Source organism: Eretmochelys imbricata, chromosome 2, assembly GCF_965152235.1.
Source record: "Eretmochelys imbricata isolate rEreImb1 chromosome 2, rEreImb1.hap1, whole genome shotgun sequence".
In the NCBI taxonomy this organism is placed as follows: domain Eukaryota; kingdom Metazoa; phylum Chordata; order Testudines; family Cheloniidae; genus Eretmochelys; species Eretmochelys imbricata.
In genome coordinates, this window is record NC_135573.1 from 156,709,439 (window position 1) to 156,853,617 (window position 144,179).

General features: G+C 45.4%; 1 protein-coding gene across 3 annotated transcripts; it reads right to left on the reverse strand.

Moving 5' to 3' along the window:
* Positions 1-41,350: 41,350 nt before the first annotated feature.
* TGFBR1 (transforming growth factor beta receptor 1) lies at positions 41,351-115,150 on the reverse strand. 3 transcript variants are annotated; one of them, XM_077810879.1, is made up of 9 exons: positions 114,988-115,150; positions 102,829-103,080; positions 100,150-100,392; positions 85,175-85,405; positions 74,537-74,704; positions 60,992-61,148; positions 52,020-52,144; positions 49,793-49,923; positions 41,351-46,003 (listed from the first exon to the last, which is right to left on the reverse strand). In XM_077810879.1, the coding sequence occupies exons 1-9, from the start codon at positions 115,064-115,066 to the stop codon at positions 45,878-45,880; spliced, it is 1,512 nt and encodes a 503-aa protein (XP_077667005.1). In that variant the 5' UTR covers positions 115,067-115,150; the 3' UTR covers positions 41,351-45,877. The 3 variants fall into 3 exon arrangements, with proteins under 3 accessions (XP_077667005.1, XP_077667006.1, XP_077667007.1); XM_077810880.1 differs by lacking the exon at positions 114,988-115,150 and adding an exon at positions 103,846-103,920; XM_077810881.1 differs by lacking the exons at positions 100,150-100,392; positions 102,829-103,080.
* Between the last annotated feature and the right edge of the window lie 29,029 nt (positions 115,151-144,179).

Here is a 144,179-nt window from a genome sequence, read left to right on the forward strand (position 1 = left end):
CCCAACAGAATTGCAGGGGCTGGCGTAGAACCGAGAAAGAGATCGAGAGAGACTCAGCCTCCAGCCAGGGTCAGTCTGAGAGAAATTGGCTGGGGTCCCAGTCTCACGCTTCTATCAGGTGCCATTTCCCACCTGGGTTCCTTACCCCTCTGGTGCAGCAGCAGCTGGTAGAGCCGGTACACTCCCTCCCTGACCTGCCGGCTGATGTCCTTGGCTGGCTCACTGATGGACAGAGCCAGCTGTGCCACATGGTGACCCATCCTGGGGAATTCTGCTGAGTTCTAATGGAAGGGAGAGGGGACGATATCAGCATTTTCTTGTCAGTTTCCAGTCCTCCTGTCATAAATATAAAGGGAAGGGTAAACCCCTTTGAAATCCCTCCTGGCCAGGGGAAAGCTCCTCTCACCTGTAAAGGGTTAAGAAGCTAAAGGTAACCTCGCTGGCACCTGACCAAAATGACCAAAGAGGAGACAAGATACTTTCAAAAGCTGGGAGGAGGGAGAGAAACAAAGGGTCTGTGTGTCTGTCTGTATGCTGGTTTCTGCCGGGGATAGACCAGGAATGGAGTCTTAGAACTTTTAGTAAGTAATCTAGCTAGGTACGTGTTAGATTATGATTTCTTTAAATGGCTGAGAAAAGAATTGTGCTGAATAGAATAACTATTTCTGTCTGTGTATCTTTTTTGTAACTTAAGGTTTTGCCTAGAGGGGTTCTCTATGTTTTTGAATCTAATTACCCTGTAAGATATCTACCATCCTGATTTTACAGGGCGGATTTCTTTATTTCTATTTACTTCTATTTTTATTAAAAGTCTTCTTGTAAGAAAACTGAATGCTTTTTCATTGTTCTCAGATCCAAGGGTTTGAGTCTGTGGTCACCTATGCAAATTGGTGAGGCTTTTTATCCAACATTTCCCAGGAAAGGGGGGGTGCAAGTGTTGGGAGGATTGTTCATTGTTCTTAAGATCCAAGGGTCTGGGTCTGTAGTCACCTAGGCAAATTGGTGAGGCTTTTTACCAAACCTTGTCCAGGAAGTGGGGTGCAAGGTTTTGGGAAGTATTTTGGGGGGAAAGACGCGTCCAAACAGCTCTTCCCCAGTAACCAGTATTAGTTTGGTGGTGGTAGCGGCCAATCCAAGGACAACGGGTGGAATATTTTGTACCTTGGGGAAGTTTTCACCTAAGCTGGTAAAGATAAGCTTAGGAGGTTTTTCATGCAGGTCCCCACATCTGTACCCTAGAGTTCAGAGTGGGGGAGGAACCTTGACACCTCCCCTGCACCAGGACTCTCCTTCCCCTCAGCAGGAGATGCTAGAGGATAGGAGGTAGAGCTTAGACCCTTCATTTCCTCTGCCCCCAAAAGGAGCCTGGAGCACAGGGATGTGGGCAGGGCCCTCCATGAGGACTTACTTCCCCAGCTGCTCCAGGATGATAGGAAGGCATGAACCTGGAGCATGGTCCCCTTCAAAGCCCAGAGTCACCACTTAACCAGGACAAGAAGAACTTGACTCAAGCTAAGTTCATTTTCTGCTCTGACTCTGCCCCCCCAGGAGGAACACTCCTAACCCCCGGGCCCTGCAGCAGCAGATCCTACAGCCCCTCGGAGCCAGCCAACCCACACCTGGAGTCAGGAAGCTGGGGTGAGAGGTCACTTATGTCAAACTCAGGGAGGGTGATGGTGGCTCTGAGCAGGGCGGTGCTGCTCCTAATGGCCCTGGCTCTCTCTTGCAACACCCTGGACACGATCCAATAGTTAAGGTGCTGGGGGAAAGGAGGCAGCTCAGGATCAATGGGCCGGTGCATGTGTTGTGCTAATGAGCCCCTCCCCATCCCCAGGGGGCTGAGACATTGTGCACGGGGTGGAACATTTGATTCATTTATTGCAGAGCTTTGGAAGGGGATTGTTGCCCCCAGGACAATGCCTGTATCCTGCAGGTCACAACTTGTCATGATCTCTCTAGATTGGGACAACGTTCGATGTCGGGGCTGGTCCCATCCTCCCTGAACTCCTGATTCCTGAACAGCTCACCAGGAAGGAGACAGACCCCTCACCCCTCCTTGGCTCTCTAGTCCTTGGTTGGGTGAAGGAACTGAGTGTGAGCACAATGCCCCCAGGAATCTCAGGGCCCGTCAGAGAGAAGGGCTGATTCTCTGGGGTCCTCCTGTTTCTCTAGGAAGGAGCCTGTGAGTCTTCTCTGAGGACCGTCTCCTAGATCTCACAGGAGGGATTCAGACTCTCACTCCCTAAGCCAGTCCCCAGGCAAAGCTCTGGCTTGAAGTCCCAGTTCCTTCCTCTGTCCTTCAAGGAGGAAGGGCCTGACACTGCATTGCACTGACTGCCCTGACCAAGGACGGCCCACTGGGGGCCCAGCTAGGAGGACAAACTTGAAAATGGGTCTAAGAGTTAAGATAAAATTGCCCCCACCCCTCTCATCGGGCTCACCTCCAAGATGTAGTGGAGCCTGTCGGTGTCTGGGGACTCTGCCCGCAGGCTCCCCAGCGTGGCATCCAGGAGGTCTGGCAAGACCCCATGCAGATCCTGCAAAGCAAGGGAGAGCCGTGGGTCAGTGTATGGGAAACTGGGGCTACACCTGCCACAGGATGGGAAGAGGGGTCTCTGGGAAGCACCAGTGAGACCCCCAAATACATATCCTGGCCTCGCTCATTCACATCCCACTGCAGGCAATTAGCAAAGATTCATGGCAGGATGACAGCTGGCTCTTCAATCCATGACTTTAGCATGATCTACCTGGACTTGGGTGGTGTGTTTCTACGTGCCCAGGGTGAAGACGGCATGCAGGGCAGCTCAAAGGAGGTGGCTCTCCACCTCTGGCTCCAGGGCAGGTGTCATGGCGCTGGCAAGAGAGAGGAGCTGGTATTAGACTGTGCAGTGCGGGGGTGGGACTGGCACCAACAGGGACGTGAAACTGCAGGGAAATAGGCAGAGGCTGGCGAGAATGAAAACTGAGGCACTGAGCCAGGGAATGACAAGTGCAAGGTTTCCCAGACAGACAGTGGCAGGGCAGGAATAACACCTGTTCCCTGGACCCCGCTGCCCCTCCTGTATCGGTTCCTGGGAGTGAGCCTCTCCCCAAAGCCGTTGCAGTGTTACTGGAGCGAAAGGAACAGCCCAACCCAGAGAGAGTGAACCTTCCCACCACCTCTGCCAGAGGAGCCACCCTTGGGAGATGACCTGGTGGTGGGAGGAGCAGTGACTCCCAGCCCTCGGCCTTAGCAGAACCGGGGTTAGGGGAACAGGGCTGGAGGGTCTCGGTACCCGAGGTTGCCCACAGCAATCAGGGAGTTAGCAAGGACAGCACCCGGTGGAGAGTTATCAGGCAGCTCCTGAATGAGCTCCTGTGAGACCCAAAGGAGACAAAGGAGGGTGAGAGATTCGGGCCTCATTGACACTTCCCAGTGAGGAGATTACACAGCCAGCGCCGCACACAGCCAGCAGGATCCCCCCACCTGCCTCCCGCTCCTCTGATTCCTGCCTACTAGTGGCCAATCTCAGAATTTCTCCTGTCTCTTCTCCCCAGTCTTCAGCCCCAGCAATCCCTGGCCTCAGCTGCCCCTCCAGCACCAGCCATCCCCCATCCATTGGCCCGGGGAGACCCCTGCCCCTCCCATGTCTCTGTCCTCCCTCACCACAATCCTCTCCAGCACAGCCACCTTGCAGCAGTGCGGCTCCAATGTGTCCCGCCCTCTCTGCTGTGCAGCGAGACACGGGGGTGGATGGCGTGCAGGAACATGAGGTGCTGAGCCTCGTCCTGCACCCACCAGGAGTGGGGTTACAGGAGAGAGAGCCAGTTAGGCAGGGACCTCCCTGCCTCACGCACACCAGCTGCAGCACTCAGGCCTGAATGGGGGATAGTGGGGACCCGCCCATTGTCCAAATTACCCACGACTCCTACACAAGCAGTGTCCAGATCTGGGACAGTGCCTGTTGGGGGAGGAGATCCCGGCTGGTGTGTGACAAACACCCCCATCTTGGGTGTCCCAGATCATGGAGGAGAAAGGTCTCCATTAGGGCTGGTGGATCATCAGAGACAAGACTCTCTGCAGGGGGTCAGGGTGCTGGAAAGGGGCGGGAGAATCTCGGTTCCAGCACAGCTGGGGAGACTTTGTACCTTTTCTCGGCCCTGGAGCTGCTCTCGAATGTTCTTGAGAGCAGCCTCCTCTGTGGCCACGTCCACCCATTCCTCCTCCTCTGAGTCCCTGGAGGTCCCTGCACCAGGGAGAGAAGGGGACAGGATGATACCTGCTGCCACTTGGGAGAAGGACAGGGGCATGGTGGGGCAATGTGCCCCCTTCCCACCTCCGGGACCCAGGGCAGATCGCGCCCCATATCCCCCGCTCTCAGTGATACCTTCAGCTCCCAACTCCTTCAGGAGCCCACAGCAAAGAGACCCTCCACACACGCTCTCCTGGACTCCCTGGGAGGTGCCTGCCCGCCCTCCCCGCACCCACCCCGCCAACCAGAGCCCCAAGGACCAAAGTGGCAGCATCTAGTGTCAGAGGTTCACGTGGCTCAGGCCAGACACCTGGGCTGGGAACCCGCCCCCCTTGCACTGGTCAAGGGCCTGGGCTCAGGGTGTTCACAGCCCCCTCCTCACCCCTCCCTGAGCCCAGCCTGGCTCCTGACCTGGAACAAACCAGCGGCGCCCGTTGGCCTCACTGCTACCCGAATCCCAGGCACTGCTGCTGTCCCATGGGGAGCGGGCCGAGCTGCTGGTGCTGGGACAGGGATCCTCCACCTCCTGCCCCGGGGAGACTGGAGGGTCCTCAGTGACTGGCCAGGGCGATGCCTTCTGCTGGGAATCAGGCCTGGGCTCCTGGGGCCGGTGCTTCCCACACAACAAGCCCCAGAGCCACCCTGCCTGGCTCCCGTCCTGGGCTGGGTCCTGCCTGCCCAGCCGCACCCTGGGCCAGCTCCATTTCAGCCTGGCCAGTGCCTCTCCCACCTCGGTGCCTGCACCGGGAGCGGGTTTCCTCTGCCAGAAGGCTGGGCACTTCCACCTCCTGGTCCATCCGGGAGCTCCTTCCCTGCCAGCGGGGACAGAGGGGCCGCTCTGCTCCTGGGGAAGATGGCAGCTGCTTCCCTCAGGCTCTGGGGCCACCTGCAGAGCCTGCTTCCTGAACATCCTCAGGAGCCCGGCCATCCTGGAACTGAGCGGGGAGCAGGCGTGAGTCTGGGGTCAAGGCAGCCTCTCACTAAACAGCCTTTTTCATCCCTCCCCATCCCTGCCCCAGCCAGAGCAGCTCCTCCTCCCCTCACAGGGGTGCAGGGAGTGCAAGCTACACACACTGGCAGGAGTTCATTGCATGATCTGCTCCCAGTGTTCCCCCTCATCATCCCTGGTGCTGCAACACCTGGGGAGGCACTGGGGTCAGTTACAAAGACCATCGGACAAGCAGCTCCCTCCTGCCATCCCTGGCTACCCGCCAGGCTAGAGAACAGAACACTACCCAGGAGTCCGGACTTCTCTGGGGGAAACCATTCCCCGCATCAAAGTCCCTAGGCATAGGAAGCCCAGGGCCCCCTCATTTCTCATTGATTTCCATTCTCAGCAGCTCACAGGGTCTGGCCCAGCTCAGACACTCTCAGCCAGGGGAACAGTCTCCCACAAGGGAAGGGCTGGGAGCCGCATTGCTGGGACCTTTCCAAACACACTGGAGAAGGCTCTGGAGAAGTCCCTCCCCAGTCTGAGAGCGAGGGGCTCCTGGAGGCTGTTTGCAAATCCACTCTCCTTTGGGAGAGATTCTCTCCCGCTCTCGCCAGACAGACAGGGGATGCCACAGAGGCACCCTAATGTCACTCACTTGCTGTAGGTGATGGAGCGATGGATGGTGGATGTTCAGGGTCACCTGCTGTCGCTCGCCCTCCTCCTCACTCTCCAAGCCCAAGGCAGGCTGGAGAGGGTGGTGACCTGAGGAGTTACACGCCCAGCCAGCAGGCAGGGTGATGACACTGGGCGATCAACTGACTGTGAAAAGAAGAGTCTGTCTTATTGCCAAGGGACGGAGAAACTCAGCCAGCAGCAGGGGGTGGAAAACACTGCCTTAGTGCGGGGGTGACAGCGCCTCCCAGCTCCCACTTTACACACCTTCCTGGAGCCTCCCAACCCCCCTGGGCTGTAGGGACTGTGACCACAAACCTACTGATGAAAAACAGGCCTAGTGAGGGGAAGCTACTTGCTCAGGGTCACACCAAGTGTCAGAGCCACGGATGGGACGCAGCAGTCCTTATTTCCAGGCCCCTTCACTAACCACTGCTACACACTCCCTTCCACAGCTGGCAATTACAACCAGGCCCTTATGTCCGGTCCCCCTGCCATTAAAGGTTGGAAGGCACTGCCCAGGAGGAGGAGTGTTTGATTCTGGAGTTTCACTTTCGCCCAGTCTATAGAGAGGGGCCCAGCCGTGGAGTCTGGCTCAAGAAGACCAATTCTCCAATTTGTAAAGGGCGTTTTGAATTCCAGTCCTGTGCTCCAAAGTGCTTGGTGTCATCTGCACAGTTTAGAAGCATGCTCTGCACTCCATTTTCCAAATCATTCATGAAAATATGGAATAGTACCACACCCCAGACTGATCCCTGCCGGACCCTGTAGGTAGACCCTCTTAGATGGGCAGCCAAACATGGAGACCAACTCTTGGAGTATGGGTTTTCAACCACCTGTGCACCCACATTATACTAATTACATCTAGACCACATTTCCCTAGTTTGCTTGTGAGAATGTCCTATGGGACTGTGTCAAAAGCCTGATTAACACCAAGATAGATCACATCTACTCTCTACCCACCTCCACTAGGCCTGTAACCCTGTCAAAGAAGGAAATAGGATTGGTTTGGAATGATTTGTTCTTGACAAATCCATGCTCATTAGACTAAGAACCAAATGATCCCGTAGGTGCTGACAAACTGATTGTTTAATAATGTGTTCCAGTATCTTTCCAGGTATGGAATGAGGCTGGCTAGTCGGTAAGTCCCAGGGTTCTGTTTGTTCCCCTTTTAAAGATAGCTACTGTCTTCTTAATGGATGGGGAGATGTTCTTTGGCGGGGATCTCAGATGAGAACTGGGGCACAGCACCTGGTTTGTTAAGGCCACAGAAATGGAGGCAGGAACCTCTTCTTTCCTGCTGGCAAAGAACCCCAGGTACCTAAAAGAGTGGGACTCACATCCCTGAATGGGCTTTAAAAAAGACAATGGTTAAAATTTCGCCCCGACCATTTCTTGTTTCCGCAGCCTAGACATTTTAGCAAAGTTTAGAATTCCTCGGTGCTCAACACCATGAACCTCCCCTTTCTCCTTCACAAAGGGCTTTAACGCCCTTTATCTCACTCAGGCTCACGACTGCCCAGAGTTCAAGAATTGTCCCCGTTCCCATTGGACAGAGGGGGAGCCTGAGGTACAGAGAAGGGAAGTGACCTATCCAAGGGCCTACACAGCAAGGCGGTGGCAGAGCCAGAAAAAGAAGCCACCAGTCCTGACTCCTGTTCTAACAGACAACAAACCCCCCAGAGGCAGGGAGAGAGCCCAGGAATCAAGATGGTGGGGAAATTTCATCAAAACCGTTTTGGTCAGAAAATCCCATTCAGACTAAACCGGTTTGTTTCTTGAAATCATAACAAGTGGGATGAAAATTCTTTGCAAAAATATTTTGTTGCAAAACAAAAGCATCTCCTGATTGTCACAGTGTGTTAAATTGTCTCGTCGCACACAAAGAGGAGACACTTAGATCTCGAAAATTAGATAAGATGCTTCAGTCTGAGCTAAGGAGTTGCTGCTCTTAACAATTTCAAAATAATCAAAAACAAATAAAATAGAATATTTCAGCTACTCTATTGTGTCATAATCTGATCTGAGTAAAAGTGATAGGACACCTCATATTATTCACTGCTCCCAGGGACACTCTCCAATGGATCCCCATCCTCCACCCACCGTGAGGTAGGTAGGAGCGGATTGTTTTGCCTGCTTGAAAGACGGAGAAGCTAAGGCTGAGAAAGGAGAATTGACTTGTCTGAGGTCACACAGCCAGTCAGTGGCAGAGTTGGGAATAGGACCCAAGAGCCCTGAATTTCAAACTAACCATCGGATCTTGAGTTTCATACATTGAACGATCTGAATAAAGTGCTCTCAAATGAGCTCCAGACCAAGAACAGTTCATAGTAATTATTCAGCAAGTGTTTCAGGAGAACTGGAATGTTAGAGAGAATCATGAACTGCTCAGAGACAACGAATGCAAAGAAGCAGCAAAATTCGTCAAACATATGACTGGTTATGACTTATTTACTTGGTCTTAAAAGAGAACAACAAGGACCCAAGTCTCCTCCCTGTCAATAACCCCCTGCTCAGCCAATCAGGGTAGAGACTGAGGGGCGGGAGGCTGAGGGTTCTCACCAGAGAGCCCAAAGGATGGCCCAGGTCACTGGGGGGGATCACTGGCCGAGCACTATTTCAGCCCCACATTTTTGGGTGGACCTTCCACAATGGGAGCTGCAGAGCACCCCCAGTGACTTCCCCCGACACACCCCTCCTGGTAGCGGGAGGGGAACAGGGGAAAGGACAAAAGAAGTAAGAGAAGAAGAGAAAGGAGGGGGGGATGGAGGAAAAGATAAAACAAAAAGGACAAACCCTAATGTCCCCAGTGATTCTAAGGGACAAAATCCTAGGTGGGGAATAAAATTCTGCCACCTTAAGCTCGCGTTTTCCAGGCCGACAATTCAGCTGGCACCAAATGGATCAGACTGAACAGGTTCCAAACCTCTCGGAGGCTCTTACCTTCCAAACAGGGACGTCTGTTTTCTAGTAAAATCAGGAAAAGGAAAGGAGAAAACTCAAAAGAGGTTCCTCCTCGCGCTCACGTACGTAAACCCTAATACTCTCTCAGTCCTCAAAGAGGGACCTCGAGAAGGAGACTTGCTGAAGCAAAGCTACAGGGGTCTCCGAGGTTTCCCTGGCCGCGCGCCCCTGTCCTGCCTGGCTGATGTCAGCATCTCTCTGTGAGGTCACCACCTCCCCACTACCTTTGACCAATAGGCTGAGGTCCTGCAAAAGGCCTTTGTGATGTCACTGCCACACCCACCCCTGGGGTGACCAGATGTCCCGATTTTATAGGGACAGTCCCGCTATCTGGGGCTTTTTCTTATATAGGCTCCAATTACCCCCCACTCCCTGTCCCGTTTTTCACACTTGCTATCCGGTCAGCCTACCCACCCCTCCCCTGCAGTGCTAATGTCCTGCCGCTGGCTAGACACTTTGGAGGTTTGAGCCTCTCCCTGTGGATCACCCCAGTCAATGAGTGTTCATTCTAGGAAGCAAGCCGGCTAGACAGCAAAACATCACAGGCTACTCCCAATGCTACATTCAGTTTTTCAGAAATGAGTAGACTTGATGGCCAGAAGAGACCATTAGAGCATCTAATCTGACCCCCTGTATATCACAGGCCTCCTGTATACCATAATCGCTACCGTTTGGCAAACACATTCCAGAAAGGCATCTAGTCTTCATTAAATGACATCAAGAGATGGAGAATCCACCACTTTCCTTGGTAGCTTATTCCCGTGGTGAATCATCCTCGCCGTTGAATATTTGTGCTTTATTTGTGATATTAATTGATCTCTTTTCACCTTCCAGCCATTGGGTCTTGTTATGCCTTTCTCTGCTAGATTAACGAGCCTTTTAATCCCCAGTATTTTCTCTCCATTAAGGCATTTCAACACTTCAGTAAAGTCACCTTTCAATCTGTTTTTTATCAGCTAAACAGGTTGAGCTCTTTCAATCGCTCCCTAGAAGGCATTTTTCTCCAACCCTCAGAACATTTGGTGGCTCTTTGCTGCCCCAGCTCCAATTTCTCAACATCTTTTTCAAAGGAGGACACCAAAACTGGAGGCAGGATTCCAATAGCAGTCTCACTGATGCTGTGTCACCTCCCTATCCTCCTCACAGCTCTGCTCATACGTCTAATGATGGCTTCAGCCCTGTTCCCCACAGCATCACACTGGAAGCTCATGTTGAACGGCTTCTCCACTATGGCCCCTGAATCCTTTTCAGAGTCACTGCTTTCCTGGATATACTTCCCCGTTCTGTAGGTGTGGCCGGCCTGCCCTATTGCTAGGCATAGGACCCTGCATTTGGCTCTGGTCAAACTTGTTTTCTTTGAATGGGGCCAGCTTGCCAAATGAGCCAGATCGCTCTGTATCACTGCCCTCTCCTCATCAGGAATGAGCACTCTGCCAGTATTTTGTCACCCACCAGTGATTGTATGTTTTCTCCCAATTTATGGATAAAAATATTTTTAAAAATTAGTCCTTGAGAGCTTCTTCAGACCCTTAGTACCTAGGACCTGCTCCCCACAGCACAGTGAGACAAGGCCGTCCAGCCCTGCTGGTACATAGGGGATAAGAACAGAACAAACACACCTTTAGGAGCGCTGTTGACAGGTCCCAACTGTGTCTCCGTTTCCCACCCTGTAAAATGGGGAGAACAAACAAAACCTTGATTAGCTCTATTTGATAGTGGGGAAACCGAGGCACCCAGCGTTGAAGAGACTCGCTCATGGTCCCAAAGCCAGGACTAGAAAACGGCAGGTCCTCTGATAGCCAGTCCTGGGACCTCGCCCCTGTTATCCTGGCCTCGCTCCTCTAACTTTAATCACAGCCTCCACGTCTTTTCCTCCATGTCCCTTAACCCCACGTCACTGCAGAAGAAAGATTTTCTGTTAGCCAGCTGGCTCTAATGCAGTGGTTCTCAAACTGGTGACCACTTTCACAGAGCAAGCCGCGGAGTGTGACCCCTCCTTATAAATTAAAAACACTTTTTTATATATTTAACACCATTATAAATGCTGGAGGCAAAGCGGGGTTGGGGGTGGAGGCTGACAGCTCGCGAACCCCCATGTAATGACCTCGCGACCCCCTGAGGGGGCTCGACCCCCAGTTTGAGAACCCCTGCTCTAATGCATGTGGATGTCCTTCCAAAAGACGTGCTCTGGCTCAGCCCCATGTTGTGGTTGGCTGAAGGAACCACTTGGTAACATTCTAGGGCCCGAGTTATACCGGAGGTGTGACTAGACACACATAATGGTCCTTTCTGACCTTAACATCTATCAATCTTTACATTTTCTGCTGCTAGGAAGATAACTCTGGACCTATTTTCTCTCATTCACTTTCAGTCGGAATAATTTAAATCCAGGCCAAAGGATTTCCTCTTCCATTGTGTCTTCAGCACATTTCAGAGCAAACAGTTCCTGTTAGCCCACAGGTTTCCAGTTTCAACCTGGCCCAGGGTGAGATGGCCAGGACAGGGGTTGGAGCTCAACTGCACCTAGCCCAGGTTATGCAGCTCCCTAGGGTGAAGGGAATAAGTATGGGAGTCTGGTGACAAGCAGCAGCATGTGACTAGGACCCAGGCCTGCTGAGAGATAGAAGGGCAGCCTGTGCTCAGCCAGGAGAGAGACCCCAAGGGGAGCAGGTATGGGAGGGGCTTGGAGAGTGCTTGAAAGGTCAGGGACAAGCCAGGAAGGGGCTAGGCTAAGCACTTCGGACAAGGCCCTAGGAGGGAAAGACAGGGCAGTTTAGGTGATGGGGCAGGTAGTCCAGTTGGTTTAGGCTCCCAGGGCCAGACACCCACAGGTGAAGGTGATTGTCGGGGCTTATGTCCTTCTTCTCCAGGGTAGATCTGGAAGGGGGAAGTGAGATAACCCCAAGGTCACCCACTGAGTTTATATCACAAATGCATACTTGGAAGGATCCAAGAGAAGAAACGTGGATTTTCCAGTCTCTTCTTTCTAGGAGTCCCCAGGGCCAAGGTAAAACCCCTGCTGCCCCTTCCCATTCTGCTCACCTCCAAGATGTGCTGGAGTTTGTCTGTGCTGGGGGATGCTGTCAGCAGGATCTAGAGCTCGTCATCCATGTTCTATGGGCAGGCCTATCTCTGAGCCTGCCAGCGGAGGGAGACCATGAGTCAGGTTATGGAACCTGGGGCTACACCTGCCAGGATGACAGCTGGCTCTGCGGTCCTTGCCCAGAGCAGCTCTCTGCAGAGGCCCTGGTGCACACCAGGTTAGGGAACAGCCAAGCTGCTAGGGATGGAAGCTGGGCTTCTGGGCAGAATCCAGGACACAAATCCCAGCCGGCAGGAAGAAAGGACTGCCCACGGAAAGACAACGTAATGTCCCATGGAGGGAAGAGCCTCTCCCCACCATTTCTTAACCTCATGGGCTGTTCTCATGCTCTGCCAACCACACCTCTCAGTAGCTCCAGCTGTCTGAGGGAGCAGGGACCAGAGGCCATCCTGCTGCTGGGACAGAGGTGGAGGTTGATGTTCAACCTCCATATGGGTCTTGTCCTTTCTCATGGCCACGGTGAATACACCACGCAAGGGAAGCTCTCAGGACGTGCAATTCCTGCTCCAGAGCCAGGGGCAGCTTCAGCTTGCTGGAAGGAGACTGTGTCTGAGACCTTGCAGTTGTGGGATGAGACAGACACTAAGATAGGCATGAAAGTTTGGGGAAACGGGGGAGAGGGCAGTTTTGGGCAAGGAGGGCAGGGATTTGGGAAGCAAGATCTGAGGATCAAACACTGTCGAATTGTCAGTTAGGATTATCTCCACTTCAGAGAGGGGGAAAGTGCGGCACCACGTGGAAGTGGGACCAGGCCGAATGGGCTGAGTGTCTGAATAATCGCTAAAGCGAAAATATAAAAGCCATTACGGGTCAGAAGAACATTCATCAGGGAATTGGAGCATTGAAGGCTGGCAGAAAAGGTGTCGTCTACGGCATAAACCAGTATGCGCTCTGCCACCTCACTGGTTTTGGAGACGGGGTACGTCTCTTGGAGAGAGGGGTTAGAGGATCCTGCTCTGAGACACACAACTGTCAATCGTTGGGAACAGAAACCCCATCTGTAATTTTGCTCACTGGCCCTGCCGCAAACTCCACCCTCCACCCATTGGGAGCCAGGACCAGGAACACCATTCCACTGTCACAGTTACATGGACCTCCGCACCTGCAGACATTGCAGCTGGCCCATGCACAGGTGCTGGTGCTGTGATAGGAGCTGGCCGAACCACCCTGCTGGCCCACATATCCAGCATTCTCTCCCTGAGCAATGGGTCCTGCTCCCTGCTCTTCCTCTCTTCCTCCAGGAACCCCGGAGCAGTCTCTCTTCATGGACCATGTCCCTCTCCTCCTTGGCTCTTTTGAAAGCAAGGTGCTCCTTGTTCCTCCTTGCCCCTAAAAGGACTGGCAACAGCGTGATTTGTGGGTAAGATTTGACTTGTCTATTGACCTGGGTCTGGGGCTTGGTCCTTTGGGAGCGGGAGAACCTTTTTCTTTTACTTCAGGACAAGGAGGAAAGTGAGAACTGAATTTTGCAAAGGGAAGCCACAGGGTAACCCTACAAGGCCCAAACCCCAATGGTATTGAGCCAAAAGGTGTGGCATGACAAAAATGATTGTATATGGACACTTCCAATGGATTTGTTGTTATTGCTAATGGTGATTTTTTTTAGCTTTTTTTTTGCTGTTACCAAAAACCGTAGAAGTGTACAATGTGCCGAATCTTTTGGGAAAACCCTTGAACATGTTAAGAGTGATACAGAAGAACACACTTTATGTTAAAAAAAACCTTGTGATACAGATGTTTCACCCACAAAATATCTGTGCTTTTTTACCCATGAAAGCTTATGCCCAAATAAATCTTGAAACTTGTCAGCAGCTCTTCAGCATGGCATCCACGTCTCTGGGCAGGCCTTCTTCAGAGCCTGTCAGCGGAGGGAGACCATGGGTCAGGGTTCTGGAACCTGGGGCTACACCTGCCAGGATGACAGCTGGCTCTGCAGTCCTTGCCCTCTCTGCAGAGGGTCTGGTGCCAAGCAAGGTAGGGAATAGCCAAGCTGCTAGGGATGGGAGCTGGGCTTCGTGCCAGAGTCCATGAACCAAAGCACAGCATCTGCAAGGAAGGACTTCCCCACAGAGGGGCAACATCATCTCCCACAACGGGGAGGACTCTCCCCCTGACACTGGATTAATCCTCTGGCCTGTTCCCATCTCTGCCCACCGCACCTCCCTGTTCTCCTGGGCTAACCTTCTCAGCACAGCCCAGGCATGCTCACCTTGTCTGCTCTTTTTGTCCATGGGCATAGCAGACCCTGGGTTGATTTCTCTTTGCAGGATCTCTCCTGCTGCTGCTGCCACGTCTGTAGCTCCGCCTGCACTTCCTTCTGCTTCTGTTGGTTTTCTAGGAGCTGCTGGAGAAACCCCTAGAGCTGCTTCACCAGTCCCTGGAACTGAAGTGGGAAATCCAGGGACCGGCTCAGTCCCTCGAGACACCCGCTTGGGAGAGCAGACCTTCCTTCAGCAACCAAGACTTCAATCAGCCCTCACGGACCACAGGGGGAATTCAATCCTCCTGACTATGCCACTCAGAAACAAATCTACACATCGTTACATGCCCCCCTGGCGGCCAGACATGACATCACAGTCCTCTCGCCGGGCTAGCCTCCACCATCCGTGGTCGCTCCAGCACCATGACAGTTTCTCTGCCTGGTAAGTCAACCCTCCGGCCAGGTCACCACTTTTAGTCCATCCTTCTGGGCCCCAGCTTGTCTCTCACTAAAAGTCCAAACAGGTCTTTCCACAGAAAGAAGTCCTTCTGCCATCACTGGGGCTCTTGCTCAGCCTGCAGCCCCCTTGCTGGGCTTGGTAACCCTCTCTGGGTGCGTGTACGCCCCCTTCTTTGGGGCCAGTAGGGGAATCCAGTCCCACCCTGACATTGGCAGCAGCCCAGGGTCCTGTACCCGACAGCAAGGTCTACTCCTTTCTCTTTGCTGCACTTGTCCCTGGGCACTTCCTACCTCTCTTCTCAACTTTCCCTCTAGTCTTTCCTTGCTGCTCTGAACGTCCTACCTCGTTCTCATTCCTGTTGATACCCCAGCTGGGCTGGATCACCACTGAAGTCTGGCTCTGTAGGGGGAGGTACATGGTGCCTCTCAGGTAGGGCTCATCCTGTAATCAGCTTGGCTAAGCCCAATGCAGTGCAGGTTAGAGGACATCTCTGGGGAGCTCCTTCCTAGGAACAAAACCAGGGTGGTACGATTATGGAAACATCTCTGTCCCAGAGCTGGGAGCCAAGGACAGGGGAAGCTCCCAGCCAGGCTATGCATCGGGGATCCCATTTCTCCCCCAAGAGACCCACACGCCCCAAGGAGTAAATGGCTCTTACCTCCAGGAGGGAGTGAGGTCTTCCATCTAAGCCTCTTTGAGAGCCAGCACTGCCTGCTTTGATGGGACGAAGTGACCTGTTCCCACTGCTCCCGGAGGTGGCTCAGCTGCAGGCTGCGGCCGCCTGGGAGACTGTGCCGGAATTTGGGGGGCAGAGGGAAGGACCCTGCTCCACAGAGAGGGGAGAGAGTTTCTGTGAGTGCCAGGGGGCTCCATTCCCCCTTCCACCAGCTCCCCATTTACAGTGACACAGAGCAGTACCTGCAGCAGGGAGCGGGAGTTGCTGGTGGCCTCAGAGGCACAGCTCCTGCAGTGCCTCAAGCACCTGGCGCAAGTGCTGGATGATGGGGAGCTGGCACATCACATTGGCTGTAACATCCTCCTGCTGCAAGGGAAGGAGAACCTGTCAGAGACTCAGACACCTCCAAGGTATCAAGGGGGATTAAGGGCACCTGGAACCAGCAGCAATTCTCCCCAGCACCTGCCTACCTCTGAGGGATGGATTCACCCTCCTGACCCCCAGAATGGAGTCTTCTCCTTTCTAGTGACCTCCAGTGCCAACCCCCCTCCTTTTCAGGTGAGCTCCTGCCACCTCCCCCTCAGTGTCCCTGACAGCTGGTCCACCTCCAATCCACAGCTCAAGTTCTCAGAACCCTCTCCTCCACCCCCACCCAGGTAGGGCAGGGATGGGGCTCCAGGGATGGGGGCGGAGGGGACGGGACAGGCAGGAGGGATTCTGGTAGCAGTGAACTGGGATGTGGAGAGGTTGAGACCTTTCCACAAGTCATCCCAGACACTAATGCTGAAGACGCAGGATGGCAGCCCTGGTGAATAGGGCAGATCAGCAGCCCCTGCTGACTGAATCCTCCCGTTCTCTCTAGAGTGGGTCCAGCCCTGCCAGCAGCAGGACAAGCTTCCCCTGCCCATGTGCATCAGCCCTGCCTGGTGAGTCGCCATCACTCATCAGTCCTTGGCCTCCCAGGCTGCCAGTGACGGGAGCAACTCTGGGTAGTGGCTTGAGTGACACGGACACTAGGCCACTGGGAATTTGTGCTGCCCTGTGGGACAGGAGAGACTCGCAAAGGGCACTTCCCAAGAGCGATAGCACCGTGTCCTAAGAACATAAGTCCCTGATGAGGTAATGCTTGTCATTAATTAGCCTTGCTAAAGAGCTCGGTTGGAGCTGCTCCGGGGACAAGCTGGCTCCCTCCTGCTCATGGAGGAGAATTTATCTCCCTTCCCAGTAGCACCTGTTCTCACGCTCATTCCCCATCAGGCTCCTCGTGCCAGGCCAGCGAATGGCCATCGGATGGGAATGAGGCCTAGGCCCCACCCCAATCTCCTGAGTCTAATGCAGCTGCTTACCTTGTCCCCCATCAGCTGCTGGGCTTCCCCCAGGAGGGAGTAGGTGAGGAGTAGCCCAGCCTGGCTGACACACAACAGGGGGTCATGGATGGCCAGCACTGCCATCCAGAGGAAGGATTTTCTCTGTCCCTCCCAGAAGAACTTTCCGAAGACCTAAACCCAACAGGATGTGAGGCATTAGCAGAGTGTCCAAAGCGAGGCTCCAAATCCTGGGGCTAGAACGGTATCTCTGTCTAGTGGCCCCAGGAGGCAGCCCCTGCAGGAGACCCAGCCACCCCCACTCCCTGAGCTGTCTCACGCCCTGGCAGAGTGTCCTTACCTCCCCCACCCTGGCTGTGTTCCTGTTGCCCCGGTGCCAGTCCCAACACCAGAGGTCTTCGGCCTCATGGATGGTCAGCCCTGGGAAAGAGACACACACGCACACACACACGTGTCATTCTGGTTGCAGTGCTTATGTCCTTCCAATCCCATTGGTGGCTGCACAGTGGGCAGAGTCCTCGCTGCGTGCCTGGCCCAACAGAATTGCAGGGGCTGGCGTAGAACCGAGAAAGAGATCGAGAGAGACTCAGCCTCCAGCCAGGGTCAGTCTGAGAGAAATTGGCTGGGGTCCCAGTCTCACGCTTCTATCAGGTGCCATTTCCCACCTGGGTTCCTTACCCCTCTGGTGCAGCAGCAGCTGGTAGAGCCGGTACACTCCCTCCCTGACCTGCCGGCTGATGTCCTTGGCTGGCTCACTGACGGACAGAGCCAGCTGTGCCACATGGTGACCCATCCTGGGGAATTCTGCTGAGTTCTAATGGAAGGGAGAGGGGACGATATCAGCATTTTCTTGTCAGTTTCCAGTCCTCCTGTCATAAATATAAAGGGAAGGGTAAACCCCTTTGCAATCCCTCCTGGCCAGGGCAAAGCTCCTCTCACCTGTAAAGGGTTAAGAAGCTAAAGGTAACCTCGCTGGCACCTGACCAAAATGACCAATGAGGAGACAAGATACTTTCAAAAGCTGGGAGGAGGGAGAGAAACAAAGGGTCTGTGTGTCTGTCTATATGCTGGTTTCTGCCGGGGATAGACCAGGAATGGAGTCTTAGAACTTTTAGTAAGTAATCTAGCTAGGTACGTGTTAGATTATGATTTCTTTAAATGGCTGAGAAAAGAATTGTGCTCAATAGAATAACTATTTCTGTCTGTGTATCTTTTTTGTAACTTAAGGTTTTGCCTAGAGGGGTTCTCTATATTTTTGAATCTAATTACCCTGTAAGATATCTACCATCCTGATTTTACAGGGCGGATTTCTTTATTTCTATTTACTTCTATTTTTATTAAAAGTCTTCTTGTAAGAAAACTGAATGCTTTTTCATTGTTCTCAGATCCAAGGGTTTGAGTCTGTGGTCACCTATGCAAATTGGTGAGGCTTTTTATCCAACATTTCCCAGGAAAGGGGGGGTGCAAGTGTTGGGAGGATTGTTCATTGTTCTTAAGATCCAAGGGTCTGGGTCTGTAGTCACCTGGGCAAATTGGTGAGGCTTTTTACCAAACCTTGTCCAGGAAGTGGGGTGCAAGGTTTTGGGAAGTATTTTGGGGGGAAAGACGCGTCCAAACAGCTCTTCCCCAGTAACCAGTATTAGTTTGGTGGTGGTAGCGGCCAATCCAAGGACAACGGGTGGAATATTTTGTATCTTGGGGAAGTTTTGACCTAAGCTGGTAAAGATAAGCTTAGGAGGTTTTTCATGCAGGTCCCCACATCTGCACCCTAGAGTTCAGAGTGGGGGAGGAACCTTGACACCTCCCCTGCACCAGGACTCTCCTTCCCCTCAGCAGGAGATGCTAGAGGATAGGAGGTAGAGCTTGGACCCTTCATTTCCTCTGCCCACAAAAGGAGCCTGGAGCACAGGGATGTGGGCAGGGCCCTCCATGAGGACTTACTTCCCCAGCTGCTCCAGGATGATAGGAAGGCATGAACCTGGAGCATGGTCCCCTTCAAAGCCCAGAGTCACCACTTAACCAGGACAAGAAGAACTTGACTCAAGCTAAGTTCATTTTCTGCTCTGACTCTGCCTCTCCAGAAGGAACACTCCTAACCCCTGGGCCCTGCAGCAGCAGATCTTACAGCCCCTCGGAGCCAGCCAACTCACACCTGGAGTCAGGAAGCTGGGGTGAGAGGTCACTTATGTCAAACTCAGGGAGGGTGATGGTGGCTCTGAGCAGGGCGGTGCTGCTCCTAATGGCCCTGGCTCTCTCTTGCAACACCCTGGACACGATCCAATAGTTAAGGTGCTGGGGGAAAGGAGGCAGCTCAGGATCAATGGGCCGGTGCATGTGTTGTGCTAATGAGCCCCTCCCCATCCCCAGGGGGCTGAGACATTGTGCACGGGGTGGAACATCTGATTCATTTATTGCAGAGCTTTGGAAGGGGATTGTTGCCCCCAGGACAATGCCTGTATCCTGCAGGTCACAACTTGTCATTATCTCTCTAGATTGGGACAACGTTCGATGTCGGGGCTGGTCCCATCCTCCCTGAACTCCTGATTCCTGAACAGCTCACCGGGAAGGAGACAGACCCCTCACCCCTCCTTGGCTCTCTAGTCCTTGGTTGGGTGAAGGGACTGAGTGTGAGCACAATCCCCCCAGGAATCTCAGGGCCCGTCAGAGAGAAGGGCTGATTCTCTGGGGTCCTCCTGTTTCTCTAGGAAGGAGCCTGTGAGTCTTCTCTGAGGACCGTTCCTGGATCTCACAGGAGGGATTCAGACTCTCACTCCCTAAGTCAGTCCCCAGGCAAAGCTCTGGCTTGAAGTCCCAGTTCCTTCCTCTGTCCTTCAAGGAGGAAGGGCCTGACACTGCATTGCACTGACTGCCCTGACCAAGGACGGCCCACTGGGGGCCCAGCTAGGAGGACAAACTTGAAAATGGGTCTAAGAGTTAAGATAAAATTGCCCCCACCCCTCTCATCGGGCTCACCTCCAAGATGTAGTGGAGCCTGTCGGTGTCTGGGGACTCTGCCCGCAGGCTCCCCAGCGTGGCATCCAGCAGGTCTGGCAAGACCTTATGCAGATCCTGCAAAGCAAGGGAGAGCAATGGGTCAGTGTATGGGAAACTGGGGCTACACCTGCCACAGGATGGGAAGAGGGGTCTCTGGGAAGCACCAGTGAGACCCCCAAATACATATCCTGGCCTCGCTCATTCACATCCCACTGCAGGCAATTAGCAAAGATTCATGGCAGGATGACAGCTGGCTCTTCAATCCATGACTTTAGCATGATCTACCTGGACTTGGGTGGTGTGTTTCTACGTGCCCAGGGTGAAGACGGCATGCAGGGCAGCTCAAAGGAGGTGGCTCTCCACCTCTGGCTCCAGGGCAGGTGTCATGGTGCTGGCAAGAGAGAGGAGCTGGTATTAGACTGTGCAGTGCGGGGGTGGGACTGGCACCAACAGGGACGTGAAACTGCAGGGAAATAGGCAGAGGCTGGCGAGAATGAAAACTGAGGCACTGAGCCAGGGAATGACAAGTGCAAGGTTTCCCAGACAGACAGTGGCAGGGCAGGAATAACACCTGTTCCCTGGACCCCGCTGCCCCTCCTGTATCGGTTCCTGGGAGTGAGCCTCTCCCCAAAGCCGTTGCAGTGTTACTGGAGCGAAAGGAACAGCCCAACCCAGAGAGAGTGAACCTTCCCACCACCTCTGCCAGAGGAGCCACCCTTGGGAGATGACCTGGTGGTGGGAGGGGCAGTGACTCCCAGCCCTGGGCCTTAGCAGCACCGGGGTTAGGGGAACAGGGCTGGAGGGTCTCGGTACCCGAGGTTGCCCACAGCAATCAGGGAGTCAGCAAGGACAGCACCCGGTGGAGAGTCATCAGGCAGCTCCTCAATGAGCTACCGTGAGACCCAAAGGAGACAAAGGAGGGTGAGAGATTCGGGCCCCATGGACACTTCCCAGTGAGGAGATTACACAGCCAGCGCCCCACACAGCCAGCAGGATCCCCCCACCTGCCTCCCGCTCCTCTGATTCCTGCCTACTAGTGACCAATCTCAGAATTTCTCCTGTCTCTTCTCCCCAATCTTCAGCCTCAGCAATCCCTGGCCTCAGCTGCCCCTCCAGCACCAGCCATCCCCCATCCATTGGCCCGGGGAGACCCCTGTCCCTCCCATGTCTCTGTCCTCCCTCACCACAATCCTCTCCAGCACAGCCACCTTGCAGCAGTGCGGCTCCAATGTGTCCTGCCCTCTCTGCTGCGCAGCGAGACACGGGGGTGGATGGCGTGCAGGAACATGAGGTGCTGGGCCTCGTCCTGCACCCACCAGGAGTGGGGTTACAGGAGAGAGAGCCAGTTAGGCAGGGACCTCCCTGCCCCACGCACACCAGCTGCAGCACTCAGGCCTGAATGGGGGATAGTGGGAACCCGCCCATTGTCCAAATTACCCACGACTCCTACACAAGCAGTGTCCAGATCTGGGACAGTGCCTGCTGGGGGAGGAGATCCCGGCTGGTGTGTGACAAACACCCCCATCTTGGGTGTCCCAGATCATGGAGGAGAAAGGTCTCCATTAGGGCTGGTGGATCATCAGAGACAAGACTTTCTGCAGGGGGTCAGGGTGCTGGAAAGGGGCGGGAGAATCTCGGTTCCAGCACAGCTGGGGAGACTTTGTACCTTTTCTCGGCCCTGGAGCTGCTCTCGAATGTTCTTGAGAGCAGCCTCCTCTGTGGCCACGTCCACCCATTCCTCCTCCTCTGAGTCCCTGGAGGTCCCTGCACCAGGGAGAGAAGGGGACAGGATGATACCTGCTGCCACTTGGGAGAAGGACAGGGGCATGGTGGGGCAATGTGCCCCCTTCCCACCTCCGGGACCCAGGGCAGATCGCGCCCCATATCCCCCGCTCTCAGTGATACCTTCAGCTCCCAACTCCTTCAGGAGCCCACAGCAAAGAGACCCTCCACACACGCTCTCCTGGACTCCCTGGGAGGTGCCTGCCCGCCCTCCCCGCACCCACCCCGCCAACCAGAGCCCCAAGGACCAAAGTGGCAGCATCTAGTGTCAGAGGTTCACGTGGCTCAGGCCAGACACCTGGGCTGGGAACCCGCCCCCCTTGCACTGGTCGAGGGCCTGGGCTCAGGGTGTTCACAGCCCCCTCCTCACCCCTCCCTGAGCCCAGCCTGGCTCCTGACCTGGAACAAACCAGCGGCGCCTGTTGGCCTCACTGCTACCCGAATCCCAGGCACTGCTGCTGTCCCATGGGGAGCAGGCCAAGCTGCTGGTGCTGGGACAGGGATCCTCCACCTCCTGCCCCGGGGAGACTGGAGGGTCCTCAGTGACTGGCCAGGGTGATGCCTCCTGCTGGGAATCAGGTCTGGGCTCCTGGGGCCGGTGCTTCCCACACAACAAGCCCCAGAGCCACCCTGCCTGGCTCCCGTCCTGGGCTGGGTCCTGCCTGCCCAGCCGCACCCTGGGCCAGCTCCATTTCAGCCTGGCCAGTGCCTCTCCCACCTCGGTGCCTGCACCGGGAGCGGGTTTCCTCTGCCAGAAGGCTGGGCACTTCCACCTCCTGGTCCATCCGGGAGCTCCTTCCCTGCCAGCGGGGACAGAGGGGCCGCTCTGCTCCTGGGGAAGATGGCAGCTGCTTCCCTCAGGCTCTGGGGCCACCTGCAGAGCCTGTTTCCTGAACATCCTCAGGAGCCCGGCCATCCTGGAACCGAGCGGGGAGCAGGCGTGAGTCTGGGGTCAAGGCAGCCTCTCACTAAACAGCCTTTTTCATCCCTCCCCATCCCTGCCCCAGCCAGAGCAGCTCCTCCTCCCCTCACAGGGGTGCAGGGAGTGCAAGCTACACACACTGGCAGGAGTTCATTGCATGATCTGCTCACAGTGTTCCCCCTCATCATCCCTGGTGCTGCAACACCTGGGGAGGCACTGGGGTCAGTTACAAAGACCATCGGACAAGCAGCTCCCTCCTGCCATCCCTGGCTACCCGCCAGGCTAGAGAACAGAACACTACCCAGGAGTCCGGACTTCTCTGGGGAAACCATTCCCCGCATCAAAGTCCCTAGGCATAGGAAGCCCAGGGCCCCCTCATTTCTCATTGATTTCCATTCTCAGCAGCTCACAGGGTCTGGCCCAGCTCAGACACTCTCAGCCAGGGGAACAGTCTCCCACAAGGGAAGGGCTGGGAGCCGCATTGCTGGGACCTTTCCAAACACACTGGAGAAGGCTCTGGAGAAGTCCCTCCCCAGTCTGAGAGCGAGGGGCTCCTGGAGGCTGTTTGCAAATCCACTCTCCTTTGGGAGAGATTCTCTCCCGCTCTCGCCAGACAGACAGGGGATGCCACAGAGGCACCCTAATGTCACTCACTTGCTGTAGGTGATGGAGCGATGGATGGTGGATGTTCAGGGTCACCTGCTGTCGCTCGCCCTCCTCCTCACTCTCCAAGCCCAAGGCAGGCTGGAGAGGGTGGTGACCTGAGGAGTTACACGCCCAGCCAGCAGGCAGGGTGATGACACTGGGCGATCAACTGACTGTGAAAAGAAGAGTCTGTCTTATTGCCAAGGGACGGAGAAACTCAGCCAGCAGCAGGGGGTGGAAAACACTGCCTTAGTGCGGGGGTGACAGCGCCTTCCAGCTCCCACTTTACACACCTTCCTGGAGCCTCCCAACCCCCCTGGGCTGTAGGGACTGCGACCACAAACCTACTGATGAAAAACAGGCCTAGTGAGGGGAAGCTACTTGCTCAGGGTCACACCAAGTGTCAGAGCCACGGATGGGACGCAGCAGTCCTTATTTCCAGGCCCCTTCACTAACCACTGCTACACACTCCCTTCCACAGCTGGCAATTACAACCAGGCCCTCATGTCCGGTCCCCCTGCCATTAAAGGTTGGAAGGCACTGCCCAGGAGGAGGAGTGTTTGATTCTGGAGTTTCACTTTCGCCCAGTCTATAGAGAGGGGCCCAGCCGTGGAGTCTGGCTCAAGAAGACCAATTCTCCAATTTGTAAAGGGCGTTTTGAATTCCAGTCCTGTGCTCCAAAGTGCTTGGTGTCATCTGCACAGTTTAGAAGCATGCTCTGCACTCCATTTTCCAAATCATTCATGAAAATATGGAATAGTACCACACCCCAGACTGATCCCTGCCGGACCCAGTAGGTAGACCCTCTTAGATGGGCAGCCAAACATGGAGAACAACTCTTGGAGTATGGGTTTTCAACCACCTGTGCACCCACATTATACTAATTGCATCTAGACCACATTTCCCTAGTTTGCTTGTGAGAATGTCCTATGGGACTGTGTCAAAAGCCTGATTAACACCAAGATAGATCACATCTACTCTCTACCCACCTCCACTAGGCCTGTAACCCTGTCAAAGAAGGAAATAGGATTGGTTTGGAATGATTTGTTCTTGACAAATCCATGCTCATTAGACTAAGAAACAAATGATCCTGTAGGTGCTGACAAACTGATTGTTTAATAATGTGTTCCAGTATCTTTCCAGGTATGGAATGAGGCTGGCTAGTCGGTAAGTCCCAGGGTTCTGTTTGTTCCCCTTTTAAAGATAGCTACTGTCTTCTTAATGGATGGGGAGATGTTCTTTGGCGGGGATCTCAGATGAGAACTGGGGCACAGCACCTGGTTTGTTAAGGCCACAGAAATGGAGGCAGGAACCTCTTCTTTCCTGCTGGCAAAGAACCCCAGGTACCTAAAAGAGTGGGACTCACATCCCTGAATGGGCTTTAAAAAAGACAATGGTTAAAATTTCGCCCCGACCATTTCTTGTTTCCGCAGCCTAGACATTTTAGCAAAGTGTAGAATTCCTCGGTGCTCAACACCGTGAACCTCCCCTTTCTCCTTCACAAAGGGCTTTAACGCCCTTTATCTCACTCAGGCTCACGACTGCCCAGAGTTCAAGAATTGTCCCCGTTCCCATTGGACAGAGGGGGAGCCTGAGGTACAGAGAAGGGAAGTGACCTATCCAAGGCCTACACAGCAAGGCGGTGGCAGAGCCAGAAAAAGAAGCCACCAGTCCTGACTCCTGTTCTAACAGACAACAAACCCCCCAGAGGCAGGGAGAGAGCCCAGGAATCAAGATGGTGGGGAAATTTCATCAAAACCGTTTTGGTCAGAAAATCCCATTCAGACTAAACCGGTTTGTTTCTTGAAATCATAACAAGTGGGATGAAAATTCTTTGCAAAAATATTTTGTTGCAAAACAAAAGCATCTCCTGTTTGTCACAGTGTGTTAAATTGTCTCGTCGCACACAAAGAGGAGACACTTAGATCTCGAAAATTAGATAAAATGCTTCAGTCTGAGCTAAGGAGTTGCTGCTCTTAACAATTTCAAAATAATCAAAAACAAATAAAATAGAATATTTCATCTACTCTATTATGTCATAATCTGATCTGAGTAAAAGTGATAGGACACCTCATATTATTCACTGCTCCCAGGGACACTCTCCAATGGATCCCCATCCTCCACCCACCGTGAGGTAGGTAGGAGCGGATTGTTTTGCCTGCTTGAAAGAGGGAGAAGCTAAGGCTGAGAAAGGAGAATTGACTTGTCTGAGGTCACACAGCCAGTCAGTGGCAGAGTTGGGAATAGGACCCAAGAGCCCTGAATTTCCAACTAACCATCGGACCTTGAGTTTCATACATTGAACGATCTGAATAAAGTGCTCTCAAATGAGCTCCAGACCAAGAACAGTTCATAGTAATTATTCAGCAAGTGTTTCAGGAGAACTGGAATGTTAGAGAGAATCATGAACTGCTCAGAGACAACGAATGCAAAGAAGCAGCAAAATTCGTCAAACATATGACTGGTTATGACTTATTTACTTGGTCTTAAAAGAGAACAACAAGGACCCGAGTCTCCTCCCTGTCAATAACCCCCTGCTCAGCCGATCAGGGTAGAGACTGAGGGGCGGGAGGCTGAGGGTTCTTACCAGAGAGCCCAAAGGATGGCCCAGGTCACTGCGGGGGATCACTGGCCGAGCACTATTTCAGCCCCACATTTTTGGGTGGACCTTCCACAATGGGAGCTGCAGAGCACCCCCAGTGACTTCCCCCGACACACCCCTCCTGGTGGCGGGAGGGGAACAGGGGAAAGGACAAAAGAAGTAAGAGAAGAAGAGAAAGGAGGGGGGAATGGAGGAAAAGATAAAACAAAAAGGACAAACCCTAATGTCCCCAGTGATTCTAAGGGACAAAATCCTCGGTGGGGAATAAAATTCTGCCACCTTAAGCTAGCGTTTTCCAGGCCGACAATTCAGCTGGCACCAAATGGATCAGACTGAACAGGTTCCAAACCTCTCGGAGGCTCTTACCTTCCAAACAGGGACGTCTGTTTTCTAGTAAAATCAGGAAAAGGAAAGGAGAAAACTCAAAAGAGGTTCCTCCTCGCGCTCACGTACGTAAACCCTAATACTCTCTCAGTCCTCAAAGAGGGACCTCGAGAAGGAGACTTGCTGAAGCAAAGCTACAGGGGTCTCTGAGGTTTCCCTGGCCGCGCGCCCCTGTCCTGCCTGGCTGATGTCAGCATCTCTCTGTGAGGTCACCACCTCCCCACTACCTTTGACCAATAGGCTGACGTCCTGCAAAAGGTCTTTGTGATGTCACTGCCACACCCACCCCTGGGGTGACCAGATGTCCCGATTTTATAGGGACAGTCCCGCTATCTGGGGCTTTTTCTTATATAGGCTCCAATTACCGCCCACTCCCTGTCCCGTTTTTCACACTTGCTATCCGGTCAGCCCACCCACCCCTCCCCTGCAGTGCTAATGTCCTGCCGCTGGCTAGACACTTTGGAGGTTTGAGCCTCTCCCTGTGGATCACCCCAGTCAATGAGTGTTCATTCTAGGAAGCAAGCCGGCTAGACAGCAAAACATCACAGGCTACTCCCAATGCTACATTCAGTTTTTCAGAAATGAGTAGACTTGATGGCCAGAAGAGACCATTAGAGCATCTAATCTGACCCCCTGTATATCACAGGCCTCCTGTATACCATGATCGCTACCGTTTGGCAAACACATTCCAGAAAGGCATCTAGTCTTCATTAAATGACATCAAGAGATGGAGAATCCACCACTTTCCTTGGTAGCTTGTTCCTGTGGTGAATCATGCCCGCTGTTGAATATTTGTGCTTTATTTGTGATATGAATTGGTCTCTTTTCACCTTCCAGCCATTGGGTCTTGTTATGCCTTTCTCTGCTAGATTAACGAGCCTTTTAATCCCCAGTATTTTCTCTCCATTAAGGCATTTCAACACTTCAGTAAAGTCACCTTTCAATCTGTTTTTTATCAGCTAAACAGGTTGAGCTCTTTCAATCGCTCCCTAGAAGGCATTTTTCTCCAACCCTCAGAACATTTGGTGGCTCTTTGCTGCCCCAGCTCCAATTTCTCAGCATCTTTTTCAAAGGAGGACATCAAAACTGGAGGCAGGATTCCAATAACAGTCTCACTGATGCTGTGTCACCTCCTTATCCTCCTCACAGCTCTGCTCATACGTCTAATGATGGCTTCAGCCCTGTTCCCCACAGCATCACACTGGAAGCTCATGTTGAACGGCTTCTCCACTATGGCCCCTGAATCCTTTTCAGAGTCACTGCTTTCCTGGATATACTTCCCCATTCTGTAGGTGTGGCCGGCCTGCCCTATTGCTAGGCATAGGACCCTGCATTTGGCTCTGGTCAAACTTGTTTTCTTTGAATGGGGCCAGCTTGCCAAATGAGCCAGATCGCTCTGTATCACTGCCCTCTCCTCATCAGGAATGAGCACTCTGCCAGTATTTTGTCACCCACCAGTGATGTATGTTTTCTCCCAATTCATGGATAAAAATATTTTTAAAAATTAGTCCTTGAGAGCTTCTTCAGACCCTTAGTACCTAGGACCTGCTCCCCACAGCACAGTGAGACAAGGCCGTCCAGCCCTGCTGGTACATAGGGGATAAGAACAGAACAAACACACCTTTAGGAGCGCTGTTGTCCGTTGGCTCTGAACAACATGTGGGGGTCAACAGCTTAGAAATGCACTAGAGAGCTGTAGTGTAGACAGGTCCCAACTGTGTCTCCGTTTCCCACCCTGTAAAATGGGGAGAACAAACAAAACCTTGATTAGCTCTATTTGATAGTGGGGAAACCGAGGCACCCAGCGTTGAAGAGACTCGCTCATGGTCCCAAAGCCAGGACTAGAAAACGGCAGGTCCTCTGATAGCCAGTCCTGGGACCTCGCCCCTGTTATCCTGGCCTTGCTCCTCTAACTTTAATCACAGCCTCCACGTCTTTTCCTCCATGTCCCTTAACCCCACGTCACTGTAGAAGAAAGATTTTCTGTTAGCCAGCTGGCTCTAATGCAGTGGTTCTCAAACTTTAGCACTGGTGACCACTTTCACAGAGCAAGCCGCTGAGTGTGACCCCTCCTTATAAATTAAAAACACTTTTTTATATATTTAACACCATTATAAATGCTGGAGGCAAAGCGGGGTTGGGGGTGGAGGCTGACAGCTCGCAAACCCCCATGTAATGACCTCGCGACCCCCTGAGGGGGCTCGACCCCCAGTTTGAGAACCCCTGCTCTAATGCATGTGGATGTCCTTCCAAAAGACGTGCTCTGGCTCAGCCCCATGTTATGGTTGGCTGAAGGAACCACTTGATAACATTCTAGGGCCCGAGTTATACAGGAGGTGTGACTAGACACACATAATGGTCCTTTCTGACCTTAACATCTATCAATCTTTACATTTTCTGCTGCTAGGAAGATAACTCTGGACCTATTTTCTCTCATTCACTTTCAGTTGGAATAATTTAAATCCAGGCCAAAGGATTTCCTGTGCCATTGTGTCTTCAGCACATTTCAGAGCAAACAGTTCCTGTTAGCCCACAGGTTTCCAGTTTCAACCTGGCCCAGGGTGAGATGGCCAGGACAGGGGTTGGAGCTCAACTGCACCTAGCCCAGGTTATGCAGCTCCCTAGGGTGAAGGGAATAAGTATGGGAGTCTGGTGACAAGCAGCAGAATGTGACTAGGACCCAGGCCTGCTGAGAGATAGAAGGGCAGCCTGTGCTCAGCCAGGAGAGAGACCCCAAGGGGAGCAGGTATGGGAGGGGCTTGGAGAGTGCTTGAAAGGTCAGGGACAAGCCAGGAAGGGGCTAGGCTAAGCACTTCGGACAAGGCCCTAGGAGGGAAAGACAGGGCAGTTTAAGTGATGGGGCAGGTAGTCCAGTTGGTTTAGGCTCCCAGGGCCAGACACCCACAGGTGAAGGTGATTGTCGGGGCTTATGTCCTTCTTCTCCAGGGTAGATCTGGAAGGGGGAAGTGAGATAACCCCAAGGTCACCCACTGAGTTTATATCACAAATGCATACTTAGAAGGATCCAAGAGAAGAAACATGGATTTTCCAGGTTCTTCTTTCTAGGAGTCCCCAGGGCCAAGGTAAAACCCCTGCTGCCCCTTCCCATTCTGCTCACCTCCAAGATGTGCTGGAGTTTGTCTGTGCTGGGGGATGCTGTCAGCAGGATCTAGAGCTCGTCATCCATGTTCTATGGGCAGGCCTATCTCTGAGCCTGCCAGTGGAGGGAGACCATGAGTCAGGTTATGGAACCTGGGGCTACACCTGCCAGGATGACAGCTGGCTCTGCGGTCCTTGCCCAGAGCAGCTCTCTGCATAGGCCCTGGTGCACACCAGGTTAGGGAACAGCCAAGCTGCTAGGGATGGAAGCTGGGCTTCTGGGCAGAATCCAGGACACAAATCCCAGCCGGCGGAAAGAAAGGACTGCCCACGGAAGGACAACGTAATGTCCCATGGAGGGAAGAGCCTCTCCCCACCGTTTCTTAACCACATGGGCTGTTCTCATGCTCTGCCAACCACACCTCTCAGTAGCTCCAGCTGTCTGAGGGAGCAGGGACCAGAGGCCATCCTGCTGCTGGGACAGAGGTGGAGGTTGATGTTCAACCTCCATATGGGTCTTGTCCTTTCTCATGCCCATGGTGAATACACCATGCAAGGGAAGCTCTCAGGACATGCAATTCCTGCTCCAGAGCCAGGGGCAGCTTCAGCTTGCTGGAAGGAGACTGTGTCTGAGACCTTGCAGTTGTGGGATGAGACAGACACTAAGATAGGCATGAAAGTTTGGGAAACGGGGGAGAGGGCAGTTTTGAGCAAGGAGGGCAGGGATTTGGGAAGCAAGATCTGAGGATCAAACACTGTCGAATTGTCAGTTAGGATTATCTCCACTTCAGAGAGGGGGAAAGTGCGGCACCATGTGGAAGTGGGACCAGGCCGAATGGGCTGAGTGTCTGAATAATCGCTAAAGCAAAAATATAAAAGCCATTTACGGGTCAGAAGAACATTCATCAGGGAATTGGAGCATTCAAGGCTGGCCAGAAAATGTGTCGTCTACGGCATAAACCAGTATGCGCTCTGCCACCTCACTGGTTTTGGAGACGGGGTACGTCTCTTGGAGAGAGGGGTTAGAGGATCTTTCTCTGAGACACACAACTGTCAATCATTGGGAACAGAAACCCCATCTGTAATTTTGCTCACTGGCCCTGCCGCAAACTCCACCCTCCACCCATTGGGAGCCAGGACCAGGAACACCATTCCACTGTCACAGTTACATGGACCTCCGCACCTGCAGACACTGCAGCTGGCCCATGCACAGGTGCTGGTGCTGTGATAGGAGCTGGCCGAACCACCCTGCTGGCCCACATATCCAGCATTCTCTCCCTGAGCAATGGGTCCTGCTCCCTGCTCTTCCTCTATTCCTCCAGGAACCCCGGAGCAGTCTCTCTTCATGGACCGTGTCCCTCTCCTCCTTGGCTCTTTTGAAAGCAAGGTGCTCCTTGTTCCTCCTTGCCCCTAAAAGGATTGGCAACAGCGTGATTTGTGGGTAAGATCTGACTTGTCTATTGACCTGGGTCTGGGGCTTGGTCCTTTGGGAGCGGGAGAACCTTTTTCTTTTACTTCAGGACAAGGAGGAAAGTGAGAACTGAATTTTGCAAAGGGAAGCCACAGGGTAACCCTACAAGGCCCAAACCCCAATGGTATTGAGCCAAAAGGTGTGGCATGACTAAAATTATTGTAAATGGACATTTCCAGTGGATTTGTTATTATTGCTAATGGTGATTTTTGTAGCAATTTTGTTGCTATTCTCAAAAACTGTAAAAATGTACAATGTGCTGTGGTAAATTGCCAGCATTACTTTGATGGGTCTCGCTCTCTCTCTTCTTGGGGAGGGTTCAGGACACCGTTTCTCACTCCTGAACTGGGGTATTAACTGCCCCACTAGTGCCTGAGAGGAGGGGAGTGGAGAGGGAGGGACCCAGGCCCTCCCTCTACTCCAGGTCCCAGCCCAGGGGCCCTAGGGATAGCGGTAAACTGCTTGAACTAGCAGTTCCTTCCCCCGACTGAAGGGCTACTTCCCTCAACTGCCCTTCAGCTTGTGAGGCTTCCTGCCCTCCCTTTGCACCAACCAGGTGTCCCTTTACCTAGGGTCTTGGTCTTCTTAGCCCACCAAAGCACTTCCCCAAACTCTCCTCTGCTTCCCTCCAAACTGCTCTGTGCTCCAACCCTAATCCACTCTGCTTCAACTCCTTCCCTGGTCTGATTGAAGTAGGGGGGTTTTATCAGGTGACTGGGTTCAGGTGCTTTAATTAATCAATAGCAAACTTTCTTCCTTCTACAGGGAATAAAGCTCCCTTTTAACACTCTCCTGCTGCCCTCTGGCCATCCTGAATCACGGTGCCTAATCTTTTGGGAAAACTCTTGAACATGGTAAGAGTGATACATAAGAACACACTTTATGTTAAAAGACCCTGTGATACAGATGTTTCACCCACAAAAGCTTATGCTGAAATACATCCGTTAGTCTTTTAGGTACCATCGGACTTCTTGTTGTTTTTGTGGATACAGACGAACATGGCTACCCCCTGATACTTGTAAACAGTCTTGAAACTTTTCACAGGAGAAGATATTCCAGACCTGATATGCTGTAGGAAAAGGGAAACCGAGGCACACTACCATATTGCTTTCATGGCTAAATGCCAAGATTCCTATAGTATGGACAACACTAATATCTACATTGTCTTGACATTAATTGGGTTCCAGACACATGCCAAAGCTTCTATGGATAAAGTAGCTATTTTCATTATCTCTTGGCAAGATCACATGAGACATACAGGAACCATGCTGCAAGGGCAGATCCAATCCACTATTGTTCTAAGAAAGTTTTACATTGAGTTTGTAAAAGGATTCAATCATGTTATTGAACATGACTTTGATAAACCATTTCTGTTGTACACTGATATGGGGTCACCAAATGAAATTAATAGACAGCAGGTTTAAAACTAAAAAAAGGAAGTATTTTTTTACACAATGCACAGTCAATGTGTGGAACTCCTTGCCAGAGGATGTTGTGAAGACTAGTCTCAGCAGCTTCCTAGGAAGAAGCCAGTGCTCTTCTCGGAGGACCTTCTCCTGGACCTCACAGGGCTCTGATGTTCTCATGCTCTGCCAACCCCATCTCTCAGCAGCTCCAGCTGTCTGAGGGAACAGGGGCCAGAGGCCATCCTGCTGCTGGGACAGAGGTGGAGGTTGATGTTCTACCTGCATATGGGTTGTCAAGGTTCCTTCCCCACTCTTAACTCTAGGGTACAGATGTGGGACCTGCATGAAAACCTTCTCAGCTTATTTTTACCAGCTTAGGTTAAAACTTCCCCAAGGTACAAACTATTTTACCTTTTGCCCTTGGACTTACAGGGTAATCAGATTCAAAACAATTGTCAGGATGCATCCAATGAAGTGAGCTGTAGCTCACGAAAGCTTATGCTCAAATAAATTTGTTAGTCTCTAAGGTGCCACAAGTACTCCTTTTCTTTTTGCGGATACAGACTAACACGGCTGCTACTCTGAAACCTGTCAGTTTTTAATGCAGCTAATGAAGATTTTAGAGCGGTTAATGGCAGTGAGGATATGGCGGTATAAATTACCACATCCAAGGTGGAAGTCAAACTCAAACAGCTTACTGGGACTAAGACCTGATCTGGCCCTCCCGTATGTTCATGTAAAATATTAGTACTGTGTGTAGCCTAGAGATGATGCTTGCTGATATTTATATAGAAATGTAAGTAGGCTCAGAAATCTATTTCCTAAAAACAGGCTTGACAATAGCCAAGCAAGGCTGGGGAAAATGTGAGTAAAGTGAAGGGAGACAATTCAGAAGCAAATTGGAGATAATCTGGGATTATGCCCTAATTTATGTTGTAAACCTGTGTTGTTCCTAACTGGTTTTTACAAGGTTTGAGATATGGAACTGCAGGCCAGCACTAGAATAAAACTTTCTACTAAAAAGGTCAAATCCTTTTGCCTATTTCACCTTAAGGGTAGACAAGGGTTGACCCTGGCATTCCCTCTCATTCATTGCTCAGACAGCCAATGAGCTGGGGGAGGCAGAGGGAGGATAAAAATGTTCATGACTATGAAAAGGAACATGGTATCTCCATTTAGTCTTCTTGACTGGTGGCAGCAGGGATGATGGCATCTGCCGCTCTATATTTGTGGGCTCCAGTATGACCTTGTTTATGGGCAGAACCACACAAAAAGGTCTGCTGACCCAGTCTATGGGAGGACTCTTGCAGCTCCTTTACCTGCCTGTCCAAAGAGGAAGCAACCCTCTTTAGCAGGTCCTAATATGCCCTGTAGTCATCCTACAGAGAAGACACCCCAGACATCACCGCCTCATCTGGTGATGTTGAGGAGGCTTACACAGGTGGCTGAGACGTAGCTTCTTGAACCTTCTCCACAGGAGGCTCTGGCAAGCGAGTTTGGTCTTGCGTGAGACCAATGATGGTGCCAGGAACAATGTCCCAAGTCTCTTGCCGAAGGATCTGGAGGAAGCAGGATCTAGAGGTAGGAGGAAATCTCCATGGGTTCTAGTAAGACCATGGGGGTAGGGCATGGAATCCCAACCTCTACCAGTTCCTCTACCAGAGATTTGAGTCTCTGGACCAGTGTGGACCTCTGTTGTGTACCGGAAATGCAGCCCTCTCAATGAAGGTGAACAATGCCTTCAGTCCAAAGAGTGAGGGGCATCAGAGCCTATTTCTGGCTCCGAAGGACAGCCTGTGTCTCCTGACCAGGGAGGTGCCAAAACACTTTGGGCCGAGATCTGGCAGTGTGCCTCTGGAGATGTAGGCGCAGGGGAGAGCATGTTGGGTTTTCCTCCTGATGGTACTGGGCAAGGAGATGCTGGGTGGACTGGAGTAGACCCAGGTAACCAGGGATGAACAACCCTCAGAAGCTTCTTATCCTCTGGTACCGGGTGAGTCGACTCCTGCTCCGCCAGAGAATCCGGTGCCAAAAGTCACAGTAGATCTTGCACTGCAGCGTACGCCTCTGGTATCGTCGGTACCAAGAGGGTCTGCTGCTGCTGCGTCAAAGGGGTCGGTATTCTGGAGAGTACTCCAGAGCAGTCAGTCTCCACAGCATCAGCTATCAGCACTGGGGAGTGCCTCCTCTCCAAGGACCTTGTTTCCCAGCACGCTTGCTGGTCAATGGTGCCAGGGACCTCTATCTTTTGTAATGAGTCCTTCAAAGCACCTTGCTGGTGTTTTTTTATTGGCACTGGAGAAAGAGAGCAGTGCCAAGACTCGACAATGTCTGGACAAGCATTCCTTACAGATGTAGACGTGCTCGGTACCCACTTCAAGCAGGCAAGCTCCAAGGCAGGCACAGGGCAGCCTCCATGAGATGATGATGAAGTCTCATCTCTGTCTTTTCTGGTTTAGGGCTTCAAATCCCAGCAGATCTAGCACCTGTCCCAGATGTGACCCTTGCTGAGGCACTTTAAACACTGAGAATGAGCGTCACTCACCAGCATGGATGTCCTGCAGCCACTGCAAGGCTTAAAGCTTGGAGACTGAGGGATACCTCAGTAGAGGGTGTCAGTACCCAGAACAAGTGGGAACCAACAGATCCACTAAACTACACTATAAAACTACAAAACCGAATGCAACCTATATAAAGATGAACAATTTCTTTGAAATGGGAGAAAAACACTTGTAGAAGCAAGCCAGCATGCTCTGACTACTGATCATGGGTAAGAAGGAACCGAGGGGCTTGGGGGCAGCTCCACCCTTTATATCATTGTGCAGCAGCACAAGGCAGGGGCACATGCGCTGCCCTGATGGATATCACTAAGGAAAAAATCTCCAACATTGGTGCCGTGGACACACACACACCTGAAGTGGAATGGACATGTACAGTCACTAGAACAACACTCTGCTCAGCACCCTCAAGACCTCGGCAGGAGCATGCCTAGCATGGACTAAATCTGAAGAGAATTAAGTTAAGTGTTAGCAAATCTCTGATCATGTGCAAACTTCAAAATAGGGGATGCTAGAGCTTTAATGTAAAGGGCACCAGATTTTTTCCCTCGCTTCGTTCTCAGCAATTTTTCAGCTGAAATTAAAATATAAAAATAAAGCCTGAGGCAGACACATCCAGCATAGAAAACTTCAACCCAAATAGTTGGAGTTTACCAAAGTTATTAAGTCTTATAATGGGAAGTGTTGGGCTGTAATACTGTAATATTATGCCATACAACAACCAGTGGTGTAACCTGTCTAGAATACTATGTTACCCTCAGTCAAAAAAGGATACTTCAGAATGGAGGGGAAGGGGTTCAGAGAAGAGTGATGAGAATGATCAAGTGCCTGGAAAAACTCATGAAGGAAGACTGAGGTCATACCTTAGAAAGGAGACAAATAGGGACATGATAGAAGTATATAAAAGTCAAGAGAAATCTGATTGGGAACATCTTTCTTCTATTAAAAGACAGGGACATTCAATTAAAAGGTGGGAAACTCAAAGGGAATACTTTTTCACAATGTGCGATTAAGCTGTGGAACACATTGCCACAGGAAGTTGAGGTCAAGAAGAAAACATTTACTCAAAACCTGCTCCACTTCAGGTATGCATGCAACTCTCAAACCTCTGGATTGGAGCGGTTTTTGTCAGCCATGTCTGTTCGGTCCATGCACCAAAGCTATATAGGGAGGTGTGGGAGAACTGCCTTCAGTTCCGTGTGTATCCAAACTTCCCACAGAGAACAGCCTGATGCAGAAGGGAAGAGTGGGTAGTGGAGCACCCTTGGGGGGAGCACATCTCAAAAAAACAGAGTTAGAGCACTGGGTTAGTAATCTTTTATTATTCCAGTAGTGCCTCTGTGCATGCTCCACTTCAGGTGACTCCTAAGCAGTATCCCCACATGGAGAAGGGAGCTTCAGAATTGAGTTCAGAATTCAAGACTCAACTGCGTTACCTAGTGCTACTTTGGATCTAGTGGCATGGCTCAAGGTACAGTGCTTAGAAAATGCATGTATTGAAAACTATGTAGCACCCTTACATTTCTCAGAACTGGAATGTTTTTGAGTAACGCCATGGACGTTGCTTGTGACCTGGTAGTATGTGCTATCGTCCTGGGGGGGGGGGGGGAAGGGGAGGGGGAGGGAGGGAAGGAAGGTTTGAGGACCAGCTTCATTATAACAAGCAACAATACAACCTTGAAGACCAGCTTCCTTATAACAAGCAACAATACAACCTTGAGAGCCACCTCACCAGCCTCTGGGTGGAGACCATGGACCTTTTGGATCTGTCTGTGATGGAAACAAACAGTCTAGATTACTTCCGAAATTGCCTGGTTCTATCTAGATAGAAGGCCAAGCTGCTATATGACCAAGGAGCTGTAGCCAGTTCCTTACTGAGGTCTGAGCACTCCCTAGAATGGTACTGACCTGATTTAATAAGATCTGGAACAGGGAGGTAGGCCCTGGCTGTCAATGAATCCAAGGATGCCCCTACAAACTATTTTCTGTAGAGGGGTTAATGTGGATTTTCCTGCATTGAGCTGAAGATCCAATTGCAGGAAAAGTCCATCCAAGTAGATGACAGTACTGCTTTGTACTATGGACTCTTGATCAGCCAGTCATTGAAATACAGGAAAACTATACAACTGAACTGAATGAGATCTCTGGGAAGTTTGTGATTCTGATTGCTTGATAGTTTGCCATCTGGAATTGCAGGGTTGTGGGTGAGCAAGACTTCTGTCCAAACAAGTCTGAGCATTTCTGGGTCATGGTCATATGGGGTAGACTTGGATAGTGTTTACGCAGTTTGTTCATGGCATCCACCTTTAGAGAATTAGGTGAGAGGCGGGAGAAAAAGAATTCAGAGTCATTGGAGGGAACATAGTAGTTTTTTTTTAATCTGCCTGTTTGGAAGTTAGCAGAACCATAGCAGGCGTTGGCCAAACAGTCTTGGGGAGGGGGAAACGGGGGGGGTGTCATTAATAGGTAATGCAACTCTGGATGGTGTTGCTGATTGTAAAATGTCAAGCAACTTGTGTTGGAAATCCTTGAGCTTTCCCAGGGGTATTTGAAGAGTATCTGTCACCCATTCTGAGGTCCTGAAATTGCTGGAAATCAACCATCCAAGACGGTTGACAAGGAATTGAGGGTGGTTTGCTTGTGCAGCCCTATAAAGCCTCAGTGTGCAGCATGAGGCTGTAGAGCAGGGGTGGGCAAACTTTTTGGCCCGAGGGCCACATCGGGATTGCGAAACTGTATGGAGGGCCGGGTAGGGAAGGCTGTGCCTCCCCAAACAGCCTGGTGCCTGGCCCCTGCCCCCTCCCACTTCTGACCCCCTGACTGCCTCATGGCAGCCCATGAACGCTCACAAAATTAACAATTCAGAGATATTCAAATAAACTATTTAATAAAGGTACATTTAGTGGAAATAAACATAAAACCTTACTTATTCTTATAAATATACCATCATAACACCGTATTACAATAATTAAACCAAACTTAACCCCTTTCCACGCCCTCTTTGATTAATGTGAACAATGCAGCTGGTCACCCATTTTTTACAATGGCATCAAAGTCCGGTGTCATTCTTGTTGTGGTAATCTGCAATACTGAGCTGAGATGTTGATCAGTTAACTGGGATCTGTAGCGAGATTTGTTGTAATTCTGCAGGGAAAATGTTTGTTCGCACACATAGGTGGAGCCAAACAAAACAAGGATTTTCTGTGCCACCTTGCGGATATTTGGGAACTTTGTTTCACTCAAGGAGGCATAAAACTCATCCAGTTTTTCTGAATTGTACTTTTCCTTCAAGGTCTAATTGCAATGGAGCTCAATGAGCTCCAGTTGTAATTCTTGTGGGGCTTTCTTGTAATCAAATCATAGTGGGCATGACACCAGCTCCAATGTCTTCTCTATCTTCTCATAGAGAGAAATCAACGAGAAATTCTCCGTGCAAGTCACTCAAAATTTTGCTGTACTTTTATCTCTGCTGTGGTGACACTCCAACACTGAAATACTTGGAAAGGTGAGCGAACACTTTGTCCTTAATTTGTTTTGAAAACAAGAATAACTTGGCTTTGAAAGCTGTCACACTAGAATACAATTTGTGTACAAACACATTCTTTCCTTGCAGGTTTACATTAAGTTCATTTAAACGTGCCAAGATATCCACACCAAAAGCAAAGGTCGCACACCTAGTTTGAATTCTTTAATTCAGGGAAGTCATTTTCTTTCCCCTGCATCTCCAGAAAAGTGCGAATTTCATCTCTGAGCTCCCACACTTGCTGCAATACCTTTCCTAGGCTGAGCCAGCGGACATTTGTATGATAAAGTAAGTCCTGGTGTTCAGAGTCAGTCTCTTCAAGAAGGGAAATGAATTGCCAATGATTAAGTCCCCTTGCTCTTATGTAGTTCACTATTTTCACTACTGTGCAAACAACATGATCAATGTCCAGGACATTTTTGCAGAGGGCCTCCTGATGTATAATACAATGCAGAAAAATCACCTCTTTATTGGGTTGTCTTCTTTTACTTTGTCCTGAATTCTTTTAAAAAGTCCTACGTTTTTCCCTGTTAAATTTGGTGATCCATCTGTGGTTATGTTTGCCAGTTTACTCCAGGGGAGCTTCAGATGTTCAAGGCACCCAGACACCCTCTTGTATAAATCCGATCCCTTAGTTGTGCCTTTCATTGATTCCATTGATAAAAATTCCTCTGTGATTTCAAATGTCAATTCCTCTGACAAAAATCAGTAACTGAGCTGTGTCCTTAATGTCAGTGCTGTCATAGAGAGCTAATGAAAACAACGTAAAGCCCTGTGCTTTCTTATTCAACTCAGAAGCCAAATGTTCATCAGTCACTTCTACATGGCAAGTAACAGTTCTTTGTGACAAACTAATGTTCTCAAATTTGTTTTGGTATTCTGAGCACAGCATGCCAGAAACATCAGTCATGCATTCTTTCAAAAACTCCCCTTCAGCAAAAGGCTTATTTTGTTTAGCAATTTTAAACGCCAGAACGTAACTTGCCTTTGTAGTGGCTTCCTGAATTGCAGACTGTCACACACAAATATTTTGCTGAGTTTTTAAGTTTGTGGCGAGTTGCTCAGCTTTTCTTGCCCTTTCCTTGGTTGTTAAATTGCTGCCATAATTAGGATGTTTTGCTGAAAAATGGTGAGTCAAGTTGTACTCCTTGAACACCGCGATGCTCTCTTGACAAATCAGGCACACAGCCTTCGAGTTCACGTTTGTGAAAAAATAGTTTGTATTCCATTCTTTGTTGAAAACCTGACACTCATTGTCCACTTTTCTTTTTTTTTTGCAGCACTCATTTTTGAAAGAGAAAAGAAAATCCTAACTGTTGCCCTTATTTCAAACTGCTGTTTTACAAGATGTCATGCACTGTGAAAAAACTGGGCCCTCTCTCTAGCCTGGATTTGTCAGACGTCCGTGTGCCCCTGACAATTTTGAGCCACGGCACTCTATCCCAGAATCCATGTGGACAAAAAGAGGCAGGTGTAAACTCACCTGTAACTTTATGCTCCAGCCTCCCCCCCAAAAAATTCTCACTGTTGTACTTTGAGTTCTGTTTGCATGGTTGTGTTCATTAAAAGTTCGTATATAATAAGGGATTTTACCGCGGTGTGGCGAGAGGACTCATGAGGAGTGGCGCGTGGGGGGCTTCACGAGGTGGTACCAGGGACTCCTACAGGCCCTGCTCGCAGTGTGACACCAAGGTAGCTGTGCCACGTGCAGAGGAACCCAGACGGGAGCAGCTGCTGCCCTGGGTGGTTTCCCTCCACTCAAGGCGCTCGAGGGTGGGGCTATAAGAAATAAGGAGGGGATTTGGCACACTGCTGCGTAGGGGTGGTGATGTCATACCTGAGGAATGTGGCGTTTTGCATGCAGAATCTTCCCTGAAGATGATGCTGAAAATGACTGCCCATCACTGAGGAGCGCTGGGCGGAGTGCGGCAAGCCCCCTGGTCCCGCTCCATCAGAGCGCTGGGTGAAGAGCAGAAAACCCACAGTCCTGCTCCCCCGGCCGGAGCACCGGGCAAAGAGCAGCAAGACCTCAGCCCTGCTCCCCCGGCTGGAGAGCGGCAAGCCCTGGATAAAAGCAGCCTGCGGGCTGTAGTTTGCCCACCCCTGATGTAGAGGGTGCATGTGTGAGCTGAATGGACACTGCTAATGAAAAAAATGTGATCAAAGGCTCAAGAGGTACATGCACAGCTGAAGTTGAGTAGCGTCCCCATCAGTACTCCAAGAACCTAACAATACTCAGGAAAGGGACAGGATATTTATATTGATCAAGAATATTAATTGTTAGAATTATGAAAGTTTAGAAGCAATATTAAACCTTGTGCTTTGGGCATAATTTCTAAAGCAAATTTCTAAAGATCAGGATGAGACCTCTGCAGGAAGGAGATTATCCTACATCAACCGACTCCAGGCTATGCCTTCCTCTGAAGTATCTGGTTCATGCCACTGTCAGGATTCTAAACTAGATGATTTGGGTGTGATCCTGTATGACAATCACCATGTTTCCATCCTGACAAGAGAAGTCACTTGAGTTTGGGTGGTAGTTTGAATTTGAGAAAGTGAGAAAAATTTCACAGCTGAGAGGCAGGAATATAAGAGAAGTTCTTAGTTATAAAATCGGGGTGAGAAAAAAATTACAGAGTAGAATGGATTAATATGCTGTGGGGGTGGAGGCCTAGAGGCATACTTAGTTGGCTATCCAGCCTCCTAGTGTTTTGGCATGTATTTTGAATAAAATTCTCCCTCCCCCAAGCTTTTCTCCTGTGGTTGCATCTATGTTCCATCTCTCCAATGTGGAATATTTGTTTATAAAATGGGTTTTGTAAAGCAACAATCCATTAGAACATCCTCAATTAAGTTAAGTATTACAGTTTGGGAACTAGCGTATGTAATACTTATTTGCTTCCCAGGGAAGTTTAATCCCTATTTGTAGTGCTTGCAGTAAGCCAAGCAGTCCATTTTACTTTAGGAGTGTGGTAGACCTTCTACTAGAGAGCGAACAGCCTGGCCAATTTCTTCACTATTTCCTGGACATAGTGGAGAGTGGCAGCCTCCCACTCAGCCACTCATCTGCAGCAGACAAAGCAGGGGGCATACTCTTAACTTTTATCAGTGATATAAGATACTTACGGTCAGTTATGCTGGTAGAGGTTCAGGAACCCCCTCATTTCGCTTATGCCACAGTGGGGAGTGGTTGACACAAACATTTGCAAGCCACCTCTGCCACTATTATACCAGCAGAGATTTGCCCTACAGAAGGGGAATTCTCCACCAATTACCTCCCCATTTTACACCACTTACCAGGCATAAAGTGGCCATAGTAGATCAGAGCATCCTGCTCTCTGTAACTATTGCCTTTTGGAGAAAAAGTGGAAACGTTATGTATATATAAGACAGCTCACTTATCTACTTTGAAAAAAGTAATTTATTTTCATTGCTTTAATCTTTCTACCGTAGTGTTAGCACTTAACATAAGCATCACTCTTCTACTTTCCTATTTACAATCCATTGTACTGTATACTCTACCAATACAATACATCATTTTCAGAAATGTAAGGGGAAATGCACAATTTTGTAAGGTTTTAAAAAAAAATGACAAACTCATCTGTACAGAATTCTCAAGTTTACCACGCAAAACGCAGAATTTATACAAAGCATTATTCTACACAGCTCTGGAAGGGCAGATGCTACATTGACAAAGCAGCAACAAACTCACAGAAATATAATAAAATACAGAAAATAAAGAGTGCGTATTTTGGGCATGAGAAACAATATAGTTAGTACCACTGAAGTTGTAAATTTAGCAATACCCATATTTTCTAGAAACATGTAATTGAAAACTTGGAGAATGTTGTGAAAAATATTAAACATTATATACACAATGAGGTAAATGTACCTTGGTCTTTTAAGAGGTAATTTAAGTTTAAAGCAACCGACATTGAAACTTCTCTTTTACATGTATGATAATTTCAACCCCTCGTTATCATTTCAATGGCACAATATAAACAAGGAGCTAACAAAAAGAGAAGATTTCATGGCACTGAAACTCACAATTATTTTGTAAAAAAAATAAAATAAAAAAATAGCCTCTTACTTCACTTGATAGCTTAAAGTCCTCACAGAGTCAATCCCAATGTCATTATCCCTATATACAAAGTCCGCATTAGGATTACAAGTGAAAGTAGTTTAATTTGGGGGAGAAAAAGAGTGCGAGTGCTGAACAGACAGCTTCTAAAACGTCCCAGAATTCCAGCTTTCAAGGTTGGAGGGTCCCTGCAGAATTCCAGTATCCCAAAAGGGACTTTTGAGTCTTTTCAGTACCAGTCCGTTTCCAACGATCTTCCTTATGTTTGTCCACAGCAGTCTGGCCACGTCTGTAATCTGAAGTGAGGCTTTAGTGCTACTAAAATGTCTATTTAATAAAATGCATGAACCTTGAAGAAATGTATGTATAGTGTATGTATATTTACCACAAACATTTGCATCAGTATTTCTTATATCAAATTGTTTTGGTATACCTTCAAGATGATATAAAATTAGTATTTTGAATGCGAAAATATTTTGGTCCCCCTGGATGTCTCAGAGCAAAACTGGTGATTTACAAGATTAGTTTAAAAAATATTAATGTGTGCCTGTGTGCACATATATGATTTTTACACAGGTAACATAAAAAGCTGCATGTAATATCCAGACACACCCATTCAATAAAGGCGTTCAGATTATATAATGGAAAAACACAAGAACAAAGCTTAAACTATTTGTGATGTCATCTGAACCCAAGGTACACAAAGGCTTCTTCACAATTTTTCTGTTGTGCATTTTATGATATTCACATATGTTTGTCCTCAAAATAATCTTCATTAAAATTGGACAATATATCAATCCACCTTTTTGCAAATTTCTACTACAAAGTGTTGAAAAATTCAGAGGACAAATTTAGAAAAAATTGCAGCTTTCAAAAGAAAGCTATGGCTAGTAGGTGGGGAAGACAACACTATCTATATATCTCAGCGTGCGGCTGACTGGAGCAATTTGCCTGCTGCAATCCTGTGTATCTGGCTCTAGTTCTTTTAGATTGATAGTACTGTATTTTTTATAACACAGAAGTGTGTAGTATTTTCTAAAATCATAGCTGTGAAATATATCCATTTCACTGCTATTGTAAAGGTCAGATAAAATATGATTTCACTAAAAATAAACCCTAAAATCACCTACCAAATCCCAAAATACAGATTACAGAATACAAAGTTATGGAGACACCTGGTGGGTACTCCATAGTTAACTATGCATCTAAAATGTGACAAATACCTTTCTCTCTAAAATAGGGAGCCAAATAGTGTGAAATATCACCCAGGATTAGAAAATTCAGAGGGTGTAAGAACTATGCAAGTTTTTACTTCGTTTCTCCTCAATTTTTTTAAATGGAAAGTTTTTGAAATTTGGTTCTGGCTCTAATTTTTCCCATGGTTGTCTTACTTTGTATTGTTGACCAATCACATATCTGCAAAAAACCTGCTAAAGAGGTGGATGCTGAATAAATCAGACGCAATGGATAGTTTGTTTTTTAAATACTGTATTTAGGGTTATTTTTAACTGTTCAGGTTATAACTGGAAGTTGATGTGCCGTGCACCTAAACTTGATTGATGGAGTCTGAGTGCACACAGACATGACCGATTACGCATACAAACCTCACTGATTATGGCCAAGTTTACACAAATTTGATTGATGGGGCTGAGGACATGCCAGCCTGATTGGTTGGATGGGGCAGGCATATGCAAGCTTCAAATTTGCGTGTGCTCAGATCCAATCAATCAATCATTCTCCACCAGGAGCTTCACTTTTCTGCCAGATTTTATAATATAGCAGAATAGGGGATTTGCGCTCAGTAGCTGATAAAATATTCAGTCAGCAGTTGCACTTCTATCCCTACACCGGAGGTCTACAATCCTCATTTCATTTAAGTTTTACCCCCCCCGTTAAGCATTATGATATTAAGAAACAAAAAACTAAAACACTTAGGGTTGCTATACATTGCACAATTCAGAGCAGACATCTCAGAAAGCAAGGCAATTAAACCTGTTACTACAACTAGCATATATTACAGAGCAAGCAACACAACTTTACATGAAATTCTAACATCCCTTCTCCAAACTCCCTTTTCGCCACATAGCTACTTGTACTGGTGACAAATTACCTAAGCAGATATATGAAGGTTTAAAGGGGAACAGAGTTAAAATTGCAGTGTGTTGTGTATGATTAAGGTGTGTTAATGTGACTGAGAGATGACTTAGGGGGTGAGGGGGGTTGTGCATATAGCAATCCTTTGTGTGCGCGCGCGCACATGCATTGGCGAAGTCAACAATAGGCAAACGCCTGCTACCCAAGCAGATATTTGTAACTGTTAAAAACTTAGTTTCACGACAAAGATTATTCTCCTGATTTCTCCCCCACCCCCCAGGTGGGTAACAATTTTAAGAGACACAAGTAGTGATACAATCTGTATCTTAAAAGTTGGTTAAAATCCTGTGAAAAGATATACCTGTTGGAGATTTGAAGGTTGAGTAAATCTGTGCATATTTTTTCAGGGTTCTAATGACAACACAAACTATCTTTGCTCTTGTAGCTATAACAAGGGCACCAGACCCTTCTGGTGTGTGTATCCAAAGTCTTGCAGCTCACCACTTTGTGTATGTCACATCCACACAGTATATGCATGTATAATTTGAGAGCGGCTTTTAACTTCCTAATAAAACAAGCCCAAATATAACAGTTAATCATCTCTAATTATAAAGTTAATTCTTGTTTTTGCAAATAATACTGTTCAAGAAGAAAAAGGAAAGACTTTGAGGAACTGAAAAGTAAATCTCTCAAGTAAATGACATCAAAGAGTAAAACTTCTTTCCTTTTATCTTAAAAACTTTTAGTCCTCGCTAGTTTTCTTAGACAAGAGTATGACAGACATTTTAAGAGTGCCACTTCATTAAAAAAATTCTTCTTAGATATAATAATTAGAACTTATTACATGTGATGCACAGTTCTAGAACATAACACTGAATTAACTAACTTGCACACCATTTAAATTCTTACAGTGGTTTAAGAATCAGATCTTGGCAAAAAAAGGTATTCCAAGAATGATGCAGCTACATGCCAAATAGAGAGTTAATTAGGTCATTAAGCAAAGGAATAATTCCATTTTTGAACTCAGTTTTGAAACCACAAGTACCATAAACTTTGTATGTTCCTATTGATTTGCATTAGAAAGACCCAGAAGTGGCACTTACTGGTATAGTACAATCTATGTTGAAGGCAATGCAATGTTCTGAATAAGTGAAAGCACAGTAACAGTATACAAAATATAGTTGCATAAATTATGTTCCCCACAAGTGAATGAGGTCATTTTTGTAAAACAAGGTAGGTGTCCAACAGATGCAAACTTAAGAGCTAGAAAGTTATACTGCAATAATACATTCAAAACCTGAATCAAAGAAAAAATTTGCAGTGGTTCAGAATACTCAGTTGTACCAACCACAAATCAAATCACTTAAGAACCCTCAATGCACTGTATACAATTTAGTGAACAAGCTCCAAAACCTTAAAATGATCTTCATGTCTTCAACACAGTTAATGAAAAGTTAAGACCGGTAATCAACTTTTAAAATAGAGTTACAGGTTAATAAAAATAAAGCTAGACTATACGTTTCATAAGTGTCCTGGGAAAGAGGTGTTTATAGTGCACAAAAAAGACCCAAACACAACTGTTTACCATGTTCACAGAAATCCCGGGGCTAACAATGAATGTTCCTATAAAGTATCAAAAGGCAGCAATATCCTTCTGTTCCCTCAGTGAGGTAGAGCTATTAACCTTCTGAACATGCCACCCAGGTTCAGACATGGATCTTTAAAGCGCTCGTCAGTAGTAAATCCAGGATTACATTTTTATGCCCTCTTGTTGGCTGAGCTGTGATAATGTTTTCTTAATGCGTAAAGCTGTTAACCTAGCTGCTCCATTGGCATACCAACATTCACGCATAATTTTGGCCATTACTCGTAACGCCTGTAAAAAAACAAACAAAAAAGAAAAGAAAAAAGGTCTATACATTTCTCTATCCCTGAATAATCATCCTTATTGTGTCTTTGACTCTTAGAATTCACATTTCTGAAATTTGTGTCATTGGGGCCACTGTGATATGTAAAAAAAATCTGGTGTGGTGGGAAATCCAGATTCTCATTTTGTTTAAGAAAAAGAAAAGGTCCCTAAAAAAGGACTGAGGCGAACTGTAATACACTCATTGCAGTGCCCCTATCAGGCTCATACGCAGAATAATAAAATATTTATGAAAAATTAGCTTGCCTGGAAACTGTTCTCTCAAGTTCTGTATTAGATATGTACTTCTGGTGTTCTGTGCCTCCAGTTGGAAAAAACCTTATAAGTTACCTAGAACTGTCATGTGAGACTATATTGTGCTGCATGCTATTGGAAGAATAATTAATACCTGCTTTCAGTTATCAGTTTAGGAGGTCTCCATAATTCAACTCAAGGGGGAAAGTTATTCATGCTCTTTGCTTAACAATGTTCAAGAACTACTGCAGACATTTTATCCTTCCAAAGAAAAAAATCACCCATTTTTTAAGATCAAAACTGAATAAAATTAACCCTACAAGGGGACGGTAGTTTAAGTTCTATAAAAACAGTAATGTTATAAAGTCAAATACAAATTTGAACCTTAGCCAAGACCTATGACAAAAGAAAATGAGTCTGTAAAGGGTTGAAACTGCAGTACTAAATAAATAAAAAAGCTGGTCCTTGGAGGGAAAGTTAGCAACAATCCTTATCCCAAGTAGTACAAAAACTCCTGAATCATTGTTCCCGGTGTGTGATTTAAGTCAGAATGCCATGACACCAAGGTGATGGATGGCCAGAAATACCAAACATAGAAAGATTCCATTCAAGTAAGAAATGATTACTTACCTGTACAGTCACTATGGTTCTTTGAGATGCGTTGCACATACATTCTACTTTATGTGTGCATGAACCCAATGCACTCAAGCCAGCGACTTTTGGTCAGCAGTATCCGTTGGGGGGGGGAAGCACATGCACCCTGAGTGTCCTCATGCCTCCAACCACAGCCTCCAAGTAATAGCCACAAGCAGTGAGAAAGAACTGAGGGGGTGTCAGGACCCTTCTGCTCTTTGTGTCCTCAGTTGAAGGCATGAGGACACTCAGAGCACATGTGCTGTCCCAATGGGTACTGCTGACCAAAAATGTCTCCCACTTGAGTGCACATACCTGAAGTGGAATGCATATACACAACTCCTCTTCAAGAATCCTAGATATTCTAGCTATACAACCAATATACTCTAGAAGGCATATGGAAGTGGAGAATATGTAGAAATGAAAGGCTTGAAGGGACTTCAAGAAGTCACCAAGTCCAGCTCCCTGTGCTGCAGCAGAACCAAGTAACCCTAGTCCATCCCCGACAGGTGTTTATCCAACCTGTCTTAAAAGCCTCCAAATGTGGGAATTCCACAGCCTGCATTGGAAACTCATTCCAGAGCTTAGCTACCGTTATAGTTGGAAATTTTTTCATAACATTTAACCTAAATCTCCCTTGCCACAGGTCTATTTTCTATGCCAATCTACAAAGGAGGCAAATGTGCTAATGCTCAGTGTCTGTATTACTAGACAGAAAATATCGTAACGGCATTATATAACTCCATGGTACATCCACACCTTGAGCGCAGTGTACCGTTCTGGATGCCCCATCTCAAAACAGATATATTAGAATTGCAAAAGGCAACAAAAAATGATCAGGGGTATGGAAAAGCTTCCATATGAGGAAAGATTAAGGGAGACTGGGACCGTTCATCTTAGAAAAAAAGAGGAGTAAGGGGAGATACAATAGAGACGTATAAAATCCTGAATGGTGTAGAGGAAGTGAATAACGAAGTTTTATTTATCCTTTCACATAACACAACTAGGGATCGCGCAACAAAATAAGCAGCAGGTTTAAAACCAACATAAGGAAGTACTTCATGCAATGCAGTCAACCTGTGAACTTGTTGCAAGTGGAAGGCCAAAGCAATAATGGATTCAAAAAAGAATTACATTAAATTCATGGAGGATAGGTCCATCAATGGCTATTAGCCCAGATGGTCAAGAACACAAACCCATACTCTGGGTGTCCCTAAACCTCCGACTGCCAGAAGCTGGGACTGGACGACAGGGGATTGATTACTCAGTAATTGCCTTATTCTGTTCTTTCTTTGAAGCTAGCATTGACCATTGTTGGAAGATAGAATACTGGGGCGAGATGGACCATTAGTCTGACCCAGTATGGCCATTCTTATGTTCTTACTAATAATGTAATAGTTTTGAATTGTAGGAGGTAGAGTACTCAAGCTAGAGCTTTAAAATATAGTCTGAAAAATAATCTTTTATACAAGTGATACACTTAGATTACACAGATCTAAGTAGCAGACTTAAAAAAACCATGGTATTGCTTCTAAGCTTTTTACCCCTCCGTGCCAATCTCAGTTCACTCCAATCAGTATAATATTTTGTATAATTTAATTTGTATTATACCAAATTTAAAATTTGGGGCCACTTAAAATAATTGTTTTAATATCAGACTTTTGCATCAGCACTAAGTAAATGTTCAACAGTTGAGTAGGAGACAAGGATGCTTTAAGCTTCCAGGAAGGCATGACATTTTAAATTAATGTCACTCAACACCTACTGAGATGAACAGGGTTAGCTAAATACCCTCAGACTTTGGGCTTGTCTACACAGGCACACTCAGGAAAATTAAGATTAATTAACTAAAGGTGTAAAGTTAAAGCACATTGAACTGGAGTAGATAATCTCATTCAGATGTAAACTGTCCTTCATTCACTTTATCCTACCTAAGACCTGGTCTACACTTAAAATTTAGGTCGACATAGCTATGGCACTATCGGGTGTGAAAAACCCTTGTGCAGTACTTCTGCTGACCTAACCCCCAGTGTAATTGCACCTAGATCAACAGAAGAATGCTTCTATCAACTTAGCTACTGTCGCTTTAAGAGGCTGTGTTCCTACAGCAACAGAGAAACCCCTTTCATTGTGACAGGCTGGATCTGCGCTAGGCCTTGGCTATACCACTATAATCCCCACAGTGTAGACATGGCCTTAGTGTACAGAAGGCTCTAGTGCCTCCCTGCATTTTTGCCACCATGTCACTGGTGTGAATCTGTTTACATTAGGACAGTGTAACAAAACAGACCCACAGAATGGAAATGCATGATTTCCATTGTATTATATTCAGGTTTTATACCTTGCAGACTGCAAATCAAGTACAATCAGTACAGATTTTTTTCATTCCTTGGTTAACATTCTGGTCACTTGCCAGACATTTATATGATCCTGCAACAGTAGATAAAAACTGTCCTCTGGAACATCTATTATTCAGTTTGTTGTATTTCATTACTTCTAATTAAAACTATATTTGTTGATCTGCAGTGAGGTTTCCTGGATAATTTTGTGTTTTGTCATTTATAGTCACACATTAATTTCATGGACAAGTAACTTTAGCCACTGTTCATGGGAAGGGCTCTGATAATTCTTTTGTCAAACTAGCCAGTCTTGGTAAGAGAGTTTTAAATTTTTGTGCATAACCACATCCATTGACCAGCATCATGCAGTAAATTCATAATTATCACAAAGCCATTAAAGTTCTCTCAGAGGCACATACTCATCTCCCCTCAACAAAAATCAAAGACAAAAAACTGATTTAAATACTTAAAATATAAAAGCTGCAGTTTTCTTGAATTTATTTTAGTTTTTTGCACATTTAGTAATACTCACCTCACAACTTTGCCATCTGTTTGGAATATTAGGTCTCAGCTTCTGTTCACAAACAACTTTCCTCATTTCTTCAACTGAAGGATCTGAAGGGACTAGGTCATAGTATGGTAACTGGTAGTCTTCATGTATTCCTGTAGTTTTGTTGAAAGTATTTAGCATTTCTTTTGTTTTATACCAGAATTACAGATTTTTTGTTAACTCATTCTCAAGGGGTTGGGTTTTTTTGGGGGGTCGGGGGGTGGGGGGACTGATATTACTAAATACTTATTTTATACAGTTCTTTAAATAAGCAGATTTAAAATCTGTTTACAAAAGGAAATAAATATCATCCAATTTCACCAATGAAGTGATTGACCAAGCTCACACAACTTTCAATTTAGTGCTTTGTAACTTTTTAGTAAAACGTTTACAGGCTTGTGGAAATTGTGTCTTCCTGACTTTGAACAGAAATTGGTTGTTTCATCAGCAATGAAACAAATAAAGATATTCATAAAAGCTTTTAAAAAAACAGCTTAATTTATATCCTATCTTTTCATTCTGTATATTACCACATGTATTTACAAATAAGTGAAACATAAAGCACAAACAACTAATAATACAGGTTGCAATTTACATGGGACAACATGAACAAAATGCAAATTCCATTGCAAGTATCTTTGCCCATTTTCTTCATTTCTATTTTAAAGTTTAAAAGTGATTCTTTAAAGAGTATGACTGATGCTGTTCTAGGCTTAAATTGAAAATGTGAATCCCAATACAAGAGCAACTATAACCACCCTCCAATACTGGGAGAGTTTTCCAAGTTGCACTTTAAATACGTAGGAATAAGCTTTAGTACTGTGTGAGAAAGAGCAGATGTATACTTCCCATTACTGATAGACTCCTAAACTTTAAGACCAGAAGGGACCATCAAAATCATCTAGTCAGACCCTCCTGCTCACTGCAGGCCACAGAACCTCACCCACTCCTGCAATGGGCTCATAACCTCTGGCTGAGTTACTGAAGTACTCAAAATTTGATTGGAAGATTTCAAGTTAGAGAATCCACTAGTTCAAACTAGCAAGTGACACGTGCCCCATGCTGTAGAGGAAATCAGATTCCCCCTTGCCCCCAGGTCTTGGTCAGTCTGACCTGGAGGAAAATGACAGTTGGACCCTGAGCACATGGACAAGACCCACCAGCCAGACACCTGGAAGAGAATTCTCTGTAGTAACTCAGAGCTCTCCCCATTTAGGGTCCCATCCGCAGCTGTTGGAGATATCTGGGAACAGCAGATTGCTTAAACTGGCATATGGCCAATCTCATCATACCACCCCCATCATAAACTTATCAAGCTCAGTCTTGAAACAAGTTAGATTTTTTGCACCCCCTACTCCCCATGGGAAACTGTTCTAAAACTCCATTCCTCTGATGGTTAGAAACCCTAGTCTAATTTCAAGCCTAAATTTGTTGATGGCAACTTTATATCCATTTGTTCTTGTGCCAATATTGGCCCGTAACTGAAATAAGCCCTCTCCCTCTCCGGTGTTTATCCCTCTAACGTTTGTATCTAAAGCAATCCTATCTCCCCTCAGCCTTCGTTTTATTAGCCAAGCTTAAGTCAAGTCTCCTCTCATATGGCAGGTTTCTCCATTCATCTAATCTTCCTAGTAGCCTCTCTCTGCACCTGTTATAATTTGAATTCATCTTCCTTAAAGATGGGAGACCAGAGCTGCACACAGTGCTCCAGAGGAGATCTCATCAGTGCCTTTTACAACTATAAAAACACTTCTGTCTCTTCCCAAGATGATCTGTGACAGAAAAATTGAGTTTTAAACTAGATATCTGAACACTGACTGCACTGGTAAGGATATGTGCAGGTAGTCCCGCACTTTCAAGGGCGCCAACTTTGCCCTTTTTCTATATGACTTTTGGGACAAATTCTGCTCTGGTATAAGAAGCAATTTCAAGAGGAGTTTCACTTACTCCAGGGCAGGGTTTGGCCATACATTTACAGATCAGCCCTAGTTAAGAAACTTGAGAAGTGCTCACTATTTGACACTAGTTGATTGAAGCAAAAGATAAAATGGTTTTAAAAGCTAAGTATAAACCATGGAAAGTATGCTAAATTATGTAGTATAACAAAATATGATTGTGGAAAATAGGTATGTAAAGCTGTTCAGATTCTGCAAAACAATCAGTACAAAAACTTATAATTTAATATGCTCAATTTAGGATTGTCACGTACCACCAATTGAACATCGTCGTGCTATTTCCCAGAACACTAATCCCATCGCATAGATGTCAGCTCGCTTGAATGACTCAAAATGTTTCATATTTATAGAATCATCTAGGACCTCAGGAGCCATGTATCTATGAAAAATAAAAGAACCAAAATATCTTTTTCACATAAAATGCATACAGCACTAAGCTTTCAGTATTTCTTCAGCTCCAGCACATTGAACGAATCGGCTTAACATAAATCAATAAATTAAGAAAATTCTGACGTACTACATTAAGAGTAGAATTTCCAAAGTCACTGCATGTTGGCCTAATTCTGATTACATTAAAGTCAGTGGTAAAACGCCTAGTGAATTAGTCAACAGAAGCAATTAGGCCAATTCAGAGTGCTTTTCAATATCCCACCCTTTGTTGCACACCAATCTGATGGCCTTGGTACAATGAAAAGCAGTTCAGTTACTTCCAGGTGTTTAACTGGTGACCCTTGAGCTTGTGTCTGTAGTCTTCAACTGTAATCAAATAATTAATCTTAACAGATTGAAACTATGTTCAATAGCTTTATTCCAGCAGGTGAAAAGAGGCAAGAAGCAAAGCAGGCTCTGAGCTACTGCCATTATAGGAAGGGGAAAGGATAGCAAGACAGAAAGCTGGAGCCACAGAATCTTCACAAGGGGAGGGCGAGCAAGCAACACAGTGGCTGCAATTTCCAGGAGACACACAGAGACACGAGTAGTGGCAGCAGCAGATGATCTGGGGGAGAAGATAATTAGCTTTGAGGAAAGAGGCAGGTTGAAGGACAAAAGGGAGGAATTTTGTATTTGGGGCATTCCTAAAGAGCATGGGGAAGAAGGGAGAAACATGGGAGTTAGAATATGTTGCTAGACATGCTGGAGGCAAGAGATGCTAAAACCCTGTGGGCTGTATTGGAGGGAGGCATGGCTGGGGACTGCTAGAGAATGGAAAAAAGTTACTAGACATACAGTAACTGGTTCTTCGAGATGTTGTGGCCAGCGTGGATCAACTGTAGGTTCACATGTGCCTCAGATGCAAGATCTGATTTTTTTGCATACTGGTGTTCATTGGGGCCACATGAGGGTATACAGAGCAGAATGCAAGGGAAGATCAGGGCCAATCTGAAGCCCATAGTAGCAGAGGACTCTAAAAAGAAGGGATGGAGGTTGGCTCATAGGAGCCACACTGATAGGTCAGAGACCCACACTTATAGGTACAGTATATGCCAGTGTCGATCCTCCTCAAGGTGACTTGCAAGGAGTAGCCCCTCAGGATGGCGGGAACGAGGAATATCAGTGCTAATAGTACTGCTATTAGCTAATAGCGCTAATGCTTTCCAATACTTGCCGTCTATTCTGGCAGCTAAATCCAACACAATGCTTGACAAAGGGTAATGGGGTACTCCATGTCACCTCCTTAGAGATCTCAAATGGACGTTTTTTAAAGTGGAAGAGGATAATTGCTTGAGTTCTGGTGAAGTGCCTTGATGTGCAGTGGGAGAGGTACACTAGCCAAATAGTAACACTAAGATACACTGAGTTATCCATTTCAATATCCTTTGTGGGGACATTGGCTTAACCTTTAGAACACCCAGCTATGGCTATAAATAGCCAGGACAAGAGCCTAGACGATTTGGTACTGTCAACATGAAGCAAAGTCCTAAGTGCATTTACTGTACTTTTTCTCCCTGTGCCAAGTGCATCTTTGGAAAAAAGACAAGCAGGTTGACTGACTGGTTTAGATAAACAGACCATGTTAGGAATGAACTTTGGACATTATCTCAGCACCACCTTTTCTCTGTGGAACACAGTATGTAGGGTTTGGCCATAAGTGCCTGAAACTCATTCACTCTCCTGGCTGAAGTAATGGCCATCAACAAGATGGTTTTCAGAGTGAGGGAGTGCAGGAAGCAGCCTGAGAGATTCTAAAAGAAACACCAGGAGTCTCAAAAGGTACTAGATCAGTGGTTCTCAAACTTTTGTACTGGTGACCCCTTTCACATAGCAATCCTCTGCATGCGACCCCCCCCCCCCCTTATAAATTAAAAAACACTTTTTTATATATTTAACACCATTATAAATGCTGGAGGCTGACAGCTCACGACCCCCCCATGTAATAACCTCGTGACCCCCTGAGGGGTCCCAACCCCCAGTTTGAGAACCCCTGTCCTAGATCAAGGTCCCAGACAAAAGTAGGTTCTTCTGACCAGTGGGTAAGTATATACCATGGAATGAGAAAGGAGAGCACAATGGTACAGGTATCTGACAATGTGAAACTGTACAAGGTACACTGTAACAGAGCTGAATGAGAGACATGTCTGTTTTAAGTGCAGTAAGTAGTAGAGGATCTGAGGTGACCAGGTCCAGACAATACTAGGCTGCCCATAAAATACAGAATCGCTTCAACTTGGATGAGTAAGTTCTTCTTGAGAACGTTTTCCTTCTCTGAATCAGGATTTTGGGGATTCAACCAACCAACAGTTGGACCATTAGGTCCATCAACTTCGGGCTAGATGAACTATCTGTGAGAACAGATCTAGGAATTCTGGGAGTTGTACCTATGTGTAGTAGGCCAAAGTCAAAACTGCCTCAGTCAGCACAAAGCTGCAAAAATGAGTATGGCCATGTCTCCTGATTTTGGAAGTCACCCTAGGGTGAAGGGAAACTTGTGGAAAGGCAAGCACGCAGCCTTCAGACCACTGCAGAATGAAGGAGCCCAGTAACAACCCTGGGATTATGCAGAAACAAGAGACTTCTGGCACTTGGACTTTATATCAGTGGCAAACAGGTCTATCGCTGTGGTTCCCCAATGTATGATCATCAACTCTATAATAGACTTCCACAGCAAACACGCTGAAGTGGTGACTGACTGCTCAGAGAGCCCACCACACTGCTGCTGATGCTCAGGAGGTGAAGGGCCATTGGTGTTATACTGCATTGGTGGCATCATGTCCAGAGTTTAAGGACTCCGCAAACAGGAAAACTGAGCACGTGCCTCCCTGCCTGTTTATGTAGTCCATCAAAGGTGTTGTCCATCAGGAGCTGAACTGTGAAGTTTTGAAGCACAGAATGGAAGGTAATGGAGCCTAGCCTGATGACTCTGAGCACTAACACACTGATATCCTACCAGGTCCAAATCCCTTGCATCTATAACTCCTGAGCACATTCTGCACCAAAAAAAAAATAAAAATTCTGCATACGATAGTTTAAAATTCTGCAAATTTTATTTGTCAAATAAATGCAGAGGCTCCAGCACAGCATTGGGGAACACAGGCCACTGGCTGCACAGAGGTGGGAGATCACTGTATAGCTCCCCCCAGGAAACTGACTCTCAGCAGTAAGGCTGCACCCAACCCTGACACAGCACAAGGACGGGGCTTGCTCCAGAAACACCCGAGGGCCCTGCCCCTCTGTTCCCGGTGCACCAGGTGTGGGCAGGCAGGGCTCAGCAAGGCAAGATCCAAGTGTCCTAAGTGTGTGTGTGGAGGGATCCAGGTGTGGGTTGAGAGGGTTCTGTATGGGGCAATCTGGGTGCAGGCGGCTCAGTGGGGGAATCCGTGTGTGTGGGGGGATCTGGATACACAGGGGCTTGTTGTGGGGTTCTGGGTGCAACAGTAATGGGACTCTGCAGAGGGGTCCAGGTGAAAGTGGTTCGGACTCAGAGGAGGAGGTTTGGGTGTGGGTGAGATAGAGCTCAGCAGGGGGATATGGGTGTGGAGGGCTCAGTGGGGGTTGAGGGGGGTCCAGATGCAGCTGGTTGGCACTTGGTGGGATGGGGATCCGGGGGCAGGAGGCTCAGCAGGATAGTCCAGGTGCAGGGATAGTGGGGCTCATCGGGGCGGGGGGGAGAAGGAGTGCAGAGGCTCGCTGGGAGGGTCTGGGTATGAGGGGGTCTGGATACACAAGGGTTGGGCGGATGTGGGAGCAGCTTCCTGTACAGGGATCCCTCCCCCCGCAGCTTAGGAGCGATGGGCGCAGGAAGCAGGGAAGGGAGTTTGCAGAGCTTCCTTCAGCTGAGGGAGAAATCTGGGGTGGGTCGGACCTGGCCCCAGATGTCGTGCAAAGGAAGAGGAAGCCCCATCCTCCCAGCCCAGCCAGGACTAGCAGCTGATCCTGGGACAGGATAGGAGCCACCAACCAGGTCTTCCCCAGTCCCGTCTCCTGCCCCACAGTGATTTACCTCTCTGCCAGCTGCCCTGGACCCCCAAAAGTACTGCTGGGGAGAGTCACATAACCGCTCTTGTGGCTTACCTTTGCTTCCCCGTCAGAAAGTCATTTTTCTGTAGGGAAACACAGAAATCTGCAGCAGACAAATTCTGCGCATGCGCAGTGGTGCAGAATTCCCCCAGAAGTAAGAATTTGTAGGTGGCCCAAGTGGGCTCCCCAAAACTGTACCTGAAGCATCCATGATTAAACTCCTTGTTGAGAAAAAAGTAGAGAATGGTACTCTTTCCCCACATTTTTGGGCTCCTTTCACCCACTCAGATTTGCTACATGAGGTGGAATCACGACTACCGAATTCATCTAGTGTTTTGCTGAAGGATAGACCAACCTAAGTCAGAACTGGTGTGGTCAGTAATGAAGCCTAGCAGCTGCAAGTGCATCTGCATGGTCATCATTGGAGCTGTATTTGGTGCACCACTGCTTGCATTGACAGGAATCTGTTTTTGGATTGGGGAGAGCATACCTCCCCAGATTTGATCAGGACTCTATAAGCTCTATTGTCTATGAGGGAATAAGACTTTTTCCCTAGTTCACCAGGAGGCCCCACTAAGAAAATAGGGAGACTGTATAACTTTAGGTATTCTGCATGCTTTTACTGGGATCTGCCCTTCCTCAGCCAATCATCCAGGTGAGGGCAGATTTGAATGCCTTTTCTGAGCTGCACTGCTACCACTGCTATACATTTTGTGAAGACTCTTGGTGCCACAGCAAATTTCAACAGCAGCATCTTGTATTGTAATGGTTGGGCTACACTGTGAATACTAAGTTCTTCCTGAGAGCTGGGTGGATGGCTATGCAGAAGTACACATCCTGCAAGTCAAGAACCAAGAACGGTTCTTGATCCTGGAAACTTTAAATGAAAAGGAGGCAAGCGTTACCATTCTTAATCTGCGACAACGTAGTCGCTGAGTCTCCTCAGGTCTAGGCTAGAAGGGAGGAAGACACTCCCCAAGTCAATTCTTATTGAGGATAAAAAGAAGAATTGGGAGTAGAAGAGCTCTTCCTTTATTCCCACAGTACCTCTTCTATGGCCCCTAGAAGGAGCAATGAAGTCACTTCTGTTTGTAAGTCTCGTGTGAGAAGGGCCCCTAAAGAGCAGCTGGCAGGCAAGGGGGCAGTGAATGGAACTGTATAGGGTAGCGTTGAACAGTGATGTCCAATACCCATTTGTTCATCGTCATAGCTGCCCAAGCCTGGTGGAATGGGACAAGGCAGTTCCTGAAGAGAAGCATAGCCCATAGGTCAACTCCATTGTGGGTCTTAACACAACCAAATTTGCTGAGCCAGAGAGCTCAATTAGTCAAGGAGGCAGATGACTAGCATCCACTCACCTAGTTTTCTTCTGATGCTGGTATTCTGGCAGTCTACCCAGGAGTAAGGAGAAGTCCTTTGCTTTTACTGGGGTTTGCATTCATAAGGTTCTCTGTAAGGAACTGGTACGTCTTCAGGGACTGTAATGTGGCTGTTGAGTCCTTGAGCGAATGGAGAACTTAATCTGTTCTCTGGCTGAAGGGCTTCATTCCCACAAACAGCAGGTCCTCTATTGTGTCTTGTATTTTGCATGGCATGCCTGGAGCCATGAGGCTCATCAAATAATGATGGCCGTGGGCATCGACCCTGTAGCCATATCAGAAGGGTCCATGGCCACCTGTAGCGACAGTCTCATGATCATCTGCCCCGCACCACTGGTGATTCCATCTAGCAGTACTTTTTACCCAGAGCCAGGATTAAATAGAGCAGAGTCCTGCACCAGTGTAAATTTCTCTCTCTGAAGTAGTTTTCTAATTTAGAGAGTAAAATTAAAATAGGTCCCTAATCCTGAATGCCTCTGAAAGTGCACATTCAAAGGAATGATATAAACCAGAATAAAATAGCCTTGGTTCAAGAGGGAATGGATGAATAAAACAGTAATAACTATTTCTGAAAGAAGAACAGCAACAATAAGGTATGTGCTGGAAGTTGGGTACTTTCAGTCTGGAGACTTGTGTAACACCAATGGGATACCTGGAATGTATGCCATGTCAGTCTTTTAGTAAAATATAGAATTAACTTTGTGTGGGTCTACGGTTCTCAGGAGTAGGAATTAATGTTGAACTGGATAGGGTTGATAACATGCTACTAAAGTTTTAGGCCTGATAAGGAACAAAGACTTTGTCTACACTAGACAGCTTTTTAGCTGGAATTCAGCATTAGAATAGCCCCAGCATCATAAACAATGAAGGCAACTGCGAAGAATGGAGTACGGTTTAATTGTCCTGTCTACAGTTCTGTTTGCATCATTGTAACCATGTTGGTCCCAAGATACGAAACAGACAAGGAAGGTGAGATAATATTTTATTGGACCAAATTCTGCTGGTGAAAATGAAAAGCTTTTGAGCTACACTATGTTCTTCTACAGATCTGGGAAAGGTAATCAAGAGTGTCACAGATAAATACACAATGGAATAGAGCGTTGCAGCAAAGGAGAATTATGGCTAAAAAGGAGTTTAACTGCACAGATGAAGCCAAAGAGAAATGGAATAAGGTCACTATTAAGTGCACACTTTTTAAATAAAGTAAACCCACTGTTTCCCAATCTGGGAGGTGGGTTCCTAAAGCGGGAGAGAGAGCATGCTGGCCTATACATTTCAAACCTACTCCCTAATCAGAGGCTAGAGACCATTGCCTTTCCCAAGCTCATGGTATTGGGTATAAACTTCTCATATTTCCCTCACAAGGTATCTGTCCAAACCATGTTACAGGCTAGATATCCTACTCTGCACCATTCATGTCCTATATTTGATCAGACAACTATATTACATACTTCATGCTGAAGTCAGGCACCAACTTTCTATTTCCATCCTGCATATACTACCCTATATACCTTTACTGATTCATCTAAAATAACCCATGTATATGACAAACTGAAAGAGTGGATGGAGGTTGTATCATTATACAATAGAAGGCTATGTAATTGTAATTCACACAGGATACCACTGTTAGCTGGGAATACAATCATACAAATGTAGGACTGGAAGGGACCTCAATATGTCATCTACTCCAGTGTCCCGCACTCAAGGCAGGACTACATAATCACTAGAAAATTCCTGACAGTTGTTTGACTAACCTTGTCTTAGAAACCTCCAATGATGGGAGATTCCACAGCCTCCCTAGGCAATTTGTTAAAGCACTTAACAACCCTGACAATTAAGGAAGTTTTTCCTAATGTCCAACCTAAACCTCCCTCGCTGCAATTTAAGCCCATTGCTTCTTATCCAATCCTCAAAGGTTAACAATAACCATTTTTCACCCACCTCCTTATAATAACCTTTTATGTACTTGAAAACTATCACGTCCCTCTTCAGTCTTTTTTCCAAACTAGACAAACCCAGTTTTTTCAACCTTCCCTCATACGTCATGTTTTCTAGATCTTTAACCATTTTTGATGCTCTCATCTGGACTTTCTCCAATTTGTCCACATCTTTCCTGAAATGTGGTGCCCAGAACTGGACACAATACTCCAGCTGAGGCTTTATCAGTGTGGAGTAGAGTGGAAGACTTAGTTCTCATGTCTTGCTTACCACACTCCTGCTAATACAGGGGTGAGCAAACTTTTTGGCCTGAGGGCCACATCGGGGTTGAAAACTGCACGGAGGCCCAGGTAGGGAAGACTGACTCCCCAAACAGTGTGGCCTCCGCCTCTTATCCACCCGCTCCCACTTCTCACCCCCCGACTGCCTCCCTCAGAATCCCCAACCCATCCAACCCGCCCCCTTGTCCCCTGACCGCCCCCTCCCGGGACCCCTCACCCAATGCAGGACCCCACCCCATATCCAACCCCCCCATCCAATCCCCCCTGCTCCCTGTCCCCTATCCACACCCCCGCCCCCAATAGGCCCTCCGGGACTCCCATGCCTATCCAACTCCCCCCACTCCCTGTCCCAACCGACCCCCCAGAACCTCTGCCCCATCCAACCGCCCCCTGCTCCCTGTCCCCCCTGACTGGTCCCCAAGACTCCCTGCACCTTATCCAACCCCCCTGCTCCCTGCCCCCCTACCGAGCGACGGGCCAGAGCGCTGGTGGCGCGGTGAGGTGAGGATCTTGGGGGGGGGGGGGGAAGGTGGGAAGCAGGGGAGGGGCTGGGGGCTAGCCTACCCGGCCGGGAGCTCAAGGGCTGGGCAGTACACTGTTGACTCATATTTAGCTTGTGATCCACTAGAACTCAGAGATCTCTTTCTGCAGTACTCCTTCCTAGGCAGTCATTTCCCATTTTTTGCGTGCGCAATTGATTGTTCCTTCCTAAATAGAGTACTCTGCCTTTGTCGTTATTGAATTTCATCCTATTTACTTCAGACCATTTCTCGTTTGTCCAGATTTTGAATTTTAATCCTATCCTTCAAAGCACTTGCAACGCCTCCCAGCGTAGTATCAGCCACAAACCTTATAACTGTATTCTCTATACCATTATCTAAAATCATTTATGAAGATATTGAAGAGGTGCTGATCTCCCAATACCCAGTACTATTTGCAAATTTTTGCAGTGCTAGACACGCTGAGACCCAGATTCAGCAAGGCTCTTGTGTATGGAGTAGTTCCATTGACTCATCGACAGGAAAGGATGGGAGTGGGGGGAAGCCCTGCCTGCTGCAGACAATTTTGTAGGTTATTCTCCATACTGCCATTCTGACCCATGACTATCAATCTCTTACACAGAAAGGAGAGGAAGAAGCATTCTGAAGAAAAATAATTTGATAATGATTTTACCTTTTTGTTCCCACTCTGTGGTTTGGGGCAATATCAATTGTGTCTGTAGCTGAATCGTGTCTCACTGCCAATCCTAAATCCGCAATACAACACGTTCCATTCTTTTTTACCAATATATTTTTTGATTTCAAGTCTCTGTGAGCAATGGCTGGCTTTCCTGCAGAGGAAAAAAAAATAATTAAAAAAAAAAAAAAGGTAGAAGAGGCAAAAGCCCCAAAACAAATCCCTACTACTAACTAAAGAACGTTTCAGAAATCCTCTACTACATATTCTCACCTGGGTGAGGAGTTCAAGATTTTGAGGTTATGAATCAAAGAATCACATTTGTATCTATAATGTGAAGGTTTGATGTGGAGTTTTAAATGTAGGTTCTTGAAGAAAACAGAAAGATGTGCTCTATTGGTAGAACAGCCATAATCTGCATATGTGAAATTTGTAGATTAGTTAATATGATCACTATATTCTAGGAATTTAGCAGTGATTTGTCTACGGCTGAAGGGAAAAAAAATGTACTAGCTAGAGTCACGCTCATCTTTGTACAGTTGTGACTACAAAACAATAGTTGACTAAACAGAACAATACATTATATTGAACATCACTTGATGATATTTTGGAAAGACTATTCATATGAATTGAGCAACTAATGTATAACAAAAATGGTGTAATAAGCTAATGTCTTTGGTGTAGCAAAATTTTTTGTATACAATTGTGCCTTCTAGGTACTACCACAATATTATATGAGAACAACAGAAATGTTGAGACAGGACTTTCATTCTAAACCCGTGTTTAACTACTTATAACTTTGAGCAAAGATTATCTTTTGGAATGACATTACTTATAACTTAGTTTCAAAGCAGAAGTGTGTGTTTACCATGAACCCCACAAACAATTTCAATATTCATCAAAGCATAATTAATAGACATCTTTTTAAAATGAAAGGAGCTATTGAAGGGAAGAACTGTTGTCTACCAATGCTTGTAAGGGCTTGTCTACACGAACATTTAGTTTGTGGTAAGCTACAGTGTGAATCTACCCCAGTCTAGGTTGCCACACACTAAACTGTCTGTATGAACCTTGCTGATGAACAGTTCGTGTGCTTTAATCTACCCTGCTCTGAAATGGAAACAGATGAAACCACACTAATGAACTGTTTGTCCATGTGAACCCTGTTGACATGCACTGCTAGTGCATGGCAGAAGCAGACCCCAGCTTGCAGTGAACTAAATTTCAAGCAGACAAGCCCCAACCTGCAGTTAAAGGAAATCCATCTGGTTAGATTTATGTCTGCATGATCCTAAGGTACTATACTTGCTCAGTGCTGCAGAGAAAAGCAAAAAGTACCAAGGCTCCCTGCAAGCATGTCCCAGAGGAAGATTGCTTCTAAACCTTCAAATTTTTCCATCAGTTTAAATACCACAGTTAAGGTTATAAACCCATACATGTCCCAAGATAGCAACGACATCCAAATCATTCATTTCTGTGAATGCTGATCACTTATTTTAAAGCACTTTACATATTCAAAAAGCATTACAAACATTAAATCAATCAATCTTTACTATATACCCCTTGAGGTTGATACAGTAAGTAATCACATTTTACAAATATGAAAACTGAGGCTGAGGTATAACTTGCTCAAGGCCACCCAGCAATTCAGTGGCACAGCCAAGACGAGACACTGATCACATTCTGGAATACAACATTTTGTTGAAATTCTAGGGAAGCCTTCTACACAAGTAATTTTCATGGGGGAGAGAGAGAGATTAGGCTGGATTGGCTTTTTTTGTAAGACAATGATTTGGAACTTCTGTATCTTCAAATCATGATAAACACCAGAACAAATATGTACCTAAAACAATTCCCTTTGGGTAGTGCCTATGTTCTTCAGTAGCTTTGCCAAGCTCACAGCAGGACCAATATGCTGCAGGACCATTTTCCCTTATATGAAGCCTCATTATATAAGCCATCGGAGACCATATATTTATAATGGAAGTGTTAATTAGGAGTGAAAAGAAATTGAGACCAGTCTGAAATATAATTTCAGGATTTTGTGTTTTCCTTACAATACAAGACAAACCATGATCTGTGTTCAATAAAATAGGTGAAGAATGTTCTAGCATTTATGAAAAATCCAACTCCTTACCAAATACTGAAAAATCAGCTCCTTTTGCTGCTAAGAATATTCTTTCTCCAGATAAAAAGAAAATAATGTTTCCAGAGTAACTTTATTTTTTCTTGTCTTGTTTTTCTGACAAGTAGGTACTGCAGCTAATCTCTCTCAAAATAAAGAACATTTTTAAGTAAGCTCTTATGTTTTGAGACTTAAGTCACAGGCCTGTAACATTTTGGTGTGTGTATATATATAAAAAAATTTGTTATCAGAGAATTCCACTCAGATCTATTACATACGGTAGCGACATTTTTGAACACGTTATTGGTTTTAATATATTCCACTCACTGAAGGTTAGCATGCACCCAGTGCACTTGAGCTGGAGACTTTTGGTCAGCAGTGCCCATCGGGGAGGTGCATGAACCCCGAGTGTCCTCATGCTTCTAGTTGAAAGAATACAGGGTAGGGTCACCTCAACAATTCTCCCCATCCAGTTCCTTTGCACTGGAATCTTGGTGATACTAGACTGAAGTAGTAGCAATGCAGTGTGTGTCATAGAATGTGGGTACACAACACATCTTGAACCACAACTACTTTACAGGTAAGTAACCATTTCTTTGGGTGTTTGCACATATATTCCACTGTAGATGCCTCCCACGAGCAGTACACCTTTGCTGGCGGAAAATCGGAATCTACTTGAACTGTCTTACCAAAGTTTGCATCAGCTCTGGATGCTTCAAGGATGGCATAATGTTGAGCAAACGTGTACCAAAGACTGAGCTGTTGCCTTACAAAAGTCTTGGACTTGATCATTGCTAAGAAAAGCCATAGAAGTAGCTTGAGCCCTAGCAGACTGTACAGTAATCGTTGCTGGTGGTGGCACTGTTGCTAGGTCATAACAAATCCTGATGAAGGCAGTGATCCAGCTGGAAATTCTTTAGGATGTTACTGCCTGGCTTCTCATTCTCTCTGCATAAGCTACAAAGAGTCTTAGTGAGGATCTCTATCAGTTTTGTCCTGTCTATATAAAAAGAAAATGACCTACAAATGTCCAGTGAGTGTAGCTGTCATCCCTGAAAGTATGTGGTTCTGGAAGAACATTGGTAAATGTATGATCCTGGTTTAGGTGGAATTCAAGACCACTTTTGATAAGAATTTGGGGGTGAGGACTTAATGAGACCTTATTCTTGTAAAAAACTGTAAATGGGCATGTAACATGAAAATTTCCCACAATATTTGTGAGATCTTACTAAGTAAATTTATGTACATTGTGGGCCATAGATTATATGTAATTCCATGGGGGAGGGTGATTACAGCTCCTGCAAGAGTACAGAACAGCAGAGGGTGAGATTAGGCAAATTCATTCACTTTGTAACACCTCCAGAGAAGTACCATCACCTGGACAGGCTCACATATGCTGGCTCAAACTGGATTCTCCAGAGACCAGACAAGGAAAGAACTCTTGGATAAATAGGTTTCAAAGTAGCAGCAGTGTTAGTCTGTATCCGCAAAAAGAAAAGGGGTACTTGTGGCACCTTAGAGACTAACAAATTTATTTGAGCATAAGCTTTCATGAGCTACAGCTCACTTCATCGGATGCATGCAGTGGAAAATACAGTGGGGAGATTTTATATACACAGAGAACATGAAACAGTGAGTGTTACCATACACACTGTAACAAGAGTGATTAGGTAAGGTGAACAGGAGAGCGCGGGAGGGGGGACGGGGACCTTTTGTAGTGATAATCAAGGTGGGCCATTTCCAGCAGTTGACAAGAACGTCTGAGGAACAGTAGGGGGAGGGGGCGAAATAAACATGAGGAAATAGTTTTACTTTGTGTAATGACTCATCCACTCCCAGTCTTTATTCAAGCCTAAGTTAATTGTATCCAGTTTGCAAGTTAATTCCAATTCAGCAGTCTCTCGTTGGGAGTCTAAGAAGTTTTTTTTTGTTGAAGAATTGCCACTTTTAGGTCTATAAGTGAGTGACCAAAGAGATTGAAGTGTTCTCCGACTGGTTTTTGAATGTTATAATTCTTGATGTCTGATTTGTGTCCATTTATTCATTTACGTAGAGACTGATATGTACATTGGCCAAACTGGACAGAGGGGCATTGCTGGCACATGATGGCATATATCACATTGGTAGATGTGCATGAGAATGAACCTCTGATGGTGTGGCTGGTGTGATTTGGTCCTATGATGGTGTCCCTTGAATAGATATGTGGACACAGTTGGCAACGGGCTTTGTTGCAAGGATAGGTTCCTGGGTTAGTGGTTTTGTTGTGTGGTTGCTGGCGAGTATTTGCTTCAGGTTGGGGGGCTGTCTGTAAGCAAGGACTGGCCTGTCTCCCAAGATCTGTGAGAGTGATGGGTCGTCCTTCAGGATAGGTTGTAGATCCTTGATGATGAGTTGGAGAGGTTTTAATTGGGGGCTGAAGGTGATGGCTAATGGCGTTCTGTTATTTTCTTTGTTGGGCCCGTCCTGTAGTAGGTGACTTCTGGGTACTCTTCTGGCTCTGTCAATCTGTTTCTTCACTTCAGCAGGTGGGTATTGTAGTTGTAAGAAAGCTTGATAGAGATCTTGTAGGTGTTTGTCTCTGTCTGAGGGGTTGGAGCAAATGCGGTTGGATCGTAGAGCTTGGCTGTAGACAATGGATCATGTGGTGTGGTCTGTTTGAAAGCTGGAGGCATGTCGGTAGGCATAGCGGTCAGTAGGTTTCCAGTATAGGGTGGTGTTTATGTGACCATCGCTTATTAGCGCCGTAGTGTCCACGAAGTGGATCTCTTGTGTGGACTGGTCCAGGCCGAGGTTGATGATGGGATGAAAATTGTTGAAATCATGGTGGAATTCCTCAAGGGCTTCTTTTCCATGGGTCCAGATGATGATATCAATGTAGCGCAAGTAGAGTAGGGGCATTAGGGGACGAGAGCTGAGGAAGCGTTGTTCCAAGTCAGCCATAAAAATGTTGGCATACTGTGGGGACATGCGGGTACCCATAGCAGTGCCGCTGATTTGAAGGTATACATTGTCCCCAAATATGAAATAGTTATGGGTGAGGACAAAGTCACAAAGTTCAGCCACCAGGTTTGCCGTAACATTATCGGGGATACTGTTCCTGATGGCTTGTAGTCCATCTTTGTGTGGAATGTTGGATGTAGAAGGCTTCTACATCCATAGTGGCTAGGATGGTGTTTTCAGGAAGATCACAGATGGATTGTAGTTTCCTCAGGAAGTCAGTGGTTTCTTGAAGATAGCCAGAAAGGCTGGTAGCGTAGGGCCTGAGCAGGGAGTCTACATAGCCAGACAATCCTGCTGTCAGGGTGCCAATGCCTGAGATGATGGGGCGTCCAGGATTTCCAGGTTTATGGATCTTGGGTATCAGATAGAATACCCCTGGTCGGGGTTCTAGGGGTGTGTCTGTGCAGATTTGATCTTGTGCTTTTTCAGGGAGTTTCTTGAGCAAATGCTGTAGTTTCTTTTAGTAACCCTCAGTGGGATCAGGGGGTAATGGCTTGTAGAAAGTGGTGTTAGAGAGCTGCCTACTAGCCTCTTGTTCATATTCCGACCTATTCATGATGACGACGACAGCACCTCCTTTGTCAGCCTTTTTGATTATGATGTCAGAGTTGTTTCTGAGGCTGTGGATGGCATTGTGTTCAGCATGGCTGAGGTTATGGGGCAAGTGATGCTGCTTTTCCACAATTTCAGCCCGTGTACATTAGCAGAAGCACTCTATGTGGAAGTCCAGTCTGTTGTTTTGACCTTCAGGAGGAGTCCACCCAGAATCCTTCTTTTTGTAGTCTTGGTAGGAAGGTCTCTGTGGGTTAGTATGTTGTTCAGAGGTGTGTTGGAAATATTCCTTGAGTCAGAGATGCCGAAAATAGGATTCTAGGTCACTACAGAACTGTATCATGTTCGTTGGGGTAGAGGGCCAGAAGGAGAGGCCCCGAGATATGACAGATAGTAATGTGATGTATGCCATCATGTGTCAGCAATGCCCCTCTGCCATGTACATTGGCCAAACCGGACAGTCTGTACGTAAAAGAATAAATGGACACAAATCAGACGTCAAAAATTATAACATTCAAAAACCAGTCGGAGAACACTTCAATCTTTCTGGTCACTCGATTACAGACCTAAAAGTGGCAATTCTTCAACCAAAAAACTTCAAAAACAAACAGACTCCAACGAGAGACTGTTCAATTGGAATTAATTTGCAAACTGGATACAATTAACTTAGGCTTGAATAAAGATTGGGAGTGGATGTGTCATTACACAAAGTAAAACTATTTCCTCAGGTTTATTTCCTCTCCCCCCACGTTCTTGTCAACTGCTGGAAATGGCCCACCTTGATCATCACTACAAAAGTCCTCCCCTGCTGGTAATAGCTCACCTTACCTGATCACTCTTGTTACAGTCTGTATGGTAACACTCACTGTTTCATGTTCTCTGTGTATATAAAATCTCCCCACTGTATTTTCCACTACATTCATCCGATGAAGTGAGCTGTAGCTCACGAAAGCTTATGCTCAAATAAATTAGTTAGTCTCTTAGGTGCCATAAGTACTCCTTTTGGATAAATAGCTTGAGTTTAAACTGACTCAGGGTCTTCTTTCTGATCCAATAAATGGACAAAGTTCTGTCTCAGGAGGAGGGGAAGGAATCCTTGCGAAAAAATTGGAAGGACTGACACTGACCCAAGCCCTCGATGGAGTTGCAGGGGGTGAGGGGGCAGGGATGATCACTAATAAGCTATTTTATCATGTGTATACGGTTGTTGGGTTTTTGTGGGGGTCTTTTGGGGTGGGGGGAGAAAGTTTCTCTGCAAAGCTTTTATGTGGAATAAATGTGTGCTTAGAAAGTGCTGGGTAGTAATCACAGCTGTGCATAGCTTCTGAAGAGAAAACAGAGTGCAGATGCTGGCACACAGTCTGGCTTATGGGGATATCACAGTGTATGCAGGAAACGGAGCAGCTGAGAAAAAGCCCTGGGTCAAGATGGAGAGTGGCCTGGGTCTCTCTTCAAGAGGTGACAGCTGATTAGCTGGGTGCTGTTGGTGGACCACGGAGGGGAAATACAGGTACATTTGCCCTGAACAGTGACGGGGGGAGAGGGGGTCCTGCTATTGAAGATTTCAGCTCTCTCACTGTTATTACAACTGGGAAAGCTGTCTTATGTGATAAGTAGAAGAGAGAGCACAAGGCTAAGGGCTCAAAGGGTGGTCCCATAAATCCTGCTAATACTAAATTAATGTCCCAGGAAAGAAGAGATTCCTGTTAGTGAGTAAACCCTTATGAGGCCTTTTAAAAATGTTCTTACACCATGGGATGGGAGACCATTGAACATGCCTGGAGAGAAGGGTGAATGCAAGAGATGGCTGTCAGGTGAGATTAAAACATAACAAAAACCCTCCAGCCTTATTTTAACACATCTTGGACCTGCACTTTGACTGGAGACTGATGGGTGCAAGTAGAACATTTTTTCCACTTAGCCATTAAAGTGGTTTTACTTTTGACTCTTGCTGCTAGTGAGGACATGTGAACACACTCTCCAGTGCAGTTAGCCACTCATCATCCACATTGAGTTGGAGACTGAAGATTGGGGTGTATAATTTAGTCATGATTCAGAGATTGTCCTAGAGCAACAATAAAGTAATTGGAGGTTGTAGTGATAGGGTGAGAAGATCAAAGAATGAGTAATGCCTTGGCCATCCCAGGGCTATTAATCATTCCAGGTCAGTTTTGTTTCAACTTTCTGATCACACTAATAATCATACAGTATCTCTAGATCACAGGGAAACAGGAATACATGTGTTACTGGTCCTGGGTTCTGGTTGGCCCTGGAGCAGAAGTGACACTTTGTTTTCTTGGTTGCAAACAGATCTATGTTGGGGAACCCCTATTTGTTGAATATCTGCACTACCTTGTTTTTCAGGACCATTTAGGATTTTCAACTAAGTATCTGCTGAGGTGATCCACCAACATGTTCCGTGCGTCAGTCGACATGAAGCTTTGATAGTGATGTTGTTCCAAATGCAGAAGTTCCAAACTTGTACCACCTCTGGGCACAAGGGGTTTGATCTTGCTCCCTCTTCTTTGTCAAAGGTAAGTCATCTGTGATCACCTGGACAGTAAGGCTTTTGAGAGATGGAAGAAATACTTTGCAGGCACAAAATACAGCTCGCAGCTCCAAGATGTATACAAGAGCTGATCCTTAGCTGGCCTATAGACCTTGAGTTTGTGCCTATCCAGGTGTGCTCTCCAACCCAGCATGGAGGCATGTGAGGGAAATGGAAAGGAGAACAGTACTCCCCTGCATATCCACTACCTTGATGATCAAACTGTAAGCAGCATGTCCAAAAGATGCTTCACTGATACAAACTTCAACCAGCTTTGCATCCACTACAGGTGACATCTGGCATAAGTGGAGGATGCCATGTTTCCTAGCAATCCCAGCTAAGACCTTACTTTTGTTCCTGGGAAAGCCTGTAGATCGATCCATAGGGTTAGGATGGACTGAAACATTTCCTGAAGGCAAGTAGGCTGTTGCGGTCAGAGTTGTGAATGGCTCCAATGAACTCAATTCTTTGTACAGGAGATTGTATCATTTTTCCTGTTTATTTTAGGCCCAGCTGTGCAAATGGCAACTGTTTCTGATGGATGCTGTCCATTATTTGTTGGATAGACCAAATGCAAATTAACCAACTGTCCAGACATGGGAATATGTGAGTATGGAGACATTTGAAGTGAGCTGCAACCACTGTCCTATACTTTGTAAATACTCTTGGGCTGATGAGAGGCTAAATGGAAACACTGTATATTGCTAATGGTAGTCCCCTACTAGGCATCTTAAATAGCTATCCACCCAAGCCACAAAGTATGTGAAAGTAGGCATTCTGCAGACTTAGATCAGTGTGCCAGTTATTTGGATCTCGGGATGTGATAGAGACAAGGGACATCAGCTTTCTGAATTTTAGCTTGTGAGCACCTCTGTCCCTTCTACTCTTCTGCCTGTGGTACATAACAGTCTAGTCTCATGTATGGCATAATATTTTGGTCTAATTTTGGTTGTTGTGTTTAGCATGAAGGTGCTGGGTAGCCTGTGATATTCAGGAAGAGGTTAGACTAGATGATCCGGTGGTCCCTTCTGGCCTTACATTCTATGATTATGATCCTGGATGGTGTTCAATTTTCTTGGTTGCAGGGTAGTCCTCAGATCCCTTCCCCCACCACCAGTCCCCTTTTGGGTATGAAAAAAATATTGTGAGTAGAAACCCCTTCCCATGTGCTGTAAAGCAACCTCCTCTACTGCTCTGAGAGCTAGAATACGCTGTACCTCTTAAAGCAGTACCAACTCATGAGAACGGTCCTTGAATAAGAAAGGGGAAGGTGAGTAAGGCAGGACAAGGACTGATATTGGATTGTGTATCCCAGTACCACAGACTGTCTGGAACCATCAATCAATGGTTATGGAGTTCCAGACACTGAGGTACAACAGGTTCCCCAAAGAAGGGGACAGTCACATTCTGGGGTGCAATCCAAACCAGTGAAGAGTTGCCACCTCTTGGATTTACAAGTGCCTCACAATCCCTGGCCCCTATGGATCTCCACCTGGGATGGCCACAGCCAGCAACCCGCATGGACTCTAAATACTGGGCAGCCCTGGTCCAATGCTTTGGATCCTGAAACCTGCCTGCAACACCACAGATTTCTCTTGGCTTCCACCAGCCTTGGTTAACAACTGGTATGGTGACTCCACACACTCCTCAGTTCAGTTTTCCCACAAACTGAAAAGTCCAGCCCCGCCCTGGAACAATCAGAGGGCTATTAAAGTTCATTGCCCTTTTAAAGGAGTCAATATTCAACAGTTTGTTACTTGAACTGGAGCTACCAAACAGTTCAGTTTAAACACAGCCTGGTTTAGATTAAAAACAAAACAAAAGGTAGGATTTTAAGTCCATTCAAGTAGACGGTAACATAGAAATGGTTACCAACAAATAAAAGTGAAAACATGGATCTACATCTAAAACTTTACCTAGCAAGTCTCGGTTCAAGACTTCATTTAAGATGGCCTTTTTCACCCCCAGTCTTCCAGCAGGATGGTGACTGATCTGCTCCTCGATCAGGATCTCTCCCAGAGGCCCAAAGGTGCTGGGGCCTTTATCTTCTTAGGTCAAAAAGATAAAGGGGCAGAAAACCTTAAGTTCATAGTTCAGTGAACCTGTGAAGTGGATTCTTCTGAAGATTAACCCTCAAAGTAAAGTTTATCCATGAGGAAGGCAACATGGAGTCTGGTGATGAACAAGGCTCCATGCTCTCTTTCTTCCCACACTTGTGTTTACTCAATTGCAAATTGTTCCCTTTCCTGCCATCTCCTCCCACAGCTGTCTTGAGAACCCTATTTACTACTATATGTAATTGATGTAAACACAGTCCTTTGTTTAGGAGAGAGATCTGTTTAACAACTTTTGCCAAGGGCTGTCTGCTTCTGAACATGTGCTAACACCAAAAGGGGGGGAGGGGGATTCATAACTGCATATACATTTTGCTACATACATTTCCTTATGATATTGACTAGCAAGTTATTAATTTTCAGAATGATAACTCAAGGCATATTTTGTACAAATATTATTGCAATACTGTGTAGGGTATGAATTCAGAAGTGATTTAAAATCACAGACAGATAGGGAAGATCAAGATGACTAGGGCTCTGCTCTTGATGAAGCAGTCAAATTGGCTGCCTTGATGTTGGTGGAGTCTAATGGGTAAAGCTTATTGATACAGAAGCCTATGACTTTCTTAGTAGAGACTTATCCTGCTTTCAAGGAAACAGCCTGTCTAGGCTGGAAGCTAGGCTGTCAATTATATCGTTGAGGCCTATGCTGCCTCCTTTAGGGGCTGGGGCATACACTCTTAGCCCTGGTCTACACTTGGGGGGGGGGGGGGGGAAGAGAATCAATCTAAGTTATGCAACTTCAGCTACATGAATAACGTAGTTGAAGTCAACGTACTTAGATCGACTTACCGTGGTGTCTTCACTGCAGTGAGTCGACTGCTGTAGCTCCCCCGTCGACTTGGCCTGCGCCTCTCGCAGAGCTGGAGTACAGAAGTCGACGGGAGAGCACTCGGGGATCCATTTATTGCGTCTACACTAGATGCGATAAATTGATCCCCGCTGGATCAATCGCTGCCCACCAATCCAGCAGGTAGTGAAGACATACCCTTAGTAACCTTAATGCTGCTCTCAATTCTTTAAGGAGTGTAAAGCCTCATCAATCTTCTTGCTGAAGAGACTGCACTCATCAGAGGGTGGGCCCCTCAGTGGTTTGGACTTCCCTCTGTATGTGTTTTGTGTGGAGACAAAGACCTCTGCATGGTGAAAATTGCCATGGATCTGAAGGTTATAGTTGCTGCATTGAGAGCTGACTGCAGTGATGTCCTGGCTACTAGCAGGCCTTCAGTAACAATAGATTTAAACTCCTCCTCCATACCCTGTTCAGTAAAGCCCAGTTTATAAAGTCATATTTCAATAATAGAGTCCATTAGTTAGTGATTCTCATTTGGAGGCTAGATGCAGAATAAGTCTTCCTTCCAAAGGAATCAGTCCTCTTTGGCTCCTAGTCTTTTTGTAATTTGTAATGTCCCTGCTTCAACCTCTTGTTTTCTGCTCCCACCATCACAGTACCTGAAGCAGGGTGACCAAAGGAACTGCTCAACCCCTGAGATGGCACCTGGTAGCAACAGTCCACCTTCTTTGAAGTCTGTACTGGAGAAGCTTGGCATGGTCCAGCAATCCTTCACTGATGGGTAAAACTACTCACTCAGGTCCAGTTGTGTGTAATATAATCAATAGTCTAAGGTTTCCTTGGGCAACTTCTGCAGGAAAAATATTCCTCTGGTAAGGCTGATGTGGTGCCAGTAGGTGTACCTGGAGCCCTTATATTTGAAGGTTTCAGAGCTATGATTGGCTTTGCCAGTACTGAGGCCACTGTCTGAGTGGCCTGCATAGGAAAGTCTGATGCCAACATGCAGAGCAAATCTTTGACTCCCATAATTGCTGGAGGAGTTGACAGTACCCAGTAGTTTCTGTGCTGGGGTCATTTTTACCTGAAGAGTAGATAATACAGTAGGTACTTGCTTTATCAGTACCTATGTCAATAAGCCAATATAGATAGTACTGACAAGCACTGCTGTGGTGGTCTTCAAGTTAGCTTGGTACCAAACAGCTTCTGAGATACCATTTCAGCTGAGGTACAATGGTGGAGTCCCCAACAGGTGCGTGAGGAATCCTTTCTAGGTCTTGAACTACCCTTGAGCTCTGAAGAGCTGGATGTCTTGGGGCCCTTAATGACTAGCCCAAGGACAAAAGACCAGTGCCTCTTCTCCCTCCATCAGAGGTTGAGGGCTTCAGTGAAGGAGCAGCCAAATAGAAATAGCTGCCAGAAAACTTTTAGAGGCAATGTACTTCACTTATTTGCCCAAGAAAGGCTTGGATTGGAGGTCAAGCATATATTCCTCCCCATGAGTAACCCCTGAGACAGGAGTCTCTTGATTTTGAAGTCTTCTTACAGAAAGACATAAAAACTGCACATTTGTCCATAATATGGTCATCACCTAGGCAGATGAGGCATCTAGTATGCTCATCATTAACAGGCAGAACTCCTTACAAGTCAGACAGTTCTTAAAGCCCAAGGACTTATGCATGACTATTTGGTAGCAAGTATCATTCCAGGAACAAAAGTAAAAAAAATGTCTGAAAGGAGAACAAAGGAAACACTATAAAAGCCAAGGCTAACTACATATTAACTCACTATTTACACAAGAAAGGCTGCTGATATGCTCACTGTCTTTTGCTTTGAGGCATCACTGGGACTTGCAACCATGTGTTGTGAAAACAAACAGAGGGAGGTAGACCGCTGTCCCAACAGGTACTACTGACCAAAAGCCTCTAGCTCGGGTGCACAGGGTGTACATGCACTTACAGTGGAATATATAGACATATAAGCAATCTAAGAAGAACTGGGATACTATACAAGGGTCTTTTAGATTTTTTTTTAAATAAAGAACCCACTCAAATAGCGTTCTATTAAGCTAATCAATTTTTGTTGCCAACAGAGAATACATGATCTGCAGATTATTTTACCACAGTTGTAAGAAACTGTCCACCTTTGCAGATGGATATACCTGCACAGCTGGTGTAAGAGGATATACACATTCAGCTTAATCCCATTGCCAAATATAACTACACATTTGTATAGAACAATTCAAACGATACCATATCAAGCAGCAGACAAACTCAAATATGGACAAGGTCTTAAATTCCTAGATCTTTCCCATAATTCTCTTGATAATTTTCACTATGGAAATAGGCCTTCAAATGCCCCATATCCTTTTAGGATCATAAGGTCATATACGAGACCAAACACAAAAAGTTACCTTGTGTGCCGACAATCTCCATGTGAAGATGTGCAAGTCCACTGGCAGTGGACAAAGCTAGCTTTATCATTCCTTCCACAGTAACGGTATACCTGTTTAGGTAATCAAAGAGTGATCCATGCTCATGATAATCTGACACCAACCAGAGCTGAGTCCATGTACCATTGTCTGCAAAATAAGATATTAGATGTAAATAAAGTTGCCCAGCAAACCAAATGGTTTTTTTAAAATGTACCAACTATAAGATTTCCATAAGAGGAAAAAAACCCAGAAAAATAAACAGCAAAATATGAGTGGAAGGGAGCTGGCGGGGGGGGGGGGGGAATTCAGGCCATTCCATTCTTACAATTAATGTTCCACATTCCTGGGACTTCTCTCCCCTATTCTAGAAGAGGGAAAGGTTTCGAAACAATGAAGGGACAACATGTATTAGTATCAAAGAATTAAGAAATGACATTCCCTTTTCTGAGAAAGCAGGAGCACATAGAAGTTAGAACACAGAACTTGGAATCAAGCAACCTGCTTGTTTTCTTATCACTGCCACTGGCTTGCTGCATGACTGTGGGCTAGACAGTTCTACACGATGGAGCTAATGCACACTCACTTTTCTCAGACCTAAAGATGACATGCACTAGGAACGTGCAAATTTGCCTCAGATTTAGATCAGTGGACACCAAATACCAGGAACCTCAAAAATTAAAAAATAAAAACCATAGAAGATACTGTATGAAGGGAATTCAGAATGTGAAACTTGAAAAATTCCAGTGAAAGACTGAAGATTCCTCTTTTGACCCAGAAAGCAGAGATGTGTCAGTTGCAAGACTTTGTTTTTAAACCAGACAAAGCAATCCTGCCATTGAATAGGCTTCCCTAATGTATTTAAAACAAAACAAAAAAGCTCTTTGACTAGTGGGAGTTGTTCAGACAACTTTATCCTTATTGTAAAACAAACCCCTTTCTCGCCTTAAAAAAAATAAAACCTACCATTCCTCAACATATTCCTATTATGGCAACCATACTCCACACTACCTTTTGAGTATACATTTTTCATGCTAAGGACTCTGTACATGACACAGGAAGGAAAGGCAAGAAAAGGAAGGTCTTTATTCTTTCAGACATGCTGATGAACAGGACCTTGAAAGGATTAAGTTTCCAAAGAACAAAACTGAAATCTCAAGGAAAGGTGGTAAAGTCTACAAGATTCTTAGAATCCTCTGTGAATATTAAGGGAGGCTAGAGGCTTTTGGCTTTCTGTGAGATTTTAAAAGTAGAAAATCTTCAAATAGAGAAAAAAAAGGAGAGAGCTGTATCTGCCTTTGTCATAGATGTAAAAGGAAGGGTAAACCCCTTTAAAATCTCTCCTGGCCAGAGGAAAAATCCTCTCACCTGTAAAGGGTTAAGAAGCTAAAGGTAACCTCGCTGGCACCTGACCAAAATGACCAATGAGGAGACAAGATACTTTCAAAAGCTGGGAGGAGGGAGAAAAACAAAGGGTCTGTGTCTGTCTATATGCTGCTTTTGCTGGGGATAGACCAGGAATGGAGTCTTAGAACTTTTAGTAAGTAATCTAGCTAGGTATGTGTTTATGATTTCTTTAAATGGCTGAGAAAAGAATTGTGCTGAATAGAATGACTATTTCTGTCTGTGTGTCTTTTTTGTAACTTAAGGTTTTGCCTAGAGGGATTCTCTATGTTTTGAATCTAATTACCCTGTAAGGTATCTACCATCCTGATTTTACAGGGGTGATTCCTTTACTTCTATTTCTATTAAAAGTCTTCTTGTAAGAAAACTGAATGCTTTTTCATTGTTCTCAGATCCAAGGGTTTGGGTCTGTGGTCACCTATGCAAATTGGTGAGGATTTTTACCAAACCTTTCCCAGGAAGTGGGGTGCAAGGGTTGGGAGGATTTTGGGGGGAAAGACGTGTCCAAACGGCGTTTCCCAGTAAACCCAGTTAGAGTTTGGTGGTGGCAGTGGATATTCCAAGGACAAAGGATAAAATTAATTTGTACCTTGGGGAAGTTTTAACCTAAGCTGGTAAAAGTAAGCTTAGGAGGTTTTCATGCAGGTCCCCACATCTGTACCCTAGAGTTCAGAGTGGGGGAGGAACCTTGACAGCCTTAAACCACCAATTTCTGCTAGCGGAAAATAGTGAAGTCAGATCTTGCTGTGTTCATGCCAGTACCAATGCCAACAAAGCTCTTGGTCTATGGTACCAGGGACAGTTAAAGGTCCAGTCTTAACTGAAAGGTCACACAAATGTTTGGTAGAAAAGAGATTAGAAATAATCAGACACCCTGACCCTTCAAAAGATGGCCAGAAAAGCTGCCACCAGTTCTCTAGTCCTCCACTAAAAACAGAAGACCATACTCTTGGTATGTCTATTATCTCTAAACCACAGGGGGAAAAACTGCTGTAGACAAAAACTTTTGTCCGGTCTTTTACACATCATAAAGAAACAACTACTTCCTGTTGCAGGTTACCTTTAAAAATCTTCAAGCTCTCTTGTCTATGTTAATTCCCTCTTGCTTAGTCTGCTCTTGAATTGTCTTGATCAGGCACGCAAGTAAACAACACTATATGAAGTGCTGCTGCTTTTTTCTTCACTGGGTAAGTATCATATGTGGTTTCTTTGTCTGGGTCAGCAAGGTGAATAGTAATGACTGGTACTGAACCAGTTTCAAGGTAAACATTAGGAATTTGTTGTGTGTACATATGTCTACTTGATGCTGATTCAAGAGATGTTGGCATGGTTGATGGTGCCCCGAGGGGGGTGTAGAAATTCAAAACTAAGTAATGAACTAATGAGTTAATTTAGGGTCGAAAATACTTCCCTTTGCTTAATTTAATTCCACTGTTTCCCTAATTAAACTCCGTACACTGCATTAAACAACACTCCTCTCTCCTTCATGATAAGATGACAATGTATCTGGAAGATGTTATCTCCCATTTCAATTCTTTTAATCTTTCCTCATGAACTGATCCCTTATATTTGTGTTGGTCTTTACCCAATGCTCCACATTTTAACGTCTTTCTAGTTTGGAGATGCCCAGAAGTGTCTAAGAACAATTTCATCAACGGTGTAAAACTCATGCTGCACTTCAATAGTGTCTTCCATCCAAGGATCTCAGAACATTGCACAAAAATTAGATGAATTTTAGTCTTGATTCCCCTACGAGATAGTATCTTCCTCATTTTACACAAATGGAGAAACTGTGGGACAATCCTGCAGAATTAGAGGGTTCAATGAGAAATAAGGGTGCTCAACATCTTGCAATACTGGGCACTTTGTGACTTGCTGAAAGTCACTAACTTTGCAGAAACAGAACAGAACCCAGGTCTCCCAACTCCCAGTTCTAGGTTTGAGTCAGAGGTACTCACCCTTTGCACAGAGAGGAGTCACCACTTTCTTGGTCCCTAGCCTTTGCATAGCTGTCCACCCCTACCTCCCACCCCCACAAGCACCAACCTAATAAATAATCTCACTTGGGGTTCTTGTTCACCACACTTTCAAAAATCATTAATATACAACCCAAGATGTTTCAGCACACCACAAGGAAATGCATACCTTAAAAACCCAATCTCCTCCATCTAGCATCAGAAAATGGTAAAATGAAAGGTGCGGAGTAGAAAACTACAATCAGAAAGTTAAGACTTCACCAGATCCATTTATAGGATTGTCTAATTTGTTGCCTGAAAGTTTTAACATATTTTCACCTCCATTCCAAAAAAGGTTGTCCTAAATGAAGCTGAGCATCAATTAACCATTCTTACAGGAGTCAGAGTTCCCATTGTTTACCACGTACATAATTCAGTCCTTTAACCAGTTTTAAACATTGAGACAGTGCTTATATCCAAATCAACATGAATTGGTGCACATATTAGGAAGTAACATATCTGAGCTTCAATAAGGCACAATACCATCTATGACATTTTCAGCTTATTTTTTTTGTCAGACTGGACACCTATACAAAAAGTCAAGATTTCTTTTAGAGATGTTTTGGTGGAACACCCAGTCTCCATAAGCTTTTTCTGAAATTCTTTCATACCTGAATATGAAATGATTATTTACCCTGTGCAGTAACTGTAGTTCTTAGAGGTATGTCCCCTTACAGATTTTCATTTTAGTTGCGCTTGCTTCCCCTGTGCCTTTGATCAGAGATTTCACACAGAACCATCCCTTTGGCCCGTGCATGCGTCTTACTTAATCTTGTGTGCCACACGGTTATATAGCGCACGCGGCAAGCAGCCCTCAGTTCCTTCTCTATTGCGAAGCTTCATAGCAGACAACGCTGAAGTGGATTGGAACAAGGTTGGGTAGTGGAGCACCCACAGAGGGACACATCTTGCAGAACCACAGTTACTGCACAGGGTGAGTAAATAGAGATTACTTACTATAACCGGAGGTTCTTAGAGATGTGTGGGCCCTATGTAGGTACGCATGTGTACAATGCACCTGTGTCTGGAAATTCTTCCAAGCAGTGTCTGTTGACCTACACATGCACAGGTGTAAGGGACAGTACATGCTCATGCGCCTCTCCAATTCCTCCTCTTACCACAATGCAATATGGTCCAAAGCAGAGGGGAAGAAGAGTTGGTAGCGGAATACAGATAGGGACCATCCCATCTCAAAGAACCTCCAGTAACCTCTATTTCTTTGAGTGTATTCCACACATAGGTGACTTTGCAAGCAATGTTCAGTCTGGAGGAGGCTGCGAGAAAGATGGTAGAAGTGATGCTTGTAATACTGCTGCATTTGACCACTGAGTCAGGGCATAGTGTGCTGTAAATGTGTGGACAGAGCACCAATTTGCCGCTTTCCAAATGTCCTGCAACTGGATGTCCAATAAGGATGCCGTGGAGGCTGCCTATGCTCATTTGGAGTGGGCTGTAACACCCCCAGGAAGGGGAAGCTTTGCTATTTTGCAGCATTCTAATATACATCCCGAGACCCACTTAGAAATTCTCTATGAAGATATAGCTTGCCCTTGCGACCTTTCTGCTGTGGGTTTGGTTGTTTGTGGACAGAACACCAGGGCACGTCTGATGTTGAGGGAGTGCAATCTCTTGTCTTCAGGAGAAGTATGAGGCTTCAGGAAAAAAATATAGGTACCTGAACTGACTGACATCCAATTCAGAAACAATGTTGGGGAGGAATCTGGGGTAATTGTAGGGAGACCTCCTTGTGGAATACTGTGTAAGGAGGGTATGCCATCATGACTGCTAGCTCACTGATCCTTCTTGCCAAAACGATGGCTACTAAGAACACCACTTTAATGGAGAGGATGAGAGAGTAGTCCTAGGAGTTGCTGTCTAGGGCTCCACTGGAGCAATACATCGGAAGCTTTCTGTTTGTGTGGGATGCAAAGAGTGCAGTACCCCACCGTGGAAAGATGTTGGTTAGAACTGTGTCATGTATTTCCCATTTGTGGTCTGTAGAGAAGCTTCTGCTCAGCCTGTCTGCCAGGGAGTCCTGAACACCTGGAAGGTATGCAGCCTGTATGGTAATCTGATTCCTTAGCCTGACAGCCTCCAGGCAGAGATGAGATCTCGCTCCTCATCATTTGTGTGATATTGTCCAACAGTATCTGTACATGGAGTGAGGGTATGAGGGGGAAGACCACCTTGCAGACTATGCAGACTACTCTGAGCTCCAGCAATTTGATATGCTGCCAAGCTTCCTGTGAGGTCCATGTACCCTGGGCTGTATGGAGGTCCAAATGTGTACCCCATCCTGTAAGGGAGGCATCCATTAAAACGGTGGCCCTCAGTGTGGAAAGGCTGATGTGAGTCCCCATCATTATTTGGTTGGGTTGGACCACCAAGCGAGGGAGCTGAGAAATCCAGAAGGAACGACGACTCCAGAGTTTATGCAGTCCCACTTCAGCCAGTAGGTTGGGTGGAGATAGGCTTGTAGGCACTGCAAGTGGAGGCTGGCAGAGGGTATCCATAGGTTTTTGTGACCATATGGCCTAACAGGGAAAGGCACTGACACACCGTAGTTGGTTCCTTGCGGGTGATGTGAGAGATCAGGTTTCTCATCTGCAAGGAGGAAAGCTCATGCAGATATAGAATCCAACTGTGCCCCTATAAAAGTCTTTGTGGGTGACAAAACACTCTTGTCTTTGTTTATACAGACTCTAAGGTGGCAAGGAGGCACCAAAAGAGACTATATTGATGAGACAACTTCTTGGAAAGATTGACCAACTAGGAGCTAGTCGATCACATATGGGAACACCATAAACCCTGGCATCTCACCTGGGCTGCTACCACCACAAACGCATTCATGAATACCCTGGGTGCCGTCACAAGCCCAAAGGGAAGGATGTGGAATTGGTAATACTCCTGGCCAACCCTGAACTGCAGGAACTTCTCATGTGAAAGGTGAATGTCCATAGTTCTAAAAAGAGGGCCTCCTAGCTTCAGCTCTCAGAATTTCCAAAGAAGGCCCACCGTGTGGTCGAAAACCTGCTTTCTGATGGCACTAAACCTCTTGCTGACAGCATGGAAGAATCTCTGCACATGTTAAAGTACTCTAGGGCCACTGCATTCTCTGGGATCTATAAACCTACCCGCAAAAGAAAGTTTGAGTCCGAGACAGTACAGAAATCTTGCCCTGCCCTATTTTCAAGATCCCAGGGATAATCTGAACCCATATTCAAGAGAACGAGGTTTCAAAGGAGAAAAATCACTCACATCCGGACCTTGGACCTCACAACCTTCCACCTGTAAGCACCAATTTTGACATGCTGATCAAGGTCAGAATCATAAAATACCAGGGTTAGAAGGGACCTGAGAAGGTCATCTAGTCCAACCCCCTGCTCAAAACAGGACCAATCCCCAATTTTTGCCCTAGATGGTCCCCTCAAGGATTGAGCTCACACTGGGTTTAGCAGGGCAATGCTCAAACCACTGAGCTATGCCTCCACCCCTAAGAGTGGAGGGATAGCTCAGTGGTTTGAGCATTGGCCTGCTAAACCCAGGGCTGTGAGTTCAATCCTTGAGGGGGTCATTTAGGGATCTGGGGCAAAAATTGGGGATTGGTCCTGCTTTGAGCAGGGGGTTGGACTAGATGACCTCCTGAGGTCCCTTCCAACCCTGATATTCTATGATTCTATGGTCCTGTGCTACCATACTCTTTTTATACTAACTAAAATGATATAGAACTACGGCCACAGAAATGGAACAAGCAGCAGTATTGAGAGGGCTGTGGAGATATTCTGGTGAGCGGCTGGCCTTCTGCAATAACTGCCTAGAACTGCTCTGTGTTCTAATTATAAGACACTCAATAAAGAAGTTCAGCTCCATATAATCTGTTTGGTTGTACTTTGCCATCAGTGCCTGGTAGTTGGCAATTCTAAATTGTAAAGTAGATGCCAAATATGATTTTCTATTCAACAGGTCGAGGTGCTTCTGATCTTTATCATAGAACGTAGATTTAGTATGGTGCTGCCTTCCACATTTATTATCCACCTTGACCACCAAGGAGTTAGGAGAGGGATGAGAAAATAAAAATTTGCGGTTCCAGGACATCAGCCAGGGATGGTGGAGGTGGCATAACAGCTTCATCTAGGCAGGAAGAAGAGATGTTGACTGGTGGAGAGACCTTTTCATCAGCCCAAGCTTCCTGTTCCTCAAAAGGTCTCTTCCTGAGGTTCTGGTCTCCTAGATAGGCAACCTCCATCACCCTTCCTATGTCTGAGATGGGTAGTGCTTGAGGCGCTAGTGAATTGGTGATAGGTCACCCAAGGGTCTGAGTATGGCCAAGTGGGTGCTGCACATGGCATGGGTGAAGACATCCATGGGTGCTCAGACCAACAGGATTGTGGACATGTCTCACAAGTCATTTCAATTTCCTCAGAGATCTCTGGAAAAGAGCTTCTACAGAGATGGAGAGGAGAGTCTTGGACAGATATTTGAGAGACCGAGTCAAGATCTTCAGAGTGGATTCTGATGAAGTGGTGGAGCACCAGAAGAACCTTGAGCTAAAACTGTCAGTACTGGACAGGCGTCCAGGGATCTGTAGGTCATTGGTGCCAAAAGAAGACTGAAGCTGAGCAATGGTGATTTGAGCTTGGACACAGATAGGTCTTGGGGAAAAATGAAACTCCTGTGATACTAAAAGCGTGGTTAGTATCATGTTCATGGCTTGAGCCAAAGTAATGGTAGCTGAGGGAGCTGATGGTACCGTGAGTCTCCGATGCTCTGAGTGGAGTCCAGATGGAGCCCATGTGGTCTTCTTCAGTACTGAGTGAGTAGCAATAGAGCTGTTTGTGATGCCTCGGTCCCCTGACGGTACTGGTGGCCTATCAGAGGCTGACATTTTGAAGTCTTTAGGCTTAACAGTGCTCTGGTTACCTGAGGAACCATCAGCCTCGTGGGTACCAGGTCAGAGTCCAATGAGTGTTGAAGTAGCTGGAGTCATCAGCAACTCTGACTTCTTTGAGGCAGATTCCTACCAGGAGAACTTGGGACATGGCCTATGGAAGTCTTATGAGAGGAGTCTTGGGTTTTCCTCTTAAATGTCCTTGAGGAATGCAGCTTGGAGACAGTAGAGGTAGCTGACTTATTTGAAGACCAGTATTTGGGGGGGTACCCTGGCTGGGGTCAGAGGCTGGGTGCAGCAAGCTCTTCATCATGCGGAACCAAAGTTTGATCTCTGTTTTTTCTGGCTCTAGATTTTCATGCCAGACCAAAAGCACTTTTTGGAAACTTGAAGATCCCTGAAGCGAGAGATGCACCAGGAGTGATCACCACATAGCAGGATTGCCTCCCGATATGATAGGCAGAACTGGGCATGCCCGTCCAGTAACAAAGCTCTGAGAAGGGGAGAAATTATTTTAAACTACAGCTAGAACTACTACCTCTTAGTAGTTTATTTTAGAGCTATGGGGGCACAGACGAGGTAGAACTCAACATGGACAACTGCTAAGACTCGGTCTCAAGTGGAGGCAATTTAGAAGGAACTGAAGGCAGTTAGTAAGCACAGCACTATACAACAGTGTGGAGCATGAGTTTCATGCATGCTACATGAAATCTCCGATCAGAGGCACAAGCTTATTTCGAAAAAAGAAAGGGTGGTTAATAGTTAGATTTATTGACCTTGGACCTATTTTTTACATCACAGAAAATATTTGCAAGGTTATTTTTTTATATATATATAAAAAAATAACCTTGCAAATATATATTTCATCATTAGCAATACATCACCACAAGAAGGTAGAATGATAAGAAGGTTAATCTATGTAATTAGTCATCAAGGAGGTTCAGACCTCCTTGGTCTGAAGCACACTAATATTCTCCTTCTACAATTCCTGTGCCCCTCATCCCCCACCACAAGACTTGCATGTGTTCTCGTAGTTAAAACTATTTTAAATTCTCTATTTCTTTTATCCATTAGATGGAAGCTCTCAAATTACTTCTGAATGGTTTGTACTCTTATTATGAGAGGTCCCTCACTTGCAATGGTCTCTTTACCCTTCCAAATTTTAAGTGAATAACTTTCAGATACGTTTCACAAACTGAATGCAGGTTCTGAAAAACATATTGATGAACTCTAAGCAAACTTCGTACACTTCAGTTTTCCTTAGAGAAACTAATTTGATAGGATATGTTAGGGACATTTTAGTATTTGGTAAATTTAGCATCGGGCTTTGACTACTTCTATGACAACTACCCATGGAAAATGCTACGTTGATATTGCCTATCAACACAGGAAAAAAAAAAAAAAAAAAATCTATTCCTAAGAAAAAGATAGGAACTGTTTGACTTGGGTGTTTTTGCAAGTCTGAGAAGTTAAATGTTAAAATCTTCTAGTAATGCTTTAATAAAATCTAGTAATGCTTTAATAAAATCTAAATCAGATCTGGATCAGGTCTACACACCTTCTCAAAATAGACGGCTACCCATCCCTTGAAAGCCAAAATTTCCTCGTCACATCCTAAAAATTGACTTTTACTTAAGTTACAGGAGCTGACAGTTTAATTACAGATACAGTCATATGACACTATATAAAGGAAAGGGACAGCAGAGCTCAATTGGGAGTAGCATACATCTCCAAATGCAACTGTGGTAGTAAAATTGAATTAAAAAAGAAGTAAATCTTATTTGGGGGAGTAGTTGCTTAACTTGTCACAAGATAAGGAGGAGCGGAGGCTGAACTTGCTGGGAGTGCAGTGAAATGTTGACGCAATCCTGGCTGTTGTACAGATGAGTTTTGAATGTAGCAGAAAGTCAGAGCACAGAAATATGCATATTGATCATATGACAAGTAGATTTACAGAAATGGTTCAGTAACTACACAAAAACTGAGTTGACTAGACAAGACCATTCAATTTAAATATAATGCTTAATGTCTGTGTGCAAGTTATACATAATGTGCTGCCTAGTTTTGAGATCTCAGTTGATTGATTGTTTTTTGAGGTAAATTAAATGACCAGTCATTAAAAAGTTAAATAAAACAGATTTAATAAAACTCACGTGTAGTCCTAGATTACACTTGCAGCAACCTTTCCACAAGCATCAAAGAACATGAAATGTCCAGAAAGTGGCATTTGTGTTTTCAATTCCTATGAAGAGTTTGAAATAGGAGTACATACACAATCAATAAAAAGTGAAAAGTTATCAAAAGCTTACTAACCTTTATTGTCTGCAGCTATAAATCCAAGAATATTTTCATGACGTAGCATAACAGTTTGATAAATTTCTGCCTCACGAAACCATGAGCGTTCTTCTCTTGAAGAGAATATCTTCACTGCAACTTCTTCTCCTCTCCATTTCCCTCGCCAGACTTCTCCAAAGCGACCCTTCCCAATGCTTTCTTGAAGAATGATAGTCCTTGCAATTGTTCTTTGAACAAGTAAAGGCAGACCTAAAAAATAAAAATTTTTAAATTGAGATTAAGCTCATTCAACCATTAATTGAAAAGATTTGTTGCTTATAAAGCAACAGATATATAGTGCTTGCCTTGATTAGTTCAGAGCTAGAGATAAATAACAGTCCTCCTTACCTTACTTCATCCATAATCTAAACTAGGAGTTCGATCCTTTTAAGACCAGACTTCCTAAACATTTTTTTGTTTAGCAACCTTGAAAATACCAGCAATTACAAGTACCAAATGATTAAATCAAATTCTAGATATGGATTTGTAACAAATAAAATGTGAAATTCGTTTCCTGTGAGTTTAAAGGTTTGAACTACTCGTGCATTAATTGCATTCTATATTACATGTAGCCACCCAGGAAGACACTTGTGCATTCTGCAAAGTGGTTTTAAAGAAAACAAAAAAACAAAAAAAAAACCACACACACACATGCAGGGATGTATGAAGAAAAAAATCAAAAACATACCATTGTACTATTTAAAAGACTGATGTTATGAAAAACAAAAAACACCTTCATCTATCAAGCTCTATTTCTAGTCACTCTACCACAAAACAAACAGTAGAAAAAGAAGTCCTGAGAAGAAAAAGAAGTTAGAGACACTGAGAAACTCATTTACAAGCAAAGAGAATACAGTGGTTAGAGTGCTAGCCCGCTCCAGCACAACTTTCCTGTGTGCCCTTGGACAAGTCACTTAATCTTAGGTTTCATTATATATAAAATGGGATAATAGTTCGACACCTCTGAAACAAAGAAGGAATTACTAGTATCCTTGCCAACTTAATTGGTTAGCCCATTTTCAAGCCCTACTAGGTCGTTTTGGTTAGCGGGGGAAATTAATGATTGGTCAGTTGTTTTTTTAAACACACAACCCTGTTTATTTACAAAGAATGCAGGAGTTCTTATATCCCTGAATACAACAGCTAGAGACACCTGCTTCGCTCACAGTTCCAAATCTATTTCCAGCCCGCACTTCACCCAAAAGATCTCTCCATTTTATTTTTGTTGCGGTCAGGATCATGCTACCAGAGTTTCTCCGGCTGCAAAGCCACGTCTACACAAATGAAGCTGTACTGATGCACCTGTGCCGCTGTAAGATTGCTTGTGTAGCCGCTCTATGCCAACAGGAGAGAGCTCTCCCACTGAAATAAAACCACCTCAAATGAGCAGTGATAGCTATGTCAGCAGAAGCTCTCCAGCCAATACAGTGCCATGCACACTACCACTTATGCCGATAAAATTTATGTCACTCAGGTGGTAGCGCAGACATGGCCTAAGGCTTCTTTGGGCACATGTACGCTGGCAGAGTTACAGCATCGCTCAGAGCACATAGGAGAAACCGCTGTTGTGTTCACACTGTCAGCTGCTTGCGCAGTAGCATGTTCACACTTGCGGCACTTGTAGTGCTACTCAGAATGGTGCACTCTGGGCAGCTATCCCACAGAGCACCTCTTTCTCTTCTGCTGTTAAGAGTTGTGGAAAGGAGGAGGGAATCACGGGGCATCCTGGGTCATGTCCCAATTCCCTGTGATGCATTGCTTCACATCCCAGCAATCCCTGTGCTTCCATCTGCATTTGGGGCCATCTTTCAACTGTTTCTGTATTGCTTGCCCTGCCTCTTTGGGCTGCAGGAATGGATCCCGAAATGTTGACCAGTATGCTGCTCGCTCTGACCAACACTTCACGTCATGAGTGGCAGTGGAGTTATTCCTTAAACTACAAAGGCAAGAGGAGTGAGACTTTGATCTCACCACGTGTAGTAGCTACAACATGATATTGCTTGCAGCAGTCATGGAGGTGCTAACCACAGTGGAATGCCACTTTTGGGCTCGGGAAACAAGCACTGAGTGGTGGGATCACATCATCATGCACATCTAGGATGATTAGTAGTGGCTGCAGAACTCCAGAGGAAAGCCACATGGGAAAGTCATGGGACTGTGCAATGAGCTCGCCCCAGCCCTACCGTACAAGGACATAAGAATGAGAGCTTCCCTACCATTGGAGAAGCGGTTGGCGATTGCACTGTTGAGGCTGGCTACTCCAGACTGCTACCGATCGGTTGCTAACCAGTTCGGAGTGGGAAAGTAGACTGTTGGACTCATGTTGATGGAAGTCTGCAGGGCCATTAATTGCATCCTGCTCTGAAGGACTGTGACTCTTGGCAACGTGCATGGCATTATGGATGGTTTTGCACAAATGGGCTTCCCTAATTGCGGAGGGGTGATAGATGGCACGCATATTCCAATATTGGCACCAGACCACCTAGCCACCGAGTATATTAATTGCAAGGGGTATTTCTCAGTGCTTCTCCAGGCACTTGTGGATCACCACTTCACGGACATTAACACAGGCTGGTTTGGAAAGGCACACCTTTCGGAACATTGGCCTGTTCAGGAAGCTGCAAGCTGGGACTATCTTCCCGTAACAGAAGATCATTGTAGAGGGAAGTCGAAATGTCCATTGTAATCCTGGGAGACCCTGGCTACCCCTTAATGGCATGGCTTATGAAGCCATACACAGGTCACCTTGACAGCAGCAAGGAGCAGTTCAACAACAGGCTGAGCAAGTGCAGAATGACTGTTGAGTGTGCTTTTGGCTGTTTAAAGGCCTGCTGGTGTTGCCTCTATGGCCAGGTCCAGCGTCCCAATGACAATATTTCTATGCTTATAGCAGAGTGCTGTATGCTACATAATTGTGAAGGGAAGGGTGAACGCTTCACTCAGGGTCGGACTGCAGAAGCTTAGCGCCTGGAGGTGGAGTTTGAACAGCCAGAGACCAGGGCTATTAGAAGGGCACAGTGTGGGGCCATAAGGATCAGGGATGCCTTGAGGCAGCAATTTGAAGCTGAAAGCCACTAATATTTGTTAGTGTACGCAGGAGTGCAGTGCTTGTAATGCTAAGTGGAGACTGGTGCACATGATGCAATATGTGGGTTTAACATAATTGTATGTTGCTTTGCAGGGCTCATTTTGCTTTCCATTAATAGAACAAAGATTGCTTTCAAACCAACACAATTCTTTTATTAAAAGACAACAGGAGGGGAGAGAGTCAAAACAAAAAAAAACAAAAAAAAAAAAATCAGCAGAGGGGGATGAGGGAAGGGAAGGTCCCAGGAGGAGGAGGGGTCCCAGGACAGCTAAAGATTTGTGTATGTCCAGGATCATATCCAACCTTCTCCTTTGGAGTACAATGCAGAGGGTACTGTACTTCAGCAGGGCCAAACTGCAGAGGGATAGGTGTTGAGTGCAGTGGGTAGCGTGAGTCTTCAATGCTGGACCGTGATGGGGGAGTAGTGGAATGCCGCAGCTATAGACTGGAGCCAGGAGGTTGATAAGAGCGTGTTGGGCACATGGGAAAGAATTTTGCAACACTGGCTGCAGGGGAGGGCAGATGCAGAGCTGCTCGGTTTGAAGAGCTAGTATTGTCAGGAGCATGTCTGCTTGGCACTCTATAAAGTTTAAGAGTCGCTCCGTGGCTTCATTGTGGCATGTCACATTCTCCTTTTGGTCCCTCTTCTCGCTGTCCAGCCACTCCTTCAATTCCTATTTCTCAGTGGTAAAGTACATCATATCATCATGCAGAAAGTCCTCCTCAGATCTTCTTGGCCGCTTTCTAATTCTGCGCAGCCATTCAGCCACTGATAAAGAGGGAGGCTGGGCTCACAAGGTCATCTCTGTGAAGTTTAAATGCAACATTTTACAGAAGCAGCATTGTCTGCAACACTGAGAACATGGATTCAGTGATTTAAAACTCTCACACCTGTCACTAACTGGCTGACCCCAGGCAAGCACACATGAACCAGAAGCCCCCCAAAATCGTGAGTAGGAGCAGGGGCACAGTAAATCACTCTTCCCAGACCCTGCTGTACACTGGGCACGTGGCTCTTGGGGAAAGCCAGCACTGTAAAGAGGTGGGGGGGGGCTGATAATCATTCCTGTCCCCACACTTTCCACAGTGTGTGATCATTATGGAAGATATCTTGCTGCTGACGGTGAGCAGGGAATCAAGGGAGGGTGTTCTCCACAACTGCAGCTTCTGCTCTGGTCCCTACGTGGCTCACCTGTGTGCAGCAATGGTCCCCCTCTTCCCTGTGACAGCACAGTGGCATGGGAAAGTTACCGTTAGTGGGGCAAGAAACAAAGCAGCTCTACCGAAGAACCTGCAGCAGCAGATTGCCCAGTATCTCCATGAGAGTTTCCTAGAGATCTCGGAGGCAGATTCCCGTGGAGGGAGTCAATCAACAACCTGTTCTGCTGCTCAGAGTAGGCATGCGGTGGGAGATAAGTCTGCTTTTTGCAACCCTCCTTCCCCCCACCAACTCGCTTCAGCAATTCCCAACGTCAAATCCACTTGCCAGGAGCCTCCTCCCCTGTTTGCGCTTCACCAACATCCGACAGCTGTGACTGGCTGGCCTCCTCCAGGAGGAAACAGCTCCTGGCTGCATGCATCTCGGACCTCCGAATCATCCTCTGCCTCTGGGACCCCCTTCCCCTTCTCGTCCAAGATTTCCTCCTCCTGACTCAGTCCACTTTCAACTGGCACATGAGCTACCAAAGTATCCACAGTGGTCTTCGCAGTGGAAGTGGGACCGCTGCTGAGTACGGCGTCCAGCTCTTTGTAGAACCAGCAGCTCATGGGCACAGCACTGGAACAGTGGCTTGCCTCCCATGCCTTATGGTAGGAATTCCGCAGCTCCTTCACTTTGACCCTGCAATGCAGTGTGTCCCGGTCATGACCCCTCTCTATCATGAGATCTGTCCATAGGTATCATAATTCCTACAGCTGGAGCGCAGCCGGGAGTGAATAGCCTCCTCTCCCCAAATGCTGATGAGGTCCAGCGGCTCAAAAGCTCAAAGTGGGGGATCGCCTGACACGTGCGGCAGGCATGGCCACTTGGAAAGATGCGCTGAGACCACTGCACTGCATCACCGAGCAAACAGGAAGGGGACTTTCAAAATTCCAAAGGAATTTACAGGGTGGGGATGACAGTTGGTCACCTGAGGGCAGCAGAGTTTAAACCGATGACCAGAGAGGCAAGAACAGGCATTGTGGGACACCTCCCAGAGGCCAATTGCAGCGCTGTAATTGACCATGGTGTCTACACTGGCACTGAAGCGCAGTAGCCCCGGCGCAGAAAGTTGTACACCTCTTGTTGGGGTTGGTTTTTTTGTTTTGTTTTTTAACAATGCTACAACTGCGCAGTTTCTGCGCACTAAGTGGCTTGGCAGTGTGTACACCTTGGGAGTTACAGTGCAGAAAGCTGCTTTACTGCGCAGAAACTTACCAGTGTAGACAGGACCTTTGTTTCTTTTGTGTTCTCACACACAGCTGCAATCAAATCAATCCTCAGCAAAACCCCTCTGCCCACATAGCTCAGTTTCTGATTGGTCTTGCATAGCCTGTGTTTTGGATAGTGGCTTCTATTGTTTCAGCTATCTATTCCACAAAAGGAGTTTGATTGTCTTCTTACCTTTCTCCTGACTGATAGCTATTATGCCCAACAGCATCAATTAGGGTTAATTCTTCCCACCCCATCCCTGCATCACACCCACCCCGTGAGTTCCATCCAGCATCTCAATGGAGTCCAAAATGGTGACATCCTGAATGACCCATTTCAGAAACAAAAAATTTATTTATTTTTTTTTAAACACACACAAATAACTGATACAAGATTAACTATATACATAGCATTTGTCAGGACTTTTCATATCACCTGCCCAAATTGGTTTTACTCTCAGATCTTGAGTTTCTCTCCCTGCCCGATCTGACAAATGTGTTGTTTCTGAGAAATCAGTTAGCTGGGATGGAGACTGGCCATTCCATTTCAAACTTCAGTTTCTACAGCTACAGTCTCAGGTCTGGACACATCTACACTGAAAATCCCTAATCTTGATACCTCCTCAGATAGTCCTTATGAACAACATTGATTAAATCCTGGGACCTGACTCTATCCTACACACCACTTTGTTTGAGTCAGTCAGTACTGTAATAGGGTACTGCCAAGGTTTATTCAACTTTGGTCTCCTATCCTTTCTTCTAGGATCATGGAAATGAACCCCTCTTAAAAGTTTCTCCATATGACCTTATTCATAGAATCTTTTCATTGTATCAATGGCTATCCTCCCATTTTTCCCCCCTAACAGAGGTGTTAGCTTTTTCAGTTTTGGTTTGTAAGGTTTCTGTGTAGCTCAGATTTCTTTGTTCCTCTTCAGCAATTCCATACAAGAGGTTTGTGGAGATCTCATGTTTTGGTATGAGCCAGGGGAGTGCTGGGGTCCACTTTGTAGTCATTGACTGGTGTTCTATAAGCCATCACAAGAAGTGAGATATGCTAGCCCAAATCCCTTTGATGATGTTCTACAAAGTTAGCCAGCTGAACTCCCAAAGTTCAACTGAACCTTTCCAACACTCCAGCAGATTGTGGGTGTGCCAGAGTGGTACTGTGGATCCCTAAGGAGTGTTACAGCAGATTTGAGAAGCACTCTGATTTCTTCACCATATTTGGGTTCTCAGGTGAGTTGCTCACAGACCAAAAGAGAAACTTTGAATCCATTCACTAGAACTTCTGCTTCTTTTCACAGTCTCTTGGTTCTTTATTGGGTAAGCTTTATTTTGTGAAGTAGCCTATGGCCACCAACAAATACTGATTGCCTGAGAAATAGTTGGGCCTCTACCAGTCTACCAACAGCAGTGCTTTCCACTGGTGCAGAGAGGCTCTCACGGTCTTAGGAGGATCCTTCTTTACAATGCATGAATCTCATCTCCCCACACACAATTTTCTGCATCCTGCCTGCATTTTACCACATAAAAGCATTCTTAGTTTGGCTACGGTCTTTGCAACCCCAAAAGGTCCAGCAGTTTTAGATGTTGGCAGTGCTGGTATTTTGGTCCCAGGATAGAACTGACCAAAGGGGAGTGAGTTAATATCTTTTATTGGACCAACTTCTGTTACTGAAAGACACCAGATTTCAAGCTTACCCAGAGCTTTTCAGCAGTTTTAGAGTCATGACAACCTCAGAACTTCCTTCTTCAATGTATCTGGTACAACTAGCTAATACCTGTATCCATCACCCACTGGCTTCTCCCTCCCCCCCCCAACCCCATCTCATCTTTAAGCTCAAAGCTGTCTCACTGGACCTGAAAGCTTTCACTGTGGCATTCTGAGGGGATACTATAGTCCACAGTGGCTGCATGTGCCAAATGATTTTCCAATCACATACTATTCCAATATTGGAATTCTCTCTTCAGGAAGCCTTTAATTAGTCTCCTCCTGAGCATACACATCCCTTGAAAAGCCAATTCCTTGCCATAGTGCTTGGGGCACCATTTGTAATCAACCAAACAAGACATCAGCATTACCATGCTAGAGTCCCGACCTGTGTGTGACTGAAATCATAGCACTATAGTTTTGCCAAAGAGCCCCTTCATGATTCCTGAATCTGAAAAGCAACTGCAGGGATGTCTGGTCTGTCTGTACCTCTGTGATTGTCTGGAGAGTTGGCCTGTTCTGCATAGCCTCAATTTTCTTTGTCAGTGGAAATTCCCCCACTTTACTGATTGTGAGCCCAAAAAACTTTGAAACAATTTACATCTCTTTGGATTCAGTTTTAGATACAAAGCTGTAGGCTAAATCACAGGTCCTTGGTAAATGTATCCGTTTTTGTCAAAAGATTTTAGCCTGCACCAGCATATCATCTAGATATAACAAAACAGGATGAGAGAGGAATGCCATCTAATACCCTCTCAAATGTGGTAGGAGTATTGCTTATGGTGAAACCCACATCTTTATACTGCCACAGACCTTGACCTGCTGTGAAAACAGTTTTTCCCTCCGTCTTTTGGATCCATCTGCACTTGCCAATACATACTTTTAAGATCCAGTGTGGAAAAACAAATTTAACATGCTACAGCATCCAGGGTATCATCTGTTCATGAGTGGATGGATAAGAATCCTTTAAAGTGACTTCATTTAATTTTCTATTGCCTACTTAATCTGGTGCTATCTTTTTTGCTTATCTAGAACTATGAGTGAGGCCCAAGGACTGGGTGAAGGCTCAATTATGCCTTCCTGATATATTTCTTAAGTGGCCTGTAATGCCTCTTCCCTCTTTGCCCCTGATAAAATGATGTGGTTCCATCCACTATCAATCTGGTGCTGGACCAGTGCATCATTGTTGGATTGGGAGAACAAGTCCCGATTCTTAAGATTCTGTTTAAGACTGTTCTGTTGTTCCTCATTTAAACGTGCAGCACTGTGCAAGAACTAATCCAAAAGTAATTCTGAGAGCTCAATTTTATTCCTTTCCGCTTTATAGTTTTCTTCTATGCCAGCAGTTACTACAGCCACTGGTTCATGTTTTGTAACCATAGCTCCTTCTTCACTATTTGCAGCTTGTCAGAAACCATTCAGCAAGTAGTAGAGGGTCCAGACTTCACAACCACGAGTACTTCAGCTGCTAAGATTTCCTTGAGAATCTGGGTCTCAAAAACAGGTCTTCATTCTATCTTTCCTTTGTTAGAAAGCTACTACACCAGGTAGCTGGTCATAGTTTCTGTCCCTGGAAGCAGGACAATTTGTTCACTGCAAACCAATTGGCTACAAATTATTTGCTTCACCTGGATCACATCTGTAAAGGGAATTTCCATAGATTGGATTTTCAAGACTTTTCCTGGCATTTGCTAGTCATTAAAATGCATACAGATTATTAGCTCATCCATTATCTTAACTACAGAGGCTTCACATTTTTAAACCAAATACCTTTCCCTGCCCTTCCCCCACCCAACATCTTTGGACCTCTGCACATTCCCCAGTCACTGCCTTGGCAGAGACCAATTTGGTGGTGGTTTTGATCTCTTATTTCCTAGGCTTTTGAGCGAGTATGGCCTAATAACTTAGACTAGACCACTATCCCAGTGCATTACACTGATTCTATTACATACTGATAGCCAAACTCCCATTATTGTTGTTAAACTGCCTAGAACTAAAGATGATCTGTGAGGCTGATCCTTGTACCTCAAAGCTTTGCCCCTTCCTCTTGATATTTCCCCCCCATCTTCCAAACTAGGTGAGAAGCTTTCACTGGTGACTGTCTGCCCATATTCTATTTACAACAATCTTTTTTATGGCCAAAGCATTTCACAGTAACTCCCCTCGCTCATCCCCCCACACTTACCTAAATGGTCTCCTTTAATTATTGTCAATTTCCCTTGTTTTTCAAACCAAACTTAATCACTTTTTTGTAATTGTTCAAAAATGCCATGAACCAAAAATTAGAATCTCCTTTTCAGTCACACGGGAGTAGAGAGCAGTACTAATAGGCTCCTAGCAATTAGCTTCCATCTTCCTCACTAGTGGCTGCTTCTGCTACACTGATGCAAAGAATGAGATTTGAGTTCCATGGAAAATTTCACAGCTGTGGAATGATTCTGGCCTCCTTTCACTTATCTTTATCTGCAAGTCCAAATCCAGCTGAGCATCTATAAGCTGATCCACTGTCCATTTATCCTGGAAGTCCTCATTGCATCTGGATATGACAGGAACACAAGTTTGTGGGTCCTCTACCAGTTCAGGAGGAGTCGCTTTTCCCTCTTCTTCTAGCTCTTTGCTGTGAACTGGCCATTTCAGATTGATGGCTGGCTCCAAACTGCATATCAAGGGTTAGTACTAGATCTGGATAACTCAGCCTCTTTTCTGGGAGAAGTTCTGCAGCACCATTGGAGCTGGCTGCTAGAAACCGCCTTTTTGGTTAGTTCTCCCAGGCACTGGTTTGAGCTAGGACGTTGAACTGAGGCAAAAAGCCTCCCAGGGAGTTTTTCCATCAAAGATTGTTTCAATTCAAATAATGGGGATTTTGCACTATTTTACTTCATCTTCTCCTCTCCTGAGCCGCCCCCCCCCCCGGCATCTGTGACTTACAAATAAGGTAGAAAAAGAAGATATCAAGTCTTATTTACCAAAGTCCTCTGGCTGGCCCAATTCCACATCCATGTAGCTGCCTTCCACTGTGATCTATGACACTTATTTCATAGCTCCTTAAGTCCTGGCTGCAGCTCATCTGGTGGTAAGTTCCAAGTTGGCCAAAGCTTTCCTGGCCTCCCCCATTTCATGGAAAATCTTTTGGTAATCTCAATCCAATTTTCCATTCCAGACAAGGAGAATTAAAGATGGCTTGGACTTCCCAATCTGACCAGACCCAGTAGCTGTTCCTCCAGAGATTTCATCTCTGCCTGCAAGTTCGTTCTCAGCTCTTTCTGAGAAACTTCCACATAGTACTTTAAACACCTTTGGCAAAGTGTCCAGCCTTTTGTTGTTGTTAAGTTTCCAGTTCATGTTTAACTTTTTTGGCCATCTGATTTCTGCTACCACTGCCATTATTTGTTCCATTTTGGTTCAACAGGGATATCAGCTCGCAGTTTCTGTCCTGGGAAACTGGATCCAACCTTGCATCAGTGTGACCCCTTTTCAACCGAACGCTTCGCCAGTTTTTGGAATCTTGTACGTTTTCCGTTAGGAGGAGAAATTGATGGAACTAGGTATTTCTTTGTAAACAAACAAGACTGCATTATCCTGTTTCCCCTAAATACAACAAGAATCAAAGAGAAGGAGACCGTTTCTTTGCTCACAGTTCCAAGCCTCTTCTCTGCCAGCACTTTACCCCAAAAAAGTGCTCTGCTTTGTCAGGGTCTCACTACCAGGGCTTCTCTGCTTCCCCCCACTCCCCCGTACTTCTGTGGTGTTTCTCTGGCACACAGAGTTGCAATCAAATGAATCCTCAGCAAAACCCTACCACCTAAATAGCTTGATTTCTGACCATTCCTGCATGGCCTCTGTTTTGAGCACTGGCTCTTATTATAAAGAGCTTGATTGTTTCTTACATTTATCCTGAATGGGAGTGATTATGCCCACCAGCTTCAATGAGGTTTAAACCAACATAACTGTATATTTGAGATTATAAGGCACTCAAATACTGGATAATTGTGGCTATAAATACAGTCAACTGGTCAGATTAAACTAAACAGGCTCAAAGGCATAATAATAAGGGGACAGGATAGTGGCATAAAAAATTATGACCAGTAAAAAGAAGGAAATCTGGGTGGTTCCTGTTACCATTCTCAAACCACAAGAGCACTACAACAAGTTTAAACATTTAAAGGAGCAGAATTCGTACTACAAGATATTACCACAATATGCCAATGGCCTAGTAAAAGTCAAGAGAGGATTACAAAAGTATATGGACAATGAGAACATCCAGTCACATAAGTTAGGGGATTCTACATATCCTATAAGGGTACCGTCTCATACTTAGGGCATAAACCAATCAGAGTTGGGGGTTATTAGAAAGCTTTCCCTGTTAGGAGACTTGTTTTCCCCTCTCTCACCCATCTGTTATTGGCCATTGCTTATTCAGGATAGTAGACTAGATGCTCTAGTAGTCTGACTCAGCATGGCAATTCTGTGTTCTTATGGATGAAATCAGAGGAGCCATATGCAAAGCTGGGAGCCACTGAGCAGCTCTCATGTATATTCTTGCTCCCAGAAGCAAATGGAAGTCTCTCTCCTGTCACCAGTCCCTGGTCTTTCAAGAGTTAAGTATGGCACCAGAAATCCAAGTGAATATTTTCAACATGGAAAAAAGACCCAAAAAGGTAACTGAGGCAGAAGAAAAATTGGGAGGGCTGTTCCAGATCAGTAGACAGTCGCTCTATAGGAAGACCAATTAACAGTCAAAATAAAATTGGCCTTCATGGAGTGACTCTCTGCCAATCCAGAGAGAGCTGTGGGGAAGTAGCAAGCAAGAGGAGAACAGAGGGAGGATAGTCCGGTCAAAGAAACTGGAATTATAGAACCGCCAACATATTAAAACATTGATACCATGGACCAAGAGACTGGAAAAAAAAATCTTTATGGTTCTCTCCACAAGTTTTTGTTCTTCTGAGCCCACAGATTCCAGAACGTAATAACTTTAAAACAAACACAACAATACCCAAACTAATGTAGGGTTTGGGGGGGGTGTTTTGTTTTTTTTGACAGCCATCATGACTGAACTAAAGTTTCTAGCCTTGGACATTTATGGGTAAGGTCAAAATGAATGTGTTTTAATATCTTATTTTACACACACAGAGTCTATTTTCAATTATACCATGACTTGTATTTTAAACTATTTCTTATGAGAATTAAGCATAATAAAAGATTTAAGTGATCTAGTCCAAGCAATTTTTGTAAAGTTAAAACCTAGATGAGCTAGTAGAATTTGATAGAGATATGCACTATAAACATGATGTGCTATTTGCCTGTAATTGTAGCCTTGTTCTCTGATGTTATCATAAAAATGTCTAGGTTTGATGCTGCAATTAAAAAGTGCTCCCAAAGTCCGTGCTACACTAGGCTTCCCCTGCAGCTCAACTAGTAGTTACACAGGTGAGCACATACAAAAAGATGCTCCTTCAGATATGGAATGGACAGAAGCAACCTGTAATTTACAGAAACATGTATTCTTGCTCCACTCATCAATTCACCCTCAAACAATACACAGGCACACTTGCAAATCTTAATAGATTATTAAACATGGCACCTTCAAAGAGCATGGATATATCAAATCAACTTTTAATCAATTAAAATAATTTTACATTTAAAGTCGTAGTTCTAGCTTTCAATTAATTTCCATTATCTGTTTATCCCTGCTAAGATGAAAAAGGATTCTTTACTGCGACTGTCCTTTTTCATTTAGCAGACACCCCTCCAGACACACACACTTTAAAAGGAATTCAACACATTGTAAGTATCATTTACATAGAATCACATCTTGGTCTCAATATCTATTTTTTTGAATAAGCTCAGTTTTGGAGATAGCATTCATTCGTTAACCGCTGCTGGAGTGCCAACAGTGGAATATAGGACTTTGTATAGGAACATAGTGGCTCTTCCCAGCCTCATTTGAAAACAAAAAAGAAATCAGTTATATATGCCATGAAGCATACAACACCCTGTAAACTTCCAAACCATTTAACTTGACAATCAGTACAGTTTTAAATAATTTCAGAACTGCACATTTTAGAAGTCATTTCCACGTGAAGAGCAAACCCTATTTCCTCCTTATCTAGATAAGGAGCCTCAACCCTTACACGAACATAGCACCTCTGAGGATTAAAGAGTAATTCAGTCTCCATGCTCACCATCAAACATTGGCCACCCCTGCTGGAGCTGCCAAAAGGGTGCTGAGATGTTTATTTGAACTATATTGAAATAGATCAGACTCTCATTTCATACAGATACTGGATACTAATAATTTTTTTCTACTGACCTGGCTGAACTTTGAACTAGTGATTTTTTTAAAAAAAAGTCTCAGTAGTGGATTAGCACAGAATTTTTATTTTGAAATGTTATCTTGAGAAACACTTCTAAACAAGAGTGGTATGTTTGTGTTAAAAGTTCACTGTATTTCTGGTCGATTTATAGAAGGGATTAGTGAAGTTGTTCCTACCAACAAAACAGTTAAAAATATTTAATGCGACAGAAGGCTGAGGTGAGTTCCAAATATCATCAGGTACTTTACTCTTCTAGAAGCACATATGGAAAAAGCGATCCATATCACAAAGACATCACCCCAACAGGATTGCCTGTGCGGTTAGTAGAGAGGCTAAAACTAAATGAGCATATAGACCACTACTCTCATCCCCTAGTCAGGGGATCTTAGTAGGGATAAACCCATTTTAGCAGGGATTAAACCTTCCTTCAAGTCAGAGCTGAGACATTGATAAGAGTGCTTAGGCAGCAATTCTGCACTATTGCCCTCCGTGCCAAACCTATCCTATACATAAAGAGACATTCCCAGGGCTGTCAACACACCACCTTTCACAAGTAGTAAGTACTCTAAAATATATTAAGTGGTACTGGAGAGTGTGCTCCTCAGAACATGCTCCCAACAACAACTGATCAAACAATCTTTTTAAAATTTAGTTGTGTTACTATTTACACCATCAGAATTCAGAAGTGAAATCTATTTTCTAAGAAAGATGTTCTCTGCCTTGATTGGTCCTGCTTTGAGCAGGGGGTTGGACTAGATGACCTCCTGAGGTCCCTTCCAACCCTGATATTCTATGATTCTATGTTATTTGATAATGTTTCTGAATGCAGAGTCAAATGAAAAACTGATCAGGAGATTCACACATAATAGCATCACTAACTTGTAGTACTATCTAGCTTCTTCCCCTTGCAAAAAGTTAAAAAATATTAACCCTTAAACAAATGAAATGCTAAAACTAATTATGGTAGATTTATTCCAAATTACTCCTATGCAAACCTGTAAAAAAAAGTGCTCTCTTACTCATTTCTCATGTAGAAATACATAGATCGCATTTGAAAGTTTTCAACTGGAGATTTTACTAGAGTTTAAGGATTTAGGTCATAGCTATGCTACAGCTGTTAAGCAGCATAGCTACAGGTGGCATCACTATAGCGCCACAGTAGAGACACTTCCTATATTAACAGAAGGGGTCCCCCTCACTTTGATATAGTTAACTCACCTCTCCGAGAGGAAGAGCCCAAAATCATTTTCCATCCATCTAGCAGCAGCTGCACTGGGAGTTAAGTTGACTTAACTACAGTGCTCAAGGTGCAAATTTTTTCACAGATGAGAGATGTAGCTAGGTTGATCTAGGCTAAGTTTAGACCAGGCCTCAGTCACATGAAGCAAGACTTTCATCAACAGATTTACAAGTATTAGAAATAAATTACCTGACCCAGAGCCAGAAGTAGTCATATCATAAATTAAATCTTTTAAAGTAGTTCCTTCTGATATAAAAGGGCGATCCAATGAGGGATCTTCTTCACTTGGTACACGATGATGAATGACAGTACGATTATGGCAGATATACAGAATCAACATTAATGAAATGCAAACAAAACAGACTGGTCCAGCAATGATAGCTGCCAGTTCCACAGGTCCCAGATTAGAAGATGATTCTCCAGAAGTAGGGCCTAAAAATGGAGGTAAAAAGAAAGAAAAGTAACGTTACTATTTTGTAATAGCAAATATGTTTTTAACAAAGGGTTCATTTTTTAGTATTTGTGGAAGTATATTGCATTGGATAATGGTCTTTGAAGAATTCTTTTAATGCATTTCATTTCAGTAAACACAGTCTTAACTCAGCTCTTTGAGAGTCATTGGTATATATTATGGAGACTGAAGCTACATACATTAAAGTACAGGGAAGTTAGAAAGATTTATACACATTCGATGCAAGCCATAAAGCATTATGACGCAAGAGACTTAGGTACTATTCTGTACTTAGTGGTTTATTTCTTGATATACACCTTCAAAATAATATTTAGGAAGTCTGATGGATGCCCTGGTCTGCCCTCAGAATCATAGTTCTGGAAGGGACCTCAAGAGGTCATCTAGTCCAGCCCCTTCCACTCACGGCAGGACTAAGTAGTATCTAGACCAGTGCTTCTCAAGCTCTGATGTGGGAGGACCAGCAATTTCTTTTCCCCCCCAATGTGCATGCAGACCAGCAGCCGATGGGTCGCGGACCGGCACCGGTCTGCGGACCACCACTTTGAGTAGCACTGATCTAGATCATCCCGGACAGCTCTTAAAAAATCTCCAGTGATGGAGATTCCACAACCTTCCTATGTAAATTATTCTATTCCAGCGTTTAACTAAACCGCCTTTTTTGCAATTTAAGCCCATTGCTTCTTGTCCTGTCCTTGGAGGTTAAGGAGAACAATTTTTTTTCCTCTCCTCCTTTTTAACAATCTTTTATGTACTTGAAAACTTATGTCCTCTGTCTTTTCTTCTCCAGATTAAAATAACCCAATTTTTTCCCCCCACAATCTTCCCACATTGGTCATATTTTCTAGACCTTTGATCATTTTTATTGCTTTTCTCTGGACTTTCTCCAATTTGGCCACATCTTTATTGAAATGGGGCACCCAGAACTGGACACAATACTCCAGTTGAGGCCTAATCAGCACAGAGTAGAGCAGAAGAATCACTTCTCATGTTTTGCTTACAACACTCCTGCTACTACATCCCAGAATGATGTTTGCTTTTTTTGCAACAGCATTACACAGTTGACTCATTTAGTTTGTGATCCGCTATGACCCCCAGATCCTTTCTGCAGTACTCTTTCTTAGGCAGTCATTTCCCATTTTGTGTGTGTGCAACTGTTTACTCATTCCTAAGTGGAGTACTTTGCATTTGCCCCTATTGAATTTCATCTTATTTATTCAGACAATTTCTCTAGATCATTTTGAATTTTAATCTTATCCTCCAAAGCACTTGCAACCTCTCCCAGCTTGGAATCATCCGCAAACTTTGTAAGTGTACTCTAATTGATGAGGACCCAGAACTGATCCCTGCAGGACCCCACTTGCTATGCCCTTCCAGCTAAATTCTGAAGCACTGATGATTATTTGAAAATCATTCCCAGAGTAGTTAAGCATCCACCTTATAGTAACTCCATCTAGATCAGGGGTCTCAAACACATGGCCTGCGGGGCTATTTCCTGCAGCCCGCCAAGCTCCCCCTCCCCACCTACCTCCAGGCCAGGAGTGGGCAAACTGCAGTCCGTGGGGAAGTTGGAATGGGGGCGGGGGCAGTGAGGGGAGGGTTTCAGTAATGCGGCCCTTGGGCCAATGCACTAGTCCTCATGTGGCCCTCGTGGTCATTTGAGTTTGAGACCCCTGATCTAGATTGTATTTCCCTAGTTTATGAGGTCATGCTAGAGCCTTACTAACGTCAAGATATCTCACATCTACCACTTCCCTCCCCCATCCACAAGGCTTGTTACCCCTGTCAAAGAAAGCTATCAGGTTTGACACCATTTGTTCTTGACAAATCCATGCTGTTACTTATTACCTTCTCTTCAAGGTGTTTGCAAATTGATTGCTCCATTATCTTCCAGGTACTGAAGTTAAGCTGACTGGTCTGTAATTCCCCAGTTGTCCTTATTTCCCTTTTTATAGATAGGCACTACATTTGCTCCTTTTCAGTCTTCTGGAATCTCTCCCATCTTCCATGACTTTTCAAAGATAAATCACTAGTGGCTCAGATATCTCAGTCAGCTCCTTGAGTATTCTAGGGTGTATTTCATCAGGCTATAGTGACTTCAAGGCATCTAACATGTCTAAGTAATTTTTAAGTTGTTCTTTCCCTATTTCAGCCTCTGATCCTACCTCATTTTCATTGGCATTTACTATGTTAGACTTTCAATCACTACTAACCTTTTTGGTGATAACTGAAACAAAGAAGTCATTTAGCACTTCTGCCATCTCCACGTTTTCTGTTCTGGTTTTCCCTCCTTCATGTTTACTTGTACTCAGTTTAGTTTCCTTAACCTTTATAATGAGCTTCATTGATTTTACTTTAAAAATTACTTTAAAATTACTTTAAAAAACAAAAATCTTTACCTGGTGTTGGAATTTGAAGTTCTATTTTATTGCAGTAGTCTGTGACACAGCAGTAAGGCGCAGTAACAACTCCATCCTTCGACGACAGGGCACAAACAAATGGCCTGTCTCGTGGAATCAGATCAACTTCTGCTATGCACATGCTATTGTGTATGAGTCTGTCTGGAGTCCGTGTTACTGAGGCAAAGCAGAGCCCATCCGTCACACATGTAAAGTTGTCTTTTGTACAGAGATGGCAAAAACACTGTAATGCTGTATTAAAAGGAAAGAGGTTGTGGTAGTCATGTTAAGCAATGTTAGAACTATGAAACTGTCAAAAAGTGGCAGAAACATTTTCCCTGATGCTGCCTTTCAAAGCTATGTACTGCATCATAACACAAAATGCAAATATGATGCCTCTTAATAGGCTAACACAATAAGGGAGTGGGAAAGAGGATTATAACAGGAAGCTTGCTTCAACTTTGACTATGTATAGATGAACAATACATACATATACACACACCCCACAGATGCAACACCCATGACCTGAATGTAAGTCTGCTAAAAAACAGAAAGGTGAATTTTGAAATTCACTGTAATGTGTACAACAGCGTAACACCTGAAGTATTAAGGACCCAATCCTGCTCCTTCTGAAGTCAACATTCAGTTTGTTTCAATGGAAACAAAAGCACATCGTTAGCGTGGAAGATCCACCACAGTGTTAGCCACATGTCATGCATTAAAGGCACATTGTATTTCCCAACAGTTTATGCGCTCCCCACCCAAGGGGTGAAGTTCTTTAAAGGCCTTATCCAACTCCCATTTAACTCAATGGGATCACTCCTTTTGACTTTAATGGGAGTTAGACTGGGTCCTCGTTGTCAGGCTACCGAAGGAAACTTCCTCATCTAGAGTACAGGCACTACAATGGCACAGCTATAGCGCTATAGCTATGCTACTGTAGTACCAGTAGTGTAGACAAAAGGTCTTTTCCCACTATGTAATGGTAGATAGTTTGACTGACGCATGTGTACACACCTGGGGGTTAGGTTGGCATAACTTGGACACTCAGGGCTGTGAAATTTTCAAGAGCCTTCAGAAGGAAGCCTACTATGTTTATGCATGGAAGGGCTATAGAGGAAAAAAGTGCTATTGACCAAAAGACAATCAACTAACGAAGCTAATTCAATATCAACATCCCACCCCCATCTATTTGTTGAGAGTGTGTGAGAGAGTGCAAGCGAGCATGCACACACGCTACAGGTTCAAGTTTGTTCCTCGGATAACATTTCTCTTTTGGTCCTCCCAAGATCTTGCCAAGGAACTCCAGCAAATAGAGGTACATGAGGAATTACTATTTCAAAAGTAAAGAGAAGTTTAAGTTCGATGCCATCTGTATAAAGACACAATGAAGGACAAAAGCAAAGGATCTTTGCTTGCAAGCACACCTTTAATGAAACATGCAGTTGTCTTAATTACACCAGTTAGTACAAGTGAAAGCTTAAAACATTCACGGACAAAATCCAAAGGGTAGAAGACACACCAAGTAGTAATGAAGTGCAGGGATAGCCAGAGGTGATAAGACAACTAGAAAAAACTTCAGCACTGTGCCTTGAAGTCTCACTGGTCTTCAAATGGCACACTCAGTGTTTAGTTCTGAAGTGTAAAATATGAAAAAGAATTAAAATAAGTGCATTAAAAATTACGGGACTGGAGGGATTGATCATTCAAGAAGATTAGAACAACTAAGGACCCAATCCTACCCTCTGCCCATGGATCTCATCCCGCCTCCATGGAGGGATGTTGGATGCTTCCATGGCAGTGTTCCCATCTTTCCCTGAACAGCATAAAGAACTTTTGGTGGTAGGGGAAGATCAAGGGAGAAGTAAGATGGAGCAGTGTTCCCTTCTCTCCCTGCCTGCCTCCCCACCAAGCCCTAGAGATTTTAAAGGAATGGTAATACAGAGTGGGCATTACCTTTTCCACCAAACTTCTTCCAACGTAGGGAATCCCACTTTAAAAGGACATGGACAAGGGAGGCCCTATGGTAGGAAAGAGGTGAATTGGAGGATGCCCTGAAATCCATGGGGGTTAGCCCTGCAGCTCAATCTAAGGGAAGGCTTACAGTATGGTAAGAATTCTGTTCAGATTGCCTTAGAATTTTTCTCTCCCTTTATCTCTGCTTGTACATTTCACCATAGGATGAGGAGATCTGGCTCCAAATATATACAACTTGGAAAACAAGAAACCGAGAACAAGGTCTAAAAATATAAAAAGGGTGTAAATGCTAAGGAGTTTAAATGATTTGATTTGTTTAGGATAGACCAAGGAGACTCAAGGAACTGTTACTAACCTTTCCATAACTGCGGTTCTTTGAGATGTGTTGCATGCCTCCTCCATTCCTCTGTAGGTGTATGTGTGCTTCAGTGCACAGTTGGAGAGTTTTCTCCCCATATAGTGGTATCTATCGGGGCAGCACAAGCACCCTCCACTGCCTCATGCATGCATACATACATACATAAAGGGCAGAGCCACTCCTGACCCACCTCAGTTCCTTCCAGAAAGATGCTGATAGAAAGGGGGAAGAAAAGCGAATCACAGAATGGACACGTGAAACACACTTCGAAGAGCAACAGTTACAAAAAGGTTAGTAATAGTTTCTTCTTTTGTGAACGATTGCACATTCTCATTCTACTGTAGGTGACTCACAAGTAATCCAAACTGGAGGTGGGCTTGGAATCTATTAGAACAGGGACTGGAGGAACACTCGTCCAAAACTGGCAAAATCTCTAGACCACAGAGATTGCATACAACGAGGCAAAACATATGACTAATGATCAGGACTAATGACTAATGCCATTCTGCAAATGTCTAATATGGGAAAGTAATCCAGAAAGGCCACAGAATCTTCTTAGGACTAGTCATATGACCCAACACTCTATCCAGATGCATCATGTTAGCCAACTGATAACATAACCAAATACAACTGGATAGTCAAGATGAGATCCTCTGAGTGAATAATGGACAGCCTTTCATTGTGTGTGCAAAAAATGATGAACAGCTGTGTCAAAGACCCAAAAGGCTTAATTCCAGTCTAGATTAAAAGAAAGCTTAAAAACATTTAAAATATGAAACCTCTCCTCACCTTCACTGAGCTTCTTCACAAAGCCTCATTAGTTAATATGAAAACTGGAAGCCTCCTTAGACAGACGCCTTGGGTGAAGATGAAGATAAACTTAGTGTAGAAAACTGTATACAGAGAATCTGACACCAAGCACCCTCAAGTCCCCACTCTTCTGACCGACATGATGGCCACCAAAAACGCCACCTTCACAGAAAAGTGCAATATGGAGCATATCACCAGATGCTCAAAGGGGAACCATCAGCTTGGCTAAGACTAGATTCAAGCTCCATGAGTAGGGACCTATCAAATTCACAGCCATGAAAAATGCATCCCAGACTGTGAAATCTAGTTTTCCCCTATGAAATCTGGTCTTATTGTGTGCTTTTACCCTATACCATACAGGTTTAACAGGGGAGACCAGCATTTCTCAAATTGGGGATCCTGACCCAATTAGGGAGTTGCAGGAGATCACAAGGTTATTTGCAGGGGAGGAGGGGCCATAGTATTGCCACCCTTACTTCTGCGCTGCCTTCAGAGCTGGGCGGCTGGAGAGTAGCTGCTGTTGGCTGGGCACCCAGCTTTGAAGGCAGTGCCCTACCAGCAGCAGCGCAGAAGGGAGAGTGGCATGGTATAGTATTGCCACCCTTACTTCTGCGCTGCTGCCTTCAGAGCTGGGCAGTTGGAGAGTGGCAGCTGCTGACCGAGGAATAATGGAAGGTAGAGTGATCATTCAGAATTTCAGTTTCTTTAAGAATTTGTTTAACTCACTCAGATCTAAAATAGCCTGAGACACCCCACCCCCCCCCCCTTGTTTTCAGGATCCGGAAGCATCTGTAGTAAAAACCCTTTCCCCTGAGCAACAGAGGGACCTCTTCTATAGACCCTACAAGTAGTGACTGTATCTCTCGTAACTTGGCATTGTGAAAGATGTCCCTGAAGAGGAACAGGGAAAGAGGCAGGGGGAAATAGAAGGTTGTAACCCACTTCAATGATCTTTAGAACTCCATGCATCCAGTGATATGGGCTCAAGTACAAAGGAAACAGGATAGTGTTTTGGGGGGTGGGAAAAGGGGCAGATAAAAATAATCAAGGAAGGAAAAGATGGTACCTTTCTTAATTTTAACAATTGTAAGGTGTTCTTAAACTGGTACTCTGTCCTTGACTAAACCATCAAAATGCGTGCTTGGAGGATGCAGCCTGCCTCAATGTACTGGCAGCTGCAGGAATAAAAGGTGATGGTGGATGTGTTTTGTAACATGTACTCTTCCCCCCTTGACAGGTCCTGGATTCGAGGTACAAACTCCAGAAATGGCTGGGTCTGATGTGGATGGAAGGACTTTGCCACCAGAGTATAAATTCCCAGCGACTTCAGCATTGCTCTGTGTCCTTGAGATATTGCAGATCCTCATCACTCTTTCTGGAAAAAAGAGTGACGGCCTCAAAGGTGAGGTCCTGGATTGTCTGTTGAACCTTTGGGTGAAGACCAGAGGACTGCAACCATGAAGACTGTTGCAGAATAAAGGAAGAGGCCATGCAGCAAGCTGCAGAGTTATAGAATATCAGGGTTGGAAAGGACCTCAGGAGGTCATCTAGTCAAACCCCCTGCTCAAAGGCAGGACCAATCCCCAATTTTTGCCCCAAATCCCTAAATGGCCCCCTCAAGGATTGAACTCACAACTCTGGGTTTAGCAGGCCAGTGCTCAAACCACTGAGCTATCCCTCCCCCCCTAAAAACTGAGAGGAGACAAGGCTGAGGAGTCAGTTGCATCTAGATCAGCCTGTAGAGCTGTTCTGGAAATTAACTTGCCCTCCTCCACCATTGCCTGAAATTCTTGTTTTGTCTCATCTAGAAGCTTGTCAAACTTCAAAATTGCATATCACAGGTTAAAACTGGGCAGAGCTTGTTGGTTTGCAAGATGAAGCTATTACCCTCCTGTGGAATAAAGCTTCCTTCCAAAGAGTCTAGTTTCTTAGCCTCCTTTTGTTTGTTGGTGTCAATCCAGCTCCCTTTCATTAGCGGCAGATACTACCAGAAAGCACAGAGGGGGATTGCTGGGAGAAGAAAAGTTTGAACTGCTAAGAGGGGATATAATACCTTCTTTCTGCTCTTTTTGCAGTAGGTGGCAGAGATGATAGAGTCTGCCATAAAACCTTAGTAGACTATAGAAAAGCCTTGACAGAGCTCTCCTTGATGGAGGCACTAATATTAAAGTGTCCACAAGCCTGCTGGACTTTTCCTGAACTTGCTCTGGACAAGTGTCCAGAGCCAAAGTCATGTGTCACAACAACTCCTGTTGGGCTTTGGGGGTTATTCGGTGGTGGGGAAATAGGCTCTGCCATGACAGCCTCATCAGAGACTAGGAGGAGGATGCCAACTGCTCTTGGGGATGATCCTATTGCAACACTTTGCAGGATAGTTTGAGAGAAGGGTCTTATCGCTGTGGGTGCCAAGCCCACTACTGAGGGTGAACTGCTTATGGCATTGACATTCTTAACAACCTGCAGAGGAAGTAGGTTGGGAAGGATGTGGGGTGCTCTTGATTGAGAGGGGAACCCCGATAGCTTCCAAAAAGGCCACTGATATGACCCTGGTCCAAATGTGAGCAGACCAAGGGTCTTTGTGGTATGCTCCACGCTGGAACTGAGGCTGAAATCAGGTGGGCAGGCACTGCACACAGGCTGCTGGATGTATCCAGGCTGACACACATGAACACACTTCAGAATTCGAAGAATCCACTCCTACAGACCCTGGATGTGCTATCCTCATCAATACCAGAGAAGCAGGCTCAGATTCTGGAAAAGGGGATACCAGTGAGGTCATCTGTCACTTTCCCCTAGACATCACCATTTTAATCAGTACGCTAATTGTCAAATCCAGTAGTCCCCCATGGTGCAGAGGTGAAGCTGTGAGTGTTGGTACCTTCAGTGCTGGTGCCAAGCAAGAAACGTGAATTGCAGGGAAAGGCAGTACCAAGAGATATAACAACTCTCTCATAACCACAAACCCCTCAGGAGCAGAAAACATTGGGAAGTCATTCTGATTTTGTGGGACCAGGACCTTAGGCAACAACAGTGAAGCGACTCCCGAAGTGCTTGATCTCAACAGGCCTGAACTGGGCTCTGCAGTCAGTGGACTTCCCCATTTTGAGGCTCGTTCTGGGGAGTGCCTCCCTTCTGAGCACAGCTCCAAGTCCTTGGTAGAGCATCCGATCTTCAGGTGACTGCTATTGAGTCCTTAGATGACATGCAGTACCTCTTTGACATGAATGAAATCCATCCGTCCATCCTGAGACGGCCATGGCTGGAAGAGCACTACTGACTGATACAAAGCTGCTCCATACTCAGGCTCAAGGAGGTGGCTCTGATGGAGGAAGGAGCATGATTCCAACAGCCCGTACTTCAGTCTAAGTGCCCTGTTCTTTTTGGATTGGGACTTTAACCTTTTACAGCTACGTATTGTGAGGCTCTCCCAAGCATGTAAAGCAGCTGAGGTGTGGGTCACTAACTGGCATTGGCTTGCCACAAGCGTCCGAAGCCTAGAGAATGAGGCATAACTCCAGCACCAACACCAGTATCTGGAGGCAATGTCAAAAACCATTATTTAAAAACAAAAAAACAACGCTCAGCTAAGCTAAAACTAACTACTCTACACCAGTGGGTACAAACTATAATAACTATAATGAGATAGAGAAGAGACTTGCACAGGCAATAGAAAGGAACCAAGTGGGAGGGTGGGGGTGTTGGAGGCAGCTCCACCCTTTATGCCTGTATACAGTGCGTAAGGCAAGTGATACCCAGTCACGTACCACTAAGGGAAAAATACTGCTGTCACCCGAAATTGGGCCAGCTAGTAAGCTTAGGGAGGACTAATGACCCACCAGAGTTTGGCAGAAAGCAGCACATTTATTATTCTGACAGCTAAGCTTAAAAGAAAGGGGGGGGAGGGTTCCACACTCTCACTCGCATACTCACTCTCCCAGGACAGGCACGGCATTGGAGATGTCAGGATCCTTCAAGGTAAGTGTTCCACAGCACAGCAATGGATGGTGTGATGAAAGTAAGTCTTCCCATGACGGAATGCAACGCAGCGGACCACTCGCCAGACAGTCCGAGTGAAGGGCCTTCAAGGGAGGTACAAGCTTATGAGTGCACTCTTGAGCGCATGGCCACTTCCCCTTTTAAGGAACTGCTCCTCATGGCCTGCGATTAGAGATGACTTGGCCACATCTGGTTGGTCACACTCCACCTCAGGCAGTGTCCATGCATTGGGTGCATGATCACTGCCTAATTAGAGTCCCAGACACCTTTTCTACCTTGAAGCTCCTCTGAAGCAGCCCATTCATCCCACAAGCATTCCAGGAGGGAGGGGGAAAGCCACTTCACAAGTATTCAAAGAGGAAGAGGAGACAAAAGTGGAGGGGGAGAGTGTAACAGACCTTTTGAGCACAGAGATTATACATAGCACAGTCATACAGAGCATACAGACCACTGCTGCTCCTACTACACTGAGTATGCGAGTGTGACCTCCCCCCCCACCCCGCTTTTTTGAGCTTAGCTATCAGAATAATAAATGTGTGGCTTTCTGCCAAACTTTGGTGGGTCATTAGTCCTCCCTAAGCTTACTAGCTGGCCCAATTTTGGGTAACATTAACGGTGGAGAATGCTGGTAGCTTAGTGGAGGATTTGACTCAAGAGTAGGGGTCCCCTGGTGCCCCCCGGTAGTCTCTTGGGTGGGTCTGGCTCGAGCCTGCGTGAAAAGGTGGTAGGCTAGCAACCCACTGCAGGGAGAAAAGGACACCATTACTAAGTATGCCACTGTGGGGCAAGGGAACGAAAAAGGCAAAGCAGCCCGAGCAAGAATAAACCCCACTCGGGGAGCGGCACTGCCGTCCGGGTGTTGGTAGAATGGCTCCAAAAGAAAGGGGCAGACCCCTTGATGCTAGGGGCGGTTCCACCTGGGGAGTACAATTCCTGAACTAGAGCTTATGTTGGATAAATATGTACTTATAAACGGTCCCAATAAGGCGGGACTGGATCATGCAGCCGCCTGGCTGCTGTGGCAAGCAGGCTGGCGACAGCAGGCAGCAAAGAGTCAGCTCACCACTGAAACAGATTCACTCAAGGACCGATGTAATGAGTTGGAGAAGGAAAGGGATGTGTGGAAGGCACAGGCTTTGACTGCTAGCACCCAGGCTTCTTCCCTCTCTGTGGCCGCAGTACAGGCAGCCACAGCAGAGGAGGAGCGGGAGCGGGCGGAAATAGAGAATGCCGCTCTGAGCCAGACCACTAATATGGATTTTTAGTTCTGCCAGGAATTGAGAACATGAGGGAGAAAAGGAAAGACGGCCATGGTGTCTAAAGGAAAGTGTAATTTTGCTACCTTCTTCTAAGAAAAATTCTTAATTGGAGAAGGAAAAAAGTTATCAAGAGCAATAATTTTTAAGAAGTAAAAGTAGAATAGGGAAGGGAATTAATAAGTTTTATAAATAAAATATGCAAGATGAAAACACGAGGTATGTGCAAATGATGACAGCCAATATGAGCTGCAACAGTGTTTAAGCGGTGAACTCTTTGGGGGAAGTATTGGTCCTTTTTTTTTTTTAATAAAATAGAGCTCCCATAGAAATCAGGGTATTTATAACTTATGAAAAATGACTTACTGAAGGTCATAAAGTGTCTAATTGACAGCCCTAGGTATATCATACACAGAACAACTTTCATAATGTGACCCATTTTATACTCCTTTCTCAGCCAAAACTTCCACAGAAAGAGCATTTCGCCTATGGAATCAGTACAGAATAGAACTAGTTTATTGAGCCACTAATTGTAAATTTTAACAAGTTATAAGAAGTCACTCAGAGGGTTCCAACTAAAAAGGAATAAACATGGTTCTCTTTGCAGTGCCAATGCCAAGAAATAGGTCATCTGACTTCAAAATTAACTACTCCCGAGAAAGCATTCACACCAGAGAAAAAACAAGACCTCAGATCACATTTTAACTTGATATCTTACATGTAAAATTATTCTGTTTTCATCTGTATTTTTGTGAACCAGAAGAAAGTTAAACTTTAAAAACAGACACCCTTAGTTCTGTTAAGTTTCTTTGATTGCCTTTATGAAAGAAAGCAATAGCAAGGTGTCTTTAAAAACATTTAAAATTTAAAAATTCAGCACACTCATACTCTTCCATCTGCTTCCCCACACTAACACAGGTTTCCCCCCACCATACCCAATAAGCTCTCTAATGGGAGAGATCAGTTTTAGTAACATGAATTTGAAATAAAACTGGTAAAGATAAGTGTTTTTTTTAAGATGTGATAGCAGAACATACAAACAAGAAAATGATAATTCACTTAACCGCTATGTGTGGTTCCTAGATTAGGTCCATGCAGCACTGAAAAGAAAAGAGTTGGAAAACAACTTCTTTTTACAGGAATATTTCTATTAATGTATGTCAAGACCAAGATGATCTCAACTAAGGCTATGTCTACACTGCACTTTTGTCATTAATACTTTTGTCTCCAAGAGATGTGAAAATACCCCCCTGAATGACCAAACTTTTGACAAAAAGCACTGGTGTGGACAGCACTTCAACAGTGGGAGACACTCTCCCGCCGCGGAAGCTATGCCCCTCATTCAGGGTGATTTTATTTTGTCGTCAGGAGAGTTCTCTCCAGGCGACAGTGACTACTGCAGCCACACCATTGCAAGGTGCATAACGTAGATATAGTCTAAGTGATGGCCCAAAGTTTGAAAACCAGATTAGTACAAAATAGACATACGGTTCAATTCTTAAGTTTAGTACTTGTATGGGACTAGAGTGTCATTATGGCGGACCTCCATAAACATTACATCATAGGCAGATTAACTCTGAAAATTGTACCTTCTCTGCAAGTGATCAGAAAGCATACATACAAATGTTTTCTATCATCACTATCTTTTCTTGGTCATTCAGCACACCTTAATGAAGCCGGTGACTTAGAAAGATCCCATTTTTTATACTACCACTTAATGGCTCAGCTGAAACAGAAGTGCTTAAGTGACTATCAACCTGTATGCCCAGGGAAAGGTTCAGAGCTCAAAGTTGGCTCTCTTTCAGTAAATATTTTCTAGCAGATATATGAATTATTTTCTACATAATGTAAACTTGAAACAGGCACAGTTACGAAGATTAAGTTGCTCAAAAGCTGCTGTGTCTGTCCAAGAAAGACAGAAGCAACAAGGTATTTAACTTCATGCTTTCTTCGTTGCTTCCATGTCACAAAACCTTCATTTTCCTCAAAATAACTGGTCCTCATTGCGCAAGACAACTTTAGGCAGAATGCAAATTACACTGACTATTATTGCTCAAGGTTAAGTTTAAGATGTTACCCATCGTCTGCAGAGAAACCATAAACAATTGGGTAAAACCCAGACTGTAAGGCAGGTCTCAAAGTTACATACCACCGAACAATGATTGCAAAAGAAAAAAAGTCTTGAAACTTTCCAAGTTTCAATTTAAGAAAAAAGTGTTACAAAAGTTACAAACATGCAAATAATATACTAGAAGTACTGCTTTTTGGCCTAAAAAGTAACTCAGTAAAATAATAAAATTAAAAAAATATGCATGTGGATTACACACCCACACCCACACACCCCTTTGTGTTCATTATTGCAATTTGCTGGGTTACAGAAAGCAGGTATATGAAGATTATGTAACTAAACAGGTCTATGGATGTTTGTTTTAACACGTAGACTCATTTTTTTTTTTTTTTTCTGAGGATACAGACTAACACAGCTACCACTGAAACCTATTATCAATGAGATATTTACTAAATCTGACCACCAAACATATCACTTTTGCTCTTTGGAGAATTCAAGGTACAATTCTGCTATTGTCTTTAGTTCCCCAAAAATCACAAAACAGTTTCTGCAATATCCTTCACAACACATATGTTGTTCTGACATCAGATCTACAGCAGGAGTCTGCTGGGGGAGAGAGAGAGTGCCCAAAGAGCCAGGTAAACATTTTAGTATGCTGTACTTATTTATAAAATGTGTATTTTGTACCCTGTGGGTACAAAATTAAGGTGCTTAAGTACAATGCACAGATTTGCAACTTAAACAGCATTAACCTAACCAATCACCCAGGCCAGATCTGATCACATATCTGGTGTGCATGAGCACATAATACCAGCGTATTGCAAGCCAATGCCTAACTGAGCTAGAACAAGTGACTCCTTAGTTCAGGAGACTCAAGAAAAAAAAAAGTGTTTTTACCTTACCTAGCTGGACCATTCAACATGTAGTTCCACATTTGTAAATCACACTGAAATAGTTACATTGTGACAATAAGCCTGCAGCATAATGGATTTTCCACGTTTCGGTTACAAAGGCGGGACACCTCGGACTAGAGGCGGAAGTTCTCAGGAAAAAGACATGTTATCCAACTAGCCCAAGTCTCTAGATCAGGGTCAAAGGGTCTCCTCCAGCACCCAAACCCCACATCACTAGTAGGGAAGGAGAGCGAATGTTGCCCGCGCCAGGGAAGTTGCCAGCGCGGTCACAGCCGAGCCGGTTCCCACCTGCGGAAAAAGAAAGCCGGGTCCGGCACCCCGGGCTCGCCAGACCCCATCGGCCGGGAGCGGGGACGCTGGGGGCAGCCAGCTCCCCTGCGCGGCGGCGGGCCAGGGTGACGTGAAGCGCAGAGCGAGCTCGCGGCGCTGCCCCGGGGCGCAGCCAGCGCGTTACGAGGCTACGGGTGCAGCAGCCGGAAGGGGGCGGCCGCCGGCGCGCGCTGGGTGCCCTTTTCACCCTGCTCCCGGACAGCGGAGGGAGGAGCCGCTGCGCTCCCCTCTCCGCGCCCCGCCCCCCGCGAGCGGCCCGGCCCGGCCCGGCCCGGCCGTTCCTCATCAGCCTCTCGGGCTCCTCGCGTCTGCTCTGCGCGGACGCGGAGCCGCCGGGCTCGGCCAACAAAGGCAGGCGGGCTGCGGGCTCCGCCCGACCGGCCCCTGCGCCATGTTGTTGAAAGGAGCCGGCGGGGACCCGCGGAGCCGCCGCCCAGCCCCGTAACTCACCCGCCGCCCCCGGGAGCAGCAGCGCCGCGGCCGCCAGCGAGAGGAAGGCCCAGGGCCGCGGAGGGGCCGTTAGCTCCATGGCGCCGCCCGCTCGCGCCGAGGATCAGCCCCACGTCGTCCCCGCCGCCGCTTCTCAGACTCGCTCGCCCTTGCGGCCACTATATAATGTAACTGACACACAGGCGCCTCCTGATTGGCCGCCCCGCCCCCTAGCCCCGCCTCCCATGCAGCTGCAGACATTCCGAACAACAACAAGAGTCTGGAGAATACAACCGGCTCGGCGCGAGGCCAAGTGGGAGGGGCGGGGGGCGCGAGGCGGGGTGAGTGACAGAAGGGAGCGTCTCCCTCCCGCTGGCCAGGCGCGCGGACAAGGGTCCAGCCGGCCTGTCCCGCCGCTGTGGGCCCGGCCGTAGGGCACGTGCGGGGGCTGGGGGCGCCTCGTGCTCGGGCGGAGTGTGGACGCGATAGAGCCGCGGACCGAGGCAGGGAGCTCGCTCTGCTTTCAGCGTGAGGCAAAGGAGCCAGAGCCGGGGCTGGTACTGGGCAGTAGAGCGGGGCCGCCGGAGCTAAGTAAGGAGGCGACAGAGATGGAGCAGGGCTGGAGGCTGCCCTGGGAACACACTGAACAATGCGGGGCGGGAGATTGTTTGCTGGGGTGTGCACAAAGCTCTCAGCCGTGCTCAAGCACGCTCTAGGCAGGACAGCACCCAGGGACGTTTGGTTTCCCCTAACGCGGGAAGAACTGGCATCATAGCAACTCCGATCTGAAGAAAGCAAGGAAACTCCTGAATAAGTCCTTGCAGCCATACATATCTCAAAAAGAAAAGGAGTAGTTGTGGCACCTTAGAGACTAACCAATTTATTGGAGCCTAGCTTTCCTGAGCTACAGCTCACTTCATGGGATGCTGTAGCTCACGAAAGCTTACGCTCAAATAAATTGGTTAGTCTCTAAGGTGCCACAAGTACTCCTTTTCTTTTTGCAAATACAGACTAACACGGCTGTTACTCTGAAACCATACAAATCTCAGTGAGCATTCTTTTGTAAATCTTAAAGTAGGGAAGCACCAGATAAGGTTACAATTAGGACACACCAAATGCACTTCCACCATTCAACAACAAATAGTGACCAGCTCTCAGGCACTTTTAAATTTATCTTGAAAATACTGCAACATCAAAGAGCTTATCTCCAGTACAACTTAAAACTGAGTATTGCAACTGCCTAGGCTATGTCTACACTACAGCCTATGTCAGCATAACGTGTGTGAATAAACCACCCCGTTGAGGACCTAAGTCACACCGACATAAGTGCTCATGTGCACAGGGCCATGTTGGCAGAAGAGCCTCTCTTGCTCTGCTTCTGGTGCTCGTGGAGGTGATTTTTTTATGTTGACAGGAGAGCTCTCTCCTACTGGCATAGAGCATCACCACCAGATGCAGTACAGCTGCGACACTGCAGTGCTGTATGTATAGACATGGCCTAAAGTTTCATTCATGCACACACAAAACCCCATAATTTGAGTCAGTGTTCCCTCTAATTTTTCCATGTGCGGAATGAATTTTGCTATGTGCACCAATACGGAGGTGATGTGACACACATCACCTTCATATTGGTGCATATAACAAAATTCATATGCTGGGGTGGGGCTGAGGGGGTCGGAGTGTGGGAACTGGGGCCGAGGGTTAGGGTGCAGGGGGGTAAGGGCTCCGATTGGAGGTGCAGGCTCTGGGGTGGGGCTGGGGATGAAGGGTTTGGGGTGCAGTGGGGCTCCCCAGGACTACAGTGGGGAGAGAGGACTACCCCCAGCTCTCTCTCCCTGCAGCAGCACCTGGGCCGCAGCAGGTCTAGGGCCTGCGGAGAGGCATCTCTCCCCGCTGCAGCCCTGAGTGCCTGCACAACGCTTAATAGGCAGCTGTGCGGCCACACCGCTTAGAGGGAACTTAGATTTGAGTGTAGTGCTGCTTTTAACTCAAGTTGGCTGACCATCTGTGGTATACGCTGACTCTCCAGTGAGGGCAACATGTCAGCTGCTAATACAGTATGGGTGCAGGTTCTAGCACCACTCCGATGCTGCTAGTCCTCCATTTCCTTCTCCAAACTCCATCTCTGCCTCCAGTTCACCCAGAAAGGACAGACAAGTTCTCCCACAAATCACTGGGGAAGAATTCATACATCCACCTAATTTACTGCAACACAAAGAACCGTGGTATATGCTCCATATACAAGTGAACAGTGCCACCAGCAAGGACACAGCAGCTCAAGTATTATTTCAATATCGCTGTTTTTGCTCATGCTAGACCAGGGGTTCTCAAACTTCATTGTACCATGACCCGCTTCTGACAACAAGAGTTACTACACAACCCTGGGGGAAGAGGGGAACCATAGCTTGAGCCTGCCCAACTCCCGCAGCCCCAGGCGGGAGGGCCAAAGCCAAAGCCTGAGCCTACCACCCCAGGCAGGGGGACTAAAACCAAAGCCCAAGGCCTTCAGCCCCAGGTAGGAACCTGTAACCTGAGCCCTGCCACCCAGGACTAAAGCTCTTGGGCTTTGGCCCCAGGAGGTGGGGCTCAGGCTTGAGCTTTGGCTCTGGGTGGTGGGTTTGGGCTTCGGCCCCGGCCCCAGCAAGTCTAGTGCCAGCCCTGGTGGACCCCATTATAAAGGGGTCGTGACCCACTTTGGGGTCCCAACCCACAGTTTGAGAACCAGTGCACTAGACTAACTCCAGGTAACTCTGCAGCAGATATACCCTAAATGAACTAGATCACTGGTTTTCAAACTTTTTTTCTGGGGACCCAGTTGAAGAAAATTGTTGATGCTTGTGACCCAACAGAGCTGGGGATGAGGGGTTTGGGGTATGGGAGGGGCTCAGGGCTGGGGCAGGGGTTGGGATGCAGGAGGGGGTCAGGGCTCTGGACTGGGGGTGCAGGCTCTGTGGTGGGGCCAGGGATGAGGGATTTGGTGCAGGAAGGGGTTCCGGTTTGGTGGGGGGGGGACTCATGGCTGGGGCTTGGGATTGGGGCACAGGATTGGGGTGCGGACTTACCTCCAGCAACTCCCGCTCAGCGGCGCAGCTGGGGTGCAGAGGCAGGCTTCGTGCCTGTCCTGGCACCGTGGACCACACTGCACCCTGGAAGCAGCCAGCAGCAAGTCCAGCTCCTAGGTGGAGGCGCGCGCAAGTGGCTCCACACGATTCTCGCCCGCAGGCACCACCTGCCCCCCCAGTTCCCGGCCAATGGGAGTGCAGAGCCGGTGCTCAGGGCAGGGGCAGCATGTGGAGCCCCATGTCCCTGTTGCCTAGAAGCCAGACCTGCTGCTGGCCATTTCTGGGGCGCAGCACAGTGTTGGAATAGGTGGGCACTAGCCTGCCTTAGCTGGGCACCATTGCCAACAGGACTTAACATCCGGTCGGTGGTGCTGAGCAGAGCGACCCAGTGCCTGACATGCCACAACTCAGTACTGGGTCGTGACCCTAACTCTGAGAAACGCTGAACTAGATGACTCATCCAAGTCGTTTTGGCATTCTACATTTTCTTACAACCTCTCTGGTAGTAGGAAGCATACAAACATTCTGCACAAAATAATGACTACATTAACAATTTAAGACTATGCAATGTTTATTCATTCCTTCTTTCCCCTTCCACTTCTTTCATAGCAACTATCACCATAGGATATAAACATCTACATTGAATTTTTTTTGCTGAGCAAAATTCTTTGTACTCTTAATATCATTAAAGAGAAAAGTTAGCCAACATCTTTACGATCTGACATAAGTTATAATAAGCCCATTACATTCAAACATGAACTGTACATAATGATCAAATTTGATACTACAAAATACATTCAGTTGTCCAAATATTACACATATATAAGGAATTGGTTGATCCTCTATTAAAGTAAAATGAAAGACTAATATTAGTAAGAAATGGCAGGGCACAGTTAAGATAGCTTGAATCTTGTGGCTTCTCTTTAATTGCACTTAGCAGCCAGAACTGTAACAAAGTTTTATTATGGAAATTAAGTTAGTAATTTTTACTAACCTTAAGTTGGGGAGACAGTGTTTCCTAATGGATAGAGCACAGGAGAGGGATTCAGGAGACCTGAGTTCTATTCCTGGCTCCACCGCTCCCTGCTGGATGACCTTAACCAAGTCACTTTACCCCTCTGTGCCTGGAGATAATGGTACTGACCTCCATAAAGTATTTTGAGATCTACTGATGAAAAGTGCTACCTAACATCTAGGTATTATTAATACTTTCAAAGCTCTTTGCATTACTCTTCATGCTTCTCCTTTCACCATCCCTTCATGGTTCTGGAGATAAGAGGTCCACTAAGAATGAAATGGGGGTGCGAGGGGGAATGCAAACTAGAACTTGTTAGAACGGCATCCCTAACTCTGATTCCCCCCGCAGGTGGTCCCAATTCTATCATGATCTGCTTCCCTGTTTGTGATAGCCAAAAAATGAATAAATAAAGTGGAGCAGTAAGGTACATCTCACCAACTATGAACATTCCTAAAAAATAAATGCTGCCTGCAGGTGAAGCAATAGTTTTGCCAATCACCACCATTCCCTCCAGAACAGAGATTCTCAAGCTGGGTGTCGGGACCGCTCAGGGGGTTGCAAGGTTATTACATGGGGCGTTGTGAGCTGTCATCCTCCACCCCAAACTCCACTTTGCCTCCAGCATTTATAATGGTGTTATAATTATAATTATATATATATATAAATGTTTTTAATTTATAAGTGGGGGTTCACACTCAGAGGCTTGCTGTATGAAAGGGGTCACCAGTACAAAAGTTTGAGAATCACTGTGCCAAAACATTGACCACATGCTCATCCCTTTCAGGTAATCACTGCCAACAGAAAAGTTTCTCATGCTCTGAAGCCCTTGGTCACCATTAGGGCTAAGGGTGTAGAAGGAAAAGATTGACAGTAATGGGGTCTCAACCCTTAATGTGTTTTGCAAAATGGACATTGCAACATTACAGCTTGTTCTTACTGCAAGGTTTAGAACCATTGTTTCAGGATTTTGTCAGGACAACACCCTAGCCTCCCCCACTCTATGGCTACTGCAGCACTCACACCCTTTATTTCTCCATTATCTTCCATCCACCACTATTCCAGCACTCAACAGGTTTTCCCCTTCCATATTACTGTGGCATAAATTTTCTCATTTCTGTTCCTCTTATCCAACTTAGCCATCAATCCAGTGCTCCAATTCCTTCACATCACCACTGGTGTAAGTAGTGGCTTTGCTCATCTACACCAAGGGTTGCAGCAATGCAGCTACACCAATAGCTGTAACTGGGGCAAATCCCCAATCTAAACAAGGCATAAGAATGGTTGGTTGATGGTGCAAGGGCCTGAGCCTAGTGGGCTCTTCCCATACTACTTGGGACCCACACCAAGGGAGAGGAGTACCATCAGCCAGTTCTCCAATTTCCAGTTAATTGCTATGCCTGGCTACACACACAGGCTCCTCACAATGAATTAACTTGCTCCCCCCATACAACCCAAACAAATTATGTCCATCCTAAGCACACCCCTTTAGATTCTGGGCTTCCATTTTTTCCTCAGCTGCCCTGCTCCCTCATTCCCCTTTTGGTAACTGAGGAGAGAAGCTGGGAGTCTCATCTCCCTCAGGTGTAGATGGGGAGCAGGAAGGAGTCTTCACCACAGCTCTGGGAGAGGGGCAGCATTAAAACCAGAGAGGAGGAGCTTAATGTCTAGCTGGGTAACCCTTCACAGCCTGCACATGACTGACTCTTCTGTGGGTAGGCAGGGCAGGGGAGTCATGCTTGTAAGGGAGAAAAAAAGCTCCTAGCCATGTACAACAGTTCTGGTTATTTGCCTTTCCTCAGAAGGCAGGGGTGTGAGGAAAGACTGCCAACCACAGCAGTTCTTTATAGATTAAGAAGTCTTTTTCACAGACCTATAGGATGGCCTGTAAACCTTTAGTCTATGGATAAAACTCATACAGCTGGCAGTCCTGATATTAGAGGTGTTCTTTAAATCACTTATCTCATTTAGGACTGGTACGATCAACCACTTTATTTTGAAACTTAAAGAATGATGCAAATCTACTTGAATTTTGTTTTTGCCAAAACATGGCATTGAGATACAATATATTTATGCAATTTCTAAAGTTAAATCAAATAAACTTTAAGAATGCATAAACTTGTCACCTTCAGAAGGTTACATAGCACTTCTTCACCTGGAGTAATAAATATTGTGCTGTAGCATCTTCATGGAAAAGTTCTCTCTAAGCCACTTCCTCTAAATTTAATCTTTCAGTCTTTCATCCTCTCTTTAGCTTATGCTTGATTCTGAATAATGTGGTGTGATACTGTGTGTTAAGGATGCTATATAGGAATCAATAATATTAGAACTGTAATCACTTCAAGAGCATACTAATCAGGGGTGCTGGAACAATTTGTATAGTGGGGTGCTAAACGGTAAACTCTGTATATGATGGAAACCACTTCAAGCTAGGGGGTGCGGTAGCACCCCTAGTTCCAGCACCTATTACCCTAATTCTAAACAAGTTTAGTATAAATAAACTAATGGCAGTTACAGGATGATGTGATTGGTTTCATCATCTGCTAGTGCAATTAAAACCTGAGGAGAGAGAGAAAACTTACAAGTTTTTTTGGAAGCAAGATCAGTGGCTTGCATTTGGTCCAAATAGGAATCAGAAATGTTTAAGTCTCAACCTAAAAAAATAATTGAACATACAACATGACTAGTAAAGCAAAATGGCAAAAACAAGATATGCTACACAAGAAAATCGGTCAGCTATTTATGCCAATATTTTGCTATTGGGGTCTGGAAATTATTCTAATAGAAAGAGGAAAGTCCTTTTCCAAGATTCAGTGCCAATTGTTTCAGAAACACCATGTAATCAGAGACTCCACTACTATCTTGTGGTAAATTTCTACTGGCTTCTAGAAGCTTCCCTATTTTTCTCATTCACATGTTAAGAGGGAAGATTCATGGTAATTTTGAATTCATTACCATTGAATTTTACTTACCACTAATTTGGTTTCTCCTTAGTCCCTATTATCAATTTTTGACATTGGTACCTCTTACCAGCAGATAGAGAAGAAAGAATTTGTGACTTCAGTTCCATATAAAAGATTCAATTCTGGTTGAAGAAATTAGCTCAGGAAAAGAGTATAGTAAGGAAGTTCACATGACTTTAAATTACAACCAACTGTGGAAAGAATCAATGTGACAATGTAGGGGGGGAAAAGATAAGAAAGACCGTTCATGCTGCCTGGTACTGATGGACTCAGATCAAAGATATTATTTAAAAAATCCTTTTCTGGGTTGCTTTCTTTAAAATACAAACACTCAGCATTTTTCTCTCTTGGCTTTAAGAATGTAGGACTAAGGAAACCCAAGATAGCAGGAAATTTAACTAACTCTGGACACTGAAAACTACAAAATAATACCTATGTATAGTAGATATCAGGGCATGGGTTGACTCAGAGAATTCTGAAAAGTCAACTTGACTGCAAGATGCAGAATTCACCTTCCAAAGATAAGGTCTGCACATTTAGCATCAGAGCAAGAGGGCATTAGTATCATGAAACCAAGCACTCTAAATTAAGAAAATCCCAAGTAAAATTTCCCCTGCAATGTTAATTGGCTTTGTTGTACATCCTATTTTATATGATGCATTGATAATTGATTAATGCATAGAAATTGTATTTAACAAGAAATACAGGAAGAGAAAATTTTATTAAAGTTAATGTTTAAAATCAAATTTACACAAGTTAAGAGGGAAGGTACTGTACATCTGGGGTCGGGTTTGGGTTATGGGGGATTGCAAGTATCGGTTACAAGGTTCATGAGGTACATACATATCACATAACCAGCATAGATCCCAATTAGGGTGTGGGAGTTTTTAAAGTGTCAGTGTATAAGTGGGCTTGGGTACGCCACCCATGGAATGTATTAAGAGTCCAATTCAGTATTGGTGTAGAGAATAAGTACATGGGTGGGGTATGTTATTGGTTCATCAAGGAAGGAAATGGGTTATTTCCCTGGTCGGCATTCTCAGTTGCTCAACCTGGTACTGTTGGTGTCCTATGAGTTCCGTATAAAAGTCTTTGGGCCACCTGATGGCGTTGGACACCATGAGCCGTCTCATGAGCCAGGCGTAGTGTTGACCAACTCCACACGCTCTCAGTACCGGCTTGTTGTGGGGGTCCCATGCACCCAGGGTGTGGATCTACACCTTTTAGCCCTGGGCTCTCAGGGTATCGGCCAGCGGGGTGTACTTCAGCACCTTCCGTGCTCAGGCCTCGTGAAAGGCCTGTGACCTGTTTTCAAATGGCACTGACACATCTACCATGAGGACCTTTTTCTTTTCTGCGTCGGTCACGATGATGTCGGGTCACAGTCAGCTGTCTGTTCCCTACATGTCCAATGTGGCAAAGTTAACAGGAGAAACCAAGTTTCTGAATATATAGTGTTTTGGGTGCTTGATTTTGCCAAATTAATTTTAGATTAATGCTCTTTTTTTTTGCATTAACTCCATTGCTTTATAAAAGAAAAATCCATAATTATTTGACTTTGCAAAGTTTATGAACACTACCTGATTTGTCACATTAGTGCCTAAAACTATAGTCAGACTGAATCACCCAAAGTCTGCTTAAAGCTCTGAGTTACTGGACGGTCAAATATGTCCCAAGGTTGGACTGAAACTCAAGTCCTTCAGAGAACATTGGTCTGAATTTTCTCAGGTCCTTAGTTCAGAACTACTAACTGGGCTGCTCAGATAAGTGTCTCCATCATTTTCCCCAGCAAACTATCAGTTCTTTCATATAGAATGAGCCAGACCTTTTGAGGTTTTCCCTCCTTGCACAGTCCTTTGGCATCTACAGCTAGCAATCTCCTTACTCCAAGCTAATGGATTTGTGAAGCTATTAAGATGCTATAAGTTCCTTAGTCTGCTGCTAAGCAGCTTGCTGTATTTACAACCCACAATGACCCTTGCTCTATAGCTATTAAGCCATTCAAGCTTACAGGCTTCTGTTTCAGCTTTGAGCTTGTAAATTCCTATAACCAAACTACTGTAGAGATTAATACCTGCATGTGCACATACACTGTATCCAAGTGTAATGCTTTATACCACTGAAAGCAGGAATTACAAGTTTTAAAATCAGTATTGGTTGTCACTCTCCTGGTAGTAGCAAGGTGGAAAGCTTTAGCATAGCCAGGGCCCAAGTGTTTTGCTTCCACCATTGTTACTGCCAGCAGTAAATTACAGTTCCAGTTTATTCCAGTGTAGGTACATCATCTACCCTGAGTGGACTCCGAATCATAGGAGTAATCAAAACGGCCAGTTAGCATGTAGAGGAGTAGTGGAGACAGACTAATATGGTGAGCTCAAGGAGGGTTGGAAATGCTTGGGGTCTGACTCTAGCTATCCATTTGTGGGGTTTATGTGGCCACCATAACCCTGAGATTGCATTAATAGCTCAATTCTGACCATGGCGAAGGGGAACCTTCTTAGAATAAGTGGCTTCTATCCAAGAGGGGACACTTTCTGTCCTATGGAATATAGTTTATAAGCAGTCTGGATTACCATCCAGTCAAAAGCAATCTCAGTACCAGGTTACCAGACTGCCTGGCTCAATACCAGGTCAATCCTGGAAACGCAGTTTTCAAGGCCAGACAGGTAGCTTTCCTACACTCTTCTAATAGCTTCAGATTAGTCCTGACTATGATTTTAGAATTTCTGAAGATCCAACAGCAGTGGGTACATCCTACAAGAATTTAAAACATCCTTTTGGGTTCAGTCCTTTCAGCAGCACAGTTCATACGTTCCCCAGTAAGAATAACCAGGCCCACAATCAGAGAACAGAATACCTTTCTTGCATTTGGCAAGCTTATTGAATTTTAAGTTCTCCTTCCGTGGCAGCAGGTTTCAATAAATCAAGTGCAGAACACAGGGAGATCTCCGGCCGAAAGTGAGCAGAACCAGAGTGGCTCATAGGAAAGAGCATGCACAGCCCCTATTACATTAAACCCCTAAATTCTGGGCTGGACATTATCCAGGAGCCTGTATCTGTATCTCCAACAAGCCATATTCAGGTTTGGGACTAATATTGCAAGGTCCTGAATTCTGATTGATGCATCTCAGCTTTTTAGAGCTAGAGCAGAACCAGCAATCAACCCTGATCAACATCAGAGGTTTGTTGTTTTTTTACATTGCGGTGTTTGTTTTGTTTTTGTTTTTTTAAAAGCTTCCTTCAGCCTGTTTTCCAAAGGACTTTAACAACAACATTTTGTACAGCTATATGTATGGAGGGAAGAAGGATGCATTCACCTACCATCAGCACTGCCTCCTAATGACAGCTAACTAATCCTATAACTTGGAAATTGGCAAAAATATCTAATTCACTACAGCTGTCCTAGCCCTGCTACCCTGCAATCTCTGCACTCAAGACATGCAGTTGTGCTTATTCTTCTACCCACAGAGCAAACATTAACTCTCTCCCAGCCAACCCTAGGACAGGCCCAGGTCCTCAAACATATTTAAACTCCCATTGAACTCAATTGGATGTAGGGGCCTAAATACCTTTGAGAATCTGGGCCAAAATCCTTTTCTGAAATTTTTACATATGTCAACAACTTTTGTTACTACTGTCCATAAGGTTTTGTTAACTTGTCTGCAAATGCTAGCTAGGTTTGGCAGTATTGCTCTTCAGTGGTTCTGTGCTTTCAGAGGTCACAGACTGTTTTCGGGCAATTGCTCATGATGGATTTCTTGTGTGGGGTTCTGGAAAGGTCTATTGTGTCACCCTTTCCATTTTGTGTGTACATGATACCTCTGTAGGAGAAGGCAAGTTGATCTGAGTTTAGGTGTTGTTGATGCTCAGCATGGTTTCTCATTTTCATCCAACCCAAATAGTGAGGTGCCTGTGTTTACCCAATACCTAGTCAAGAATGAAATTTAGATAAGTTCAAGCTGATTAAAGTGCTTTTTGGAGAAAATGGGGTGAAGTTAATTGGTAAGGGGAAGGATATTAAAATTATAATAGGGGTAGTTTGTTCTGCACCAATTTTTAGGGAACCCTACCTTTTCCTCAAGTACATAAGTTGAGGGGGTACACTCAGATCCTTTTCTTCTCCAGTAGCAAAGAGTACCTTTATCCCTAAATTTCATGACAGTAAACCATGCTGTTATTTTTAGATTGGATTGCTGTAATGTGTTCTACCTGGTGCATTTCTTGAAGACCCTTCAGAAGCTACAGCTGGCTCAGAGTGAGGCTGCCTACCTGTTATTTATCAATGAGAACATGTTGCTACAGTATTTCAGCAACACTAGTTTTCTATTTGTTTGAGTTCTGGGTGTAATTCAAGATACTGCTTTAGTCTATAAAGCCCTATAGGACTTCAGTCCCGGCTGTTTAACAAATCTATTTTCTGTGATTTACTACAGTAATTAAAAGGTTCTACAGTGCTGAAGCTAACAAGGAGGTAGGCAAATGGAGGAGATTAAACTTGCAGAGGCAAGTTAGTGATAGAATATTTGTGAGGTGGTGTCTCAAATCTAGAAGTTGCTTCCAATAGATGGATCCCAAATTTATTAGTTGTTGTGGTGAAGAGCAAGGGTCTCTGTCAGGGACCATCTTTTCATTCTTCTGTAAAAAGGTATATTCATACATGTTTATTATATAATTTTACTGTAAGCATTTAGAATATTTTTTTAAATCATAGCCCTAGAAAATAAATGAAGAAAGACTTTTCAAAATGAGCGACAGCTACTGTAGTACACACATACAAGACATCTAACTTGCATTCTTACCATAAGGACTAGAGTATTTTGAGGCTAGAGTGAAATTGTTCCTACCTGGCATTTCTCCAGTATGGCTGGGACAAAGGGCCGAGTCCTAGTTTCCTTAGTGTACAAACATCCTTCAGCAGGCATTGCTCAGTATTGAGTCACTTTGCACACATTACATCCAGGTTGTAACAGCTCAGACCAAGATCAAAATGGAGCAGGATTTGTCTGAGCCAGAATGTTTTGGATGTTGAAAGCATCCTAGCCTGCATTTCTGTCTGGTACCAAAAACCAGTGATTACTTTAAAATATGATATTTTGTGAACAACCAGGGATTCATCCAATGATATTCATCATCAGGAATTCTACCTTGGGGTCAGACTTCATTACAATAAACCAAATCATTCCTAAAGTTCTCAAATCCCTATCCAGGCCTTCCCTACTTAAAGCGCTTTCCCAAAAACCCTCAGAGTCCCCTTCTATAGTCTTATATCCCGACTTGACTCTAGTCATCTCCCTCCCTGAGCAATAACTTCTCTAGGTGATCCTGCTGCTCTTTATAGGGCAATCCTCTGCTCAGTATCCAGCTGGTTCTACTAATTAAACCATACACCCTAAGCCAGGTGTGGCAGGCAGGGCTCATTGGACAGTACTGGTTGGTTCCAAGCCTTTAGCCTTGAAAGGGGGCACGCTACCCAATTACACCCACAGATCAGATAAAATCTCATGCATGTATCTGAAAAAGATCCTTTCCCCATAGAATACCCTTTGACACAGAGAATGGTGTTTGAGGGTGGGAGCTAAGAAATAAGGGGCTCTGTTCTCACCCTGTTTTACTGAGTGCATTTACTATTTCTGTACAATTCACAACTTTGATTACAAGCCAGGGCTTCAAATCCTTGCTCTAGGAGGCAGGCAACTATCATTGCTTCCTTTTTACAAATAATGAAGTGACTAAAAGGTTGCAAAAGGTCATTTCAAGCACAGCTGGGAATAGAATACAGGAATCTAATATGATAGACTCAACTCTCACCACCACTGCTTTTCAGGCTAGATATGCCAAACCTGTGTGTTTGGTTATAATCTCTATAACTAGTGTTGACCCCACAAGACCAGCTCCCAGAGCCAGGAACAAACCCCCAAGAATCTGGATACTCAACATCCCCCTGATGTCTCACAAATAGTTTTGTAATTCCATAAGGAAGCATATGGTATGTGACCTTTAGTGGCTTGTCCACTTAGATTCAAGGGCCAGAAAGGAGCCATCTAGAGCATATCTTTTAGAAAAACAACCACTATTATTAATTTTAAAATTGCCAGTTAACAGAGAATGCACCACAACACTTGGTAAATTGTTCTACTGGTTAATTTCCCTCACTGTTAAAAACGTATGTTTTATTTCCAGTCCGAATTTGTCTAGCTTCAACTTCCAGGCACTGGATCACGTTACACCTTTCTCTGATAGATTCAAGAGTCCATTATCAAATATTTGTTCTCCCTGTAGGTACTTGTAAACTGTAATCAAGTTGCCCCTTAATCTTCTTTTAAAATAAATAGATTGAGCAACTTCAGTCTATCACTAGAAGGCATGCTTTCTAATCCTTTAATTATTCTCAAGGTCTTCTCTGAACTCTCTCCAATTTATGATTATCCTTCTTGAACTGTAGACACCACAACTGGACACAGTATTCCAGCAGCAGTTGCACCAGTGCCAAATAGAGGTAAAATAATCTCTCTATTCCTACACAAAGATTAATAGCCTACTTCCCCGGCAAGTTGTTTATTCAGCTCAAGTAGACAAGATCAGTGCTGTACCTCTGAAGCTTCTGGCTTCAAACTCTGCTGACTGCCCAACTAGGGGGAAAAACTGTGTGGTCATGTAAATGAGTGGCACTAAGGTTTCAGACGGGCTCTGCAAGAATCTAGTGTCTGACGACATAGAGCTCAGTGTAGGATTGAGGACTTAGATTATTAAAACTGAAAGATTTTAAAATCCCATGTTCTTGTGCCTATTTATGATTTTTGTTTCCTTCTTTTATTTCTCAGAGCTTGGGCAATGAAAATCTTTGAAGGCAGCTTCACTTTTGTTTGTAGTTAGATTTACTTTCAGGTTCCCAGTTCTGCACCATATAGGTTGCAACTACATTTTGGGCAAATGTGACTTGACAATTATACTTTTAACTTTTCTCAGCAGCTCTAGCTCCTTGGATGTAAAAAAAAAAAAAAGGAAATGCATTTGACATGAGCAGCAAATCACACCAAAAATAGTCTCAATATTTTCTGTCATGGTGCTGAAAATATTTTGTCAAACCATTTTCAAATCAGTTCAGCAGGACCCATTGCGGACAACTGTTGTCGGAAACTTGTCCTTTTGCTTGTTTAGATGAAACCTTAGTTTTACTCTGTGTATCACAACAAATAACCCCTCACCCTCCTTGGTATTAATACCCTTTAGCTATTTGTGTATTTTTATCATATCCTCCATTCGTTTAATCATCTTCTGGGGAAGTTATACTTGTGTAACTTCCCTCCATAAATCAGTCCCTTCACCCCCATCATCATTTTTGTTGGTGAACTTCCTCCAGTTTGTCAATATTTTTCTGGTAAGATGGGTTGAGATCCTCAAAGGCATTTAGCCTCCAGCTACCACTGAAATCAATTGGAGTTTGCCACCTACATATCTTTGAGTATCTTGGCCATTGTGTTAAATGTAATATTCCAGGTGCAGTTGCATCATGACTTTATTGCTCAGTGACTTGATAGCTTTTGATACACAGGTCAAAATCAATGGCCTTATTGGAAGCCATATCACTCCATGGCTTATGGCTACTGGGTGCAGGTGGGCACTGGGTGAAGGTGGTGCTTGGAAGATTACAGATCCTGAAGTCATTTGTACTGGTCTACTGTAATAATTCTTTATCATGGCAAATCATGAAACATTGGAACTCAAAACATGGGTGTCACCTTTTATTTTATTTTTTTTTTTTAGTATTTTTATTTTTGAATGTTAACTACTGTTTATGTCAAACTTCTCATCAATCACAACTTCAGGAAATGTTGACATTTATACTTTGGTTGTGATTTCCTTTCCCAATAAAGTCTGAAAGGATGTTGAAGTCTCCTGCTGCTGCTGATGCCATAAGTATTTCCTGTTCCACACTGAAGAAGTGCAACAACTGACCAGCGAAGTTAGAGACACTGTCAACTTAAACCTGGCTCCAGTCTTAAATGTTGCTAAAACAAGATCTTTACATAACCTAGAACCAATAGAAATATGTCCATGAAACTTTGGAACCAAGTCCAACATTAGTGGAAATGAGTGTCAAGAGTTCTTCCTGCAACATTGCTGAAAATGTTTTCATCACATCCATACTAGTGAATAAACGGTTTTCAGCATTAGTTCAGTGGGAGCCATTGCTGAAAATGGGTCACTTAAGTCATGTAGAGAGGGTTTAGAAGTAATAGGATGAAATCAAGAAATGGAAAATTTTAACTGACTATAAAAAAAAAGAGAATTAGTCTCCCAAAGGAAGTGGTGGAAATGCCATCATCTGGGACTTTTAAAACCAGATCTGACAAAAGATTTAAAAATGTAGGGGAAACTCCTTCACAGGCAAGGCGATAAAGTGCAAGTGTATGATCGAATATATCTTTTCCATTTGTATAGCTTTCATTTGATTGAGGAACTCTAGTAGTCTTGGCATGAGTTTTGTCATGGATTAGAAGTGATTATGAGACCAAAAACAAAGAGTAGGAATAAATGGTCAATTTTCATTATGGCAAAAGGTTAACGATTGGGTGTCCTCAGATTACATTCTAGGGGCACCTTTGTTTAGCATTATAGAGTGACAGTAGCCATTCCATATCTAAAGTTGAAGCTAGCTCATTAAAAGTACAACTTTCAATACTCCTCTTACTTCCCCTAAATAAGAAATTGATCTTCCTGAGATGTTGTCTACTGTATCTCATCCCAGCATAGTTTTTTTTCCGGGAACTTTGGTAAAGATCAGACAAAGAGTTTTAAATTTATGGTATTTTGCAAATGTAGCTGTAATGTATTTTTTTCAAAATTATTCTAATATGTTTTATTTTTTAATTCCTCAGCTCTCCAAAATGGCTAGAAATAGAAACACCCAAATTGTTTTGTTTGCCTTGCTGAGGAGAAATGCCTTTTAATATTTTGGAGCAGGTTACTGTGAAATGGGAGTAGATAAGATCTAAAAAGTTTGTGGACGTATAAAAAGCAATGTATATAGTTAAAATATTTATAATTTACAAATACAAAAACTACATTAAAAACATTACGTTTGCAAAGTCAAGCATTCCGGAATTAGGAAATGCCAGAATTAAGGTTGCCTGTGCAGGAAAATTAAAAAGAGATGCTGAGTTAAAGAAGATCAAAGCATTGCCATTCACATACAAGGACGAGATTACGTGACAGTTGAAGTCTGGCACCATAAAACATGTTACAGAGACTACACAAGATTTTTGACAAAGTCAGCAGATAAGGATAAGCCTATCTGTGCTGAGCAGATGTACAGGAAAGCCTACAAGATTTTCTGAGCCACTATCATCCAACAGAGGCTCATTGTAGACCAGGACGTTTTGTGGATGACAAGATTGATCCAGATTTTCATTGAGCTTGTAAAAAATCATAAGGGTCTTGAGGATCATGCTGCCTGATATGGCTCATGACTGTGAGTGCCTACCTCAGAGCAGACTGCCAAAAACAGGACAGACGCCTCAAACTAGTGGTATGTTCTATCGCAGCTCCTGGCTTCTAATTTTCCGTGGGGGTACTCAACCCCCATGCAGTACCAGGCCTCATCCCCAATCCACCCCTTCCCTCAAGCCCCAATCCCTGCCCCACCTCTTCCCACCCCACCCCCATCCTCGCCCCACTCTGCTCCTTCCCCCAACGCCCCCTCCCCTGATCGTGCCCTGTCCCCACTCCACCCTCTCCCTCTCAGCACCTCCTGCACTGTTGAAGTTGGAGCCTCCTGAGAGTGGGGGAGGAGTTGATTGGTGGGGGCTGCAGGTGGGCAGGAGGGGACCTTGGCTATCGGTGGGTGCTAAGCACCTGCTAATTTTTTTCTCCCATGGGTGCTCCAGCCCTGGAGCATCCATGGAGTCGGCGCCTATATGTTTTATAATTAGATTTCACGAACCCAGTAATAAATGTGAACTCCTGGATCACTATAACCAGTCTTATCATGGAGTCACAGACAGTCCCCTTAAGGCTTAGGCTGCCCAGTCTATCTTGCCACTCGGCCAAATTGGACTTAGGCCTTGTCTACACTGGCAAGTTTCTGCGCAGTAAAGCAGCTTTCTGCATTGTATCTCCTGAGATGTACACACTGCCAAGCCACTTCGTGTGCAGAAACTGCGCAGTTGCAGCACTGTAAAAAAAACCAAAACACTCCAACGAGAGGCATACAGCTTTTTGTAGTAGACACCCGGGTTGATTACAGCACTGCGATTGGCCTCCAGGAGGTGTCCCACAATGCCTGTTCTTGCCTCTCTGGTCATCGGTTTGAACTCTACTGCCCTGCCCTCAGGTGACCAACCATGAGCCCCACCCTTTAAATTCCCTCAGAATTTTGAAAGTCCCCTTCCTGTTTGCTTGGTGCCGCGTGCAGTGGTCTCAGCGCATCTTTCCAGGTGACCATGCTCCATGCACCAGGCGATCCTCCGCTTGGAGCAATGCCGAGCTGCTGGACCTCATCAGCATTTGGGGAGGGGAGGCTGTCCAGTCCCAGCTGTGCTCCAGCCATACGAATTATGATACCCATGGACAGATTTCACAATGTATGATAGAAAAGGGCCACGACTGGAACACACTGCATTGCAGGGTCAAAGTGAAGGAGCTGTGGAACACCTCCCATAAGACGTGGGAGGCAAACCACTGCTCCGGTGCTGTGCCCATGAGCTGCCGGTTCTACAAAGAGCTGGATGCAATACTTGGCAGCGACCCCACCACCACTGTGAAAGCCACTGTGGATACTTCGTTGGCTTGCATGCCAGTCGAGAGTGGACCAAGCCAGGAGTAGGAAATCTTGGCGAGGATGTGGAGGGGGAGGGGGACCCAGAGGCAGAGGATGACTCGGAGGTCCGAGATGCATGCAGCCAGGAGCTCTTCTGTACTCCGAAGGAGACTAGCCAGTCACAGCTGTTGGAGACCAAACAGGAGAGGAAGCCCCACATAAGTGGGTTTGATTTTGGGAATCACTGAAGCGAATTGTTGGGGGCAGGAGGGTTGCAGAAAGCAGGCTTGTGTCTGTATGATGCGCATACCACTACATGCCTAGTCTGAGCAGCAGAACAGAGTGTAGACTGACTCCCTCACTTGACAGGTATCTGTCTCAGATCTCCACGAAACTCTCATGGAGATACTGGGCAATCCGCTGCCACAGGTTCTTTGGCAGAGCTGCTCTGTTTCTTGCCCCATTAAGGGTAACTTTCCCATGCCTCTCTGTTGTCACGGGAAGGGGACCACGAGGGGGAAGGGGACCACTGCTGTACGCAGGCAAGTCGCATAAGGCCAGAACGGAAGCTACAGTCTTGGAGAAGAACCTCCCTTGATTCCCTGCTCACCCACAGCGATGAGATATTTTCCATAATGAACACAGCCTGTGGAAAATGTGGGGACAGGAATGGTAATACAATGATTATTCACCATTTGCGGGAGTCTTGTGGCTCATGTGTGCTTGCCTGGGGTCAGCCAGTTCTTGATTGGGTATGTGAATAGTTGCTGTGTTTTAAAATCACTGAATCAGTGGTCTGAGTTGCAAACAATATTGATTCTGTAAAATGTTGCATTTTGGCTTCACAGATATGACCTTGGGAACCCAGCCTGCCTCTTTGTTATTGCCAGCTGAATGGCTGCACAGCATTAGAAAGTGGACACGAAGAACTAAAGAGGACTTTCTGCATGATGTCATGATGCACTCCGCGGCCAAAAACAAGAATTGAAGGAGTGGCAGGACAGCGAGAAGAGAAACCCAACAAAGAACGTGGCACACCTGAATAAAGCCACCGAACAGGTCTTAAACATTATGGAGCACCAAGTGGACACGCTCCAGGTGCTACTAGCATTCCAAACCGAGCAGCTCCGGGCCCGCGCTCCCCTGCAGCCGCTGTCGCAAAACTCTTTCCCATGAACCCCCCAGACACCGCCAACACACTCTTATAAACCTCCTGGCTCCAGTCTGTACCCGTGGCATTCCACTCCTCCCCCATCACAGTCCAGCACTTTTGACTCCCAATACTCACTGCACTCAACACCCATCCCTCTGCAGTCTGATCCTGCCAAAGTACTGTACCCTCTGCACTGTACTCTAAAGGAGAAGGTTGGTTATGATACCTGGACATACACAAATCTTTAAGCGTCCCAGGACCCACCTCCTCCTGGGACCCGCCCTTCCGCCTTCCCCCATCCCCCTCAGTGCTGATGTGTTTTTTTGTTTGTCTCTCTCCTCCAGTTGTTTTTTAATAAAAGAATTGTTTTGGTTTGAAAGCAACCTTTATTCCATTAATTGAAAGCAAACAGAGCCCTGCAAAGCAACAGGCAATTTTCTTAAACCTTCATAGTGCATTGTCTGCACCAATCACAATCACCTCCTAGCATTACAAGCACTGCACTCCCGAGCACAGCAATAAATATTAGTGGCTTTCAGCTTCAAATTGCTGCCTCAAGGCATCCCTGATCCTTATGGTCCTGCGCTGCACCCCTGTAATAGCCCTGGTCTCTGGCTGTTCAAATTCAGCCTCCAGGTGCTGAGCCTCAGTGGTCCAGCCTTGAGTGAAGCTTTCACCCTTCCCTTCACAAATATTATGGAGCGTACAGCATTTGGGTATAAGCATAGGAATATTGTCATCCACCAGGTCCAGCCTCCCATATAGGCAGCATGAGCGTGCCTTTAAATGGCCAAAAGCACACTCCACAGTCATTCTGCACTTGCTCCGCCTGTTTTTAAACCGCTCCTTGCTGCTGTCAAGGTGCCCTGTGTATGGCTTCAAAAGCCACGTCATTAAGGGGTAGGCAGGGTCTCCCAGGATCACAATGGACATTTTGACTTCCCCTACAGTGATCTTCTGGTCCGGGAAGAAAGTCCCTGCTTGCAGCTTCCTGAACAGGCCAGTGTTCTGAAAGATGCGTGCGTCATGCACCTTTCCGGACCAGCCTGTGTTAATGTCTGTGAAATGCCCACGGTGATCCACAGGCGCCTGGAGAACCATTGAGAAATACCCCTTCTGATTAATATACTCAGTGGCCAGGTGGTCTGATGTCAGAATTGGATTACGTATGCCATCTATTGCCCCTCCACGGTTAGGGACGCCCATTTGTGCAAAGCCATCCACAATGTCATGCACGTTGCCCAGAGTCATGGTCTTTCGGAGCAGGATGCAATTAATGGCCCTGCACACTTCTGTCAACACAAGTCCAACGGTCGACTTTCCCACTCCAAACTGGTTAGCAACCGATCGGTAGCAGTCTGGAGAAGCCAGCTTCCACAGTGCAATCGCCACGCGCTTCTCCAGGTGCAGGGTTGGGGCGAGCTCATCACACAGTCCCATGAATGTGACTTTCCTCATCCGAAAGTTCTGCAGCCACTGCTCATCATCCCAGTGCATCACGATGTGATGCCACCACTCAGTGCTTGTTTTCCAAGCCCAAAAGCAGCTTTCCACTGTGGTCAGCACCTCCGTGAATGCCACAAGCAATCTCGTATCATAGCTACTACACGTGGCAAGATCAATATCGAACTGCTCCTGCCTGTGTAGTTTAAGGAATAACTCCACTGCCACTTGTGACGTGTTGGTCAGAGCGAGCAGCATATTGGTCAACAGTGCAGGATCCATTCCTGCAGAATGAAGAGGCAGAGCAGAATGCGCAGTACACAAACCGTTGAAAGATGGCGCCAAATGTGGACAGAAGCACAGGGATTGCTGGGATGCGAAACAATGCATCACAGGGTCATTGGGACAGGACCCAGGCTGCCCTGACCCTCTCCACCTTCCCACAACCCTTAGAGGCAGAAGAGGAAGAGATGCTCTGTGGGATAGCTGCCCAGAGTGCACTGCTCTGAATACCGCTGCAAGTGCCGCAAGTGTGAACATGCTATTGCACAGGCAGCTGACAATATGAACACAACAGCAGTTTCCCTTCAGCGTTCTCTGAGTGGCGCTGGAACTGCCGTTGCTGTAACTCTGCCAGTTTAGACATACCCTTAGTGATACACCAAAAATCACAAAATAGTCAAATTGCTTCTAGTCCCAAGAGACCAGTCACTTACCCCAGATCAATTTGTATCTTAAAACTTACACCAAAGACACCGCCTGTAGTCAATTCTGTAATAAACTAACTAAAGGTTTATTAACTAGGAAAAAGAAATAAGAGGGAGTTATTTACAGGTGTGACAAAGCTCCAACCTTGTCTCAGTGGGTCCCAAACTTCCAGGCAGATTACGCTAGCCTCAGAGGCTCACTGTTACTCTCCATGTAGCCCTGCTCTCTCTAGAGGCAAGGGTCACAGCCTACTGAGCCATTTTCATCATAAGCCAGCAAGGGAGGTGGGAAGAAGCAACCCTCCCTCACACAGTCTCTGTTGTCTCACAGTCTCTATGATTAATCGGGGAGAGGGCGATGAGGGAGTCCGGGCCCGCCCTCTACTCCAGGCTCCAGCCCACAGACCTTAATAGTAGCAGCTATTGGTAGCTGACTTTTTGAAACAGGATGAGTACAATTTCCTGGGCCACTTCCCCACAGCAGCCCCCTCCCCCATCCAACATCTAGTTCACCCTTACCTCAGGGCCTCTTTCCTTGTAACTGTTAGAGTTTGTACTGCCCAATTTCTCCAGCAGTTTCTCCAGCAGCATAGCTTCCCCCTACAGCTCCTGACACATACCTCTAACTGACTAACTGGGAGGCTTTTAACTAGTTTCAGCCAGCCCTTGATTGGCTTCAGGTGTCCCAATCAACCTAGCTGTCTCCACTGCTTTCTAGAAGGATCTTAATTGGACCCAGGTGTCTTGATTAACCTGGAGCAACTGCCATTTGGTTACCATGGTAAGAGGGATTTGTTTAGCCTGGGGCTAACATACCTGTTTCTCACTACTTTCCTATAGCCATCTGGCCTTGCCCCGTCTCACAGGTTAAAGCAAGCAAGCATAAAAACACAAATGAGTTACCATCTATGGTTCCTAAAGATGACAGAGATATAGTAATCTGTCATTTTAAAATGTCTTTCAGGGTGGACTCAGGGGTAACCCATGGGGATCTCTGCCCTAGTTTAATGTCTCTGGCACCACAAGAGTTCAAACAGCTAAGGGATGACACATTTTCTTGTGGCCCCCTTTTAATCTTTTACATTTAGCCTTTCAGTTCAGGAGATGAGCTCCCTTGCACATAGCATTGCCAAGGTGTGATAGGGCCATTCCCTAATCCTTTGTATCTTGATGTTCCTTAATGGTCCATTTAATCTCAATAGACCTTCTTAATGGGGGATGGGACAATTCCAGAGTCTGAGTTTACAAATTCAGACCAAACATTTTCAAAGTTATAAAGCAAAACTTACATATTTCCTTATAGCTTGGAATACAGACATTACAAGTGAGATAAATGCATGCAGCAGCTTACAAGCATTTCATAGAGTCTGAACAATAAGTACATTCTTATAAGACTAATACCTATTATGAATAAAACTGAATACCGGTGAGCTGGTTTGGTTCCATGTATAAGTTTGTCAGTTATTAGCTAACGCCTACAGCCTTGGACAGAGTTGGCACTTGGTTTACCAGCATCACACACTCTGTATAGGCAGACATTTTCATAATCATCTGGGCACAATTACGGTAGAGACAAATGGAAATTTACAGATCACAGCGTTTTTCCTAGACTCATGCCTTACAGCTACAATCAATGTTACTATAGGGAAGCCTGTTTTTAGAAATCCTAAATATTTTTGTGTTACAGAGGTGACAGACTGAAATATCATCTGAAACATGATTTCTCTCAGTTCACCTTTCATACACCACACTGCAAGAATGTTAGTGAGATGGTGTACACTGACACGCTGTCAATAATAGAATTCCTTATCAATCAGAGGTATAAACAGATACAGAAACAACTCAGAGTGAAGAGGAGTGAATTCATTCTCAACCACAAGCTGATCTACCACCACATAGATCACCAACAGTAAGTACACCAGCTCCTTATGTGCAGTCATGGAGGATTCTGTACAATACCATACTGATCATCAAGAGCTCATTGGATGACAGTCCTGGAATGACTTGCCCCTGGCCACCTTCAATTAATTTAACTGTTGATGCTGCAAAGTCTGTTGTTCCAGTTGAACTTTACAATTTGATGGCCTCGATTACTGGAGCATCAACACTGCTGGCTATGTTGATCTTCCAAATGATGTGAATCTTAAATTCATATCACTTTCCAAGACATTGTTTACTTTGCATCCAGGGGTCAAAAACAGATACGTAAATCCCCTTGTCTTGGATTGACAATTAGTCATTTAACAGGATCATCTCAAGTGGTCTCCATACTAAACAAACTGGGACACTGTGCATCTTGTAATACAATAATTAGCCATGACACAAACCTTGCTTAGCTACATCTTATTAAAGGTTCTGATGAGGTTCCACTGGGCTTTGCAAAGAAGCCTCCAACAGCTCTAGTATGGGAAAACATTGTTTTTGGAGAAGAAACCCTATAAAGGCAAGGCACCACCCACCATACAAGTGGAACAATGCCACAGAGACACATCATTGAATCAATCCCAACATTAGGCAGAATGCCACTGCCAAAAGCAGTGTGTTCTCTTAAAGCACTTCCTGGTTTTGTGCTAGACCATTATGTCAGAACAAGAGGCAAGGTCCTACGGAATCTGAGTCATGATGCACATGTCCTATTAGAGGCTTACAGGTGCTGAACAAAACTGGAATTAGCGCTGAGAACAGAACTGGCATACATTTTTATCAAGGCTCTCTAAGGTGACTCATGTACATTTCCTAGCTGGAGTGGTTTTCATACTTCTCTGCAATGTGACTGTACTCTGGAGAAGTCAGCTATCCATTATTTTCTAATCACTGGGGCACCACAAGAGAGATGTCTACTATCTACACTATTCCAAAACAAAGTATTGATACAAATGATCATCTTGAAATTAAGCATGTTGTCTTGGTGGTCATAAAATATGAAGTCTTTGTGCTGAGGAAGAGCAAAGAGAACACAACATTTGCCTTCTGGAGCTCTTACATCATCATGGTGCAAATCTTGCCCCTTTTTGTGAGAGTAACCCATGAGACAAGGAATTGCACCTTTCAGCTATCCACTTCATGATGCCCTGGTTCTTCTCTTACAATCAGGTGAACTATGAAAAGTATCTTCCTTCATGTTGGCTGGAAGTGATGAAACTGCCCATCACACCTTACACCCCAGAATGTTACACAGAACTTAGTGCTCAAGGACAGTGGGCAGTCCAATGTCAACATGAATGTGGATTCTCTTCAACTGTATGTGACAAGGCAATTAAACAAACCTGCAATAAAAGATTCAAAAACAAAAGGTGGCTTGATTGGATTGACACAAAATCAGTCATCAGTTTATCACTGGATCTTGTCACAACCTGAGAGAGCTGCTCTAACAAGACAGTATGAAGTATGGCAGGCATGATTCCAAGAAAACACAAGAATCTTGACAGAACTAGAATTCAGAATGATGAGACAGCCATAATGAGCATTTTATGCACTACTGAATGCATGATCAGTCCTTTTGATGTGCCTCAAGATGGACAAGAGGGTTTAAATTCAGGTGTTGTTTCCATCAGTGAAATTACAAATGACTTGCTTGCTGCTCAAGAGAACGGTGAAAATTACACTAATAGACTTCTTGAATGAGGGACTGCTTTCTGCTACTCAGGACATTTTTTCTCCTTTCAAAAGCCAGAAACTGACAACATTCAGTGATCAAGTCAAACCCAAAAGAAAAGCAAAAGTAGCTGGCAAAGATGTGATTCTTTATAACAACAACAGACTCTTGGCAAGACTTCTTGTATTAGGTCAAAGTAGGTAAATTGATCTCAGGGAAAACTTGTCCTACCGTCTGAGAGCAGTTTCCTACCCTCTTGCTAGTACTGTCAGAGAATGGTGCAATAATCTTTGATGGAATGGCTGTCATCCAAGCACTACATGATGTTCCTGCAACATTTGTTGAGTTTGCAGACGCCAGTTTAGTGTACATGATTAGGTGTGCAAGATAGTACAAATGTACTCATTTGGATTTTGTCACAGATCAGTATCCTGATGCGAGCATCAAAAAATGTGGAATAGTCATGCCGAGCAGCTGGTGGCTGCCAAACTGTACAAATTTATGGAAAGGACTAGAAAATCTGCAGTCAGTGGAACAAGTTTCTTTCTGATGGTAACAATCAGGAAGCAATTCAAAAATGTGTGTGCACCCTGTGGAGGGATGCAGATTTGCAAGCTGTGGGCAAGGTTATCACTCTCTACATAGCCCATGGGTTCAGTACAGTCACAGCTGTTGATTAATTAAGTTGTGACCATGAAGAATGTGACACACATAGATTTCTTCATGTGAAACATGATGCCAAGGACTAACAGAATGTGATCATTAGGAGCCCAGCTGCAGATGTTGCAGTCATAGGCATCAGTCTTAAGTCACAACTGCCAGCCAACTTGCATTTCTTCACTTGTGTTGGGAATCAAAGCCACTTCATGAAGTGGAGAAAGTTACTTCAACTGTAGGCCCAAAGGTCTTATTGGCTCCATACATTCACAAGATGTGATTCTACAAGTGTCTGCTATAGGAAGGGAAAGAAAAAGGCATTTGCTATGTCCTCTGAGAGCAAATAGATCCTTGATGCTTTCACAGACTTTGGGAAAGACTTCATAATTCAAGACTCAACATTCCTTGTGCCTGAGAAATTTGTGTGTCATCTGTATGGCCAGGCTTCATCACAGGATGTCAATGATGCCCAATAGAAGGTGTTCTGCCTAGCATAATCTTGACTGCCTGAACAGAGCATTACACCAACATGTGATGCTCTGCACCAACACAGCAAGTGGGCAAATTACCAGGCTGCTATAATGAGGCCCTTTCTTGTTGACAGGATGAATGCTTCTTTCCCTGTGGGCCAGGGATGGCATTTAGAAAACAAGGAGCTTGCCATCACCTGGATGCAAGAAGTCCAGCACAAGATAGTATGTTGCAGGGAGTGCATTGCAAGCATGTGAAATGTCAAACAGGGAGGTGTCCCTGTCTTACTGCTGGGCTTTCCTGCACAGGCTTTTGTAAGCGTTAGAAGTGCGAGAACACCGTCAAAAAAAGCTGCTGAACCTGCCATTCACAATGATGACACATCAGATGAGAAAGCTGCTGTAATTGTCAGACTGGGAAATAAAAATGTATTTTACCTTGGGAATAAGCGCTACAGGGCCAACAGCAATTCCTGTAATTCAAAACCAACACTGGATTTGAATAAGAAAATAAAATCCATACCAAACCAGATAAGCGGTCACTTATAAATAGTTGAGAAAAATGTCATATACTGGGGGATTCCTGTCAAAAGGTTTGTGGTGTGTGTGTGTGTGTGTGTTGGTGCTGAGGAATAGATGCTTGTTGTCAAGGAAAATAGTAATATTTTATGTATTTTCATAGAAAAATGCTTCAGATGTATTACATTTATCATTTCACATAGCTAGGCTGGTGTACAAACACTTCTCGAGAGTAAATGGTGACATAGTCCAGCCCACAGTGAAAGATGAGTGTTGCTAAGAAAAACTAAAACATAAGAAAAACATAGATTTTTCTATGACACTGAGAGCTTCACAAGCATTGGTTAATTTATTTCCACAACACCTCTGCTTCCACAACATTTTTCAGATGGGGGAACTGAAGCACAGAGAAATTAAGATCAAAAGTGTCCACTAATTTAGGGAGCCCAAGTTGAGCCAACTAGGACCTGTTTTTTCAAAATACATAGCAGTATAAAATACTTTATAAGCCCACACCCCCATGGACTAACAGAAATGCAGAGCTAGACGAGCTCATGAGAAATCATCTAGTGCAGGATTTTTCAGCCTATGGGTTGGGACCCAAAATTGGGTTGCCAGAATGTTTCAAAGGGTCGCATGGCAGCTCCTGTCCTATGAGGCTGGCTGGGCTTGCCTCCCTGGTCTAGGCACTGCAACCCTGGGGTCCCAGCGCCACTCAGGTTTGGCCCAGCCAGCATGATGACGGGAGTGTGGGTAGGCCAAATCTGAGTGAGTAGCACTGCAACCCAATGAGCCAGGTCACAACTCCACTCACATAAATTTGGTCCAGTCAGCAGCCAAACCTGAGTGGCCCTGCAACCCCAGAGGTTGTAACACTCAGAGCAGAGAACCAAGCCAAGCCCAGCCAGCCCCCCAGCACAGGGGCTGCAGGAGCCACCACTGGGGGGTGCATGCCTGGCAGGACACTCCACCCCAACCCAGAGGACAGGATCTGACTGAAACCAACCCAGAGGTCCTCCACCCCCGGACTATTCATTGGGTCACAACAGGCCATAAACATTTATAAATGGGTGCTAAGCCCAAAAAAGTTTGAGAACCACTGCTCTAGTCCGGCTCCCTGTGGTGAAGCAGGACCTAGATTATTCCTGTCAGATACTTGTCTAATCTGATTTTCAAAATCTCCATTGATAGCAATTCCACAATCTCCCTTAGAAACCTGTTCCAGTATTTAAAGAATTTTTTTTTCTAATATCTAACCTAAATCTCCATTTCAGCAGAGTAAGGCCATTATTTCTTGTCTTACCTTCAGTGGACATGAAGAACAATTAAAACTGTTATCAGGTGGGGGAAGCTGGTTTTTTTAAACCTTTCCTTGTAGGTCATTGTGATGGGGTGCATACCTCTGAGGGGCCTGTTAGGGTACCTGGCTGCATCTGGAGGGAGAGCCAGGCTTCAGTGAACAAGAGGCTCATCTCAGCCAGAGTAGGCTGGATTATGCACCCAGGAAGTTTGCAGTAGAAAGTGGCTGTAGCGAGAGAGTCTACAGTTACTCTCTGGGAGCAGAGCGGAGGGAGAATAAGTCCCGGGGTTCTAGCCCCAGAGAAGCTGTGCGGAAAGGAAGCCTGAGAGGACTAGGTAGGACGTAGCTCAGGGAAACAGCAGCAAGGGGTAGGACTGTGTAGACCTTGGTTGCTGGTTATAGGGTTCCTGGGCTGGAACCTGGTGTAGCTGGCCAGCCTGGGCTCTCATACTAGCCATGAGGTAGTGACACGGGAGTGTTGGAGATGCTAACCAGACAGCTGGTCTGGAGAGAATTTGTTATCCTGGAAGGGAAGGGATCATACAGACCCTGAGTCCTGGAGAACAAGGGGCCATAGTGTCAGGAAGGGGCTTCCAGACCTGAGTGGGGCTAATCCCCAGACATGGCCACAAGGAGGTGCCCCATAGCGGTCAGTGAACCTCTTGACCATTGTGTTTTCTAAATTTTTTTTGTCATTTTTGATGTTCTCCTCTGGAGTCTCTCTGATTTGTCTCCATCTTTCTTAAAGCGTGGTGCCTAAGACTGGGAACAATACTACAGCTGAGACCTCACCAGTGTTGAGTAGAGTAGATCAGTTACCTCCTGTGTCTTTTACACAACCCTCCTGCTAATATAGCCAGAATATTTCCCTCTTTTGCATCTGTAGCACATTGTTGACTCATAATCACTTTGTGATCCACTATATCCCTTCAGTTGCAGTTGTGTGTACTCAGTACTTCTGTAAGTCAGACCCCCACGGTCTCCCAGAAAATGAGGCATCCAGAAAATGAGGAACACATAATTAGTGACCACCTGTGAAAATTCTGATTTTAAGTGATCTGCCCAGTATCACATAGGAAATATGTGGCGGAGGCAGGGATAGAATCCATTTCACCAAGGTAGCATTCAGCTGCCTTAACCATTAGGTCACCTTTTCTCTTCCTGCAATCCCATTTCAGCCACTATATACCTGCCAGCTTCTACAATCTACAACATTGGGTCACAACAGGCCATAAACATTTATAATGTAAGTCAGACCCCCACGGTCTCCCAGAAAATGAGGCATCCAGAAAATGAGCTTCTACAATGAATGAGGCAGAGATCATACAGACAAATGCCTTCTTTACTACACATGTTGATTCATCCCCAGAGCTGGTGCATCTTACACACTACATAAGGCAGAGGTATTATGGTGTGGTATGTGATTTTGTAATTAAAGATTGCATCATAATGCATGTGCACAGGCAATCTTTATGCTGGCATTTCCTCACTTTCTGAGTGCTTGACTTTGCAACCTAAATGTTCTTTTAATGTAACTTTTTAGTGTGTAATTTCCTAGGTTTTTAAAAAA

Bases quoted from the DNA above. Each gene is read 5' to 3' on its own strand.
- TGFBR1 (XM_077810879.1), bottom strand. From the start codon at position 115,066: ATGGAGCTAACGGCCCCTCCGCGGCCCTGGGCCTTCCTCTCGCTGGCG. The intron at 100,393-102,828 runs GTAAAGATTTTT...CTCCATTTTTAG, and splicing joins ACTTCAAATTCCAACACCAG to GCCCTACTTCTGGAGAATCA. The intron at 46,004-49,792 runs GTGAGTATTACT...GTTTTTTTACAG, and splicing joins ACAGATGGCAAAGTTGTGAG to GCGTTACGAGTAATGGCCAA.